The sequence below is a fragment of the Copadichromis virginalis genome, linkage group LG20 (assembly GCF_057382275.1).
Source record: "Copadichromis virginalis isolate Kocher_CV1m ecotype Utaka linkage group LG20, C_Virginalis_male_GT1.1, whole genome shotgun sequence".
Taxonomy (NCBI): Eukaryota; Metazoa; Chordata; class Actinopteri; order Cichliformes; family Cichlidae; genus Copadichromis; species Copadichromis virginalis.
The window spans coordinates 16634399-16751093 of record NC_140637.1 but is presented as its reverse complement, the minus strand read 5'-3'; the positions used below and the strand labels follow the sequence as shown (position 1 = coordinate 16751093).

At 40.1% G+C, this 116695-nt stretch overlaps 8 protein-coding genes across 8 annotated transcripts; 3 read left to right on the top strand and 5 right to left on the bottom strand.

Moving 5' to 3' along the window:
* The first annotated feature begins 19114 nt into the window (after positions 1-19114).
* Positions 19115-26260, top strand: LOC146684520 (transmembrane protein 198-like). Its single transcript, XM_085443805.1, has 5 exons — positions 19115-19304; positions 20562-20873; positions 22918-23493; positions 23601-23728; positions 25377-26260. The coding sequence occupies exons 2-5, from the start codon at positions 20720-20722 to the stop codon at positions 25524-25526; spliced, it is 1008 nt and encodes a 335-aa protein (XP_085299931.1). The 5' UTR covers positions 19115-19304; positions 20562-20719; the 3' UTR covers positions 25527-26260.
* A 1871-nt stretch (positions 26261-28131) lies between these two features.
* On the bottom strand, positions 28132-31218 carry LOC146684519 (matrix metalloproteinase-19-like). Its single transcript, XM_085443803.1, has 9 exons — positions 31102-31218; positions 30578-30666; positions 30360-30490; positions 30069-30281; positions 29734-29979; positions 29548-29649; positions 29263-29427; positions 29022-29149; positions 28132-28950 (listed from the first exon to the last, which is right to left on the bottom strand). Exons 1-9 carry the CDS (start codon positions 31216-31218, stop codon positions 28711-28713), a joined length of 1431 nt encoding a protein of 476 aa, XP_085299929.1. The 3' UTR covers positions 28132-28710.
* Positions 31219-35180: 3962 nt separating this feature from the next.
* Positions 35181-38307, bottom strand: pym1 (PYM homolog 1, exon junction complex associated factor). The gene is made up of 3 exons (XM_085443807.1): positions 38039-38307; positions 36342-36435; positions 35181-36221 (listed from the first exon to the last, which is right to left on the bottom strand). Exons 1-3 carry the CDS (start codon positions 38067-38069, stop codon positions 35711-35713), a joined length of 636 nt encoding a protein of 211 aa, XP_085299933.1. The 5' UTR covers positions 38070-38307; the 3' UTR covers positions 35181-35710.
* A 1985-nt stretch (positions 38308-40292) lies between these two features.
* Positions 40293-62175, top strand: spats2 (spermatogenesis associated serine rich 2). Its single transcript, XM_085443801.1, has 13 exons — positions 40293-40414; positions 42798-43063; positions 45411-45490; positions 47000-47108; positions 47634-47683; positions 47979-48201; positions 49012-49191; positions 49342-49477; positions 51918-51976; positions 54874-54983; positions 55216-55318; positions 57316-57464; positions 57548-62175. Exons 2-13 carry the CDS (start codon positions 43039-43041, stop codon positions 57806-57808), a joined length of 1485 nt encoding a protein of 494 aa, XP_085299927.1. The 5' UTR covers positions 40293-40414; positions 42798-43038; the 3' UTR covers positions 57809-62175.
* Positions 62176-63234: 1059 nt separating this feature from the next.
* On the bottom strand, positions 63235-69594 carry LOC146684516 (PAN2-PAN3 deadenylation complex catalytic subunit PAN2-like). The gene is made up of 22 exons (XM_085444648.1): positions 69328-69594; positions 69065-69234; positions 68859-68976; positions 68660-68737; positions 68327-68582; positions 67897-68185; positions 67623-67719; positions 67383-67493; positions 67132-67251; positions 66910-67038; positions 66597-66796; positions 66331-66473; positions 66046-66152; positions 65851-65949; positions 65625-65753; positions 65240-65377; positions 65093-65152; positions 64754-65002; positions 64466-64609; positions 64188-64367; positions 63987-64080; positions 63235-63655 (listed from the first exon to the last, which is right to left on the bottom strand). Exons 1-22 carry the CDS (start codon positions 69592-69594, stop codon positions 63471-63473), a joined length of 3363 nt encoding a protein of 1120 aa, XP_085300774.1. The 3' UTR covers positions 63235-63470.
* A 15911-nt stretch (positions 69595-85505) lies between these two features.
* Positions 85506-86492, bottom strand: LOC146684515 (trace amine-associated receptor 1-like). The gene has a single exon (XM_085444647.1). It carries the CDS (start codon positions 86490-86492, stop codon positions 85506-85508), a length of 987 nt encoding a protein of 328 aa, XP_085300773.1.
* Positions 86493-98461: 11969 nt separating this feature from the next.
* LOC146684514 (trace amine-associated receptor 1-like) lies at positions 98462-99448 on the bottom strand. Its single transcript, XM_085444646.1, has one exon. The coding sequence runs from the start codon at positions 99446-99448 to the stop codon at positions 98462-98464; it is 987 nt and encodes a 328-aa protein (XP_085300772.1).
* A 9820-nt stretch (positions 99449-109268) lies between these two features.
* On the top strand, positions 109269-116004 carry LOC146684513 (uncharacterized). The gene is made up of 13 exons (XM_085443797.1): positions 109269-109418; positions 109499-109550; positions 109807-109950; positions 110042-110227; positions 110896-111051; positions 111148-111315; positions 111775-111804; positions 112335-112490; positions 112604-112771; positions 113074-113103; positions 113878-114033; positions 114147-114314; positions 114443-116004. The coding sequence occupies exons 1-13, from the start codon at positions 109269-109271 to the stop codon at positions 115159-115161; spliced, it is 2283 nt and encodes a 760-aa protein (XP_085299923.1). The 3' UTR covers positions 115162-116004.
* Positions 116005-116695: the final 691 nt, after the last annotated feature.

The window sequence follows — 116695 nt, the reverse complement described above, 5'->3', positions numbered from 1 at the left end:
CTCAGAGCCTTTCACAGTCTGACATTGGCATGAATTTACTGGGACATCACACTCCTGAGAAAATTGTAGCAGACCAGACCAGAAACCTGCCAAAATTGTTTTTACAAAGACAAGAGTACTGTATGGGTGACGTAAGGGTGTAGACATTAAACTGTGTACAATTCTGTGAAAATTACACTTTCTTTAAACTGTAGAGTAAATACACATAAAAATGTGTAACATACTCGATCAAAATCAAATCAAATCAAATCACTTTTTATTGTCACATCACATGTGCAGGCACACTGGCACAGCACATGCGAGTGAAATTCTTGTGTGCGAGCCCCACAAGCAACAGAGATGTGCAAACACAACAACACAAACGAGCAAAATACAAGAATGGCCAACCTGAAACTAATAAATATATGTACAATATATAATAGTGTATGCATTTCTGGATGTGTATACTAAATATTTTCCTACGTGTGTGTGTGTGTGTGTGTGTGTGTGTGTGTGTGTGTGTATACACATTTTTACAAATTAAATAGTAAAAAAATAAAATAAAATAATAATAATAATAATAATAATAATAATAAAATATATAAAATATACAGAGTTGAATATGTGCAAAACAAGTGGCATTTATATACAGTGTGGAGTGCATAATGTTAAAGTTCCAGTAGTGAAGCTGAGGTGTCTATGAAGTGTTCAGCAGTCTGATGGCCTGATGGAAGAAGCTGTCTCTCAGTCTGCTGGTACGGGACCGGATGCTGCAGAACCTCCTTCCTGATGGAAGCAGTCTGAACAGTTTATGGCTGGGGTGACTGGAGTCCTTGATGATCCTCCCCGCTTTCCTCAGGCACCGCTTCCTGTAGATGTCTTGGAGGGAGGGAAGCTCACCTCCAATTATCCGTTCAGAGCACCGCACTACTCGCTGGAGAGCTTTGCAGTTGTAGGCGGTGCTGTTGCCATACCAGGTGGTGATGCATCCAGTGAGGATGCTCTCAATGGCACAGTGATAGAAGGTCCTGAGGATGCGGGGGCTCATGCCGAATCTTTTCAGTCTCCTGAGAAAGAAGAGGCGCTGCTGCGCCTTCTTCACTGTTTTGTTTGTGTGTACTGACCACGTAAGATCCTCAGCCAGGTGTACGCCAAGGAACCGGAAGCTGCTCACTCTCTCCACAGCAGCGCCGTTGATGGTGATGGGGGTGTGTACTTCTCTGCACCTCCGGAAGTCCACTATCAACTCCTTTGTCTTTGCGACGTTGAGGGTGAGATGGTTGTCTTGACACCAGTGGGTCAGGGCGCTGACCTCCTCCCTGTAAGCCGTCTCATCACCGTTGGTGATAAGACCCACCACTGTAGTGTCGTCCGCAAACTTCACAATGATGTTGGAGCTGTTAGTGGCTGTGCAGTCGTAGGTGTAGAGTGAGTACAGGAGAGGGCTCAGTACACACCCCTGTGGAGCACCAGTGTTCAGTGTGATGGGGGATGAGGTGATGCTGCCCAGTCTGACCACCTGGCGTCTGTCAGACAGGAAGCTAAGGATCCAGCTGCAGAGGGAGCTGCTCAGTCCTAGATCCTGCAGTTTCCTGTCCAGCTTCGAGGGAACGATGGTATTGAATGCTGAGCTGTAATCTACAAACAGCATCCTCACATACGTGTCTCTCTTCTCCAGGTGTGACAGGGCAGTGTGTAGTGTCAGGGCTATGGCATCATCAGTGGACCTGTTGTGGCGGTATGCAAACTGTAGAGGGTCCAGTGAGTCGGGTAGTGCAGAGCAGATGAAGTCCCTGACCAGCTTCTCGAAGCATTTGCTTACGATGGGGGTCAGGGCTACAGGTCGCCAGTCGTTCAATGAGGAGATGGTGGAGGATTTGGGTACAGGGACGATGGTGGCCATTTTGAAGCAGGCTGGGACTACAGACAGAGAGAGGGAAAGGTTGAAGATGTGCGTGAACACTCCAGCCAGCTGAGCCGCGCATGACCTGAGGACGCGGCCGGGAATCCCGTCCGGACCAGTAGCTTTGCGTGCGTTCACCTTCCTGAAGCACTTCCGCACATCCTCCTCAGACACAGTGTGCGCACTGACGTCATCCGCGGTGCGCACACTGTCCGGTCTCATGGTGTTCGCTGTGTCGAATCTAGCGTAGAATACGTTTAGATCCTCACACAGAGAGGCCGTGGTCTGCGGTGTGCTGGTTTTCCCTCTAAAGTCTGTGATCGTGTTTAGTCCCTGCCACATACTCCGAGGGTTGTCATTTGTCATGCATTGCTGTTCTTACGAAGTGTGTCAGACTATATCACTTTTTTTTTGCTACAAGAAAAACAGGAAAAAATACATCAATTCCTGAAATAGATGAAAGGCTGCAGGCTGCTGTTTCAACACCGTCCCCTGTTTGTTGTCAGTTTTCATAGAAACTGCCCAGACATGCTAAAGAAATGACTCAAAGTAACGCAGACCAAATTTGAAAGAGATCTAATTTCTTTTAAAGCAGCTAGTCTGACTAGTCTTGGTTACCACATGTTGAATTGTTGTTTAAAAACATGCTGTGCTTCAAGCTGACAGTTGTTAACATGGAGTTGTCTGGCTGTAGATTATTCAGTCAGAAAATAACTAGCAAGGAGGTTTACTGAAAGCAGCCCTCTCCATACAACAATTCTTTAACCTTTAAGGGACAATTTAGTATTTATTTATTTTTTTTAATTTTCCTCTAGAGTTTTCTTTGTCCCAACGATTCACATCTGCGATCCTAAACAGATTTGTCAACTGTCAGTTTTCATGTTAATACTGTTATAACCTTTAACAACGTCAATGATTCCCAAATGTCACCAAAACAAGAAAAACATGCAAAAAGCTCAACAGTTGCCATTGTTTCACATCAAATTGAAATGCTAATGAAAAGTAGCTCATTTGAAATTTAAATGCAACTGAGAGAAGAGTGAAGTGTTTAAGGGGTGAAAATACAAAGATCAGATAATGCAGAGTGCGTTTATACAGAGTCAAAGTTCCTGACGTGTTTTACACAGTTTCTCTAACTTAGTGGAATCTCCTATTCAGTGTTTCTTTTATCAGTCTTTATGGGAAAAACAATTATCTGCAATCAGAAATTAAGACATTTCTGTTAAAGGGCATTTACTTTTTAATCACAGAACACACAAAACACAAACCACAGCTTGAATAATGAAAAACAAAAACTGGATAAGAGCTGAGTATCTCTTCAGCAGACAAATATGCACAAAAAAAATACGAAGGATATGAAGCCATTTTAACTCAAATTCTAATATTAGAATATTTTAAAACTCTAATTAAGTGGTTTTGATGGTTGAACTTAGCCAAACGGGAAATTAAAAAGTTCTACCACAGGGGTCAAACTCCAGTCTCGTGGTTTAAAGTCATGTGTTTGTGCAACTCACCCAAACAGTTTCATCAAACTGAAAATGTTCAAGTTACTCTAACATAGGCACACACATTGACAAGAGTGAAATGAGACACAAGGTGATATTCTTGGTGGTTTTATGTCATATTAGTATAATGTTGACACAAATGCTACAAAAACATAAGCTCCTTGGCAGAAGTAATAATTTGACTGGCTTTTAATGATTTGTGAAGTAGTTCTGATGCCTGTCCTTCTCATTACATGCACAGTCATTAATAATCAGGCTCCATCTTATCTTAAAGATGCCATAGTACCATATCACTCTCTCTATCAGAATGCTGTTCTAATCTAAGGTCTTTAAAAGTAGAACAGGAGGCAGAGCCTTCAGCTTTAAGGCCCATCTTCTGTGGAAGCACCTCCCAGTTTGGATTTGGGAGACAGACGCCCTCTCTGCTTTTAAGATTAGTCTTAAATCTTTCCTTTTTGACAAAGCATTGGGGCAGGATTGGCTGACCCCAAATCTTTCCTTAGTTATGCAGCACTGTGGGCTTCCCATGATGTGCTGAGTGTTTCTTCTTCTCTCACCATTTTCACTATATTTTATGCACCACTCTGCATTTAATTTTTAGTTATTAATAATTATTAATACCTATTAAAGGCTCTCTTTCACAGCTTGCCTTTGCCCTGGCTTCCTCACTTTACCCCTAGTTGGTTGCCCCTCCTTGAACTAGTTCTGCCAGGGCTTTCTTCTAGTTAAAAGGGAGTTTTCTACAATCATAAGGGGCCCAAAATGTGAAAAGAAAATATTCTTCACACATTCTTCCCACCCAATAAACCAAGACCAGCAGTGATATGTATGTTGATAAAATGTAACCGTATGGCAATTATAGTGCTAGCATTGGAAAATACATTTATTGAACCGAAGGCATTGTGTATTATTGTACCTACAATGATCATTTCCAGGCCCCCAGTTTTATCTTTAGCCTCCACGGAAGTATCTATGCATGATTTACAGTTCATAACAATCCCATGTTTGTGTTTAGTTTACCTTCTTTAGCTCTCCATTAAACCACATTTTTTTTCTGATTGGCTGCCCCCTGTAAACAGACGCTTTAGCCAGCAGTTGGGTGTGGGGTGCCTAGATAATAGGGATAGCCACTCTTAGTGACATCATACATATCCAAGAGTGGAGACTGGTGTCTGAAACAGAGCAGTCTGAAGCCTGGGATTTTGGTTTATAGGTGTTACTTGCACATACACCATTATTTAATACTTTGGAAATGTTCACTATCAAGGTTCTGAAGTAGGATTTTTTTTCAGTGCACTGATTCCACATTTATGGCTCTCCTAATTTACAGCCCTTACATTTGATAAATGTAACAGATCTGATGGGAATAAAGCCTAATGTGATTAAGAAATGAACCAAATTGTGTTTTATTTGTGTCACAGATGAATCTCAAAAAGCTCCTCTCAGCCTTTTTGTAAACATCATGCAGGTGATGTTGAACATAAAGAAAAGAACAGGCAGCAGCAAATGTTTTATATTTTAAACCCTTTTGATAACGGAGAACACGAGAAGCTGCTCTTCTGTGAGGATGAATAATTTGTTCATTTGTTATTATTCATTTATTTAATAACATGCGACTGTCAAGAGCTCTTGTCTTGTCAGTATCAACATAAATAATCAAAGGGCAGCCAGAGTGTTTGGTGTTGAACAGGAAGCCCATTACACTGTAATGAAGAGCCTGCTTATTTTTTCTTATCCATTAATCCTCCCATGTTTGAATGAATTAGTCTCTTAGAAGGTCCTTTAGCAAAAGTACAAAATGGTAGAGAGCCGACTTTATTGCGACATGAAGCTGGAAGACAGGGGATGGGTGAGCACATCTCACACTTTTCAGTACCCTCAAAGCAAAACTTTTGCTTTTGTTTTGTTCTTCAAAGGAGTCTGATGCGCACAGAAATAAACACCCTGGAGGTCTTGAGGTAAATAATATAAATCCATAAACATAACTCAATTTTTTACTGACCTTTAACTTAAAAAAAAAAAAAAGAACAAAAGCTCTTCGTGTTTTTGAACGCGGGCACCAATTTTGTAAGATGAAAAGGGAGCTGAACTTAGCCAAGCTGATACTTGATGTATATGCACACACGTTCAGTTTCGTTAAAGTGTGCAATACAGTACGCAAATATTTACCCCATAACTGCTGTCATAGTAATCTTTCTTACACCATTTATATAATTTCTTTAACTTTTTCAGGATCCAGTTATTTAAGTTGCATCTATAATGTATATGTTTGTTTTTAGCTCAACTTGTGATGCTTTTATTCTGAAGGTTTGAGTAACTCCTGCAAGCAAACAGCAAGCATGAGCATGTTTTGAAAGTCATGCTAATCAAAATGCACTTTAGCAGGATATTTTTAAGAAAACCTTTGATGAATGGACACAAATTTTTGTGCATATGGCCAACAAGAAATTTATTAGTTTTATCTTTGTTATTACTTTAGTAGAATTTCATTTTGCCAGCTGTGTCTTATATTAACATTCTCCATCTTGCTATTGCAGTGCATTTAGTTTTCAGCATTGCTTTTGAGACAAATCTTTGAATAAATCAGTTTGTCTGCCTGTAGTTCAAGAGAACAGTCATTTGACAAAGAGAGCACACCCTCACATTTGGCATTTGACAAGTCCTGTGGGTCTGAGATCTAGCTCCAAGAATATTGGACATATTAAAACAACTTAAACAGCCAACCCTATATGGGATTTACAACCTCATGCATTGAAATGTATCAGTTGAGCCATCAGCTGATGTGTCCTGGCATTTAATTAAAAAATTCATTGAATCTTGTTTTGACTTTATTTTTACTCCTTAATTAATTGTCCCTCCCTTTGACTTATCTCTGTGTTTATGGCTTCATATTCCTGGTTTGTTCTCCCCCACCAAAGGCAGGGAGTGTGGTCAAATTTTGTGTGATTGTAAATGGTAATAAAGGCTCGAGCTGATTTAATTTTGATGAAAATCGGGTCAAGCAACTAGTCCCAATGTTGACCTTGAAATTAAATTTTATAAAGCCATATTGAGAATAATATATGATATGAAAGGGCATGGAGAGAATTATACAACACTATTTTTATTTTTTCAGTACAATTACCTCTCTATTATTCCCTACAATAATACCCTAAACCCACATTGTATGAATATATCTTCAAATCTCAAGTTTTTCTGGCTTATAAAAGCCAAAGACTTCAGTCAGCTCTGCTCCCTCACATGGGTAAAGATAATAAAATATACCATTTAGTATGTAATGCTTTAGTGTCATAAGTCAAAAGTTAGACACTGGCATGTTGTTATAAAAACAGGCTAATGTCAGCATGTTGAAATAAAAACATCATAAAACATTAAAGTTTTAAGATAAGATGAGATAAGATAACCTTTATTAGTCCCACACGTGGGAAATTTGTTTTGTCACAGCAGGAAGTGGACAGTGCAAAAGTTATGAGGCAAAAATTAGAATACAATAAGAATAAATACAGTACACAACTGTACAGAATAGAATAAAATACTATATACAGTAGAATAGAATAAAATAAATATACAATAAGATAAAAATAGAATACAAATACAAATACTATATACAACTGAGTAAAAATACAACGATGACAGAAGGATTATTGCACTTAGTATTATTGCATATGTATGGATGTGTGTGCTTGATCAGTTAAAGTCTTTATTATGGAGTCTGACAGCAGTGGGGAGGAAAGACCTGCGAAATCTCTCCGTCCCACACCGTGGGTGCCGCAGTCTCCCACTGAAGGAGCTGCTCAGTGCTGTCACAGTCTGCTGCATGGGGTGGGAGATGTTGTCCAACAGGGGGAGTTGTCTTCTCTGGCTGCTTTTGTTATAGTAACTGAGTTTCCTTGTGAGTCTTCTGTGCTTTTACTTCCTTTATCTGAGTTTACTCCTTTGTGAGTGGTTGTTTGGCTTTAATTTTTTTCCAACCGAGCCCTGTTCCTACATCTGTATCACTGTGTAATTAGTCCTCCATGTATACAGTCTTGTCTTTTCCTTTGTCATATTTTCTGTTTTCCCTTTGGAATTCCACTTTTTTAAATAATAATAATAATAATAATAATGTTTAAATTCTTTTTTTTGTTTACTTTTCCTTGTATGAACAGATTGAGTACTCAATAGGACTCGTAAAAATTTTCAGTGTGATATTTTGCACTGCTTTTTACATCAAACAAATACACAGGCTGAATCTTTCCCTCATCTCTGCAGCTCAAATAAAATTCATACTGCTTGGATATATACACTGAAAGAATATATCATATATCCCCCTGTGAGTTTTCCTACCATGTGATGAGCCTCTCAGAATCAGGGTCTGATTAGCATCAGAGACCTGACTGAATGTGGAGGTTGTGGGTGAGGTTGCTATGAGACGGCCTGAACTTCATTCCTGGACTATAGATTAAAGTAATGATGGGTAAGAAGTATGCAGCTGTATCGCAGCTGTACTGTTTGTTCATGTTTACAGGAGCTGAACAACTCTTTGTGTTTGTCTGTGAAACCCTCTTCCTTCCATCTATGACTGTATCATAATCACAGTCAACATGTTTAAGTTGTGCTTTAATTTAATGCCCTCACTTGTTTTAGATCAAATTCTTCCAAAACTGGCTTCACGGATTTACTGGAACTGGTACATTACAACACATTTCACTGCACCTGTGGCAGGCAGTGGCCATTTCATTATAATGTTACCAGATACTGATACATATATAGATACTGTTGGTAAAATAAAATACTAAAATAGTGATGAAAAGTACCTACAGTTAGGAAAATTTGTTGAATTATGTAGAACCTTTGGTATGACTTACCAAAGGTAAGTTAAATTTTTGTCTGATCACAACAGAATATTTTCCCAAATAATCAAGATGCTTTTTGGAAAATATGAGTCTAAACAATAAAAGGTGAATCAAATGGACCATTATGGCAAGGCTGGGATGGTCAATTTGGTAAAGTAAATCCGTTGGGCATCTTTCTTTGCCTTTAGACAATAATTCTGATGGCAAAAGAGCCAAACGGGACAGGCAAAAAAAAAAAAAGAAAAAAGAAAAAAAAAAGTATCTCATATATGTTTGCAAAAGGTTTAAACTGAAAAAGACCCAATTACTTTTTTTAAAATTGACATTTAGGAATCACTGTACAATACCATCAACTTCAACAATTTGTCACTACGTGCATTTTTCTTTTTTCTGTATTTAAACAACTAAAATATCCATACAAAAGGAATGAAAGAAGAAAAAAAGAGGAAAGAAAGAAAAAAAAATATGAGTCTTTGTGTTATTTTTGGTCAGCAGTGGTTTTTACTGGGGAACTCTCCCATGGTCTCTTTCTTATTGTTAAATCATGAAAGCTTACCTTAAAGTTACAGTGTGTAAAATCTCACCACTAGATGTCAGTAGATATAAAATGCATGTTCACGTCTGTTTATTCTGGAGGAACCTGTAAAACTTGGTAAAAAGAAATCCGATATGGGTCAGTGACACTCACGTCTGTCTGATGACAGCAATACTGAGGTTAGTTGTTGAGGATCCTCTAAACGTTTCCCTTACTCAGGTTAGCTTTCACTAATATTTTAAAAAATTTAAAGAATACAGAAAAATACGTAATCAGGAAGGAGGTAAATTTTTCACAGCATTGTAACGTCACTCTCCTCCACAGCTCGCTGATGGACCAAGAAGAGCATACGCATCTCTGCAGGTACATACATTAGATACACATTTCAAAGCTGCCCATGGAGTAGTAGCAACATGCTACCACTACTGAACCATCATTTTTATGATATGAATTTTTATTACAAGTCACCAGCTGCACATATGGCCCAGGTTGTCGACCCCAAGCAAAGAAATACAACAAGAATGACCACTTGACTGTTGGTCTCCAGCTATCTGTGTCTGCAATGGAGTATAATCAAGACTTGATAGAACAAATCTGCTGAAGAGGTCAATGTGAAGAGCTGTGGAGCATGTGGGAGGACAGAGGTCTGATGGAAAAGGCAGAGTGGCTGAAGCTGAGCTGGAGAAGGTTTGCTTGGCAAAGATTGGATGGTTTGTAAAGACGAACTGATTTGGTATAAACAGCAGACACTAAAGCCTTGATTATACTCAACTGCCGACATGGACAGCTGAATCCCGAGTAGACTTTCCTCTCATACTTCCTTCTTCACTTGAAGTTCGCTTGAAGTCTGCTGCCTGGGGTGCATGTTTAAGTGATACACTACAGCATAAATTCTCTGTAGCCAAGTCCAGAGGATCACAAAAAAAAGAAAAAAGGCACACAGATCATCATCTGATGGGGAAATTTACATCACTTGCACCTGAGTGGACAAGAGTGGAACGAAGCGGACTCGCCGTCATGGAAAGTGTGATCGAAACTTAAGTGCAAACTAAATTGCATCAGAACAAGAGGCCTGGCATGGCTATCAGTAAAGTAGTGAAAACAATGTAGTAGAGAAGAGCTCAAAAACCAGGGTAGCTTTTCTGCATGATGATGAGTAGGTGAGTCACAGGTGTGCATACTGATTAAGAGGAACTTTGAGAGCAGGACATCAGGATGCCAGACTACCACACACAAGAGGATGAATAGTGTATTCCTGGGCTGTGGTCAAATGGTTAATTTTGCATATGAACCTTCCTCAAATGAGTGAATCAACCTGGAAGTATCTGAACAGCAGCCATAACAACAACTAGTTTTAATGTCTTTTTTTTTCACTTCATGCCATAACCTGATGACTTGGGCTGGACCTTGAATAACAACATATGTTAAATCTGCAACATTAGGTAGCCAATGATAAAATCTGCTTCTAATTAGGGGCATTTCCAAGATTTGTTTTAAATGCAGTGACATGGGAGGTGTCTAACAACCTTTTGCAGGCTCAAGAGAAATCAGAAAATTTACATTCATGCATAAAATCCAATAAAATTTCCTGAAAACTGGTTGAAAATTCACACATCTTTTTTGTACAGTTCGGGTGAGGTTTGACACACCATCCAAACCCCACCCTTAGCCCCGCCCCCTTTAAATAAGGTACTCTGTAAGCTCTACGACTATCAAAATGATCCGAGTGAATTCAGTTAGAATCAGGTCTGTCTGTTGCTTTATTGCCAGCCTTCAGGGTTAAGATTAATGACTTTTACTTCAGACACAGAGAGCCATTATAAAGGTATGAGTCACATTTGATCATGAGCAGCTAATCAGTGTGACAAGCATTTCATTTCACTTTACAGGCTAGATATTCCCCTTTCTTTAAAAATCAAACCTGTGTAGGAAATTCATGACTATCACCGATTCTCTTTTATTTGATCTGCATGAAACAACACAGTATTAACACGTTGGGCAAAGTATCTACAAAGATCTTTGTGTGATCTTTCTGTAGTTTTACCACTGCAATAATAATAATAGATTGCATTTATATAGCGCTTTTCAGGACCCCTCAAAGCGCTTTACAATACCACTATTCATTCACTTGCTCTCACATTCATACACTGGTGAAGGTAAGCTACAGACTGACAGAAGTGAGGCTGCCATATTGCGCCATCGGCCCCTCACCAGTAGGCAAAGTGTCTTGCCCAAGGACACAACAACCGAGACTGTCCGAGCCGGGGCTCAAACCGGCAACCTTCCAATTACAAGTCGAACACCCAACTCTTGAGCCACGATCGCCCAACTGCAGATGTACATTAATAAGCAGCTTTGTAAGAGTCTGGTCTGCCTTTTCCTCATGAGCTGTCTTTTTGATGATTTCCTTTGAGATTAAAGACAAATGTTTAGAAATTGTAAGACTTTTTTTTACTGCCTTCAAAAAAAAAGAAAATTATATGACGTATATGATGTTTTTTTTAACATGTCTGAAGATGTGCATTAATATGTGAAGATACAGATGTGGCATTGAACATGGCACACTATGAAAGCATACAGAATGCTTCAGTTGATGTGCTTTCACCATGATTGAGTAGAAACATTTCAGTGTTGATTAACGGTATTTAAGGTGTTGTAATGTGAACTTTAATGAGACCCTGCTGTATGTTCATATTTATGTTTGAGACAATATTATTGCGTGAATTTATACATAAAATTCTAAAGCACACACAAACGTGAGTGAAGCAGGTCATTTAACCTAGATAAGAATTTCAGAATCAGAATCAGAATCAGAATACTTTATTGATCCCTGGGGGAAATAATTTTTTGTTACAGTGCTCCATTTTAAACCAACATTAAGACAAGACAGACAATACACTAACTAAGAATAGTACAATATATACATATATATACATACATACATACATAAGTCACTCATAAATAAATAGTTGGAAAAGAAACATGTGTAGCTGTAGCAGCAAACAGTGTGTTAAGTGGATGCGTTGTACAGGGAGATGGCCACAGGCAGGAATGATTTCCTGTGTCGTTCAGTGGTGCTTTTCGGTAATCTCAGTCTCTCACTGAACGAGTTCCTGTGGCTGACCAGCATGTCATGGAGTGGGTGGGAGGTGTTATCCAACATTGGTATTTTAAAGGTAAATTAAAATATGCAGTAGTTTGTCTTGTAAGTGCATCCGCAGTTCTGCCTAATGCTGCTTCACGTGAATATCCATCAGACAGACAATGTTTTCAACCAGCTGACAACATGTACTTTTACTGATTCCCTGCAGTATCAAATAAAAACTGTCCATAAATACCTGTATATCAAATAAAACATGACAAATCACAATAATGAAATCCATATATATACACACAGGAAACATTCTGTTTGTATGTGCAATATCTGTGATGATTCAACTGAAAGGTAGATGTTTGCGATTTAGTGGTGTCTGGATGTGCAGGGTGTTGTGCTGTGGAGTCTGATGGCTGATGGCACCGAGGATCCCCCTGAGCGCATTAAGACACTTGTCTGGATGAGTCTGCAGCCAAAGATGCTCCTGAGCTGTCTCAGCTCGGCTACAGAGGATCAGAGGATGGATATTCTTCAAACAGAGCGGTCACGCATACTCTGTCAGTGCCACTACCAAAGTAGATCCATGATGTCCACATTTATACCTAAAACTGTCTGATAGTGTTAGACCTACACAAAAAAGCTGTGTGTTGATGTAGTGTTGATGAGCTATTATTATTTGAAGTGTTAAATAGGTTCTAGTGTTCTTATATATAATTAAACAAATACTGGTTTTCTATTAAAATGTGTGAACACTGATAATAAAGTTTGAAAATGATTTATACTCATGATTTAGGTAAAATAATAGTTGAATATTTTCTTTATTTTTTTTTCAGGACATTTTGGGGCCTGAGGCAACAACGCAGAGCGCATAGAAATTACAAAAGTAGGCCAAACTAAGTAATGTTGCATCTAAGGGTGTATTGTTGTTGCCTGATGGACAAAAAAAAAGCAGTTAGCCTTTGGAACAGTACAATAAAGTGTATGACAGCATTAGATACTGATGAATATCACATGCAAAAGAAGAGTGGAGTCGTCAAATCACATCCAGAATCAAATTATATATGCTTTTTGACCACAGCTTTTTGTCTGCCAAAATTCATACAATCAGTAAAACCTAGTTCTAATGGGTGTTCAAAGCACTCCGGGTACAAACACCGCTCTCTGAGAAACAGTCAACCCGGATCAATACATCTTGCATTGCAATCAGAACAGTCTTAAAAAACACACACTCACTCTGAAGTTTTTATGAATCGATTGATTGTATTTTTTTTTTCCTTTGGGACCAACAGAAACATCAGTAGAGTGCTATAAATGAATATTTTATATGTGCCTTGAGGGGAGAATTTTTCACTACAATTCTTCTCTTACCTGTATCGCTGCTTTTTACTCTTCACTGTTGCCAAATATTGCTCACGGGGAATTTTTTAAATCACTGGGTTTTTCTCATATCTTGAACAGCAGTTACCTTGCAGTGTAAATTTCCTGAAAAGACTTTTGTTTTTATTTTATATTATGGTTTGTAATCAAAGAATAGAAGTCTGCTTTAATGCAAATAAGCCAACATTATCATGAGTGTGCAATTTGCTGACATATGTGAATCCTTATATGGAGGCTATAATTATTATTCCTTATACTAAAGCAATACTTGTTATTCTGTCACTGATAAATTCAAAAAGTGTGAAAAAAGAATCGAGCTGAAAATGTAGAGGTACTGAACTGAACAGTACTGAACAGGCCGATCACAATATTTGTGGACTACATCAATGAGGCAGTTCATTACTCAGTAACTCAATGGAGAAGCTAACTTTTTAAACTACAAGTTACATTAGTTTTGCATTGCCCCTTAAAATGGTCTGAAGTGCATTTTTTCAAAAATACCAGTTAGTGATGTAAACCTGAGGTTATAGTCTCACATCTACACAAATCCTTGTCCAAATTAGGACATGCATACACTCTTTCTCTTAGTTTTTATGTATGAACACAAAACTTGATGATGGCTTGAACCCAACAGAGTTCAGTGAATGTTTTTGCAGATGCTACAAGGGTAGATGAGTATATGGAGGATCTCAGGAGAGCTGGTGCTAATGGGGGTGGGCGGGAAAGAAAAAAAACATCTATCATGTGGCACATGAGAATGAACAGTAGTGGCTGGGTTATAGCAGAAGCCTTGAGGCAGAACTGAGGTGCAGATGAACCAGGTGTTTGTTCCCCAACAATGAGACCTTAAACATAACAAACCACATTACAAACACAGATCACTACATGTGGCATCTGGTTTCAGCAGCCCCTGCTGCTAATATGCAGCTTTTCATAGACAGCTACACATTAACCTGCAAGTCAAACCAATGTTTGTTAAACTTTATTACTTAACATCAGCCTAAAAAATTTGTAATCAATAATATAATATAAGTTTTTATTGTCATTGCCATTACAAAATTTGCTGTGTACACGAAAAACAATATTTCCACACACCCACACGCTCATGCTGGAAAAACAATACATGCAAATAACAATTAGACATCCTCACATGCTTGTGTAATCACGCCAAATACCAATATGTCACACCCATTTCCACACTTACACATAAATCACCCACCTCTGTCTACGATAACTGCAAAGTACTCTGATAGGAGCATCAAATCCTGTGCTGTAAAAATAAAATAATAAATACGACTATTGCACCTGATGTCTACAGGTTATTGCACACGGATACGACAATACTGCACATACTGTTACGAAGCTGTTACACCTGAGCCTGACCAGTGTGATGTAAATGTTATAGTCAGTGGTGTAGTCCTGAGATTATTAAGATGTGGATGCTTGTAAAGTGCTGAGCGCTCTTAGCAAGAAGTGTCTTCTCGATGTCAGACAAAGTCATCACCTTAGCCTACAGGTTATAATTTAAAATAAAAGTTTGTATACCTAGTTTATTGCTGCGTTAATTACACTTTGTGCCACCTGGGACCTTTAAAACATGTTCAGGATATCTGGGAATCTTAGACTGAACACCTTAAGGAGTAAACTAAAATCCAGTATTCTTACAGATTACTTTAGGTATCTCTTAACTTCTATTCTATGTCTTATTCATCAGTACAAGATGGGAAGCTATGGCACTAAATACAAATTGCAGTTGTGGCTTTGCTGACATTTGATTAAAAAAGTCACGGTAGCTCAACGGTGGCTCAAGGTAAAAATGTCTGATTAATCAACCACTCTGAGAGGAACAGAATGACAAAGGTGCAAAACAGCAATCAATACCTGGTGAGACATTTCACTCAAAATTATCATAAATCATAAATGTCAGTTTTGTGGTGGCTCTACAAGACACCAGAATTCAATATCTGGACAACATAAACATCTGTACAAGATTTCCCTTTGGGCGAAAGAAGCCGACAAACCGACCGACAGATCATCAATACCGTCTCTAAAGCTGAACCACTATATCGGCACTGCTAAAAATAAACAACCTTCCACCTTTTATCACCAAGCTCTTTTGTCAGTTTTCATCTAATCTCTCAAGTTTTAAAAAGCATGGTGTTGTTTGATCTGCCAAAGCAGACAAAAGACATATAAGACCAATGAAAGCATGACAAGCTGGTACTGTCCTTATTAGACGTCTCACTGGAGGAACTTAATTCTGAATGACAGCTCCATTTCACTGCCTGTGTCAACCTTATTGCATCTCAGTGTCCCGCAGTTGTATGGCCATGGCTGCTGTCATGATTAATCTGCTCCATCTCCCCTGACATCTGATTTTTGTGCCATAACTCAGCCGCTGACTTGAGGTGAGTGTTTTTTTCACACTCTGCTGTTTCTGCTCGTGTGTCTATAAATAAGACTTTTGCTGCACTGTAAACTGCCCGGAGCAGATCCCTGTTGATTGAGTGCTAACTTACTACTTAATCTCACAGTAAGTACATGCTCTTACTATGCCAGCCTGTGGAGGGAAAATGTAATAACTAAAACGTTATACTCGGCGAGACTGTCTTTTGAAAATAAAGGATTATCCGATTTGACAAGTGTGGCATCTTGTTTGTCTGAATTTGTTGCCTCGGCCCAGTTCTCCCACAGAAATAATGAAATAAACTTGAACTCAGTGGCATCTGAAAGCAGAAGAGACATAAAAATAAACCCACTAACTAGTCGTGCTTGGACTAAAATCCTTCTCTGTATATGTGAAAATGAGCACAGCTTCATTTTGATTTGTTGCCGAAAGCAAAATGAAAATATTATTACTATTTAATAAAGAACCAGTTATGCAGACCAATCTTAGTACTAATGAAAGAATAAAAAATATACTGAGACTATAGCTTCATAATAAGCCTGTGCATACATATCGATGTATACAATTCAGGTTTGATAACAATAAAAAACAGCTAAAATATATCAACTTACTTTCTGCACTTGCCCTACAGCCTTAATTTTTACTTCACTTGACCTCCTCAGTAAAACGCACCTGCTCCCCTACGTCTCACTCTCTTCACTCCCTTTGTTACTGTTTACTGTTTTCCCCTTTTTTTTTTCTTTTTTTTTTACAGTACCTTGATTTCTAACTGAAGTATGAAATATTTGCCTTAAATAATTTCCCTGATCATCTTTGCACTGTTCTCATAGATTTCAAGCTGCATCATTGTTATGGTTGATTTTACCTCCAGTGCTGAACTGCCTCCCTTCTCTCTTTCTCCTTCCATTTCGCTCGTGTTGTCAGCACCTCCCCCCTGGAGGCATAGCTTCGACCGGTCTCTTCTGGCTTCCTGGTTGGTACACCTGCAGTTGGTCACTCATCATCTACTTTTTGCAAGATTTTTCTGCCAGTTATGTGGCACTGACTGTGTGTGGCAGCATTTTTTCAGGCCCCCTCGTGGTATTTCCTGTCTACTTTTAAAAGTTTGAAGTGTGTTGTCCTAATATCTCAGATCTTCTTTCAGTGCATCAGACAGTGACCAATGCCTCCAGGCTCCTCTGGTTTGGATATATGTCTGCCCACTCTGCACCTGCCTCCCCTTGGACCGTTCATTCATTCATCCATCCATTCATCCATTCTTTCCCCCTTATCCAACTCAGGGTCACAGGGGCTGGAGCCTATCCCAGCAGCCATAGGGCGAGAGGCAGGGTACACCCGGGACAGGCTGCTAGTCTACTGCAGGGCTAACACATAGAGACAGACAACCATTCACACCTTTGGGTAATTTAGAATTACCAATTAAAGTAAACCCACTAAGTGCATGACTTTAGGAAGGAAGTCAGATTACCTGGACAGAGAACCCATGCAGACACAGGGAGAACCTGCAAACTCCAAACAGAAAGACATTGGATTAGAAACCAGGACCTTCTTGCTGTCTGCCAACAATGCTAAGCACCATGTTGCTGTGCTTCCCCCTTAGACCATTATTGTGTATTTGTGAATAAACATTTTAAACTATTCTTTTTTAACTACCGTTTACTTACCTGCCTCACAAATCTTCTTGTTTATGTTTTTTATATTTATGCAGAGCGCCTTTTAAAGGAGACTGTTGTTGTTTTGCTCATATTAAAAATGGCCAAAATTTCAAATAATGAAGCCACTGTCTGTAGTTTAATTTTTTCTACTCTTAGACATCAGTTTGCAGATATCATTAAATGATCATCTATGGCACAGAGCCCTGTCTGAGCGCACGGAAGTCCTACATCTTTCGTTTATCAGGGCAGGTGATAAAAAGAGAGCTGGGTTGAAGGGAAATTGATAAGCGCTAGAATGAATTGTTTCAGGCAGTGGAGTTTTCTGAGAATCATGCAAATGCACACCAGCAGAAAGCACAAAAACAAGGAAGATACAAAGCAGAAAAATAAAACAACAATTCAAAAAATGCACGATAAGTCTGAGAAATCGATAAAGGTAAAAAGGAAAACAGGGCAGGTTAGTCGTCATTAGGCTCAGGTAGGAGAGAAACACAAAGGAAAGCAATGAAAAACAGTGACAGTGATGACAGCACAGACAATCCCAAAGGAGGGAAAGGAACAAAAGCAGACAGTGAAACCAAAACAAGTCAAAAGAAAAAAAACAACCTTCAAAGTAAAACAGGAAGTAGCTAACAAACAAAGAACTATCAATGACCCATGAAGACAAGCCCTGATGACAGAGACAAGGGCACAAGGAGGGCACAAACACAAAGAAAGCAACAAATATAACAGGGAACAAAATACAACGAGCACATGTAGGTCCCCTATGTAGCATGCAGCTTTGAGATAAAACATTAATTTTAGCAATTGCAGTCCAGATGTAGATATGAGCTCAATAAGTTCAATAAGGAAGTTCTCTGGTCATTCATTTACCTGCATTCACGCTGCTCTTTTTTCTGCATTACTTCCTCTTTCCCACGCAGTCAAAGATATATATGTTGTCATCACTCTGGCCCAGTCTTTTTCTCACCTGCGTTCTGGGAGCCAGTCAGCCTCTGTTCCACATAGTTTAAATCTCAATGCTCTCCTGTCATTCTGCCTTTCAGACTTTTACTTCCTGCCTCCTCTACATCTCCACGTCATCCTGACCATTTCTGCCACCACCAGCGTCTAAACTCCAGGAGGGTCCTCTTCTATTCCTTGCCATTGTTGGACTCCACTATGCTATGTGGCTTCATTGCAGTCTAATTACCAAATACATTATTACTCTAAATTTCAATAACTCATGCTCAGTTCCTTCAAATCTTGACTTATTGAGATTTGTAGGCATAATGTTGCCTGCATGCTACCACCTTAGTTTAGCATGCTAAGATTCTGATTAGCACTAAAAACAAAGTATAGCTAAAAGTTGTTGTTAAATTTCAACCTCATGGTGGCAGTAGAGGAGAAGCTCAGGGATCACTTAAGTCAGTATGCATCATCCCTTTAAGACCACAAGTACCTTCACAAATTTTAATGCAGGTTCATATTATATATAGCACTAAAACTTTAAAGGCACCCACTTTAACATGGTTAAAACACACACACACATTTAGAATACTGTTTGCAACCCATCATGAAAAGGATTAAATTACATTTTTGTGGGGAGATCCTATGAATAAACACAAATCAGAGCCTAAAACAATATTGTTTTGGTGCAAACTGAATTTAACCTTAATGAAAAGTCACACTGACTGAAATAAACTCTGAACTGTGCTGTGGCTCCAGCAGGATCCTGGGTAGTGAGAGTTGAACTCTCAGCTGGTCCGGCCTTGGACTTGGTAGCAGCTTTGTATTGACGCTGGGGGCAGATGGTCTCTCTCTCTCTCAGAGTCAGGCGTCAGCTGTTCACAAGCACAGATGAGGGACTTACTGCGGTGGACATTGATTTCACACACAGCTCTCAGAGAGAACAACATAAACTTTTGACAAACTATGGACCTCTCTCTTCTTCCCTGGGGTTAACAGCTAATGAGGATATTTTGTTTTTCGCAGAAAGTTTACTTCTACAGTGTGAAGATATGTGGCATTTGAGGTAGGTCACAGAATTTTTAAAATTATGTTTTCATTTAAGAGACTGTGGTTTCTTTATTGTTTGTAGTTATTCTGTTCAGCTCTATAGATAATCATACTGACTGTTTCTGCAATGAAAACAAAACATTTTTTTGTCACTGAATCTCACAAACTAGTAGAAAAATAATTATTTTAGTGGCTTTTCCTGTATTGAAGCTGTGATTTTTTTTTATGTTTTTAATGTTACAAGGATTATTTAGCTGCTAGAAAATGTGTTTATGCTTTTATCTATATAAGAGGACACAGGAGTTGACAGGAGGATCCCTCACCTGCTAAAGCCCCTATAATTCCATTTGCTGACTGTAGGATCTGCCTGAACAGCTTATAAAGTCTTTACAATAATACACCCTGTAGCTAGACAGCTGCACTGTAAGCCAAGATGAAGAGTGTGTAAACACGATCTATGCAGTTAATAATGAGTGTATAAAATATCTAACAAAATAGTTTTAATTTAGCTGATAAGTAATCCTATTCTGTTTTTCTAGTGGAGGAAAATAGGTTTATGCTTTGCATAAATGTCTCCATCTTTGAGTGAAATGTATACCCCAATTTCACTCAAATTAATCAGGAAATATTTTTCTTTTGAATATTCATAATAACTATCCACAACATTAAAGTGATGCATCGTTAATTATAAGCTACAGTCCTTCTCCAGAATGCAAACTTTTGAATCACTATGTACTTAAAGGGTTTTCTGAATGCAGAACTCATTTGTTTCTGTACTGTTTTAGCTAGTTTTACTTATGCTAGAGGCTAGAGTACATCTATTCCACCATATAGAATATACTGTATTATTGTTGAGCTGTTTTTTTTTCATTATCTTGTGCACTAAACTTAACCATACTTAACCACATGTTCAGGACAATACATACGTATTACAATGGCATCAAGTCACAAGGTCATTTCCTCATCTGTATCCTGTTCTTGAACAAAAGAGAAACTCAAGGGGAACCCCAGTTTCCTCCTTTGGTTCCTGAACAGGGAATTGGACATGGGAAAGAGCAACATCCTCTCATAAATTCACCCAAATATGACTGATGCTTCATTTAAAAACTTTATGATGTCTCATATGGAATGGAAGTTGTGTTTTCATTGGAGAAATTTCCGGGATAGACGAGACTTGATGTTTAATAAATCTCAAGTTAGTGCAGGAAAAAATAGAACTGGGTCTGTGTTTGTCTTTGCTGTAGAAGTCATAAACAGTCTTTTCTTTCTGCAGGTGCACAACAGGAAACAGTTTAGTACATGCTCTTGGTTCAGGAGCTTCCTCTTTCCCTGGATACAAAATGCAGGCCGTTCCAGTTTTGTCCTTTCAATGAGCAAAACAGATTCACGTCCACACCAGCTGCTCACCACCAGAAGTAATAACCCTCCAAGATGGCACTCACTTCACTCTATGTTACTGAGAAACCAGGAGCTGGCTTAAGTGAAGTGGACATATGTACACTTGAGATTAATATGAAGTATGAAGTCATCCCATCTATTGTGTGCTCTGTTTGCCTTTCATTTGGCCTCATCTACTGCTTTTCCGGTACGTAATCATAATGTTATTAACGTCAAATTTAAGGAAAGACTACTTAAATTTTTTACATCTAACTGTCCACTCCGCTTTTAAATGTTTCAAGAGCTCACCTGATGGCTTAAAGCCTCAGTGGCAGGTGTCTGCAGGCTGCCAGGGGTTTAGGGTGGATAAGCCCAAAGCTAGAGAAGGCAGATGGGTAGTCCTGTGTCTGAATTTGACAGAGACAGCATATATGAAGTGCTACCTGTTACACACTCATGGTCTAAAGTTAAAGCTGAAGTCTGCTCCTGTCAGCACTGACAGTGATTTGTTTTTATGTAGAGCTACACAGGGAGAAAATATACTACAGTATTAAAACCAATATTTATTTGGTATTACTGAGAAAATATGCAGAGAAAAATTCAATCAACACAAAAACTGAGTGTGATAAAGAGTGTTGTGTCACAAGGACCTGCAGCCTAAAACATGTGACATTACGCAAACACACATGCTGCCAAAGTCTGTTTTTCCAGTAACACTAACGCACTGTGAGGAAATGTATAACTGTCAATAATTAATAATGGGGAATTTAAAAAAAGCAGTTTTAGTGGTGCAGACAAAGAGAGTGCTGTCATAGTTGTATTCACTTATGCAACTCTGTGGTTAGTGATTGCCATGCACATGCAAGTGGCCTGCCCACAGAGACTCAAAGGACACCAGAATACAAATGAGTCATGTGAAGCATTGGGCAAATGTACAGCAGAATTACACTGCAAACAATGAGCTTTGTCTACTATCATCCACAACCATCCACCCAAAAAAATTCATCAGAAATCTAAAACATTGCCATAACTGTCTTCACCATACGCCTTTCCATATCACAAAATAAATATCTTTTGTATTCATAGACACTAGTAAACATGTCTCTCACTATAACTAAAGGTAACCTGTGGTATTAGCCACAAAACTGTAAAGGAACGAGAGCAATCACTGTAGTCTCCCCACCTGGAGCTGGAGATGAATGCTGGAACAAATTTGTGAATGAAAAGGTATTTTAGTGTGTGAACCATCAGCATCTGCAGAGTCATCCAATCAGCTCTTATTGTTGTGGCTCATATAAGGTAAAAAAAAAAATAGTGGACCTAATATTTCATCTACCTTGGATAATACACATTTTTAATCTGTTTTTTACAGATTCTTTTATTGTTTTTGTTTTTGTTTTCTTAAACATCTGTCCTGTCCTTGTAGCAAGCAGAATCATGGTCTGAATGCTTTGTTGTGCCAAACACATCTGCTTTCCCAAGAGGAGCACTATGGGCTCTCTGTAGGCTCCTTTTGTTAATCTTATTGTTTTATTTATTTTATTTTTTATTATTCATGCTATTATCTATGTGGATATTATGCTGAAGCAGAAAGGACATGAAAGATAGAAAAAGAAAAGGAGAGAGAGAGAGAGAAAAGAGTGGGTATGGGAGGGAGGAAAGCTGGGAAACAGACAGACATGCTGGGTCTCCAACTGCTACATCTAAAACAAAGCACATTTAAAAATCCCACCAAAACTACAATAAAACTAAAATAATATTATTATTATTGCTAAGTTACAGTGCGTCACTTTATTTCTGTTCACACTGCAGCTGTAAGAATGCGACTTTCCCAACTCTGAGACTAATAAAGTTTATTTGATTTTATGAAGAATAAAAACATGTTTGTTTGATGTGTTTTGGGCACAGTTAACAAAAGAATCTTTGCAATGCAATTTTTTTACAATTACATAACTGTAACTTTAATATAACAGTTAAGGGGACATAATAAATGACTGAAGTGTGGTGCTTTACATTATTGCATTACTAACAAATAAAATGTAGTTACATTAACACATTACATCCTGCAAAATCCTGAAGAAACATGACAAAAATATTAGGTGATCTAAGCACATAAGCTAAACCTAAAACCTACAAATACAAACCAATATTCCTTAATTGATCCAGTGATGCCTATGCTTTGCCTGCTTATTAATCAGTATTAAAACTAACACTGGAGCTGGTTCTAACCTTCTTTTATTACCCTCCCCCAGGATACCGCTGCTTCAAGATGGTCATGTTCTTCTCAGGCTTCCTGTTAAGCTCGGCAGCCATGCTCCTCTTGTACCATAAAGAACCTGCACTGAGCACCCAGCTGCAGGCAGAGACCAAGGCGGGCATTGGCCTTGGTGTGGCTGTGCTGTGTGGACTGTTGACCATGTTAATGACAACTGTGGGACTCCTCATCAGCGGCTTACTTCTGGGAAGCCTTCTCTCCCTCTCCATCTTGGTGGTTATTGGACAATTTCACAGCCTTACTCCAGTTTGGGTGCCTCTCAGTGTTGTTCTAGCTGCCAGCATGGCCGCTGCTGTCTTTACACTCCAGTGGCAGAAACTATTCAGCATAATCTTCACTTCTGTGTTTGGAGCAACTGCAGTCATGCTGTGTGCAGATTACCTGGTGGGGGCATTTGTATTGCCAGATCAAGTGTATGATATATTTTCTCAAGCTGCTCCACGACCACTCTGCTGGTTTGACTGGGCTGTCACTGGAATCTGTCCTGTTTTGAGTCTCACCGGAGTGCTGGTGCAATGGTGGTTTACTGCCAAAGGAATGTCACACAATGGAAGTAAGTTTAATTCAATCTCTAACTCAAGGCTGTATTCACAACCTCCCTATTTGATGTTGTGTATTCATGTTTTATGTTTTTTTGTTCTCCCCTTTTAATGCATCCAGGTGCACATAAAAAACAGAAGAAATATGCAAAAAAACATGCAAATAAAGAGTCAAGGAGAAGACCTCAGCATCACCGCCAACGGAGGCCTCCACCCCTGAAACGCTATGCTGGGGATGTCCTGGCACCGGTCAGTGGCTGAGATTCAAATGGTTGATGTGCTTTTTGGTTCATATTTTATTTATCCATTCCAGATAATAATAATAACAGATGCCAAGGCACTTGGTTGTTTATCCATATCTACATAAGTCAAAAATGTAAAAAAATCTTTATGTTTTTATTGCTATTTCCTTGAATTATAAGAATCAAGTCAGTAATGTTGTGAAGAGCATTTTTACCAACTCTAAGTCATTAATAAATATTAAACTTAGCTATGTACCTAAAGGATTTAGTTATCCTTTGCTTTATTGCCTCCCACCTTTACTACTGCAACTTCCTGATATACAGTGCAATTTCCCAATTTGCATAGCCTGAAGCAACAATATAGGGCTACCCTCTTGTGGTGTCACCACCCAGAGGAGGGGTCAGACACAATGTGTGTTGGATGGCAATCAAGGGCTGCCAAAGTGCTTCTGGCAAATTGTCAGGCAACTCAAGAGGAGAAAGCAGTATTATACTCAAATGGTGCATAGTGCAGGTGGGAGCTGCAAACTTCAACTCAGCACATAGGCAGTGGAAGGAATACCTCAAGGATCACATCAATCCCATCGACATGGATGGATGAGGGGGCAACTTGGCCATCACTAAGGTGAGGTCACCATGATAGTTAAACCACTCCTTCTTAAGGCACTGGATGTTGTGTGACTGACACCCACAACATGCCTTTGGAAGGTAGAGACAGTGTCTCTGAATTGGCAAACTTGGGTGGTAGTTCCTCTCCTCAAGAAGGGGGACTGGAGAGCATGCTCCAGCGTCATGGGGGATCACACTTCTCAGCATCCCCAGAAAGGTCTTTGCCAGGGTGCTGGAGAGGATAGTCCACCCATAAGTTGTGTCTTGGATCCAGGAGGGGCAATGCAGTTTTAGTCCTGGCCGTGAATTCCCGATTAGCTCTTTGTCCTCTCAAGAATATTCAAGAGTGAGCAGGAGTTTGCCCAATCAGTTTACATTTGTTTTGTGAAGGCAATCGACTTCATCCCTCGGGATATGCTGTGGTGGGCACTTCTTTTTATGGACAGAATTTCTAGGCAAGTGACAGAAGGCTCCCACTTTGGTGGTTTAATGATCTCATCTCTGCTTTTTGAAGATGATGTGGTTCTTTTGGCTTCATCAGATGATGGCCTCCTTTCAGGAGGTGGTTAGGGTAAGAGAGGTCTGGGCTTCTCTGCTACCCCCACGACCCAACCAGGGATAAGCAGTGGAAATGGATGGATGGATGGATTTTATTTATCATTTATTCTTGTTTTTGAATTCTTTTTTTTTAAGTATACAATTGTTTATGTTGCTCTGTTGCTGTTTTATTTATCGTATTTTAATTTAAGTTTTTAGGTAGTTTTGGGTTTTGAAATTGGGTTGCTGGAGACCTTGAATGTAAATACGTTTGCCTGGAAATGATTTGGGTTATCTTCTGTCTCTTTCAAAATATGCTAGATAAATAAAATTGACATGACACAAGTATACATTAGTATTAGCACACTTTTCATACATGAACTGGTAAACAAGGCCCACTGCAGCTTTGTGGAGCACCAGAGTGTTCTAGGTTCTCACTGTGTATAATTTGTCTCCATGGTAAATGACCAGTTTAACAACAGTGCATCCTCCTTTTGTTTGCCTTGCAGAGTTATCTTCAGAGCCTTCAGGAGCGTCAGATGGGAACCGGCTCCTCTAAAAGCACCGTCAGCACTATCACACACACTCTAATTGACTTTGACTTTGAAACAGGCTCCATGGTGCCTCTGACCACTTCCTCTCCAGTCTTCACAGTTTGATTAACATGGCTTCAAGCAACTATAGGTTACATATGTCTGAGGAATAATTAATCATTTGAATTTTTGACCATCACAAACACCTTTCCACAGTTTCAACTTGTGGTTTGAATCCTTATTACTGGCTTCATCAGATAACAATCAGCATGCTCAGACTGATATGAGGTACTTGGAGATCATCCCCTGAATGATGACAAGACAAATTAATGCAACCTCAACACAGCATCAGGCCCATGACTACTAAATCCTTTGAGCAGTTTAACTCTCAGATGAGTTCTTTTGTTTCATGCAATATCATTACAATCTTAAACACTCTGCTTATGTCACTGTGTACATACATAGATCAGTAACACATCTAGATTGCACTGAAATGTAATCATTACAGCTACAAAAGATAAATGTGTGCCAGCACATGCAATGAAACCAAGGATATACATAAAACATATAATTCTGAACGGTAGACCAATAAAATGTTGATCAGACAGCTTCACAGTCAGCTGTTTTGGGTATTGTCTTATGTTAAGAGTCATTAAATCAGCAACGTGATGTTTATGCAATCATACCAAAGATAAGAATGTCAGCAGCATCGAAAACACTGATGGTATTAAAACTGTGAAGAGTGTGTTTAGTTGTTTATGAGTTCAAGTTTGAATTTGAAAACCAGATGATGTGTTATTTCATCTTTGAAGGTTACATCCTTATTTTTAAGAGATTAAATAAAACATGCTTTTCCTCTGCTCTGTACTGTTATTAATCCATCTATACTCCTCTGGTGTGTTGTCCTTCTTTGAAGATATCTGTTCTGGAGAGGCTAGATCAAAATTCTCCTATTTGTAGGTCACAAATACATTTGACTCAGAAACTGTATCTCCTCCAAAAAATCATGACTAGGTCACAAAAAAATCCACACGCCTTCTTGGAGTAATTGTACAGCTGTTTTCTGTACACCATTTTGTCACTGCTATAAAAGAAGAATGCAGCTGGCCAGCATTACAGAGCGAGATGTCATTCATGTTTACATTCTCTGACCTTTCACAAACAAGAACCTCTTGTGTCTAAATGTTAAATCCAGTTTTAAAGCTTTTACTTCAGCATTTCTTTAGCATGTTGCATGTTTTGGAATCAGAAGTGACCAAATTTGGACAAATGGGCTGAGTTATCTACTAATATTACCATTAGCTTGATCCGTAAACTGCATGGATGCATCATGCAGACACAGATACCTTATAATTAGTGCTAAGCGAGCCATGTGATTTGGTATATAAATGTATTAAAAATGCTCCAAAAGATACAAACAGATTTGAGAAGTTTTTCAGAGTTGATAATAGACAGCTACCAGCCTTGAAAGTTTAAACAGTTCAAAAAACCTGTAATTATTATGAGGGATTTAATTATAGAGAACAAAGCCATTTTTGTACTAGACTGTAAATATGCCATAGCTAAACTTTGGCCTTTTAACACTGGAGTCTCTGAGTACAGACTCACTTTACGGAGCCAGCCTCAAGTGGTCACTTGAGGAACTGCAGTGTTGACTTCGATTTGCAGTCCCTTCTGGATGTTGCCACTTGGTCAATGCACTTTGTTCTATACAGTTTTATGGTTGTGGGGTTCAGGTTAGCAGAAAAGAAGAAAACAAGAAGTCTATGAACACTATGAAAATGGGTCCAAGATTTCTGGAACATTGTTTTAATTATAATTTAATTTTAATGTATGAATATATCAGTTTTGTTCTTAACCTTCCCTTTATTCACACTTGTTTAAATGTTAATTCCACTTTTTTCCCACCCTTTGTTTTTTCAGTTAATGTCGCTACTGTTCAGCTATGTTAACTTTGCACTTTACGTGCAAGGATTTAGAATAGAATAGAATAGCCCTTTATTGTCCTTGTACATGCATAATGATATTATGGACATTTTTGTACAGAATGATGTTTATCGTAGCAAAAAACTTCTCCACAGACATTTTAAAAGAAAGTGGAAATGACATTTTTCACATTTTTGAGCCGTTGTCTTCTGTCTGAGTAAATACAGTTTCAATTTTTTTGTTCCTTCTAATTTTCATTTCATTTTGAATTAAAGTTTTCATTTCAGTGTAGCTTCAGCTAGTTTCCGCTGGTTTGCACATTTCACAATTGAGCTTTTTATGGTCTGACGATGTCCAGTTTTAATACAGTCTTTTTTTTTTATGTGGGTGGTATTTGTTAAGGGCAAGTGCTAAGAAGTCCAGAATAGATATTAGAACACAACAGTGTAATCGAAAAATTACGGTCACGGAAAAACACATACAACAAAGTCTTCTGATGTTTCCAATAGAACCACACAGCAGCAAAATTAATTCTTAGTTTTCTGAATGCACAATATAATTTTCAATCAGCCTATTCAAAGTCTGATTTTTATTTCAGTTATTTCAATTGTTCACATCGAGTTGTAGTTTTTAGTTTCATTTTAATTAATTATAATAAACTGGTGCCTAAATAAAAGTGAACACAGAAGTTAGGTATTTGGAAGATCTCCATGTGGTGAAAACCGCCTGCTGATCTTGTTCACGTGTCTGAAGTTGACTTTCTTATCATGTAAAGTGACCTTATCCTTCAAAGACACTGCATGCACAACTACACAGGTGTTTTCCACCTGCTCTGACTTCTTAAGACTCCTGCTTTGTTAAGAGCAGCGTGAGCTTCACAAAAATCTGTTTTGGTTTTATTTGATTCGTTTAGATTTTACCAAGACTCCTTTATCTGGCATTTGTGGCCAGACGTTAAAAAGGGCACCCTAACAACATTTGATATAACTCATATAATATACTGACATAATGTACACATACACCAATAAAATGCAACCGGGGGAAGGCTACAGAGAAGTATTCCTCACGTGTTCTGTGATTAATGTCCTCTCCTCTGTTATCCTGGTTGATTGGTCTGTTTATTTAATGTTAAAGTGGAAGAGAAGCAGAAGTATGTATAATTAAAGATAACTATTTTAACTAGTTACTAGTTTATTTGTTAGTTTAATTAGGTAAGTGGAAGCTTTAGTATTCCTTTTTTGCTCAACATGACAGGACTGAGAAGCAAATATCATTGCACACACCCACATAACCAATACCCATACTGTGAGCTTGTTTCACTGTTATTAAATCAAGTCATTGTGCAGATAAGGCTAATGTTGAGTCCCCAGTGGCCTCTGGTGGCTCAGTCGTCACACTGCATCCAGCGCAAGGCAGTGTTGAGAGGGTAGGTCTTCTCCACTGCTTGGTAGTTTTGGTTTACACGCCAATACTCGGTGCCTTTAAATATGTATACATAACCATTAGTCCACGTTAGTGCAGCATCAGTGTTGCTGGGCATCCCTTTGAAGAGTTGTCCAACTGGTTTAGGGTATGATTTGAAATCCGTCGGAGCAATTTCATCCCATTGCCAGTATCCAGAGCCCTGAAATAAAGAGCAAATTATTGACTGAGTTCAGATATCAAAAACAACAAAAAGACTGAAAATCATCTTACTTTGAAAAAGATAATCTTCTGGTTCTTATTGAAGTAAAAAGCAGAGTCAATATTTGCAGGGATGTTGGACAAACGTTTGGGGAAGCCCTGGTCAAGTTTGAAGCCTGTGTATCTCCATAATTTGTCTCCTGTGAAAGGATGTTTGCAGAGGAAAGACACTTGAATTCAGAAAACACACCAAACAGAACACACAGCTGGAATTAAACATTCTGAACGCTGCTGATAAAACTACTGAATAAACCTTTCAGAAAGTAGGATTTGCCAGTTCGCGGAGAGTGAACAGCTGCACTGAGACTTCCTGGCAGCTCCTTCCACAGTGCGGAAATCTGGATGGGAGTGTTGTAGTCAGAGTTGGACACTGTCCACACATACTGCCCACTGAAAAAGTATGTCTTACGCAAAGGACCTGCAGGGGCAAAATGTAGGAGAAAAAATATCTTTAGAAGCATCTTCCTGTTTTGTTAAACAAAATACAGAGCAAAGCATATATAAAGGAATTTGTATTAGAGCATCAGAGTCTCTGTACCCAACATAACTGCATCCACAGTGGCCTTGCATGGATTTGGAATAACTCCTCCTGGCCTTGACTGTCCTGGATTTCTGGATTCAGGAATCTTCTCTGGCTTTCCTGAAAAGGGATAGCATTGCAGGTTGCATAAATAGTACTTCAAAGATATATTCATATGGTGCTGTAATAACATTTTGGCAATACCGTATAAAGCTTGGATCCCTTGTATGTCATCTGGATGAAGCTTGAAGTCAGAGCGGTATCCATTGTAAACAGGTCCCATCAGTGCATTGTAGTACTGTGAGTGGCCCAGGCCTAGAGCGTGGCCAATTTCATGAGCTGCTACAATCCTCAGGTTGGAGCCAGAACTCTTCCCTTCTGTCCACAGTTCATCCTCATCGAAGTGCACAATGCCAGACTCGGGGGCATCAGCATGCGCTAAAACACGGCCTAAAGATGAAGCAAGGATTCTAATTAAATACCAGAAGTCACTCAGATCACAAAACTTTGGAGTTTCTTTGTTCATATGCTGGTCCTACCTCGGCCATCAAAGGGTACTGGACACGTCTTGTCTTTTCTGTGAAATGAGATTTTGATGTCTGCTCTTCCTTGATCCAACTCTCTGAACCTTAAAGGTGACACATCACTCCAGTACTTAAAAGCATTCTGGATGGCCATGCGAGTCTTTCCCTGACCCAGATCAGGAGTGTAATTGTAAATGCGGTACGTCAGCATTTTCTTACGCCAGTAACCTGTGAAATTATAATTCAAAATCCTTTATATGCACATAAACTACACATTAAAAATCCAATATGTATACCGTTACCTACCCAGGACTCGATATTTGAGAGATTTGTTATCGAAAGAATCCTCGAGGCCACATCGAGGTTTATTCATCATTGCCAGCGTGGCTAAATCCAGTTTTCCTGATACCTGCAGGTTGGTCACTTTCTGAAACATTCTGACATTAAAAAAAAAGTTTGAACTTTCAATTGAAATGAAGTCTAAATAGTAAATGAGGACAATGTAAACTGATAAGATGGTTAACCTTAAAGCTTCCGCCATTTGCTCATGTGAATAATCTTGAACTTTACTGTCCAGTGGGATGTGCAGGTAGCCATACTTCTTTAAGTAAACCTAAAAGAATGGCAAACAGTGTGAGGGATATTAAATTATTGATCTCTACTAAACAGATTAAAACAATTGTTCTTTCTTTTTTGACATGTTACTTGACTATTTTTGGTCACTGAAACTAAATAATCTCAGCATGGGTGAGGTGAGGTTGACTGAATATAGATGCTCCATTACCAGCTGAGGAATTACTTCCATTTGTGCCAATTATATAGAGATCTGGCCTTACAGTGACATTGGTGAGCTTAAGACAATTAAAAATCCAGTTTCTGCTGATCTCTGTGGAAGTAATGTTAAAACTGGACAGCAGTGCATGCTCCAAGTATTTCTATTTTAATTCTCAGTGAATTGTATGCAAATTCTAGACTCGGAGACTGTGATTTTTACATTAATATTTTAGATTATATTCCAGCAGATCCAGCTTGTTTTGTATTTTCTTACCATGGCTTCTGTGGTATCTTTTCTGCTCAGGGCGATAGATGAAGCTGTTATCAACAAAACAAGAAGCACCATTAACTCCAGTCTGTATTCCATTTTCCAGTTTGGGTCTTTTTCCATTACTAGATAGAAAAAACAACAACTTTGAATCCAATGCGGCAAGTTGATCTTTTCAACTGATAAATAAGCTGTGTGTCTTTCCAAACATCATTTTATCCATCTTCTCTGTGTTCGTTCTTCTATAACTGTGTCAAAGTTGGTGTCTTAGTATTTATACTGTCAAGTGTCTGTTCAGGACCTGCCTCGAAACCACATAATAAATATTTACAAGGAATGTGATGTGTCGACTGCAAAACACCAACACATATTTCAGATGTTAACCACCTGATCACGCCTTCTGACACCATCATTTAGAGCCATTTGTCTTGAAGGGTGTAAGAATAACTTCAGAGTAATGTTGTTTACGTCAAAGGAAGCAAATAAATTAAGAATGAACTTTTTTTAGAATGTGGATGAGCTGCCCACTACCTAATAAAGGTGCCGTCTTGCGACCAGTTATGTCATTGTGGTGGAAGACAAGCACTTTCTTGATTTTTAATTAAGCTGTATTACTTTATAACGGATGTCTGTGGTAGATGTAACAGAAATGCTACCGAGTTGCTCACATGTGATTCATGTTTGTGAAATCTGCACTTTATTCCACAATATCTGAGCGTTCTTTATCCTGTGGTTGCCGTATAAAAAACAACAACAAACCACACATCCTCAATGAGACAACAGCTAATTATATTGTTCTCAAAGTAGGAGCCCATTCAAGCAAAAACAATGACACCCCCGTGTAACCATTGCTACAAATCGTGTCTGAGACAGAGTACGCCTCCTCCTCTGCTGTTTCATTGTGGAATAAAGGCTCATAAAAACCGAGACGGCAAAACTCCTGGGGTTTAAAACATTTACATCTCCTGGTGAGACCATCCCTGATTCCTCACCAAGAAAGAGAATTTTTATCTAGCCTCTCTGGCTCTTTAAGGCATAAGCTTTGTCATTGATTGACTAATTCTAATGGAGGAAAGCAAACATATTAAAGTGGATCTATCATGATTTTCTTGTATGCACCATCAAGATGGTGGATGCCTCTATTAAACACAAAGTTTAAAAAATGAGATCAGTGTTATTGTGTGGTTAATAGCTTACATACACGCATCATGGGCATGAATGTCAGGGCAATTTGGGGTTTTTACTGATTTGTTTGAACTGCTTTTTCCAGGGTGGATGATTGTGCAGCATACACCTTTTCTTTAATCCAAGTGGGGTCAAAAGTATACATCCAAACTGTCACCGTCAGATGAGAGGACACTCATTAGGATATTCATGAACAACACAGGAACCACCAAGGCTCAAACCTCCAATCACACATCTGGACCCATCTGGCCGCAATGACTTGGAATGGATAAAGCAGGCAAACATTAAGCTTCTGAAATGGCCTTCGCAAAGCCCTGATCTCAATCTTACTGAAAATTTGTGGACTTTGAAAAAAGCCAAGTCTGTGTCAGGAAGCCAACCAATTTAAAAGAACTCTGTCAACTCTGCCAATAAGATTAGTCAAATATCAGCCAGAATTATACCAAAGTTTGTTGATGGCTACCAAAAGCATTTGGTTGAGGTGCAACTTGCTAAGGGACATTTAGTCAATTACTAGAGCAAGTTTTATGTAAATATCTGAGCCTGTATGTTGTATACTTGTGTACCCTGTGTGGATTAAAGAAAACCCAAAATAAATCCAAACTTGCACACCTAATTGTATGCTGTACGATCATTCCAACCTGGAAAAAGAACGGGTTAAAGAAATCTTTAAAAGCCCCAAATTACTATGGCATTCATGTCATATGAACATTTGGCCACAACTGTACAGGTAATCCCTGTGAGCCTGCCCAGGTTTCAGACTGGAAAACAGCTACCAGTATAGACATTCAAACATATTAATAATAAAGATAGCCTATATAGGGACTTTCCTGCTTATATCAAATACTGGACAATCGTCAGAACGATGACTTTGAAGTTTTTATAAGTGGGGTTTAATTTATTTAAGCTTTAGGTACATTTTTATCAAATGACTAAACATAACAGAAGAATATATCGACTTAAGTTAATACAGACCCCTTTGCCTTGACTACATGTGGATGACTCATTCTTACTTTATGTTACATCCCAGCGGTCCATTTTGAGCCAGAAAAATCATTAATATAACATCCTCATCAGGACCACTCATCCCTCAAGTATAGGCTATCAACAATTCTACAACAGCACACTTTTTTTTTGTTAGTTTTGACCCTATGCCAAACCCTTTGCATGAAAGGGGTAGTCCAAATTTGTCTGGCCTGTCCAGCATTAAGTGTCTCTGTCCTGGTGTTCCTGGTGGCTCTCTAGATCACTCAATGTGCTTCCTACCCTCTGTATTTTTTAATGGGTTTTTTTTTTCATATTAAAGCAAATGTTACTCAAAAGGATTAATCAGTGTATTTGTTTCAGCTGCTCCCGTCAAGGCTCACTATGGCATATCATCTATGCACTTAGTGTAATGGTAGCAAAGCTGCACAAAGGCATACAAGGAGTAGAGGAACATGTCAAAGACATGGCTCATGAGTCTGTTTGTAAAGTGCTGGAACAGCAATGGAGCTCTTTGGATACATTTTTGTTTTTTCAATAGGAAGAGGGCCATGTGACACATCAAACTTATTGGTAATGTCACAAGAAAAACAATGGTGTGCTCGGTTTCAATGTAACTTTATTTTTTCATGAGTTATTTACAAGTTTCTGACCACTTATAAAATGTCTTCAATGTGCTGCCCATTGTGTTGGATTGTCAATGCAACCCTCTTCTCCAACTCTTCACACACTGATAACAACACCGCAGGAGAAATGCCAACACAGGCATCCAGTATCCGTAGTTTCAGGTGCTGCACATCTCGTATCTTCACACCATAGACAATTGCCTTCAGATGACCCCAAAGATAAAAGTCTAAGGTGGTCAGGAGACATTCAACTGGCCCACGACGACCAATCCACTTTCCAGGAAACTGTTCATCTAGGAATGCTCGGACCTGGCACCCATAATGTGGTGGTGCACCATCTTGCTGGAAAAACTCAATATCCAGTGGCCTTGAGGTTTCCATTGATGAAGAATGGACCCACTATCGTTGTACCCCATATACCACACCAAACCATCACTTTTGTTGTTCCAACAGTCTTGGAGGGATCCATCCAATGTGGGTTAGTGTCAGACCGATAGCGGTGGTTTTGTTTGTCAACTTCACCATTCACATAAAAGTTTGCCTCATCACTGAACAAAATCTTCTGCCTGAACTGAGGGTCCTGTTCCAGTTTTTGTTTTGCCCATTCTGCAAATTCTGGGGCCGATCTGGGTCATCCTCGTTGAGATGCTGCAGTAGCTGGAGTTGTAAGGTTGCCATTTGTGAGTAGCTAATATCCACAGAAGGGATGTTCGACTAATGCCACTCTCCAGTGACATGCGGCGAGTGCTACGCTGTGGGCTCTTGCTGAATGAAGCTAGGACAGCCACTGATGTTTCTTCATTAGTGACAGTTTTCTTGCTTCCACATTTTGGCAAATCCAACACTGAACCAGTTTCATGAAACTTAGCAAGCAGTTTGCTAACTGTAGTATGGGAGATGGGTGGTCTCGTAGGGTGTCTTGCATTGAAATCTGCTGCAATGACCCGGTTACTGCGTTCACCAGATATCAACACAATTTCGATCCGCTCCTCACGTGTTAACCTCTTCGACATGTCAATGGCTGTGAACAAAGAGAAACTTGTAAATAACTCATGAAAGAATAAAGTTACGTTGAAACCACGAGCACCATTGTTTTTCTTGTGACATTACCAATAAGTTTGATGTGTCACATGGCCCTCTTACTATTGAAAAAACAAAAGTTGTATCAAGATGGCCGACTTCTAAATGTAATTTATAGATAAAAACAAAAATATAGATCATCACCCCTAGTCTTATTTTCTGAGCAAGTAAATGCTTTTTAAAACATATTCCACTTTAAAAACACAAAAGCACTTTACACAGCTTGTATTTTAATAAAAGTAGTGACTGTGAAGACTCAACATTAGTGAGACTACAAGAGAGCATCCAACCATTGACAAGAATGTTAATTTCCAAAACAGAAAGGTTAACAAACCAGATTTTCTTTGACAAAAAAATTATTTTTTCCATGTTTATTTTTTTCTGTAAATGAGTCCTCGTGATGTGATGAAAAGTACAAAACGGAGAGGACAGACACGCACAAAACAATTCACAATTATCCGTTTAAACATATTTATGGATGAAGAACCTCTCCTGTACAAGTATATGAGGAATCACAATGTTATTTATCAGAATCTATAAAACAACCTTGTCCGTGGTTAAGATGCGACACCTGCTATGCAGACGGTGCTGGGGCTGTGTTCACTTCCCAAGTTCATAACAAATATCAAATAGGTACAATATGTTTAATGGAATCTATGATCACAAAAGCTGCAAGGGTCCCTTCTTGTGTGTAGTTTGTACGTTGAGTTCATCCAACTCTTCTGCTGTCTTTTATTGCTTCAGGAATCCTGCTCCAGCTGCTCTAATTCCTCTTGTAAGGCCTTTGCCCGACCCAGCTTCTCCAACTGATCCTTTGTTGGCTGTTTTATTTCCCCTGAGTCCACTTTCTGCTGCAACTCCTCAACCTGTCGCAGCTTCTTTTTTACGTTTTTGATCTTCTTAGCCTTTTCAGCCGCCGCTGCTGAAGAGTCAATGGAAGAAGCCGCAGAAACAGGCGCCGCCGTCTTGTTTGCAGACTTGTCGCTCTCTGAAATGGACACATTCTCGACAGCGTTGCTCACCGACTCCACGTCCGCATCTCCATCCTGGCCCTGCTGCTGCTGCTGTTTTCGTTTTTCCTTACGTTTCATGTTGCGTTTGGCAGACTTTGAGAGACCAGCTGTGTCACTGTCCCCACACCCGGGGATCTTCTGCTGCTGCTGTTGTGTTGGTTGTGCTGCATCAGTTGGGTTCAAACCAGGGGGCAGATCTGGTTTACTCTTAAAAAACTTGACATACTTGTTTTCATACCTAAAGCAAGAGAAATGCAATTTAAATAATAGTATATGAGTAATTTTTATTAACGATGCAGCCCTACAAATGCACAAAAAGAAAGTGTGTACACTGTAGGGAAAGAAGAAGGGCGCTTACACAGGGACTTCTTCCTGGGGCACATAACCGTCCTTCACTCGCCTCGGCTTCCTCCAGGTTCCATCAGGTCGCTGAGTAGCAGCAATGTATTTCCCTGAAGCGAAACAGGCAAAGCATTTTAGAGATGACATACACCTTTGTGCAGGAGTGACCTGAAAATGTCTACTGCTTCTATTCTCACTGGATATTTTCCATGTTTTCCCAGAAAGGCAACACTGATGATTTAAAAGAAAGACTTGGACAGTGTGAGATTCCTGCAGCCCCAAGGCCCCGACCAACTACATGTATTAACTGTGAATCTTACGTTAATACAGTGCTTTTTATGGATTTCCATACATTTTAGGCATTTTAAAACCCATAAAATGTGATACTAACATGTTCCTACTTTGCAAGATTATTTTAGCAAATCTCAAAAGTCCACCATAAACCAAGGAGCTAACTCTAACTTTAAAGGTCTCTAACAAATCCTTATGCTAAGAGAGGAAAATAAAGACATTTTCAGCTGCATTTACTTTTTCCCCAATTTGTGGACTCTAAATTGGTTTGCATTGTTCGGTTCAGTTCAGAGTTACATACCAAACTTTGGACAGCTTAATACAAATAAGCACACTGCAAGTCATTATATTTTTGAGTGCATGGAAAAAATGTTTCAAAAGGCACTAATACCACAAACAAAGCCAAGGTCTAAGCAGTGAACCATGAAGCCTAGTAAAAAATAAACAGGTGACTTATAGCAATATGTGTTTAATATGTGCATCCAAGACAACAACTTGATGTAGCTGAAAATAAAGAAAAGAACATTAACCAGTCAACTTAGTTTACAAGTATGTGCATAGAATACATTCTTCATGTCACATTGTGAACCACTTAAAAAGTTGTACACATATCAATCGAACGACCCCACAGTCACAGAAACTTCACACCAAAACACAACACATGCAGAATCATTACAGTGAGCAAGTGTGAAAGTGGCTTTACTGCAGATCATCTCAACAACAGTGCTAGAGTTTTCTTTAAATGCAGGGACATATTTAGTTTATTGCACACAGAGGTAAAACTTGTTTAAGGACTGTTATAAGGTTTACACACCACTAGATGTCACTGTGCTTGTTTGGAAAATAAGTGAATAACAAATCAAATTTATCTGCTTTTATTAATTCACAACTCTCCGTTATTTTTAACAATTGTACAGTCAAAAAATGTTTTTTATTTACTACAGATGTTCTTTGGATTAAATTACAGCCTCTAAACGGACTTAATACAGTGACAGTCTAAGACAACATCAGCTTAATTCACGGCATCAGCAGCGTTAGCTCTAGCTGTTGCGGCCACTAACAGATTATCCCTCTACACGGAATTTAAAGTCAAATATCCAGATGTTTTCCTAAGCACCATGGAAATGTGTGTCTGACACTTATAAGCGTTATGTTAAACGGTGATTTAACTCTAATAACTAAAAAGTGCGCCTGGAGTGTTTAGCAACACGCTAACTAGCTTTACGGAAGACTTAGCCATTTTTAGTTACTAGCATTAGCTAGCTGCAACATAGAAAACCTTCAGTTGGCGGTGTCGGGGAACTATAAACGATGAATGCTGCAAAGGCGAAAGACGGGCTATCTCTCCCCTGTAGCTGTAAGATTTAAAATGTAAGATACATTTTCTTTGAGACAAAGGTCTGGCACATGCATCAGCCTTACCAGATTCATCTGTCACATAGGGGGTTGCCATTTTGGTGTAGTGAGCTACTCCGCTCCCCTCGCTCTGGATTACTATCTATCGGTAATGGTGTACCCAAAGGTCCCCTCCTTTACCTCGCTCACTCACAGCACCACACTTACAGCTTTTTAAACATCTGCTTTAAAGTTATTTCGCCGCTCGATGTGTGCCCGATCATGACAGCACATGTGTATGGCTGTTAAAGAGGCTGGCGGGCGGTGCAAGGTAACAAAACGAGCGTACCCTATTCTTCGACTTCGGAAATGACGACGTGGATTCTGGGTTGCCAGGTTTGGACAGTATGCGTATTGTTCTCACGTTAATAAAAAAATACAAAAAGAAAAGTCGTGTTAAATTTGTTAGTTCTTAAAAACCTCCCTTCTTTCTATTCCAAATGCTATTTTTTTCTTCTTTCTGTATTTTTTGGAAGTCTGTCCTTTGGAGATAAATCTAATCAGAATCAGAATCAGAATCAGAAAGGGGTTTATTGCCAAATGTTGAGCAGGTTTACAACATTAGGAAATTGCTGCGGTGCTTCAGTGCAAACATAGTGTAATAAATAGCACTTAAATAGTGTCATAAATAGCACTTAAATAGACATGAAAAAATAAAAGTAGGGATAAGAATTAAAAGTGCTACGTAGAAAGATATGTGCATGAGCTATACATGAGATATATACATGAGAATAAGAATTAAGAGTGCTACGTAGAAAGATATATACATGAGTGCAGGTGGTGATCAGTGCCAAACATGGAATGATGCAGTGACACAGCGTAGGGTCATGTGTTAGTGGTGGGAACAGTCATATGGTTATTGTTCATGTGTCCAACAGCAGAGGGGAAGAAATTGCTGTCAATATCAATTTGATTAAAAAAAAAACCTTCTCTATTTTCTCTCTATTGAACTAACAAAGATCCAGATTATACTTTCCAGTATGTACTCGTGCTGTTTTTTTGTTGCCCGATCTTGTACACTTAATCTTTTTTAAACCAAAAGAATAACTCCTTTTGAAAAGCTGTTAAACGATAACAGATTGATATTACATTGATAGATTATTAAACATTTGTATGGCAGAGCTGCCATAAATTAGTCAATTGTTCACTTCGTTGATTAAAAGAAAAGTAATTTGCAATAGTTCTGAGTTATTTTCATGCAAAGTATAAAAATATTCATTTTCAGCACAAATACCATTTCACTATGTATTATTCTGTAACTGTTAGAGAGCCAGACACAATTGGAATTTATTAGCTCAGGTAACAATGAATTGCTTCATCCACTGATGGAAAGGACCCTGGATGTGCCTGTAAAACTTTTAATTATTCTTCTATTTATTTTGTTTACTATTTTATTATGTTGTTTTAACATAAGCCTGGGCATCGAGTGTAATTACAATGTACTGGGGGAAATTAGTCTGAAATATTTTAAAGTTTCACTTTGAATTTTGCACTTTTTCTTAAATGCATTGTTCTTAATTATTTTGAATAATAACCAAAAAATGCATGAGTTTATTCACTAATGCAGTTCCATGCAGCTGTAAAAAGAATTGCGGTAAAAAATAAAAAAATAAATTTTATATATATATATATATATATATATATATATATATATATATATATATATATATATATACTAAAACTAACCTAAAAACTAAATGTACTAGCGAAAAAGTAAACTCAATGAAACTATATATACTCATAAAATGAGTAAAGTTCAAACACAGGAAATGTGCGTTTGTTGACTCTACATGTGAGTTAACTACTAGTTAATACTTTTTTGTCTGACTGTAATATCAGGGTCTTTAGGGTCCACACGACTGCTCTGCATGTCGTGCAAGACACTCACGTTAACCTAACCCTACTAACTGCATGTATGTGGATAGGGGGGGAGCTAGAGTACCCGAAGAAAGCATGCAGTCTACGCAGAAAGGCGCTTGGCACATGATGGATGGTGGAACTCAGGACCTTCTTGTTGTGAGGCAACAGTGCTAACCACCTCGCTAAATATAGATAATAACTCAGCATTTTTATTTACAAAGGAAATCCTACATAAAAAAGTAAAACCAAATATTCTTGTAGAACAAAAACTAAATTTAAGAAAGCTAGTCGATCTTGCAAAAAAAAAAAAAGCAAAGCGAAATAATACAAACAATCCTAACTACAGTAACTATGCTGTAGCACATTTCACATCCTGTTTGAATGTTATAAGGGGCGTTCTTTCAATCCAATCTGGCAACCCGAAGTAGTCTGGTCGAGGAAAATATTGCCCACAGCAAGACTACTTGGCATTAAAGACGGCTGGTGGTAGGAGCTGCGGACACTCGTTTCCAGAAGCTACTGTTCACTTGCTGCCGCCAACAAGTACGTATTCGTGATTTTTAGATCATATTTTTGTGCTATTAGACTGAAAAAACATGCTTTAACCGCAGCGGAGTATTTAACGCTAAAGTTAAGCAGCCGAGTGATGGCTAGACTTACAGCACAAACCCGACTAATAAAAGCCAAGCGGTCTGCTAGCTGCGCGCTAACGTTAGCCAAAGCGGCATCCAGAGGACCCTCCAGAGAGGGGTTGTTTGTCTGATGTGCTGTATTTAGCTATGCATACATTCTCCGTGTTTTTTGGGGAGCTAATTTAATGCGACAGAGATTTTTTTTGCGGTCAGCGAGGCAGAGCCTTGCAGAGATGCTATAAACGTTAGGTAATGTTAGCACGCTAACGGTAACGTAACCTCCGGACTTCAGCCAAATACGTGCAGTGAGCTGCTCTCTGATGAAAGACTGGACCGAGACCCCCATTGTGCAAGTTGCTTTCAGTCAAGAGTTTGCAAAAATGCGTAGATATTCATTAAAAGCGAACAAATAAAACAGTGACATTACATAACAGGCTGAATTGAGCGGATCGTTCCGCTACAATAAACGCGAAGTTCGGGGGTTTTTTTTATGGCCGATCTTTGTCGTGAAGGTCCTTTCACAAAAGATTGGGATGTTTTGGGGGGTTGTGGGGAAGCCTTTCCGCTTCTGTAGCGATCCTTATTACTCAGGCTTTGAGCTGGAATATAATGCAAGATGCTAGTTAAGATGCAGCAACGGATGAGGGGGTATTTATATCTCTCTCCCTGATTAGCCAGCTACACTTAACGTCTTATAATTAAAGGAGGTAGTCTAGGTTTTCTAGTCATGCCCGACAGGTTTAATTAACTGTGAACCTAGCGATCACTGGCTTCTCTGGCAGCAATTCAACAGAGATTAAATTACAGCAAAGAATAAAAAATAAAAAAACAAAACTACCTGGTGATTGGATTGTGTGTGTGTTGTTTATCAGTGCTTTTCCTCTTAAATCTGCCACACACGCATGTACCTTCCTTGAAGCCCAAACTTTTTTACGTCATGAGTGCTGTGTTGGCATTTTCTTCTTAATGGCATCACTCAACAGGAGTGCACCTGGCATTCTTGAACGCTGGAGAACCATCCCTCTTGATAAACACAGTACATCTCGGTGCCTTTGCATGAGTGGCTTGTGCAGTGTCACTTGTTGATCGTGCGTGTATATGTGAGTTTGACGTCTGTAAAGGTGTGGTGGAACTGGGACTATGGCATGCCAAGTCCTAATCAAGAGGGTGTTGGCTTCTACAGCCTTTTAAGTTTCCGTTTCTGGTGAACCAGGATCAGAAAGGGAAACCTATAAGCTACAAATAGCTGGTCCATAAAACTGGATCCAGACTACTGGAGGTCTGACTGAAGCAATTTTAAGGCTAGAGTGGGCATAATTAAATAAAGTTCACATAAAGCAGCAGTGAGACGGGCAAGAGAATGTGTCTGCTATATTGATTACTAAGCAAATTGTTGCTTAGTAATCAAGCTGTAAAATTTCCAAGAGTGTAATAGGGATTTGCAGATGCTTTTTTTTTTTTCCCACAATGAAGAAATTGCAAAATTGTACTTTCGGTAGTTTTGTCTAAATTAAGAACCATGTCATTATACCAAAACCAAACCTTATGTAATTTCTGACATCACCGACTCTTATTCTTCCTGTTTAATTTCCAGTAAAGAAAATAAGTTGTAAAAGTGTCCAAAGGTATTTTAAAAAAGAAAAGGAGAAAAAAGTCATTTTAGACTTCAGACCCAGTGTAGCCGTCATAGAGACTGCCAGAAAACTTAGAATATTCAAAGTAGTTTTAAATCACACACACAAATTTTTTTTTTTTTAAATACACTTTCAGATATTTGCACACAGTTGTCACCAGCCCAATCAAACGCTGCACACTGCAACACCATTGCCAGCACAGCATTATCACCCACCACTCCTGTAGACAACCGAGAAAAAGGAAATACCCCTAAAAATGTGTTAATCTGAAACCCTGCTAAACTTTTCTTCCCAACTATATGCAGCTTTTCTGCCAAGGACAATATGAACTGCAGATTTTTATTTATTTATTTATTTATTTTTCTTGAGGACTCTCCGCCAGACAGACAATTTATTGAAATCTGTTTTTCATTCATATTTCATAGCCAGAGGAAATGGATTTAGTTTGCATTCTTTTTTTTTTTTTTTTTTTTTTTTTTTTTTCTCAAATCATCGAAAAGGGAATGGTGGTATCTGCATTTTTACTTGGTACAGCATGACCACAGTTGGGGTTTCCTTTTATTTTTTTTTATGTATTTTATTATTCCTACATTTAGATACTGACACGAAACCACTTCTTTATCACTAGTTCTGAGTTGTTCTTTTTCTTTCATTCCACAGATTTAGTGAGGGTAGAGAAAAGGGGAAAACTTAAATCTTTGACTGAATGGTGACGGTCTGGATCTGAACCTTGTTCTTCCAACCCTTCTGCCAGCTCTGAGCTTCATTGAGCTCTTCCCTACCGAAAGCAACTCCAACTGAAAGTTTTGTCACATTTGGACCTGTTAGCTCTGCATCAGCTTGAATATATTTGAAGGAGTATACACAGCAGAGATTTTCTTGGATACTTCTGTGTGACAACATGGCAAAGAAAAACAGCCAAAAAGGTAAGGGTTAAGACAAAATATGTAATGTAATTTATTGTAAAGTACTTGGAAAGTTCTTGATTTAATCACATATCTTTATAGTTTTCTTCCAAGGAACCAGACTTTGTTATTTATTTTAAAGTGGTTTTCAGGAATAGCTCTCCAGGTTTTCTGAAGGTCTTTCAAACTTTTTCTTTGGACAATGACTGCTTTTTCACCCGTTTTCAGTTAAGTCTTTCTACCTGACAATTTTCAGAGGAATGATGTGTTTGTTTTTCAAGCCACTTAACACTGTCATATGAATCAAGCATTAAAAGGTGCTTATCTGAAAGGAGGAACCAGTGTTGTGTCCACATATACCAGAAAAGGTTTGCAAAGAACCAATTTTATATTGCATCTTTAGGAACTTTTTTTTACTAGCAGCCTGTTGCAAAAGCACATCATTTGTTCCCATTGTTTAGTTCAGTCCTTGAAAAATGCCAAGGATAACACATTTAAGATGTTTTTTTTCACCACCGAGGTGATTTTGTGCTATTAGCTTAAACCTTGGCATATCTCAGGAGTGTTCTTCTTTTAAAATTTTTTTTTTTTTTTTGAAAATGAGGAAACTTGAGAAGCAGATGTCAAAAGAACTGGGAGGCATTAAAAAAAATCTATCTACAGCAGATGAACAGTGTCAACGACAGAAATGGTCTCAGTAAAAGGGTGGCTGTTAAGAAGCCATTCTTAAGGAAGGAAAATGGCAGAGAAACAGCTGATGTATAGCAAATTACACGTCTTATAGACTGATGAATTCAAATTTGAAAGTTTTGGTTCAAATAATCATCATTAGCCATCTGTAAAACACAATTGAGGTTCTGTAACGTTTTGGGGCTACATTTCAGCCAGTGGTGTTGGGGACCTTTTCAAAATTGGACTTACGAATGCAGAAAAGTACAATCAGTTTTTGAAACGTCATACGATGCCGTCTGGAAAGCATCTGATTGGTAGTAGCTTCATTCTTCAGCAACACAATGATCAAAGATGTTGTTAATGCTGTAAAAAGGATACCTGGATACAAAAACAACCCCAGACCTCAACATTATTGAAGCAGTGTGGAATCTATTTGATAGAGAATTGATCACAACATCCAGACAAGAGCTTTGTCTTTCATGAAGCCTGGAGAACTATTCCTGAAGATGACTTAAAAAAACAAAAACAAACCTTCTCTAAAAGAGTTCAGACTGTGTTACACAGTCTGAACTGTACATGACTGAAAGTCATGCTAGTGCTGACTTTCTCTCAATACGATATAGCCTTTATACTGCATTTCCATGTACCCGTTTCAACGAATTGCTATGTCCATTTCCCTAGCAAAAGGGACACGAAGGATGGTGCAATACTTTTGCACAATACTGTATCTCTATATGGTGCACAAGAATTGAGTTACAGATGGGTCACAGCAATAAATTATTCAACAAATAAATGTATGCATGATTGTTTTCAGCTAGAATCTAATGGAGTTGTCCTGAAAGTACGTCCAGATGGCTGTACTTTTACAGTGAATTGGAGCTGTGGATATTTACAGTGACATTAACCTACTTCCATGCATGAGAAAAACAACTTTTACAAGGGCTCAGCAGTTTCCTCCCTCTTGTGTCTTTCAATGGCTAGAGATTAACTGTGGACTTCACTCTGACTCTTCGCATTCAGCTGAAGGCCTTTTGTTTATCATTTTAAAGATTAGTGTCATCTGACCTTACAGGAAGAGATCTCATTTTACCTTGACTCAGCTGCTTGTCTCAGTGAGCCAGATTTATTCTCCTCCTGCTAGAAGAAACTCTGAAGTTTTTCCTTCTTGAAAGAATGTCTTTTTGGATGCTATCATTGGTTATTAGTCATTAAAATGAGATCCGTGTTCCAGACAGTTCAGGCACAGATGTGATGAAGTCTTCTTTTTTTCTTTTTTTTAAGCGCTTCCTTTGTGCTTGTATCTGAAGTAGTTGTGCTTAAATAACACATCGTTCCACCTCCACAGTCCTGTGAGGCTGGCATCTTCATTTTTCATATTTGTTTATTTGCATACAGGAAGCAAAATCTATTTTCTCAATTTCATATGTAAATATTTTGTTTTTTATCATGTAGATTAACATGTCACGTCACATGTCTGTTTCACAATAATAATTCTGCTGCTGTAACCTGATTAGTATATTTATAAAGGTGGCCAGCAACTTTGTTTTTTTTTTTGTTTTTTTTGTTTTTTTTCCAGGAAATCTCTAAAGATGTCTGCTGGTGGTTTTGTTTTGCAAATGATGCTCTACAGAGGTTTGCAAGTACAATTGAAGGGTTAAATGGACAATGCAGTTGAGTTTCTACTATATTTTTCCAGATACATCCGGAGTGGTGTTTGATACCCGTTCAAAAATGGTCATGTCCCAGGGTGGAACGGCTGAGAGGATGAAGGAGAAGGTAAGAAATTTACACACTCCTCAGGAGTAGTGCTGCAATTTTCTTTCTTTTTTTTTTCCTTTTTGTTTCTTTTTTTTTTTTTTTTTTTTTTTTGTTTTTTGGAGGCCTTAATCTGAAACATCAAATTGCAAAATATTTGTTCTCATTTGTGGATATGGCTGTAGATGGAATTAAGATTAGAATGAAATTATAGAAGAATCACAAAATACATTCAAGAGATTACGCGAGGTTTTAAATTGCTGAAATTGCGTCTTTTTTTTCTTTCTTCAGCAAAAATCGGCACAATAATTGAACACAGTTATGAGCTTTATATTAATTTAAAGATAATGTACACTGCATAAAAGCTCAACTGAAACAAAATGCAAATACCTGAGTAAACAGATATCTGTAGACCTGCATGTGAGTCAGTGCTATGAGCTTGACGTCACTGTCTTGCAGTAGATCAAAAATAGCATGTCAGCATTGATAAATAGAACTGATAACATTGGAGGCATGATTTTGATGGATTGTACTATCTCAAACTAGTTCTCTATTCCCATCTCTAACCATTGGATTCTTATCTGCTGCCAAAGTTGGACGCTTCTAAAGCTTGACATTCAGTTTCATTTACTGTGAGATGTGTACAGCAGGTTCCTGGAAAGTAGCTTTTTGGCGACAGTAAACATGAGAGGGCAAATTGTCAGAGCATGATTTATGTTGAAGTAGAGCAAAAATCAGATTCACCAGCTTAACAGATATCTTATCTTTAAAAATGAGAGCTATATAGGTATGTATCACTTAATCCCATGCCAGGAAGCATCTTTAAAGCTGTTAAACTATAATTTAACAGTTCTGGGGAGTTTTATATAGGATCCCAAAAATTATTTTACATTTTTGTTAAATTAAATGGTGAAAAGCAAAAATATTTCATTAAAGCGTCCGATAGATACACTCACTGGCCACTTGGTAGTCCCTACTTTAATTCTTTGTGGTATTGGTTCAGCAAGGTGCTGGAAACATTCCTTACAGGTTTTGGTCCATATCAGCATGATGGCATCAGACAGATTCTGGTGTTTGTTTAGATTTAGATCCATGATTGCGTTATGCTGACTGTGGAGGCTTTTTGAGTGCAGTGAACTAATTGTCACGTTGAAGAAACCAGTTTCAGATGATTTCAGGAACCATTCACCACACTTCTCCTAAGTCACCTTTCTTCCTCATTCTGATGCTCAGCTTAAACTTCAAAAGGTTGTCTTGACCTTGTCTACATGCATCATATGCTTGTCTGATTATATAGTTGCATTAACAGTCGAATTTTCGAACCAGTCGAACAGTTGTATTGACTAAAGTTGCCATGGAGTGTCATTCTTTCACTGACCAAAATGAAAGCTTTGTATATTTCTACATTATTAGTGTATTATTAAGAGTATGCATTCATGTCCTACAGCCACTTCTTACTTAAAGTGTATTTTCAGTAAATGTTTGAGGGCCCTTATGCTTGTCAGTGCTAATGTTCACTATGCTTCACAGATCAGTGCTGTCAGGGCGGTTGTCCCCAACAAAAGCAACAATGAGATTGTGCTGGTGTTACAGCATTTTGAGAACTGCGTCGATAAGGCCGTGCAGGCTTTTTTAGAAGGTATGAGGACACCAAATCTCTGAAAGTTACTGTGATGTTGTGTGACTGGATATTTCTGTAAAAGTGAATTTGTAATTTGGTATTTAATGGAGCTTACTTCACTCACTCCACAAGTAGAGTTGTGTTTACATACACAGGTCGTGGGCATGAATTTCACTGTAATTCTGTGCCTTTAATGATTTCTTTGAACTGTCCTGTAATTACAGTGTACATGTTAACATGTACACTGAACTTTTTTTTTTTTTTTTTTTTTTTTTTTGTCTTTAACCTTAAATTGTTTTCACCATCATGCCTGCCATGCTTTGCATTCTGTAGTTGCGTATCATTTGCATGCCTTTAGTTTGGCAGGTTTAATTATAGCAAAGGAGCGTTGTGTCTCTACGTCAGACTACTCTTTTGTTTCCTTAGTTAGCCGTGTCTAAACAACGCCTCGAGGCATTCATATGTTCAGATGGTATTACAAGATTTTCAATCTGCCATGTGTCAGCGTGTACCTTCGTCATCATTGTTTGGTTTACACCGCAGGCAGTGCAGCTGAGATCCTGAAGGAGTGGAATGTCACTGGAAAAAAGAAGGTGAGAACCACAAAGCCTACGTCTTAAACATCTCTTTGTTGAGTTGGCATATTTATGTCACTGTTTCTTAGTAAAAGATTTAGTTTCAAATCATTGATGACATTTTAATCTGCTCTCATTGGTTCTAAAATGCATGGATTTGTTTAGTAAATTCTTCTGCCAAAAGCTTAATTTTCATTTAAATCAAAGCTTTCTCTTTTCTGCATGCACTGAATTAGTTGATATCACTGCACTGATACTAAAAAGATGATAAAAAAAAAAAAAAGAAGGCTAACACTGATATCCTACTGTTCAGCCCAAGAAGAAAAAGAAGCCCAAACCTCAGCCAGAAGCCCCAGCAGAACCTGCTCCACCTGAGGCCACATCGCCCGAAGAGGGCAAGGACGAGCTGAATGGCTTTCATGCCAACGGCTCAGTAATGGACGGAGAGTCTCTTGATTCGCTGAGTGAACACTTGGACTCTGCCTCCCTGGATGCAGCCGAGCTGGACTCTGAACCTGCTACATCCGAAACCACCGGTAAATGCAACTGTTCGGCTAAAATGTGATGGATGGATAGAGTAATTTATGGCCATGCAAATTGCTGCTCTTACAACCTGAACCTTATTTGACCCTTTAAAGTAAATCTGTTCCTGGACAAATATTTTTGTTATATGACTTAACTGCAGGAAGGTTACCTTAAGTGAGCCAAGGACACAGTGTGAAAGTCTCATTAGATTTTTATCAATGAAACTTAGATTAGAGCAGAGCCTGTTGCTACATGCTGGTAAAGAGTTATTTATTACTTAACTTGAAGAAATTAATTTGGTGTTATCTATTCAAAATCAAAGTTCAGTGGGGAAGTGTGTACTTGTAATCTTAGTGGTTTAAAAATGTCCTCCTGAAATGTGTGACTAGGCAGTTTTTTTGTGGGGGGAGTTAACTTTTAAAGTGAACCACATGGTCTGCTGACTTAGCCTGAGTGGGCAACTTGCTATTTTATTTTATTTATGATTTAGCCACAAGCTCTTCAGGCCCATTTGACTGTTTCCGTGTGCTGGTCGTTGGTACAAATGCAAATAAATCTTAAAGAGAGAATTCTTAATCAAATTATATCCAGAGGTCTTTCAGTGTGCTTTGGTGAATGCCATCCCTCATTTCCCTTCATAAGAGTTGCATGCAACCAAAGCATGCTCAAATGCTGTCAGAAACCAGTGCAGCAAGTGCTACAAGCGTACTACAAATAGAAAATACCAAGAACCTTGTCCCTAATAGATTCTGCTTCTTCACATGAGGGTAGTTTTATAATTATTTACTTTGTGTCCTGACAAGTACTTTGTTTTCTCACAGGTGCAGAAGCAGAAAGTCAAGGTAGTGCTCCAAGTCCCACCTCTCAGCCAGGAGGAAGAAATCACCAGGCTCCCAGAGGCAATAAGTCACGACAAAGGCCAAACTCAAATTCACATCATCCCCCTGCCTCATTAGCATCTAACACAGATGAGCAAGGATCATCAGGAGTAAAGAAGATGGGTTAGACATGGCTCTTATTTCCAGAAGCCCATTTTATTCTATCCATATTGTTTCTTTGTGCCTCACAACCAAGGGCAAAGGTAACATGAAAACAAATGTGTCATAGCCCCAAAACTCTTGCTTAACTTTTCCTTATTCTCTCCTTCTCAGCTTCCAACATTGATCGCTCTGTGAAGGACCTGCAGAGATGTACTGCATCACTGACTCGCTACAGGATGGTGGTCAAGGAGGAGATGGACTCCTCAGTAAAGAGGATGAAGCAGACATTTGCTGAACTACAGAGCTGGTATGGGAATTCATTTTAAATCTGCCTGTTGTCATACAGTTGATGTTGAAGTAAAATTGTTTTTTCATTTAACAATCAAAAAGTATATTGATATTATATTGACAATATTCTGTGCTGTTAATAGTATATTTATAAACACTACTTCCAAATAACATAAAATCATGAAGCTAGTCTGCAGGTCTCTACAGATGTCTCAGGTAGTTTGATCTAAAATTAATGTCTGAAGTTGTAAAAACACTGCTTTTAATTTTGTGTGAGCTTCTTTAAACTTTGTCTTGCTAAACAGGACCCACAGTGGGGTTTTTTGTTGGGTTTTTTTTTTTAAAGTAAGTGAGTAGAAAGAAATCAGGAAATAATTGTCACTCCTGTGACAGTGTCAACAAGCCTCTATATTCGTAAGACAACCCTGAAATAATTTAGAATCTTTGAGTCTAAATAGACCGTGACGAGAGATGCATTAAGAAGAAAATTGTTTCAGAAAAGCAAAGAAGAATGTAAAAATAGATCTTTGTTCCAATTTGATTTCTCAGATTTGTGTTGCATGTTCACTAAAGCAGTTCAGACATTATTGCATTTTTATAGGTGCTGCTCAGTTACCTTTGTCCTTCTTGGTGGTGCAACTTTGCATAATAGTAAAAGAGGTCCATGTGTTGAACCTTGGATTGCTTTCATAGAGCCTCTGGTGTGTGCAGAAAAAAAGACTGATTTAGAACACTTTATTAAAGATAATAACAAACTAAATATTTTACATATTATTTCATTGTAGTAATTTGTCTTTAATCCCTGGATTTACACTTGCAGTTGAATTATTATTATTTTTTTTTCACATTAGGCATACAGTTCATGTTAACTGGATTTACAAACCAGTTTAATTGTCCAGTTTTAGTGGTTTGTCTACTTTAGGGTGTTCTTTAAATGGCTTACAAACTTCATAGGTACTGCTGGTCTGAGCAAGAAGAAAAATCCATGCCCGTTAAGCCCCTAATAATTCATCTGGATAAGATGACTGTCGTGATCATTCTCATGAGACTTTAGTAAATGCTGAAGTAGCTGGCAGTAGATTATGAGCTCACTAATAACTAATTGGTTGAAGATTATCTGGGTTTAGTCCAAGCTGGCAATTACAGAGTATCGTCTACAAAACCTCAGGTTATTAGGTCTAACTCTGCAAAGCAAAAAGATTAACTGAAACATTTGCACGTTGATAAAGTGTATTCCTTATAAATTCTCATAGAGCGCAGCCATTGTTCATCTTTCAAAAGCTGAAACCTGATGCTGTGGTTGACTGTGAGGATATCCATTCAGCTCCACTCTTGGCTCCAGACCACTGCTGCCACTGACTTATAAAACTTTTAACAGTTATTCACTTTTACAAAGATAAAAGACAGATCGGTTTGTTATTGTTCAACACCTACAACTCTTAAGAGGCTCTTACTTCAATTCCGTGCCTAAGACTTCCACTTCTGTGAAACACTCATGAAAAAAAATTTTGTTTTATTGTCAGTAAACTAGAAGATTGTATTGAGGCAGCCGGTACAAAAGCAGGTAGTTGGTTATTGTCGAAAATGGATGATAAGCACCGCTGTGTCGTATTTCAGCTTTTTAGAAAGAAAAGCTACATTGTGGCTTTCTTTTATTTGTAATCTGTGAACAACCATCAGCTGAGAAACAAAACTGAAGCGGTATAATTAGATTTACAAGTGTGGACAAGAATTTTAATTTCCATATTTGCTTTGTGCGTTTTATTATGAGTAATGATGATACCATCTATCATCATTACTCAGACACTCAAAGTTTGCCATGGGTGTAGTCTAATTCTCGTTAGTATCTCACAGCAACCTTTGAGGCATACAAGATGGCCATCTACGTAACGGCTGACTCTGTAATGCTACAGAGAACGGAGCGAGATGTCCTGAGTGTAAAGCTCAAACTCCAGTAAATGTGTTATCCCATCAAGACTGAAGCGTTTATGCCAGCAGTTGTGTTCTCAGGTTCGGGTTATTTGTTGTCTAGCAAGATTACTCAGTCATGAACAGATTTACATGGATATTTTCTCAGAGGTGGAGCTTTGTCCAGTTTAGAAGTAATCAACTTTTGGAGTCTGGATCCAGGAATTTTGGAAACTATTCTTCACCATGAGAGGAGTCAAAATTGTGCATTTCCTTTGGTGTCTCTATAAATGTATGCTGAATTAAAGTGATAAAAATAATCATTATTGATGTTCTTAAAATATTAAACTAATCAATATTCCAATATCCTTCTGGCTTAATTTGTGCATGGTGTGGAGGAATTTTCAGCCTTGGCAGAAGTCTGCTGTCCCCAGTGGTCTTATTGTTTAACCATATTGGTATTTTGCTGCAATATTAGTGCAAAGTCGGCATGCAAATCTTGTTTTAGAGAAGATTCTAGAAAGTTTACCCTCTTTTCTTTATTTTTCTAGTTTAATGGACAGAGAGGTGACTCTGCTGGCAGAAATGGACAAAGTGAAAGCTGATGCCAGTAAGTATTGTATTTTCCAGTATGCTTGTCACATACCACCCTGCAGCTGCTTGTGTTCTTCTCATGATATGATCACCTGACTCAAAGGCCCCAAGACTCTGACCTAAATCACTTCTGGAGGTTGTAAAAGAAATCTTATGGAACAGCAAGTCCCAGTTTCTTCTAAACTGCAGTGTTGCCTTAAGGTCCTGATACACCTAGAGCGTGCGTACGTGCGTGCGTGTGTACGTACAATGTAGGCCTCATATTTGTACAACTAGGCCATTCTCTCTTATTCTGTCCTCTCAGTGTAGAGTGTTGTGTGTTCCAGGCCTGGAAAAAGTGAATAGTGTCAGGTGTCAAGGGAGACTCAATGCTGTCTTTGTGCAAGGCGTGTGGTGAATTGAGAGAAAAGCAAAGAAACTCTAGTCCTCATCCGATGTTACAAAAGCCAGGTTTTCTCAAAAGTTACTTTACTCTAAGAATCTCTTCCTTCAGGAGAAAGTGATACAACTGATAATATATATGTATATTTATTTTAGATTATATGTTTCAAATAGAGAAAAAAATAAGTATTTGTTAAACCTCTTTCCTGGCTGTGGGACTGTATCAGTAGTGCTAAGGACCAGTGGGTACTTCAGATGTCCTCTTTAAGATTAGTCTGAGTGGGACATGTCATGTGCTTGTTGAAAACACAGGTGTATGATTGTTGCTTTTACAGCCGTGATTGGACACTAAGGAAGGAGAGGAAAAGACTTGTATCAATTGACTAAGTAGCGAGAGCAAGCTAGAAAGGATTGGGAAAGGTTAAAGTGATTAAGGATAGAGATTGAAATGTGCTAACAAGTGAGCAGACTATGTTGAGAAGATGGAAGGACTTTGAAGACCTTCTGAATGAAGAAAATGACAGAGGAGGCTGGATGGAGGAAAGTTGGGTAAGGGAGTTCAGATGAGAATGAAGTGAGGACAGCCAAGAAGATGATGATGAGTGGAAAGAAAGCTGGATCAGGCAATATACCTGTGGAGGCATGGAGATATTTAGGAGAAAGGGGCTATGGAGTTAGTAGATGATGATGATGATGATGATGATGATATTAGTAGTAGTAGTATTAAGTAGGTTAACAGAATCTTGGAGAGTGAGAGCATGCCTGAGGAATGGAACTGTACTGGTACTGATTTTCAAGAACAAGGGTGATGTGCAGAACAGTAATAACTACAGAGGGATAAAACTGGTGAGCCATACCACAGAGATGTGGGAAGGAATTTTTGAAGCTAGATTAAGTAGGCTAGTGACAATTAACAAGGAGCAGTATGGCTTCATCCTGAGAAAGGCCAGTGCAGATGCAATGTTTGCACTGTCTTTTTGGATCTAAAGAAAGCTGGTGAGGTGGAGGTGGAAGAGAGCCTGGAGAGGTGTGGGTATGTGTTTTCAGCCTATGCTTTGGAGAAAAGAGAAATGAAAGTTATTAGATGTAGTTAAGATACAATGAGCAGAGGTGGACAAGTTTAAGTACCTGTACTAGTCATTCAAAGCAATGAACAGGGTGGACTGGATGGAGTAGGTGGAGAAGAATGTCAGAGGTGATTTGTGACAGAAGTATAGCAGAAAGTGAAGGAGAATGTTAACAAGATGGTAGTGAACACCTGCTGATAGCACTAACCAGTGGCAGCGTGTAAGATTTTCACTGATGGTGACCACCAGGTTGGGCAGATTGAGCAGTTTAGAGAGAAAATTAGAAAAGCAAGGCTAAGATAGTTTAAGCATGTTCAGAGGAGGGATAATAGATATATTGGGGGGGAAAGGATGTTCAATATGGAGCTGCCAAACAATAGAAAAAGAGACTGTACTGAGAAATTTTGTGTTTGGTGAAGATATGAAGAGATGACATGTCTTCAGAGGTATGTTATTTTTCTCACAGAAGAGAATGCTGGGGGTGGGATGTGCGCAGATGGTCCGTTGTGGTGACCGATAAAGGGAACAGTTGATCAAATAAGAAGCTGTATTAGTGCAGAAGCTCAGAGATTTAGACCAGCGTTTATGTAGAGTGAGTGGAGATGCGAGTGGTGACGCCTATTGTTAAAGACAGTATTGCAGGTGAATACTGCCATACCTCAGCACCAGTATGAATGGAGTCAGGGTTGTGGTGAGGTCACAGTTGGCAGCCATCATAATGGGCCCTCAACTGAAATCTTTGTCATTTTCTTTGAACTGGGGACCAATTGCATATTTCTGCAGGGCAACCCATTATTCTAGTTTGAGCTTCATATTTTGTTCTTTGATTCTAGTAGAGCAGCTTTGGATGAGTCATTGTTCATTATCATCCCTTTTGTCTTATACTGGGCCCTGGTGCTGTCTCTCAGGTTATCATTACCTGAAACAACCTGTTTTAGTTCCCATCCCTTCCTCTTTAAGATGCTGTTCTTTTGATTGGCTGCATTTCACAAACTGACGGAGTGATGAGTATTTAGATGAAACTGAAAGATTACGAGACCTCTTTATTTTAAACTTAAGCAAAAGAAGAGGGTCGATTTTGAATGTATTTTTACTTTTTGAAGAAAGGAAATTCTGTCTTGTCTTTGCTTCCTAACACACAGGACAGTTTGTCTTTAAGAGAAGGCACAGTTTTTAAAGTAGTGGGTGGCCTCAGACTTATTTTGTCTGCCAAATTTCCAAATTGGCTGCTGGACGTGTCTCACAGTGAGCGCTAATGCAGCCAACTTTGGACTGACTAACTGAAATGTTCCTCCTAATTTAAAGTTTAGAGTTTAACAGCTCAGAATCACTTTAGGTGCAGCTCTGTTTTTAAACTTTTGCTTAAATGTGTGGAAGACATAATACAGGCAGACATTTGACTGCATAATAAAAACCCTCCTTAAATTCTTTCACATCTGTTCATATTTTTGCTGCTACGTTTCAGTGATGATCTTGGACGCCCGGCAGAAGAGAGCCGAGGAGCTCCGGCGGCTGACAGATAAGTCGGCATCCATGTCAGAGGAGCAGCTGACTGAACTGCGTGCAGACATCAAGGTACCTGCACAGCACAGCTGCTCCACTTTGATGCTGTCTTTCAGCATCAAAGTGGTGTTTTATTTCATAACCGACTGAATGGGAAATTGGTGTTTATTTTTAATTAATCTACAACTCAAGGCAGATTCTCCTACTTATGCTTACAAAAGTAGAGATGAAAACAACAAATTTTGAGACACAACGTGGGTGGGTTTTTTCCCTGACTTTTATTTATTTATGTTTTTATTTGCAGCACTTTGTGAGCGAGCGTAAATACGATGAGGACCTTGGAAAAGCTCTAAGATTTACATTTGATCTTGAACCGCTGAAGACGAGCATTGCAGGGTTTGGATCAGGTACAGTATCAAAGTCATCTCATTTATTTCTCTTACTGACCTGTGTTCAGCTATGCCTCACGCTCGACTGGGACACACCTTTCCTTAAATCACAAAATACAAGACCAGCAGGCTAGAAATGACTAAAGCAGTAATTATTATGATATGGCAAGCATGCAGTACTGAATGAGCAGAGCGCTATTTTTATGGTTGGAAACTATAGTGGAGCAATAAGGAAGCTTTGATAATATTGTTAGCAGCTCTGTTTATTAATTAACCTCTGAAGAGGAGGATGTCAAGTTGGCTGTTATGAGGGAGAAAGAGGTTTGTGCGTGTTCTTTTTTTCTTTCTTGGTCTCTGCATACTCGGACCGGTCTGCAGAAGCTGCTGTCCCATCATGTCAGACATTTGGTTTATTTGTATTTTGACCGTGACTGTGCTAATCAGAGCACTCTTTAAGCAGTCTTATCTGACTCTAAAATCTTAACCCAAAAATTGTGATTTCATGCTATTTAAGGTTCTGAGAATGCCTCTAATGTAGATCTGTCTAAAACAAGTTTTTAACACTTTATTTTATGCAATTAGCACACTTTTTTTCTGCTTGGTGAGAAAGGTTGCTTGGTTTACCATTTTTGACCATAGCCTATATTTAACAGAGGGACGTAGACACCATGACTTCACGTACAGGTTTTGGATTTCACCTTTTGAAGACTCAACTTGGTGTTTTTGCTACTGCCGTGTTTTGTGCTGTCAGAATTTGCCATATTTAGACCATTGGTACAGTGTTAAGTTGTCACCTTAGAGCCCAGTCACACAGGCCTGTGCAAGACCAGATGGTGACCACCTGACAACCTCTGGTAACTAGGAAACGTATTGCCTAACTTGCTGGCAAGTGGTTGCTGTTGGTGGGTGAAATTAGTCAGAAAGAGGTGCTGCACTGAAACCACCTCGTGACCACTTTGGTTGCTAGCAGTTTGTTGCAGTTTCACTGTGCAAATTGCAGTTTTTTGTAATTTGTATAACGTCTGTAAAATTCTCTACAACTACTCACCAAGTGGTAGTGAAACTTTAAGAAGTGCAACAGCTGAATGTTCTCCCCAGAGAAAAGCAAAGGTTTCTCCTTATGAAACGTCTAGTTTGGAGATAAGGCAGAACTTTTACTTTGAAGGTGAATGCTGCTGTTTCTTTAATCACATTGCACTTTTTCCAAGTTTTACTACAGCTCAGTGAAAAGTTTACAGCGTTTGCAGACAAGCTGGAAATCCATCATGGCAATCTACTAGCAACCGAAATCATAGTAACCAGATTTCTGGTGAAGCCTCCTCTTTGCAACTGTTTTCACCAATTGGTAACCACTCTCTAATTTGTTAAGAATGCACTTTTCTTTCCCTAGTAAGCAGTGGTCACTTGGGGTCACTGACCATTCATGCCTCTGTGACTGATGACTAAGGCTTGTAAAAGCTTTGTTAACAAGTTGTATTCATAAACTGTACAAGTGCAATGCACTGGGACAGATCATTCATGATGTTCGATGTTCATTAGTGTTACAGAAATATAAATACTAGAATTTCACTCACCAAAATTAAGGCATAAACTTGTGGGAGGGTTTTTTTTTTTTTTTTTTTTAAAAACCTCACAGCAAGCCATATTAATAATTAGATAAGGCATTAAAGTACTCCAAAAAACAAACACAGTGGAGTGGTCCAGTTCAGTGACTGTCACTGGCATAGGTGAGGCCTATTAGCTGCAATTTCCTGTTTTAAGACACACCTGTAAATGTAAGTCTCAACAGTTAGAAAAAAATGAGTCACTTTAAATATCTTTTCAAAAGGAAAACTATTAATAGATCCCAAATAGTTTCTATAACAGGGTGTAAATGTGTTTTTTGATGCTGCCATTGACTTAGTTTTAAGTAACCATTAGAGGAAATGTAGATTTTGGCACTTCTGCATTTGCTTCATCTTTGAGCCCCAGAGGTTTCCGCTGAGTGTTGACTCACTATGTCGATTTTCTCACAGTTTACCACCCACGTACAGGCTACTCAAACCGATCCCGCTGTAGCTCCACATCATCTTCTGTCGCCAGCCCCACCCTGCCGGAGACGCCTGCTCCTACCCAGATCCAGAGCAACCACCCGAGTGAAACCCGTCCTCCACCAGCCAAACAGGTCAGCTGGAAAGCTGTAGTTTGTCAGACATTAGACCAAATGCTGGTTTACTTCACTGACAAACTTTAAACTCTCCCCCTCAGATTTTCCAAGGAAACAGGCGTACCTTCCACGGACAAGGTTATCACACAGGTGGTCAGCGGTATAACGGTGGTTCCTACAATGACAGGAACGCTGGTCGTGCAAACCACCGCCATCAGAATGATGGTGCCTCCTCTGGGCCTACATCACAGCACTCTAACAACTCAAGAGGTCCCTCGCATTCCTCCACATCCTCTCACAACCAAGACCGACCCTCTCACAATGGGCTTCCCCAAAGGGTTCCACGAACACATGGTCCTTGACATTTAAAAAAAAACAAAAAATCACAAGCTCAATCAAACCCATCAACTAACCCTTGAACTCCTCCTTCTCTCCACATACCCTTCCCCAACCCTTCACCTCCTCCCCACCTACTAACTCCTTTTAATGAAGAATAGAATACAAGTTTACATATTTCTGTCAGTTGAGCTGTAGTGCCGCCTCGCCACATCAATCAATTCATCCTTCAAACTTGAAAAGCGCTCACTGTTCTATAATCGCTCTTCCTCTTTCTTTTCTCGCTCCTGATGACGGTTAACAGTTTCTATCTTTAGGCCCCTTTTGAGAGATCTTACTGTCATGCTATTGTCAGTCTCTGATATTAGTTTTAGCAGTTAAAGCAGACTGCCAGAGACTGACATGATTACCTGCAACAATTTGTGCACTATTGAAGTTGAACTCTTAGTACTTTTTCTATTTTTACTGTGGCTTTGTCAGCTCTCTGATTCGAACCTCAGATCTTATTATTCTGCTTGTCTCCCAGAACCATTTCAATGCCTTCACCACGGAAAGCGTTGTGAAAGTGTAAAAGCAGTTCTAGCATTAGCTGGGACTTCTGAAGAGTAGACATGCAATCAACACTACAAACTGTCATTAATCATTGCAAGGTAAAGAAAAAAGAGACATATCAAACTGTAATCCAGAGCTTTTTGTACGGCTGCTACAAACTGTAGGGAACTTGTTAACGCTAGGACTTGGCTGTATTAAGAGTAACACTGTGGACACAGATGGTTACCCTTTTGAAAGGAGTAGTTTAACATTTGTCAGTGCGCTTTCCCTCACTCTTTGCTCTGAGTTGCATAAGTAGATTAACACACGTGTACACTAAATATGAATCTGGCAGCTGATTAGATTAGCTTGGTGTGAAGGCTGCAGAAGGAGAGTAACTGCGTTGGCTGTCTTAATGTGGCAAACTGCACCTCTAAATTCACTAATTCACACAATCTTTTCTGGGGTTTTGCACAAAACTGGGATTTTTCTGGGGGGTTAAGTTTGAGGCTAGCTGTTACTCATTTCTGGCTTTAATGCTGAACTGATTGGCTGCTGCTTGTAGTTCCTTATTTAATGTAAGCACAAGTGTGTTATCTACCTCCTCATCTGACTGCATGGAGGTGATAAGTGCCTATCCCAGTGTCAAATGTCAAACTACTCCTTTTTAATATTGCCTAAGGCAGTGATGTATCGCCCTCCCACTGGCCGCCGGAGTTATCATGTGTGCTGTTTTTTGTTTTTTCTTAGCTAGCTGTCCATTGTTTTATAACAAAGAGGGCTCATTACCTTTTGTAGAATAATGTTAAATATGTAAAAACTCTCAACAAAGGAAAAGTCCTTTGTGGTGCACATGCTTTTTCATAGTTCTGAACATTTATTCACAGGCCGTTTGTTCTTTGTGTTTTTCTTGTTATATGCACACGAATGGCATATTAATGTCGTGCTTGCCTTTAGTCACAGACTTCACATTTGCCTTTCTAGAAACATGGATGTCTGCATCATGATGGCTTTGTAAACAGACGGTACTCATAGAGCAGATATGTGATTTATGAATATGTGCAAAAACAAAGTGTAGGATCTATTCTTCCCCTTCTCCTGCCTGACTGATATAGATATCAGCCATTCACTGATTTATGGATATTGGCATGTATGCTGTGTGATACAGAAACTCTTTTTTTTTTTTTTTTTTTTTTTTTTTAAACAACATAATGCAGAAAAAAGATGCTTGGGGTACTAGAATTAAAAGTTTGTCCAGCAGTGTGACTCCATTGTTTACAAAACTCTCAGCAGTGCCTGCTGCACCACGGAGAAGATGGAGGTGTGGAGTCGAGAAGTGTCTCCACATTAAGTTACGACCTAGTTTGTGAAATACATTACTGGAAACTTAATAATGACCCCTGTATTTTCAATTTCAGTAGATCCCATATTTTGTGTGTGTGTGGGGGGGGGTGGGGGGGGTTATTGGCTGATATGTCGATATCTAGCGTCAGTTGGCTCTTCTTTTTATGTCCACTCTGTGCATCTATGGAAGTAAAATTGAGTAAACTGATGAATGCATTAGAGGGTTGTATTGATTTCTTAGATCTTTTTTTTTTTTTTTTTTTCCCCTGCCAAGTAGCTGCTGCTGTTGGGGCTCAATCTCATCGTAGTGTCCAGTTTGTGAACAAAAGGCTGGCGAGTACCTCGTCGCTCATCCTTCGACACTACCCGTTTCGAAGTCGTTCTCTCACAGTGGGCTCTTAGTTTGGGACATGGACCCCCTGGTGATTCCTCCTCTTATAATCCTGTAGTTAATGTACATATGAAAGGCTGTAGTGGAAAATCGGTTGTTACATTATTGCTGCATCTTCTTCATAACATATTGTCTTCCTTTGAGCAGATTTTTTTTTATTTATTTTTTTTTTAAAGGGGGGTTTTTGGTTCTTAAAAGAGTTTCTGGGCATATGGAGCTTTTTTTTCCTGCCCCATTGAGATTAACACTCTTTACGTAGTTAAATTAGTGAGTATTTGTGTAGAAAAGAATGCAAACTGGTTTCTGAACTTTGGTAAATGTTTTCTAGCTTGTCTTGAAAGGATGATTTAGCATTATGGGAAATGAGCTTTTAGCTTGTTACAGTAAGACAAAACTATCTGGAACAATGAGTTTGCTTGGTCTGGCATCAAGCCAGGAATTGGGTAGATTCCTTTCACATTAAACGGGCCCAGATTGTGGGGTTTTTTTTGTTGTTGTTTTGTTTTCCCTCCTAACATTTTTTTTCTTTTAAGACAGCTGCTTCAGAAAGAGAAAAAACTAGCAGTTTTTGCTTTTCATGCCAGGTGCTTCTTTTTTTCTTTTTTTTTACTTTTATTACAGCATTAAGGTTGCTTCTGTGTCTTTTCAATGATATTTCCATTCTTGCTCCTTGGGACCACTGGGTGGAAAAATAAACAACCACTGCAACTGTGGCCCTGTGCAGCAGCAGTAGTTGCAATGAGTGTTTCCAGTTTTCTGGTCTCAGGAGGGCAGTAATGAACCACCCGTCTGTTTAAAAGCAGCTCTCAGGTGTTGTGGTTTGTTTTTGGGGTTTTTTTGTGTTTTTTTTCTTTTGTTGTGGTTTGGGTTTTATTGTTTTGGGGGGGGGTTTGTTTTATTTTTACTTGTATCCATCCTAGACTACAGTAAAAAACTTTTCATTTCCAATGTAACTAAATTGTCTGCTAAGCACCTCAATAACAGAAGTCACAGCTGCATAGAGCTGCAATAACAGAGTCACTGGATGCATCTGTCACACTGCTTGTGAGCTATCCTATTGCAGCTGTGTAAAGTAACAAACTAGAATCGTTAAATGCAGTAAAGTTATGAATCTAAAGTTATTGTTTTTTACAAATGTTGTAAATCTTTAATTCGGGAACAAATTCACCCCTTTTGAATATGGTTCTCTGGCACGCAGCCTGACCCTGCAAAATAGTCACATGTAAATTAAAAAAAAAAAAAATCTTCAAAACATTTAATGTGATTTATGGGCGTCGGATGTGCTGATTAGGTGCATTGTGTTACAGCTGGATAAAGCCAGACTGGCCTATGCTAAGCAAAGCTAACCCTGTTCAGATAGGCAATTGCTCTTCTCATCCAAACTTGCTGGACACTCCATAAGACGGCGAGCGCATTTCCCAAAATGTTTCCTTTTAAGTGCATGCACAGCTGGTAGGGGGGTTATATCATCACAAAGATCTGTATAGACTGAAGTTGTACCAAAATCTGAGCCAGCTCATCATCGACGGGCTGCGGTATGAAGTGATTTAAAGCTGCAGGACAAATGCTAAACAATTCATTAATTATCTCATCTGCAAAGTTGTTTGCCTTCCTTCAACCACCCTTTGTTTTACATTCCTAACTGTAGGGATATTAAGTTATCGCCAAAGAAACTATCGTCCTGTGCAACTTTTCTGCCTGTTTTTTTTTTCCTTCTTTTCCTCTGCCTGTAAAGAATTCCCACTGGGATAAATCAAACAATTCACATTCTTTTTTTTTTCAATCCTTTATTTGTTTCCTTACTGTATATACATATATGTAGGTATATAATTTGTGCTCACATAGGGCATTTTGTATGTGATATTCATATTAGGCCTAATGGAGGTTAAAACATAAAGTTCATTAATTTCTTCCAGTAAACCCTTTGTCCATCTTCTCAAAAACCTTTCTGAGACAACTGTAAACTCAAGTGCCTTTTTCTCTTTTCCCACTGATTTATCAAAGTCCCCTCCACCAGAGTATGGACCAAAGACATCAACCGTCCCCAACTACCCAGCCCTCTTTCTCCCTCTCTCACTGAATGGCACACTTTCCATTTACTACAAATAAACAGTTTGCAATACTGAGTGTGTATGCTTTGTTTTTTGTTTTTTTTTATTTATAGAGTTGCATTATAGAGTTTTCCATTACTCTGTCTAACCAGACCAGGACCTTGTGGCTTAGATTTCATGACTTCATAAGAAAAAGAAAAAACCATACCCAAGGATATCATGGTGTACATCTAACACCCTTCACATGCTACAAGCTGTTAATCCCTTAAATATGTACCATTAAATCTACAAGAGTGACAAAAGTTGAATAATGTTCCCTACTCCTTTGTTGGTAAATATGGACAGAACGGATGGCAAACAGATAAATGACATCTCCATGCAGTACCAGAAACATCAGGTAGAGGGAACCGTTACATTCAGAATAAATAGACATGATTTGGGAAGGTTTGAGAGTCATTGTGTGATAACTGAGAGCCGTGAACCGAGTATCCTGAGCTGATATCTGAAGGGCACTTATGCCGAATTAGTGAGAGGGTAACTTAAAGAGAGTTTTAAAAAGCTGCACGTCTTCTGGCTTCCTTCAATGTTATTCACTTTCTCCTCTTGCCTTAGCAGTGCAGGTTTTTCTCCTTCAATTTCATCAACACTTTGTCTGCAGTAAAGGTATTTCCTTATCTACAAAAATTGGGGTTAAAGGTATGAAGATTGTGTTGCGAGACCACATGGCTGGTTCCAAATTATTCAGATTTCCTGTGTGATATACTAAAGATTATTTTTTTTAAACAAGTCAAAGGTTTCCACGCAAATGTAAGTGAAATAAAAATATTGTAGTAGTGAATGAGACATGCAGTAGCAACGATAGCATAATGCCAGAAATGGTATACGCATTGCAACAGATTCAAAGGTGGATGGTGAAAAGAACAAACTAAATTAATTGTTAAATTTAAATGATTCTCTGAACATCCATGGATTATAGTTTCAATCTATTTTAATCAAGATTTTCATGGATTTGTGCACATTCTCCACTTCCTGGTATCAAACAACAAACATTTTACAGTGCTCAGGATGACTTCATCTACATGCAACAATTTTGACTTTTTCCTTTTTTTTTTTTTTTAAACAAAAATGCTTCAAATTCATATTTTGAATGATCACTTTCCCCCCTGTAAACCTCTCTGATATAAAAAGCTTACATTTAGATATGATAAAAACAACTGAGTCACTGACTCAAAGCAAATAACTATAAAATATGATACAAAATAAGCAGCCCGAGCATCTTCAGGTCATGGTGTTGCTCACAGTCCCATCACAGAGGGAAGCACAGCAGCACCCGTGGATGGAAGGAGAGTGCATTCAGTCCACTCAGACGGACTATCTCATGTCCGAATCTGGGACTTTCCAGTTCAACTGGAAGCCTTTGTCGTAGACTTCGTAGAGCACTTTCGTCACGTAATGATTCCCTCCTTCCTGATACAGCTCCAGGTACTTCCTGTAAAGCTTCAGGGCCGTGCATGAGTCCTCCGTGCTGTCGTGGGTTTCTCCCTGGATGTTGAGGCCTGTGGACATGAAAAAAAGGTCAGGAATGATTAAAATGAAAGTGTTCAGCTTCAGATTACAGTGTGGATATGAGGAATTGACACGTACGCTTTAGTGCATGAACTCAAAAAAGCCTCTAAATACTTTGTTGTTCAGATTTAATTCCAAGATGGGTTTGATGACAACTAAAACATCATGAACTATACTGACTTCGGTAACATGAGCGGATTATTCAGTTTACATATTTGGATCCTAATCCCTCTCGCTGTAATAATGTGATTTAATTCGATTAAAGACTCATATTTGGATTATTTGGATTTGATTTTGTTTTTTTTGTTTCTACTAACTTACCAAGAAAATACCAAGCAAGGAATTTCAGAGAAATCATCCTCTTGTAGGGCAATCGGAAGAGGTCGACGGTGTCGATAACTTGATCTTTGGGAACCTTAAGAAACAGAAAATAAAAAACATTAAAATCAAAGCACATCTATAAAAAAACATCTCTAAACTATATGAACTAATTTGAAATATATAACAGATGAAATAACGTACCACTAAATTAATGACACGAAAGTCATTCTGCAGGCCGTGGCCGACGAAGCGAACTCCTGCATTGATGAGGAAGCGTAGCTTCAGGTAGGTCGACTTCAGCGTGGTCACGTGCTTAGAGGATACTGTGGCATCCAGGTCTCCAGGTTCGATTCCAGAGTATTTTGTCAAATAGTCGACCACCTGGAAGAACAAATTGACAAGTTAGCGGGTGGATCCTTGAAACATTATATATTCATTCTTTTAGGTCATCGTGGTCTTTTCTCTCTGCAGCTTCTCACCTGCTCCTGAGTGGAGATGTAGTCATCGATGAAGGGGACCCCCTCGTTGGGTCCCTGACCCCTTACACAGGTGATCCTGGCCACAGACATCTGACTGGGCGTGATGGTCGATTTGGTGCCGTCGCTATGCAGCACTGCTTCCTCCTGCAAACGCACACATTCAGGGGTCAATTTTGTTTTAAATACTTGAGTCAGATTAGCTGAACTACTGAAAATATGTATTAGGAATATTTAAAATTGTTTTTGATCCTATATTATAATTAATGATGGTATCATAGCCAGACTTACCTCACTGAGCTTTACAAACTCAGCGTCCAGCCCCACCAGGTCGCCAGCCTGCGGCATCTCACTGACTGTGAGTGGGATGAAAGTGGCGTCTGTCTTGCTCTGCTTCTGAGTCCGATATAAGTCGGATTTGACTTCAGACTGATTGTGCTGAAACTCACTGCGGAGGTCGTATTTGGTGTGGTAGTTTCTCTTGGCGTAACACAGGATGGCTGGCACTTTCCAGCTCACATCAAACTGTGCAGCCTCAGTCTGAAAACAAAAGGAGAAACATTTTTAAATGACTGCACACATTAAAGTTAGCATGAATAAACAAGCAGGAATCTTATCTAGGATCCTTACCTGCTCAATCGGCTCAATGAGGAAGTCATTGAAGAGGTACCACTGCTGGCGAGAGACTCCCTGAAATAATAAAATCATTTTGAATGTTAAAAATGAAACTTTTTGTAGTCAGCAGATGTCAAATTTTCTTATCTAAGCGTTGCTCACCTCTTTTCTTTGATGGTAGGTCTCACCCACTTTGATGTGTGCGACCATATTACCACCCGCGCCAGCGTCCAGGATGTGCGGCACCGTGGCCACCAAGTCATACAGAGAAGCTCCCTCCGCCTGTTCAGCAGCACTTAACTAGTAACAGAAAGTGCAAATAATTGTAAGATAAACTTTTTCATTTCACAAAATTCATGTGTTACAGAAACAAAAACACTAAAACCAACCTATAGTTCAATATCTACAGATTAGTGTAATAATGTTTTAAAAATATTGCTCCTGGAAATATGGTTTTAATCTTGAAGTGAAATTTTAACTTGGTGATGAAAAGTTACTCAATTATTTCTTCAAGTGCAAAGATCAGCTGAAAATCTAAAGTCCTCACCTCCTCGCCCTCAGGCCAGCTGCTGATCTCCAGTCTCTGACTTTTGCTGAGGGACATCTTGAGAGTGGCGGGGATCCACACGTGACGCTGATCCTGATCTGTCTTCTGCATGGATTTGTTGAAGGTGTACTATAAAAACAGAAACATGGGCAATCATGTAAATAATGAACAGATAAATCATTACTTTCTTTTAACTGTATTTAAACACGGTGAATCAGTGGCTTACCTCGGCCTGAACCTTCCAGAATTCAGCCTCTTTGCTGCTGTTCACCTCACAGTTTATCACCAAAACATCTGGGAGACATCGAATGTTGCGTGTCTGCACCTACAGTGTAACACAAAGAAATGATTACCCTGCACAACAGGTAACAATCAACCATAAATGAATTGTCATTATGAGTGAATGAAAGCTGTAACTCACTGTGGGCTGATACTTGTCACAGTTTCCACACCATGTGTGAGATCTCTGCTGCAGGCAGATGCTTTTCTTCAGGATCTCAGCAAAGTCGTGCTCCTTTATTCTTTCTCCTGAAGTGTCAAAGTACAATGAATATCAGTGTATACATCAAATCAAGCAGATATTTCCCTCTGCTCATTCAAAAACTAAATTCATTCAAACCATTATATAATCATTAATAGTTCAAGTTTCAAAGACAGAGTAATTCACAGTCACAGATATCCATGCTCTCAGTGCTCTCAGACTCACCTTGAGAGTCAGGGTAATGCATGTTGAACAGCAACATGAGGGAGGAGTAGACTGTTTCTATGCCACAGAGACACGGGCTGCGGTTCTCAACTTCAGAACAAAACAGCTCTCTAATGACAGAGTCGCCAGGGGAGCCCAGAGAACTGCAACACAAACACAAATCAGTTTCAGAAACCAGAAGGAAAACTCTGCATTTATAAACAAACATAATGATAAGACTGGGACAGTGTCCAGTAAGAATGCAGGTCAACAACGATGTGTTTTACCTGCTCCTGGTCGTCCTGTAGGCCCGTGGATCCTCCTGCTCCTGTGTCTCCTGGAAGAGCTGGTAGAGGATGAAGTGATTCCATCTCTGGATTAAGCGACCTAGCTTGACTGTTCCTGTCGTCTCCTCATAGTTTGAGAGGATCAGGCCCATCTCTTTGGCTTCAGGGACGTTTCGAAGTGCTCTGAGGAAGTTGCTGGCCTTAAGGAAGAAGACATTAGAGGTTACTTTGGGCAGTCACAACAAAATTAGATTTCAAAGTAAGAGCCTTGTAATCCCCAACAGATTGAAAAAAAAGAAAGAAAGAAACTTACCTGACATGGATCTCCTTGTGACAAATCCAACATGTGGAAGAGGAAGCCGAGTTCACAAGCCAAACAAAACTCCTTGTGGCACAAATGATTCTGAACAAGGCAGCGAACTGGCTCCAGGAAGTATAACACCTAAGATGCAAACATAAAAGACCCATGGAACATTTGACAAATTGTCTCATATTAAAAATTAAATGTACACATTGTGAATCTTCAGCTTCTTACCTGGATCATGCAGTTACAGTAGGCGTTGGGAATCTGCGGCTCCAGGCCAGCAAACAACGTCCTGTTGTAATGTTTGAAGTCAAAATCTTCCCGTCCACGTTTAGAGTATTTAATTGTCACCTGAAGCACAACAAACACATCTTCGTCACATGTTTGGGAAATCAAAGCTTGTAGCAACACTCTAGAAATTGTTACATCTTAAAATTAACTGTATCTCTATGAACACCAGGGTGAAACGTAGCAAGTCCAACCTTTCTGTACTTTTCGGGAACAATGTGAAGGAGCGGCTCTTCATCACTCTCTGTTGGAGATTCAGGGATGTGGTTGTAATAACCAGGTGACCCTTCTTTATTTGCAGGGACCTGCAAACAACAAACAGGAAAAAAAACTTAAAATACACCACGTGGAGATGGGTTTAACTTTTTTTGTAAATTTATTACAATATTGTAAAAATGACAGTTTAAAAGAGAAACAAGTTTTTTTTTACATACCTGGTTACAGGGGCAGGCAGAAGGATTTTCCACATAACTGTTGAAGCCAACAGTTTCAATAGTTTGTGGGATTTCTGGGTCCATCCCAGGAACCCACCTGTTGAAAAGAAACATGTTTTAGATGGAAACCTTTAATGGGAACTACGTGAGACTCTAACCATTTATATCAACTGGGGAAGACTCGACATTATCTTACAAACTTTTATTGAATCTGAAAACAATATGTATGAACGCTCTAATGCAAACTCTTCAGTCTCGTTAGTGATTGTGTTACCTTGAGCTGGGTGTAGCCTGGGCAGTGGGGATGGGAGAGCAGGGCTGCAGGTTATGATTCCAGGCCAGCTGAGGCTGTGCATCCACAACGCAGGGCTCTCTGGAGTAGACGTTAAACATAACGTCCCGAGTATCGGACCAGAGACGCACACATCCCCCCGAATCTCCAAAGGCTAAGGCTTGTTTGCTGGATGAGACCTCAAAACTTGTGAGACAGTGGCCGTTTGTGTTGACGTGGAAAATATCCGCCATGTTGGCGAGGCCAGTGGGCTCACAGAACTGACACTCACCTGGAAAAAGACACAGAATGCAGGCAGTTATAGCAAAGCCACAAATCACACAAAGAAATTGTGTGTCACATTTATTGGCCAAACATAGTAAGACTATGCTACAGAAAACTGGACTAAAGAATCCTGAAGCCAGCTTCATACCTGTCTGTGAGATGATTGCGAGCCGTGACGTGTAGGTAGGAATGAAGCGCACAAAGAATGGATCCACATGCACCCAAAGGGGGGTTGCAGCTCGCATCATGCGGAGGTCATACACCATCAGGAAACGTTCATTCAGCCCTCGGCTGGAGAACCCACTCACAGCCAAAAGGTTTCCGTGAACATCAAAGTCTGACAGGCCGCCAGGAAATGCGTCAAACTTTTGTGTCCTAAATGTGCGCAAGTCTCGAAGGGTCACCTGTTATCAGCAGAGGGTCAGTGTTAGAGAGATATAAACCAAACCTCATCAAACTGATCCAATCAGGGGATACTTACTTTGCCAGAAGGGTGCCCAAAGACGAAGAAATGATTGGTCTGACGCATTAGTGTCACTCCAGGTGCCTCCACTGTGAACTGGAAGGACAATCAAGACAGCAGACAGTCAGACACTCGCTGTGAAGTCAGTTGTATGATGTGCCAGTGGTGTAAGCATAGATAGTTGTGGATTTTGATAAACATAAGCCTGGTGTCTTACTTTTTGAGTTTCTTGAAGTGTGTTCATGTCAATTTCAACCACATAGTTTTGTAATCCCCCCATGAGCAGCATGTTATCAGTCATGAGGAGACTGTGCATATCAGCTCCTTTCTCCATCCTGCAAAGCACCAAAAATGGCCATTAATTCAATAACATAAGGAATAATTTCACAGCTTCAGATCATCAACAGTCAATGTAACACTTACCGATAATCAAACATGACGAGGCCTCCACGAGTGTAACATCTGAGGTTGCACTCAGAAAGGAACAGCACGCCTGTTTCCAAACTCTGTATGTGTCTGATGGCATCAGTTGCGTGCACTTGGAAAGAAGAGTAGTGTGCCATCGTAGGTCCAAGGAAGGATTTTACATGACCCTAAGAGAAGAGCACAAATATTATTACAGAGTGCAACATTTAAGGTGAATGTAGAAGAAACAAACTCTGCTGAAACATCATTTTGGCTCTTACCGTGTAGTTTCCCATCCAGAGCATTTCCTGCTGCTGGTCAAAATATGTTGCAGTGACGGGGATGCCAGCTTCTGAAACTTTACTGTGCAGCTCAGAAAAAATCCCGTTCCTTACGTGCACAGGTTTAGGAACGGTCACAGCCAGCTCCTGTGTGTACACGCCCATGTCTTGGTGGAGGTTTGGATTCAGATATGAGTCCATGGAGGGTTCCAGTCCCCCAGGAGTCCACCGAGGAGAGCAGTGAGGAGTCCAGTGAGGAGAGTTCATAGTCCTGTGATGGTTGGCCCAGTATTCACCTAATCTTGTGCTGAGAGCTTCAAAAATCTTCTTGAGTTCAGCTAAATCAGCCTGCAGAGGAACTGGAACTTCTGTAAATAGTAGTGGAGAGAGCCGGGTATTTAACCTCCACTGGGATTCAAGGCGGTCCTAAGAGTCGTTGACTGTCCCTGTATTCAACGTTAGGCTCACAGGTTTTAGGGTCTGAATCAAGGTGGGTGTGGCTGAGTTTACATGAATACAGGTGTGAATTCTTTGGGAGACGTGGGCATCATATCATCATTAAGCCCACATTAAGGTGTCAGAGGGGGGTTGACCCAGTTTTTGCCTGAGCGTATTGTTTCTGAATTGCACCAAGATAATGAGTTTGATCAGACTGGGAGGACCTCGTTTAGCACGCTTAATCCACACCTTGATTAACAGCCGTCGTCAACATGTCGTCAAAAGCACCAAATTCCTTGGTGTCCGAGATGCACCAGATGTTGAGTTTGATTCTTCTGAGCTTCTCCAACAAATCTGCTGCATGTCGGACGACAGTTATGTTACACATATTGTAACAAACTAACCATGATTTAATCAATTAAGTGGTCCTTTAGCATGACTGTTGTTAAAATTCACTGGATTAATGTCAGAGTTCAGTCTTGATCCTGTGTATCCAGGTAGTTGTTCTGAAGTGGTGATCAAAAAGTTGTGGAAATGGATCCATATAGATGAAAAAGATTATCATCAGTGGTGAATTCAACATTTCAGTAACAATTAAAATAAAAATTTACTGGATTAATCTCAGAGTTCAACATTGATTAAATAAAATTAAAGTTTTAAACTTTACAGGTTTTATTTTCTCATCCAATTAATGAAAAATACAACTTTTGGTTTAGTCCTAGCTGAAACCATATAATCCAAATTTGATGCCCTCATTGGTTGAGTCAGTTCAATTGAAGCTGATAGTTGACTGTTGATTAAAGATAGTTTCAGCTATTGTCTGTTATCTGTTTCCGTGGTATTGATTAATCTTGGAATGGTGATTGTTTGGTTTTAATTAACAAAGGACCATCAGCACTTATCCAAACTGCATTTGTGTGAATAAAATAAATGACAACCAACATTCAAAAACACAAAAATTAGCATTTTTATTGATTTCATCATGTTCCTGTTTCCATCAGTGGTTTATTCAACAAACTAGCTATAACAAGTTTATGATCTTACAATAAAGACACTTAAGTCATTTTCCTCAGCCTGTGCTTTTCTGGGTCAACTTCCTGTTTCATGTTTGACCCACTCACCTGTGTCACAGCAATAGAACATGAAAATTTAAGCTTTTTAACTTTTTTAGCAAAGAATTTAACTCATCGGGCGAGGAAATAAACCCTGTGTAGCCTTAATTCAGCTTTTAACATGTTTAGTGTTACTAACAAAGAAAAGATCCACAGACATGATTTGGGCCGAAACAAAAGAAAAAGTCTTTTATGGGGCAGGCTCGTTGGAGACCAGGCGGGGCTCATTTATGATTCACACCTTGATACCAGCTTGAAACCTGTGACCCTAAAAAACAAAGACAAGCTCAACGACTCTCAGGACCACACCAACCATAAAATTAAACAACAGTTTGTCCCATTTTTGGAAAACATCTTTTGCTCCTGGAGTAAAATAAAACAAATACTATAAAGATTAGTTTCATGTGGTTTGAGCGACTTCCTGTATCTGTCCTTGTGACAGCAGAGTTAGAGAAAGTGTGCAGCAGATTAGTTTGAATTTCAAACACAATTTTTCTAAATGTTGAAAAATCCTGAATATTTAAATACTGTTTAAGTCTTCTCTGATCTTTTATCTGACTTACACTGCAGCTGCCATCTTGTTTTTAAAAATGACTGCCCTCCAGGAAAAATATAATACATATATTTGTATTACATGAACATTGCCAAGTAATTTACTGGCTAATAACTTATATTTATCAATTACATTTAGTACATTTAGGACCTCTGAAGGGTAACATCCTCTAGTGTCTCAAAAATGTTTTTACTTGCTGGTTTGACACAACCTGAGCTGTGATCTGATGAATGTTAACATTCAGTTCAACCTTTATCCCATTTATCTACATTATATTTCATCCATATGCACAATGAAACAAATTGTTTATACATTTCTCATTTTACTCAGCTTTTCAATCAGGTCCCAATCAGATATTCTTTCATTGATGTTTTGAATATGAGAGAGGTATCGAAATAATAATGATCGAAAGGTTGCGCTCCCTCTCTGTCTCTCTGTTTCTGCTCTTCAGGAATAATTCTGATCAGTTATGGAACAGCAAAACTGAGCTGAACTTGTCGGTCTTGCATTCACTGTAATGTACGGTTATGTTGGTTGTTGCTGTAGTTTCCCTGCTTTGTTGTTCTCTTCTTGCATGTTTTTCCCCTGGCAGGTGATCCAGTTAATTTTAGTGTCTTTTCTCTCTGTTCCATCTATTTTCTTTCCATTCTCCTTTGTGGAGCCTCTTCCCAACTTCTCTCGTCTTTCTCTTCCTTGTCCACCGGTCCTGTCTGTTTAGATTGTAGTAATTTAAAATAAAATAAATAATAAAGATCGAAAAAGCTATAATAATAATAATAATAATAATAATAATAATAATAATAATAATAATAATAATAATAATAATAATAATAATAAAATCAAGATCCATTCGCGCAGGTACATTGCTACACGCGCAACTTAAGTTGGTGATTTGGCGTCAGTCCCAACCATTTCTAACAGACGAGCTCATCCTTATAGAAAACCGTGTTGATTCTCCTGCAGCATCCTCTGATTTATCTGAACTGTCACACTGTTTTCAGAGAGAATCTTTTATAAAACTTCTTACACTCTTGTGTGTGTACGCCGCTGCTTTGCGCTGCGTTTGGCTGGGAATTGCTGAAATTAAATGTTTACATCTTTGTATATGAATCACATGAATTAGCGCACTGTACATCACCGAAAGAAATTTCCACTCACACGGGTAAATTCATCATAAAACTAACATTGCACCTCTTCGGGTAACCACGAAAGCAGCTTTGTGAGCCAAAAGAGGTTTTTGCGTTGCGCGGACTGATACTAAATCTGGACCTGGATATCAGCTTCACACCAGCCATTCGTAGTGTTATAAGTCTACTTCACGATCTTCTGAAGAGTCCTGAGTGTTTGGTGACTTCTGACTGACTTTTAAGTTTAAACAATACTCTGGCACGGAAATGCTTCCTCTCTCTCACAGAATCTGTTGATTTCGGAGCCTTGAACTGGTTCAAAGGCCTTGACTGTCTTACTCGCCACATATTGACAAAAATATTCGTACTGATTTATTTTAGTATTATTATCGATATTACAATATTTCTGAGACTGTAATAGCTCGTTTTTAAGCCTCCCAGTTATCAGTATTGTGATCACACTATTGCTTTAATATTATTGAGACTACACAACACATTCTTCCCTGACCTCCACATATCCAGCTGAACAGGATTACTATACTCTGTGTAGATTTACACATTCTTTCGTGGAACATTGAAATAACTGTGTTGTGTAGTTTTTTAACATATCTACTGGATCATTACTAACTGTATGTTTAGTTTTACTTGTAGAGTTGTTGGTAAGACCAGACAAGGAGCTCGAACAATTTCATTTTATGGTTCCCAAAACAAAACAAGCCGAAAAACAATGAAAATAATGTCAAAAACGTTTAGAAACAACTGTGTGGAAACGGTAAGAGTGTGCAGATCATCCAGCAGGGGGCACCATTATATCAAAAAATCGTTCAAATGTGACTTAAAGCTTTATTAAATGAAGCATGTCTATTAAAGTATAGTTACTACTTTTGGTGGTGGCTGTAAATGCTGCACTTGAAGCACAGTCCTTACCAGTTAGAGCATTTTAAAGATGTCGAGGTGAAATATTGAGGACAATTTTTTCAAACTTGCTAAATGTGTCATTTATAGAAGAGAAATAACAGCTTTTGAAAAACTTTACGTTGATCTGAATTCTGAGAAAGCTACAAAAATCCAGCTGGAAAATGAACAGTGCAACAGATTTCACAGAATCTGGCGGAAAAAAAACAAACTAAATTCATTGTGGTTGGAATCTGTTTTAATCAAGATTTGCATGGATTCATGCACATTCTCCACTTCCTGGTATCAAACAACAAACATTTTACAGTGCTCAGGATGACTTCATTTACATGCAACAATTTTGTCTTTTTCTTTAAAAAAAAAAAAAAGCTTCAAATTCATATTTTGAATGATCACTCCCCCCCCCCCCCCCCAAACCTCTCTGATATAAAAAGCTTACATTTAGATATGATAAAAACAACTGAGTCACTGACTCAAAGCAAATAACTGTAAAATATGATACAAATTCATTTCCAATGTAACTAAATTGTCTGCTAAGCACCTCAATAACAGAAGTCACAGCTGCATAGAGCTGCAATAACAGAGTCACTGGATGCATCTGTCACACTGCTTGTGAGCTATCCTATTGCAGCTGTGTAAAGTAACAAACTAGAATCGTTAAATGCAGTAAAGTTATGAATCTAAAGTTATTGTTTTTTACAAATGTTGTAAATCTTTAATTCGGGAACAAATTCACCCCTTTTGAATATGGTTCTCTGGCACGCAGCCTGACCCTGCAAAATAGTCACATGTAAATTAAAAAAAAAAAATCTTCAAAACATTTAATGTGATTTATGGGCGTCGGATGTGCTGATTAGGTGCATTGTGTTACAGCTGGATAAAGCCAGACTGGCCTATGCTATGCAAAGCTAACCCTGTTCAGATAGGCAATTGCTCTTCTCATCCAAACTTGCTGGACACTCCATAAGACGGCGAGCGCATTTCCCAAAATGTTTCCTTTTAAGTGCATGCACAGCTGGTAGGGGGGTTATATCATCACAAAGATCTGTATAGACTGAAGTTGTACCAAAATCTGAGCCAGCTCATCATCGACGGGCTGCGGTATGAAGTGATTTAAAGCTGCAGGACAAATGCTAAACAATTCATTAATTATCTCATCTGCAAAGTTGTCTGCCTTCCTTCAACCACCCTTTGTTTTACATTCCTAACTGTAGGGATATTAAGTTATCGCCAAAGAAACTATCGTCCTGTGCAACTTTTCTGCCTGTTTTTTTTTCCTTCTTTTCCTCTGCCTGTAAAGAATTCCCACTGGGATAAATCAAACAATTCACATTCTTTTTTTTTTCAATCCTTTATTTGTTTCCTTACTGTATATACATATATGTAGGTATATAATTTGTGCTCACATAGGGCATTTTGTATGTGATATTCATATTAGGCCTAATGGAGGTTAAAACATAAAGTTCATTAATTTCTTTCAGTAAACCCTTTGTCCATCTTCTCAAAAACCTTTCTGAGACAACTGTAAACTCAAGTGCCTTTTTCTCTTTTCCCACTGATTTATCAAAGTCCCCTCCACCAGAGTATGGACCAAAGACATCAACCGTCCCCAACTACCCAGCCCTCTTTCTCCCTCTCTCACTGAATGGCACACTTTCCATTTACTACAAATAAACAGTTTGCAATACTGAGTGTGTATGCTTTGTTTTTTGTTTTTTGTTTTTTTTTATTTATAGAGTTGCATTATAGAGTTTTCCATTACTCTGTCTAACCAGACCAGGACCTTGTGGCTTAGATTTCATGACTTCATAAGAAAAAGAAAAAAACATACCCAAGGATATCATGGTGTACATCTAACACCCTTCACATGCTACAAGCTGTTAATCCCTTAAATATGTACCATTAAATCTACAAGAGTGACAAAAGTTGAAGAATAATGTTCCCTACTCCTTTGTTGGTAAATATGGACAGAACGGATGGCAAACAGATAAATGACATCTCCATGCAGTACCAGAAACATCAGGTAGAGGGAACCGTTACATTCAGAATAAATAGACATGATTTGGGAAGGTTTGAGAGTCATTGTGTGATAACTGAGAGCCGTGAACTGAGTATCCTGAGCTGATATCTGAAGGGCACTTATGCCGAATTAGTGAGAGGGTAACTTAAAGAGAGAGTTTTAAAAAGCTGCACGTCTCCTGGCTTCCTTCAGACAATGTTATTCACTTTCTCCTCTTGCCTTAGCAGTGCAGGTTTTTCTCCTTCAATTTCATCAACACTTTTTCTGCAGTAAAGGTATTTCCTTATTTACAAAAATTGGGGTTAAAGGTATGAAGATTGTGTTGCGAGACCACATGGCTGGTTCCAAATTATTCAGATTTCCTGTGTAATATACTAAAGATTATTTTTTTTAAACAAGTCAAAGGTTTCCACGCAAATGTTGTTAGGATGCCTGGGTCGTTGACCCAGGGTTTTTGAGTGTATGATATTATTCATATTTTCTAGTTTTTTGGTTTCTTTGAGTTCTGTCTCATGGTTTATGTCTCTGTCTTCTTTAGTTGCTCTGTCTCCCCTATCACCTGCATCCCCTTGTCTAGTTCGCGTCTATGTGTATCCTTAGTTCCTATATCCCCGTGTCCACTCAGTGTTTGTGTCTGCCCTGGTCCCACGTCTCTGTTCCCTCTGTAGTGCCTACATGTGAGGCTGTGTCTTTGTTCAGTCTGTGTTATGTGTTTCCTGTTTTACTTTGAAGGTCTCTGTCTTTTCTCAGTGTGTTCAGGTTACGCTTCTTTGGTCTCGTCAGTTCTGATTTGTCCCAGCTGTGTTTCCCTCCTGTTACTCATTCCCTGATTGCTCCCTCTGTGTATTTAAGCCCTGTGTTTCTCTGTGTCCGTGTCGCGATCTACTGTTTATTTTGCTGTGTGTTTTGGCTGTCCACTGGTGTAAGTTTATTTTGAGTTTTTTCAAGTTAGTGATGGCCAAATGAAGCTTTCCGAAGCACTGAAGCTTGTATTGAAAAATGGTTCATTACTCGAAGCTTTTCAACACAGTCCTCTCCGGTGACATCTGGTGGCGAATATTTTGAAGAGCAGCTTGAATCTGCAAAATAAAACGGACTGCTCAATCATCACTGCTCACTCAAGAGTGGAGTTCTCTCCGATATTGGGCCACCGTTCCGTTGCTTTGAACATGTAATTGGTTTTGTCTTCTCGATTGGGGGGCTGAAAAAAATGTAATGCATATTTGCGTAATACATTTTGATCAATAGACTTTCCCTATTTAAACATGCACTATGGTGGCCTTTCTTTGCTCATAACTCCTTGATGTTGGTAAATACAATAAGTGAGCAATATATACATTATACATATGATAACGCACAGCACATTATGGAGTATGCCCCTGCTGTGAAGTCCTGCCTCCATCTATTTGTCATTTAATCACTGGACAGCTGGACAGGTTCATATAAAATATTAGATTAGGCCAATTGTCCTATACATATTTTTGACCTAGGGGTGGGATTGATTGTGAACTGGAAAGGGAAAATGCTTAGGGGGCTGAGTACGGCTGCATCGTTACTGATTTGTAGAATCATTTTGATTCGATACAGGATCCGATTCAATTTGATTGGAATCTGGAAAGTTTTGCCTCAGTCAGAAATATTACAATTCTGGTCATGTATCAGTATATATCCATAATTTCGTATCTATTAAAAGAAAGCTGACACATGTGAGACTTAATTAGAGATGTAAACAGAGAGTTATGAAACCTGCAGCTGCAGAAGCCAGCGGGAAAAAAAGAGGCAAACACAGCGCGGACCCGCCGACACATCAAAATCTGACTCTGACGCGTCGGGTCCGCGCTCTGTGTTCACGTTTGTATGCAGAATCCGTAAACCTGCTCCCAGTTACTGTTTTAGCTGCATGGTGTTTGACGACATGTTGTGAGGTTTAACCTGAGATGCTGGCGTTTCAGGCATAATAACGTTAATTTACAAATCGACACGGGATTTTAATGAATCAATATCACTTTATTCAATTTAGCATGGATTGTAATCAGAAAAGCGATAATCAAAACCCACCCCTAATCAAGAACTTGCAAAGTAAGAACATGATCTATGTAAGGTAGCCTTTTTGTTATTTACAGTTAAAAAGAGGATTAGTGTTACTGTGCGCTGGCTGAGTCTCTTTCCTTTCTTAGAAATAGTTTCTCCTGCTCTGGAGAAAATCCACTTGCATGGAACAGAAGAGGCTGTGGAGTGCAGGAACCACACTGCAAGCTGGTAGATATGCAGGTATTCCTGGGTCCTGCAGACTATCACCTAAAAACAATAAACAAAATGATTTTCTAAACTGTAGCAATGTAATGTACGTATAGTGTCAAATACATTTTTGTAGTCTTCATCAGCTTTAATTCACATGGAAGTGTTCCTAAAGTCATATAAGATAAGATAAGATAAGATAACCTTTATTAGTCCCACACGTGGGAAATTTGTTTTGTCACAGCAGGAAGTGGACAGTGCAAAAGTTATGACGCAAAAATTAGAATACAATAAGAATAAATACAGTACACAGCTGTACAGAATAGAATAAAATAATATACTATATACAGTAGAATAAAATAGAATAAAAATATACAATAAGATAAAAATAGAATACGAATGCTATATACAACTGAGTAAAAATACAACGATGACAGAAAGGATTATTGCACTTAGTATTATTGCATATGTATGGATGTGTGTGCTTGATCAGTTAAAGTATGCTGTAATGGCATTTCCATTATGAAAACATGATTTTGGACATTTCAAGTTTTTCACTTCAGCAGATAAAATGAATTGAGCAAAATCAACTCAAAATATCTCCACACGCCAGAACATCCTCTCTTCCTCGCTGGCTCCATATCTGTCAGTGGAATGATCACCTCTTCGCTCTCTGTCACCATCAACACACTCCACGAATCCCATGGATGATTCACTTCCTTATATCCGTTTGAATCAGGTACTGAAGCAGTTACGTGCGTAATGAAGCTTCGGACGTCACTGGTCACGTGATTTTTGCCAAACGAAGCAAGCCTCGACACAGTGCTTCTGAACCAGTGTGTTGTTTTTTTCGACACAAGCTCCGGAGCGTCAGCTTCAAGCGGGCCATCACTATTTCAAGTTATGTCATGTTGCGTTCAGAATTAAAGCCTTTTTTGAGTTCACGTCTGTCTCCGGAGTCTGCACCTTGGGTCCTATTCCTGCCTGCACACAGCCCCACCTAACAGAAGATCGCGACCAGAACATGGACCCTGCAGACTCTTTTTCCTTTGAGTTCAACGGCGAGATGGAGCAGCTGGTGCGCCTGCTTGACCGCATTGCTCAGGCCAATGATTTGAGGACCATGGCAGTTGGGCTAAGTGCTGTGGATGCCATCATTCGGAGCAACCCTCGGCTTACTCAGTTTTCTATGGACACAGTGCTGGGCAGCTCCATAGCGGCCTGGAGGGAGCAAGTCAGGGCTGGCGAGCTTGCTCTCTCTACCTTCACTTCCACTTCTTCACCGCCGCCCCAGGACAACACACACTCACCACCTTCCTCGTCGCTACCTCAGACTGCCTCTCCTTCCTCACACCAGCCAGGACCTTGTTCGCCTGCCTTTTTCCTGGCGGCCATGTGGTCGGATGAGGAGGAGGTCTCCGTATCTCCACCAGTTTCACTTCCCTCATCTAGAAGGAAGCGACGCCATCGTCACTCCTCTCCTCTGTCATCCGTTCAGCCTTCTGCCACGTCAGCTGGAGGGCCCAAGGAGCCCGTTCAGCCTTCTGCCACGTCAGCTGGAGGGCCCGAGGAGCCCGTTCAGCCTTCTGCCACGTCAGCTGGAGGGCCCGAGGAGCCCGTTCAGCCTTCTGCCTCCGCTGGAGGGCCCGAGGAGCCCGTTCAGTCACCTGTCTCCGCTGGAGGGCCCGAGGAGCCCGTTCAGCCACCTGTCTCCGCTGGAGGACCCAAGGAGCCCGTTCAGCCTCCTGTCTCCGCTGGAGGGTCCGAGGGGGGGCCCGTTCAGCCACCTGTCTCCGCTGGAGGCTCCGAGGGGCCCGTTCGGCCACCTGTTTCCGCTGGAGGCTCCGAGGGGCCCGTTCAGCCTCCTGTCTCCGCTGGAGGGTCCGAGGGGCCCGTTCAGCCTCCTGTCTCCGCTGGAGGGTCCGAGGGGGGGCCCGTTCAGCCACCTGTCTCCGCTGGAGGCTCCGAGGGGCCCGTTCGGCCACCTGTTTCCGCTGGAGGGTCCGAGGGGCCCGTTCAGCCTCCTGTCTCCGCTGGAGGGTCCGAGGGGGGGCCCGTTCAGCCACCTGTCTCCGCTGGAGGCTCCGAGGGGCCCGTTCGGCCACCTGTTTCCGCTGGAGGCTCCGAGGGGCCCGTTCAGCCACCTGTCTCCGCTGGAGGGCCCGAGGAGCCCGTTCAGCCACCTGTCTCCGCTGGAGGGCCCGAGGAGCCCGTTCAGCCACCTGTCTCGTCAGCTGGAGGGCCCGAGGAGCCCGTTCAGCCTTCTGCCACGTCAGCTGGAGGGCCCGAGGAGCCCGTTCAGCCACCTGTCTCGTCAGCTGGAGGGCCCGAGGAGCCCGTTCAGCCACCTGTCTCGTCAGCTGGAGGGCCCGAGGAGCCCGTTCAGCCACCTGTCTCGTCAGCTGGAGGGCCCGAGGAGCCCGTTCAGCCACGTGCCACGTCAGCTGGAGGGCCCGAGGAGCCTGTTCAGCCTTCTGCCTCTGCTACGCCTGGTCCAGCTTCTGCCTCTGCAACGCCTGGTCCAGCTTCTGCCTCTGCTACGCCTGGTCCGGCCTCCGAGTCTGCAGCTCCGCCTGGTCCGGCCTCCGAGTCTGCAGCTCCGCCTGGTCCGGCCTCCGAGTCTGCAGCTTCGCCTGGTCCGGCCTCAGCCTCTGCAGCAGCCTCTGTTCCTGCTTCGCCTCAGCCTGGTCCGGCTTCGGCCTCTGCAGCTCCGCCTGGTCCAGCCTCCGAGTGTTCAGCTTCGTCTGCTCCAGAGGTCTCCATGCTGTCTGTTCCTGCACGTCCTGTCCGGCCTGCTCGTCCTGTCCGGCCTGCTCGTCCTGCACGTCCTGTCCGGCCTGCACGTCCTGCTCATCCCGTCCGGCCTGCTCGTCCTGCACGTCCTGCTCGTCCCGTCCGGCCTGCTCGTCCTGCACGTCCTCTCCGGCCGATGACTGGACATCATTGCTGTCATGGACGGCCCCCTGAACTACGTCGCCGTCGGTGCCTCCCGCCCGGCCGGCCTCCTGATCCGCTCGGTCGCCGTCGGTGTCTCCCGCCCGGCCGGCCTCCTGATCTGCTCCGTCGCCACCGGTGCCTCCCGCCTGGCCGGCCTCCTGAACTGTTTTCTGGGCTCTTGGGCCGTCAGCCTCCGGGCCGCCCCCCTGAACTGCCCGGGTTTGGACTATTGTGCTGTCAGCCTCCGGGCCGGCCCCCTGAACTTTTTGTGAACTGTTTTTCCTGGCTGCCTGCGCCTGTCATGAGCCTGTTTTTTGTTCTGTTGCTTTCCGGGCTCCAGTGTTTGCACTTCTTTTTGTTTCTGGCTCAATGTGTTTCATTTGTTTCGAGCCCTCCATCCTGTTTCTCCCGCCGCCCACCCTGGTTGGGTTGTTTTTGTTTTTTTTTATTTTGAGGTTTTGGTTTGGGCTGTCTGGAAGCCAGCCCTTAAGGGGGGGGGGGGGGTACTGTTAGGATGCCTGGGTCGTTGACCCAGGGTTTTTGAGTGTATGATATTATTCATATTTTCTAGTTTTTTGGTTTCTTTGAGTTCTGTCTCATGGTTTATGTCCCTGTCTTCTTTAGTTGCTCTGTCTCCCCTATCACCTGCATCCCCTTGTCTAGTTCGCGTCTATGTGTATCCTTAGTTCCTATATCCCCGTGTCCACTCAGTGTTTGTGTCTGCCCTGGTCCCACGTCTCTGTTCCCTCTGTAGTGCCTACATGTGAGGCTGTGTCTTTGTTCAGTCTGTGTTATGTGTTTCCTGTTTTACTTTGAAGGTCTCTGTCTTTTCTCAGTGTGTTCAGTTTACGCTTCTTTGGTCTCGTCAGTTCTGATTTGTCCCAGCTGTGTTTCCCTCCTGTTACTCATTCCCTGATTGCTCCCTCTGTGTATTTAAGCCCTGTGTTTCTCTGTGTCAGTGTCGTGATCTACCGTTTATTTTGCTGTGTGTTTTGTCTGTCCACCAGTGTAAGTTTATTTTGAGTTTTTTCAAGTTATGTCATGTTGCGTTCAGAATTAAAGCCTTTTTTGAGTTCACGTCTGTCTCCGGAGTCTGCACCTTGGGTCCTATTCCTGCCTGCACACAGCCCCGCCTAACAAATGTAAGTGAAATAAAAATATTGTAGTAGTGAATGAGACATGCAGTAGCAACGATAGCATAATGCCAGAAATGGTATACGCATTGCAACAGATTCAAAGGTGGATGGTGAAAAGAACAAACTAAATTAATTGTTAAATTTAAATGATTCTCTGAACATCCATGGATTATGGTTTCAATCTGTTTTAATCAAGATTTTCATGGATTCGTGCACATTCTCCGCTTCCTGGTATCAAACAACAAACATTTTACAGTGCTCAGGATGACTTCATTTACATGCAACAATTTTGACTTTTTCTTTTTTTTTTTTAAACAAAAATCCGTCAAATTCATATTTTGAATGATCACTTTCCCTCCTGCAAACCTCTCTGATATAAAAAGCTTACATCGGACAGTCTCGGTTGTTGACAAGACACTTCACCTACCGCCTACTGGTGATGGCCAGAGGGGCCGATGGCGCGATATGTACCTACCCCAGGGCAGTTGTGGCTACAACTGTAGCTTGCCTCCACCAGTGTGTGAATGTGAGAGTGAATGAATAGTGGAATTTTACAGCGCTTTGAGGGCCCCGAAAAGCGCTATGTAAATGCAATACATTATTATTTTTATTATTATTATTATTATATTTTTGCATGCTGTAGCGCCATTTGTGGGAGCATTTCAAGTTACTATACATTATATCAATTCAACCGTTATAGCCCAAATTTTAATACTATGTATGCATTAAGTCCATAGAAACTACATAAATTGCAAAAAAGTGCAATAAACTACAAAAAAATTGAAAATTGTTTTTTTAAACATATATTTCTAGTTAGAGAAATTTAAAAGGCTTATCCCTCAAAACTGTAAATACAAAAAAGTTACACAAAATAGTTTCCAACCATGGGAAATTTATGTGTCTTCATAGTTTTATTTTTGAGATACACCAATTTTTATATACAGGAGGAAAAAACGAATAATGCAAATATGCAAAAAAACAAAACAAAAGAAAAACAGCATGTGCATCAAAATAAACTATTTCCAGCAGTGCAATTTGAGTTCTAAGCATCACAGAAACAATACAGTCAAAGTCAAACATAACTTTTAAAAACATCAGTATAGCAAAATGACCCAGAACCGTGACAACTGTGCTAAAATCACTGCGGAAACGAAGCCCGGTATTGTCACGGGAACATCCATTCATCCATCCATTTTCTTCCGCTTATCCGGTGCTGGGTCGAAGGGGCAGCAGCCCAAGCAGAGAAGCCCAGACATCCCACTCCCCAGCCACCTCCTCCAGCTACACCAAGGTGTTCCCAGGCCAGCCGAGAGATATAATCTTTCCAGTATGTCTTGAGTCTGCCCTGGGGCCTCCTCCCGGTGGCACATGCCTGGTAAACCTCACCCAGGAGGCACGCAGGAGGCATCCTTATCAGATGCCCGAACCACCTCAACTGGCTGCTTTCGATGTGGAGGAGCAGCGGTTCTACTCTTAGGCTGAACATTTCACCCTATCTCTAAGGGAGAGGACAGCCACGGTTCGGAGGAAACCCATTTCCACCATTTGTATCCGCGATCTCATTCTTTAGGTTACTACCCACAGCTCGTGACCATAGGTGAGGGTAGGGACGTAGATCGACTGGTAAATTGAGAGCTTCCCTTTTACACCCAGCTCTCTCTTCACCACAACAGACCGGTACAACATCCGCATCGCTGCAGCCGCTGCACCAATCGGTCTGTCGATCTCCCACTCCCTTCTCCCGTCACTCGTGAACAAAACCCCGAGACCTCCTCCACTTGGGGCAGGAACTCGTCCGGAGTGGGCACTCCACCCTTTTCTAGCTGAGGATCATGGAGGTGCTGATTCTCATTCTCACTGCTTCACACTCGGCTGTGAACCGTTCCAAGGCGAGCTGGAGGCCATCACCCGGAGAAGCTAACAGAACCACATCATCTGCAAAAAGCAGAGATGAGATCCTGAGACCACCAAAGTGAAAGCCTTCCGCCACTTGGCTATGCCTAGAAATTCTGTCCATAACAATTATGAACAGGATCGGTGACAAAGGGCAGCCCTGGTGGAGCCCATCACCCACCAGAAACGAGTCCGACTTATTGCCAGCTATGCTGACCAAGCTCTTGCAACGGTTGTATAAGGACTGAATGACCCGTAGCAATGGGCCAGAAACCCCATACTCCCAGAGCACCCCCCACAGGACCCACCGAGGGACACAGTCAAATGCCTTCTCCAAGTCCACAAAACACATGTAGACTGGTTGGGCAAACTCTCATGCACCCTCATTGTAGAGACATGTCAACCAAGACAGCCCTACAACATCCAGAGCCTTCAGGAACTCAGGACGGACCTCATCCACCCCAGGGGCTCTGCCACCAAGGAGTTGTTTAACTGCCTCAGTGATCTCGCCCCCAGAGATTGGCAGGTCATCCCCTTCGTCGTGTCACAGGAACATGCGTTAATTAATTTGGTGATTTATTAAATGTATAAATGATATTATACTTATAACATTATACTTATAACACTTATATTCTAATCTGCTGCTGAGTCTCTTATGCTGATGGAAATGCAGATAACACAGAACATGCAGGAACACCTGTTCAACCAATCATGTTCATTCCACTATGCATTCCTGAAGCGTTCATTTCTTTTACAACAGTTTTGTGTTTGGCTGGTATGTCTTTATTTTCTTTATTCCAGAGATTTTCACTTCTCTGGAATAGTTGGCACTAATAAGGATGATTTTCTGTAAAAGAGTATTTATATGACCAATTAATCAGACTCGTAGATGATGTTAGATTAGTTTGATGCTGCCAATGCTTTTATTTAACCATGCTGGGAAACACTGGGTTAACTTGGAGAGCTGAGAACCAGCTTTGTGTGACTGTTTATCCAGTTCCCAGTGTTAGGGTCAGTGATTCCAGATAACGGAAAGATATCCTGGATATGCTGACCTCACTCTGTAGTATGCAGGGCTCTGAGACAGCAGCTCGACTCTACATTACCCTCATGCTTAATATTCACAATGAAAATATTAGTCGAACATCGTGAAGTCTGTATGTGTTTCTAACAAGCTTTGTATAGTTAAACCTAACAGTTACTACATGATGGAAACAACAATGTTATCTGTTTTTATAAAGATTATGCGTGAATACACAGGGCACACTGACTATTGACTATTTATTTCCTCCCCTTTAAACACATTCTTATTGTTAGTTTAAATTCAGAATTGGCAACTGAAACAAAGTATGTCACATACGAACATCAGGAAATAAAGACCCAATAGATATATTCTCAGTAAATGAAGTCGGTGTTCAACCTGTGAGAGGTGACAGTCAGCGGGGGCTATGACAGTTGTGTACCGGGACCTGCACTTTGCTGGCGGTATAACAGCTTGAGCGCTATTTCAATAATTATTGAAATATTTATTTAATATAATTAATTTAAATTTAAATTAATTAATAAAATATTTATCAATTCATTCATTTTGTCACTCCTGGCCCTCCATAACGATAAGCGATGACAATATTTGCAAAACTATTTGAACAATCAAACAATGTGTTTGTACATTTGTACAAAACGTATTTGCTACTCAGATTATTTCTTTCAGTCGCTATTGAGACATTATGTATGTGATGCTTCAGGTAGGGTTCAGTGGCTGTTTTATGTTTGTTTTTACTGTAAGATTTGTGAAATGTGTATATTTTATCAAGTCATATTTGTGTTGGTAAAATCCCCTTGGAATATTTTCCCGCAAATAATCATTCTGATGGCTGACCTGAACCAGCTATAAAAGAAAGCATAAATAAATGGATTTAGCATTGAATTTGCCAATGTAAGCCAGTTAAGAGTTTCAATTACAGGAACTGGTACAGAATCACTGGTAAATGGTGGGAATGTGATGCAAAGAAAAAAAGGACTCCAGCAAAATATAAAAACTCCCAAAACAATAGCCAGAGTTTTGGTCGCCTTTCTCTCCTTGATACTGGCAGTTTGTCCACACTTTGTGTTCTGGATGCTTCTTGCTTGCCTCAAAGCAACAAAGAAAATCTTTAGGTAGATACAAAGCATTATGGTCACTGGCAGGTAAAATGATAACATGGGTCCAACAGTGCTTTCCATTAGAATGTCAATCAAACATGATTCCTCACATTTTTCATTATTAAATCCAGCAATGGTGACACTAATTCCAATTATCCCAGAAACCCCCCAGCTCATCAGGATCATGAACACAACAACACGATGGCTGATTTTAGTTTGATATGTCAGAGGCTGGCAAACAGCATGGTATCTGTCAATAGAAATACAGCAGAGGTTCAGGATGGAACATGTGCTCAGTGAAATATCAAAGGTCCCTCGCACTTTGCAAAACAAACCCTCATGATAAAGACATGAGCTGAGAGAGAATGCCATGCTGAGAGGAAATGCTATAATCCCAACGAGCAGGTCAGCCACAGCAAGAGAGAGGATGAGAGAATTAGTAGGAGTATGGAGCTGTTTGAAGTAAATCACAGAAATTATTACAAGGAGATTTCCACATATTGTTATAACAGACAATAATGCAAGGAATGCATACAAGAATACACACATAATGGAAGGGCTGTTTGTCAGCATGTATTTGGAGTCTTGTATTACATAACAGGGATGTAGATCATTTACAATGTTGGTCATGTTCATACTGACCTTTTGTTTCATAATTAAGCAGCTTAAACCAACAATATGATTTTTTTCTGCTGCACTAACCTGGGACTTGACTTGATGTAGATTGTCCTTCAGTGCAGGTCAACTACTGATTGCTAAGAAGAGCGAGAGTCCAGACTGAGTTAAAAGAGGTTGTCAAAGAGGGAAACAGCATTGAGATTTGGTCAATTACACAAGCTCAAAGGATAACAAACAAAACTGGGAGCATCCAGAATACCCGAAGGACTCAATCAGGAGTCTCTTGTCAGAAAAGGTGACAAAAAATATATGAATGAAAAACAAGGTAACGTGTAAACAACGTACTGGAAGGATGAATCATAATTTATTCAAAAGCCATTCTCTCATGCAATTTTCTGGTAATTGTGGTGTTTTGGCATATTTTCTAAATATTAAAGCCATAACACAGGATTCACATTATTTTCATTTTCATCACAGAACTCACCAATAGATTCAAGCTTTGTAAATGGAAACAGGGCCATCTGCATAGAAACTGTTTATCACTGGATATAGGAAGATCCAGAGCATCATGCTGGTTTTGTAATGACTCTTCTTTGCCAGGGAAGTGAACTTACTCTACTACCTTATCCACCAATTGATCTGAAATTGGTGGATAAGGTAGTAGGGTAGATAATTGATGGATAATTCCTTCACTTTAAGGACTCAAAGGTTTTAAGTTTGATTTGTCACCTTCCTTACGTACTATTTTGGTACAGGAAGTGCTGAATGAAAACAGACCAACCATCAACTAGGGTTAGGGTTAGGGCACAATTCAGTGTTGCTTAAAGAAATATCTAAATAACTGATCACTAATCAGTGCCAGTGTATTTAGATTTAAAAAATATTTAGATTTAATATCAATTTTATATTAGTAAATATTTCAATTTAACATTCAGTCATAACACTTGAATTCAGATGTAAATGTTTGTAAAATTTCCTGTGGAAAAAGGGTGTGTTGAAAACATAATAATCAGAGCCCCATATCCTAAAGATTTTTTTAAACTGTAATTGCTAAAGTTAAGACATATATGGGATGGGTGGGGTTGAGTTGATAATAATCAGTGCTATCCAGTGACCAATAATAAAAGTTGTCATGTTAAATATAACAAGAAACTAACATCTAACCAGATTATTATGTTTGCAAAGATGGGAATTTCTGCAGAGTAATACTTTATCAAAGGCTGTGTGAATGAGGAAATGAAACCAAGTCAGTCAGCTGGATCAGCTGACTGACTTGACAGGAAGAGTCAGAGAGAAACTCAGAGTTTGTTGAAGATAACTTGCCAGCATGCAGCTTCACTACTCAGGTGACTGTCTCAGAGATCTAGGTACAGTGGGGCAAAAAAGTATTTAGTCAGCCACCGATTGTGCAAGTTCCCCCACTTAAAATGATGACAGAGGTCAGTAATTTGCACCAGAGGTACACTTCAACTGTGAGAGACAGAATGTGAAAAAAAAAATCCATGAATTCACATGGTAGGATTTGTAAAGAATTTATTCGTAAATCAGGATGGAAAATAAGTATTTGGTCAATAACAAAAATACGACTCAATACTTTGTAACATAACCTTTGTTGGCAATAACAGAGGTCAAACGTTTACTATAGGTCTTTACCAGTGTTGGGTAAGTTACTTTAAAATAGTAACTTAGTTACATTACTAGTTACTTCTCTCAAAAGTAACTCAGTTACTTCAAGTTACTCATTACTTTCAAAGTAACTAGTTACTAGGGAAAGTAACTTTGGTTTTACTCAGAATTCTCTTGTTAATGTGTTTCTTCCATAACTTTGCCAGTCTTCTAGCTTGCTTACTTGCCACAGTGCACTGTGCCACCTACCAATAGAAAGGAAAAGATAATGTGCATATTTCCACGAGAGAAATCCCACGCCTGGACCGTCATTGACTGCTGCCATGATTCTAGCCTACGTCACAGCGTCATGTGCGCCTTTTACATCCAACACAAAAACTGCAGTCGTGGTGCTTTCGATTGTACTCAGAACTCGGAAATTCTGCCTTCTGAATAGGAAGATGTAGGCAACACCAGACTGCAGATAAGCTGCATACAGGGCTGGACTGGGACAGAAAATTGTCCCGGGCATTTTGACTAGAGACTGGCCCACCATTATAGGAAAAATCATAAAGCCTTTGAATGAAACAGTGATGTACACTGTTCTGATGGTATATATGCATCAATCTATCAATCGTTTGTTGTAAGATTTAGATAATTATTTTTTTAAAAGCTAGACATTTTAAATGAGAATAAGAAAGAAAAGTATTTCTTTGTGCCCCCCTTTCCCTGTTAATGCCCTACATGCCCCCCTGGCAACACTTTGCTAGACCCGCACCTGCACAGTTACCAGCTGTCAGCTACCTAAAAAAGGATCCTGGGGTTATTTGTCTCTCAGAAACAGTTCATAACTTCCCTTCAACTCATTCATGTCACCTAAAAGGTAAACCTGTTTCTCCATCACCTGTTCAGCTCTGATGATTCAGTAAGGACATCTCCTGGTTTCATCTTCATGTTTCACTCTCACCAGATAACCAAACCATATCATGACCAGCAGCTTTTTTGCAGCTGTGGCTCCAGCAAACATCAGCTGATACTAGAAATTAATATTAAATAAATTCTAACAACAGCTGATCAAGCTTAAACGTGCTGCTGTTGTTTAGCGCGACATCCGCTGGTTTCCTCTTTCGGCGCAAAGTGAGCGATAAACAAACAAGAGAGCCGATCAGCTGATCATTGATCAGTTTTCATGATTGAAGCAGAAACTGGAGACGGAGGGGAGAGAATGAAAGAAGAAGAGGCAGCTGTGCAGCAAAGACAGAATAACTCCAGCTTTGTGCCTTTTTCATTGTAGCTGAATTACGGGACAAACTGTCCCTTTTCACCTCAATAAGAAACGCGTAATATTTTCTCTGAATACCAGACGGGACGGTTGGCAACTCTAATAACTTATGAACAAAATAAAGTTCAACATCATTAACATCATAGCACCCACCCAGCTTGTATAGAAACTCCGTCATGCTAGCTAGCACGCAGTACGGAAAAAGTCAGAATAACAAAAATAAACTCCACCTAAACTTGGTTTATATCTGACCCAGAGAGACTGCAGGTCATAACTTCTTACCTGAAGTTCAGTTCACACTTGGACCGGCGGCCGCCTCGGGTCTCTTTTCCTTCTGCGTCCCCTTTCCTTCATCCACCAGCTGGCTTCCACCACTTGCTAATGTTATTGAATCTGTGGAAGCTCCGCGATAGCCACCACACGAAGTAACGACTAACGCGTTCCTGATTTTGGCATAATAACTAGTTACCGTGCTCGTTACCACAATAATAACGTAGTTACTGTAACGCGTTACTTAATAACGCGTTAGTCCCAACACTGGTCTTTACCAGGTTTGCACACACAGTAGCTGGTATTTTGGCCCATTCCTCCATGCAGATCTTCTCGAGAGCAGTGATGTTTTGGGGCTGTCGCCGAGCAACACGGACTTTCAACTCCCGCCACAGATTTTCTATGGGGTTGAGGTCTGGAGACTGGCTAGGCCACTCCAGGACTTTCAAATGCTTCTTACGGAGCCACTCCTTTGTTGCCCGGGCGGTGTGTTTTGAATCATTGTCATGTTGGAAGACCCAGCCTCGTTTCATCTTCAAAGTTCTCACTGATGGAAGGAGGTTTTGGCTCAAAATCTCACGATACATGGCCCCATTCATTCTGTCCTTAACACGGATCAGTCGTCCTGTCCCCTTGGCAGAAAAACAGCCCCATAGCATGATGTTTCCACCCCCATGCTTCACAGTAGGTATGGTGTTCTTGGGATGCAACTCAGTATTCTTCTTCCTCCAAACACGACGAGTTGAGTTTATACCAAAAAGTTCTACTTTGGTTTCATCTGACCACATGACATTCTCCCAATCCTCTGCTGTATCATCCATGTGCTCTCTGGCAAACTTCAGACGGACCTGGACATGCACTGGCTTCAGCAGCGGAACACGTCTGGCACTGCGGGATTTGATTCCCTGCCGTTGTAGTGTGTTACTGATGGTGACCTTTGTTACTTTGGTCCCAGCTCTCTGCAGGTCATTCACCAGGTCCCCCCGTGTGGTTCTGGGATCTTTGCTCACGGTTCTCATGATCATTTTGACCCCACGGGATGAGATCTTGCGTGGAGCCCCAGATCGAGGGAGATTATCAGTGGTCTTGCATGTCTTCCATTTTCTGATGATTGCTCCCACAGTTGATTTTTTTCACACCAAGCTGCTTGCCTATTGTAGATTCACTCTTCCCAGTCTGGTGCAGGTCTACAATACTTTTCCTGGTGTCCTTCGAAAGCTCTTTGGTCTTGGCCATGGCGGAGTTTGGAGTCTGACTGTTTGAGGCTGTGGACAGGTGTCTTTTATACAGATGATGAGTTCAAACAGGTGCCATTCATACAGGTAACGAGTGGGGGACAGAAAAGCTTCTTACAGAAGACGTTACAGGTCTGTGAGAGCCAGAGATTTTCCTTGTTTGAGGTGACCAAATACTTATTTTCCACCCTAATTTACGAATAAATTCTTTACAAATCCTACCATGTGGATTCATGGATTTTTTTTTTTTTCACCTTCTGTCTCTCACAGTTGAAGTGTACCTCTGGTGCAAATTACTGACCTCTGTCATCATTTTAAGTGGGGGAACTTGCACAATCGGTGGCTGACTAAATACTTTTTTGCCCCACTGTAACCCTCTTTGTCGAACAGAAAACCCAGTCGCCCCTATCTTTCACTAAGTCTCTTGTTTAAAAAAAATAATATTTTTATTAAATTGTTGGTAATCAGGTAACAAAGAAAATGATAAATTTAACAGTTACATATCAAAAACAATCACACTTTTAAAGAGTCGATTGTGCCGTTCGAAATATAGAATTAGGGTAGAGTTAGGGTTACAATTGTCACCTATGATGGCTCAAACCCCAAAAGTTAAAAAAAAAAAAAGTCTAAAATTAGATCAAAGTAAAATTCATTAACAAATAAGGAAATTTACTTTTTCATTTATTTGTTGAGGAAAATTACCCACTAGTGACTGACAAAGGTTTGTAAATCTCTCTCTATATATATTTTAAAACGTTCTCGCCACTCGCCATGCACGTGGTCTTTATCCTTTAAGCCTGGATCTTCTACCAAAGGCTTGGGAGCTTGAGGGTCCTGCACAGGATCTTTGCTGTTCCTAGGACTGCGCTCTTTGGGACAGAGATCTTGGATGTTGTTCCTGCGATCTTTTGGAGCAACTCACCCAGCCATGGGTCACTGTCCCAAGTGCTCTGACTACCAGGGATCACTGTTGCCCCACTGTTGCCTTCACCCTCCACCACGTTGTTTCATCCTGGATAGTGGTTCTGACACTCACTAGTTCTCAGTCACCTTCCTTAGCATACAATCTCAGGGTACTGGATTTGGGGTAAAAACTTACGTGCACGGTAAAAAGCTTTCTTATTTTGATGATAGTGGCTTTTACCTCTTTCTTTGGTCATCTTATTATCTAAGCAGGGTATCTGATAACCGGCAGGACGTAGGTGTTAATTGTGTTCTTTCCATTCAGCTGACTCCTCAGGACTTGCCGGACCCTCTGCAGGTATGTTGCAGCTTTCCTAGCAGCCTTTTCATGATTTGCCTTTGTGATTGGATTTGCCTTCCAATAGCACAATGCCCTTTGTTGTGACTACTTTCCCTCTCATTTTTTTTTTTTTTTTGCCTGTCCCGTTTGGCTCTTTTGCCATCAGAATTGTTGTCTAAAGGCAAAGAAAGATGCCCAACGGATTTACTTTACCAAATTGACCATGGGGGAAAGAAGGGGAGAAAGAAAGAGGGAAATAGAAACAGCTGAGAAGAGGGACGGGGGAGAAGGGCAAAAGACAAAAACCAACAGAATGAGCAGAAAAAAAAAGAAGAAAAAAAATGCATATATCAATCACCTGGATCACCTGCTGAGAAAGAAAAAAGAAAACAAGCAGAAGAGAACAAGAGTAATAGAATAAACAACATCACAATGATATATGGGAATATGACAGTAAATACTAAATATTAAACATTATTGTGCAGCACATAAGATCAACAGAACACAGTGTGCTTTGAGGTAGGAGCCAAAAAGGGTGTAGTTTTTGGGTGTGATCACCCGTGTGTACACCTGTGAGCATGGACACGCTTGTTTTGTTTTTTTAAAGGTTCCTTCATGCAATGATCTGCTAGAGGGTGTGGGGGGGCCACAGCCCCGTCCTCCAGGGCATGAAGCAGGTATGGAGGAGATCAAAACTCCAGACATCCAGAGGCCCCCAGAACACAAGAGACCAAGGAAGACCAACAGAGGGGCAGCCACGCCACTGTACCAGAAAGAGCTGAGGAGAGTCCCAGATGAGGGCTCACTCAGCAGCCGCGGAGCAGAAGCCAGGGGGAGTTGCAGTGACGCGCCCGTGAGCTCCGCCGGCAGCCAGCCGTGCCTGAGTGACCGAGCCCCAGGCCGAGAGGCCGGGGGCACCCCACCTCCGAAGTGGCCCGAGCGAGCCCCGGGCTCCAGGCCCCGATAAGCGGCCGCCAAGGAGTGAGCCGGTGTGTACCTGGACGTCCATCCCCGGACACAAAGAACCACCAACGCACCGATGTCTGAGGGAGTCCGCCACTGGCAGGGGAAGTGGTGGTAGGGGGAGATAGGCCTCCAAACCTTGGAGGGCCTAAGATGTCCCCAGAGAGGTGGCGCCTGACACCCAACCTGACATATAGACACAGAAATACAGGCACACACATATACAAACATCCATTCCCACCCTCATGCTCTCATATGCACTTACTCCACACTCAACCAACGTGGAGACAGACATAAAGAGACGCTGTACACACGATCACACTCCCCAAGCGTACTCTACAAACAGGGTCTAGGTACCCTTGCCCCTGGAGGGGGGAACTGCACCCAGACCCAGGTGGTGTTACCCTTTTCCCTGCGGTGGGGGGAGGCAGACCACCCCGACTCCGCAGCAGCAGGGAGGCCCCACACTCCAGACCGCAGTCGGACGGCCAACTCCTCCTCCTAGCCCCCCCGCTCCAGCAGGTCGCAGAGAATGGGGGTGAGAGAAGACTCCAAACCTCCCTCCACCCGCTCATTGTAGTGTTGATGCATGTGTGTTCTAAGGTGCATTTAAAACCCAGGAGGGCATGGAGCTACCTGCCAGAGAGCAGCAGGTAAGCGCATGGTCCCTCCTGCTAGCCCTCAATGTCTACGTGTATTTAACATTGAGAGGTGGGCAACGACGCCAGGGGTGGGGTGTACACCCTGATGGTACTTTGGATTCCGTGTATCGAGCCCACCCCCAAGATCCTATATGTATGTGTAATGAGAGTGTGAGTAATGTGAATGTCTAAGTTGTGGGATAAAATTGAGGCAGAGGCAGCCAGAAGGGGACAGGGGGGGGGTGGCCTCCTCTGCACCCTGGTGACATACCCCTACTCCAAGGTCCTGCATGTGTGGGTGGTTGTGGTGGAGCGGGTATGGTATCTCATTGATACCATACAATTACACTCCGATATCATTGCGATAAGTGCTCGTGGTTGTGTATCATTTGTTTGATATCACATTCACTCCTTAATGTCATGAGGTTAGCTTCTAGAATGAAAATGTCATGGTCCGCGGCCCGGCGTCCAAGGTGCTGATGGGATGCCCACTCCCGTGGGCGTGGCTGCTAACTCCACACCTGCATCCCATCCCAGGCGATCACCAGGTGGACTATTTAATCCTGCCCAGCCTGCTGCTCCACGCCAGTCCGTAGTCGTCCTTCAGCGGTAACGTACACCTGCGGGAAAGCCCTTATGCAAACCTATCCGTGTGAACTAACACTAACTCTGCCCTGTGTACTCAGATCACAGCTCGGCGTGTTTGAGCCACCAGCCTGTCCACCTGCCCGTCCGGAAATTTGGATCACATCAGCCCCAGCTGCCTCGACCTTTCTGGAGCTTCTCCCCACGGACCCTCACCCCTCCCTCCGGTTCCCTCGGCCCCGCTATCATCCCTCCCACAGTCCCGCTCTCGGTGTTCCAGCGCGACTCGCCTCCCGGTCCCTCGGTTTCTCTGGTTCCGTGCGTTTTTTCCCTTCTACCCTCCCGGGACACCGTCAGTTATAATAAAGTTTATTTTTTGTTCTCTCGTACCACTGTGTGTGTGTTCTGCTCCTGGGTCCAGCTTGTGCATGGAACTTCGGTTCATGACAGAAAATTTTCATCAAACAAATTGAATGACATATAATGATTAAAAAAACAAAACAAAACTGCATGACATCTGAAGCAAATATCACAAATTTTAAAAAATGAAGCAAATATGTTTCTGGATCCAGGAGCAAAATGCATGCATATTATGAATTTAGTTCCTGACAGCCCTGTTTGGTTTTCTGTTTATTTTTGGATGCCTCATTTCATGAGCTGTCTAAAAGAATAGTGTACTTTCTAAACATATGTTATCAGCCAATTTGTAAATAACAGATTAGATCGTGTTACAGTATTAGCTAAGGTGAGAGCACAGATTGAGCTCAGATAAAAGCACTATAAAGTTAGCCTTGCAGATCTCTAAGGGAGAGGACAGCCACGGTTCGCAGGAAACCCATTTCCACCGTTTGTATCCGCGATCTCATTCTTTAGGTCACTACCCACCAGAGATGGGCAGTAACGCGTTACTTGTAATGCATTACTGTAATCTGATTACTTTTTTCAAGTAACGAGTAAAGTAAGGGATTACTATTGCAAAAACGGTAATTCGATTACCGTTACTTTCCCGTAGTAACGCTGCATTACTGCGTTACTAAAACCGTGATTTTTTGCAAGAATGTCTCACGACAGTGACGTAAGCGAGTGCGCCGTTAGTGACAACAGCTGTCTGCAGATCAACAATGGATCATATATCGATTGTGGGAGACAGTATGAGCGTGCAGCGTTTAAAGCGTGGAAGTACTGACCTTTGAGTTTGATTCCATAAGAAGTGACAAAAACATTAGCGTCCATCGTGCTTGGGAAGAAAACTTCTTTTTACAGCGAAAAAAACCCTAAACTTCCAATCAAGCACCGAGTGCGCAACGACGTAATGGGGAAATTCACAGAGAAACTTGCGGATTCTTCAACTGACCGCGGCACACCTGCACCAGGGTAAGCCTCAACCTACCGCAGTCCTGCTTTACAGGTGAAAATAGAGCAACAGGACCGCTAGTCTTTGACTTTATTTATTTTCTGCTGTGTTTTACTTGCATCTATTTGAAAGAGTGAGTGTAAACACAAAAAATATTTTATTTTATGTGCTGGAATGTGTAGAAAATAGGTTTAAATGTTAAACTAATTTATTCAAGTCAGAGAATGTTGCATATGATTACATTTTTGCTTAAATTTTTGCTGAAAGATCTATCGCTTTATCACCTCTTCAGGTTGCAAATCGTGTTTTTAAAAAGTAACTAAGTAACTAAGTAATTAATTACTTTTGAAAATAAGTAATCAGTAAAGTAACAGGATTACTTTTTTGGAGTAGTAATCAGTAATTAGTTACTGATTACTTTTTTCAAGTAACTTGACCAACACTGCTACCCACAGCTCGTGACCATAGGTGAGGGTAGGGACGTAGATCGACCGGTAAATTGAGAGCTTCACTTTTACACCCAGCTCTCTCTTCACCACAACAGACCGGTACAACATCCGCATCGCTGCAGCCGCTGCACCAATCGGTCTGTCGATCTCCCACTCCCTTCTCCCGTCACTCGTGAACAAAACCCCGAGACCTCCTCCACTTGGGGCAGGAACTCGTCCGGAGTGGGCACTCCACCCTTTTCTAGCTGAGGATCATGGAGGTGCTGATTCTCATTCTCACTGCTTCACACTCGGCTGTGAACCATTCCAAGGCGAGCTGGAGGCCATCACCCGGAGAAGCTAACAGAACCACATCATCTGCAAAAAGCAGAGATGAGATCCTGAGACCACCAAAGTGAAAGCCTTCCGCCACTTGGCTATGCCTAGAAATTCTGTCCATAACAATTATGAACAGGATCGGTGACAAAGGGCAGCCCTGGTGGAGCCCATCACCCACCAGAAACGAGTCCGACTTATTGCCAGCTATGCTGACCAAGCTCTTGCAACGGTTGTATAAGGACTGAATGACCCGTAGCAACGGGCCAGAAACCCCATACTCCCAGAGCACCCCCCACAGGACCCACCGAGGGACACAGTCAAATGCCTTCTCCAAGTCCACAAAACACATGTAGACTGGTTGGGCAAACTCTCATGCACCCTCAAGTATCGTTGAGAGGATAAAGAGCTGATCCAATGTTCCACGACCAGGACGAAAACCGCATTGTTCCTCCTGCATCCGAGGTTCAACTAACGGACAGACTCTCCTCTCCAGCACCCTGGCATAGACTTTCCCAGGGAGGCTGAGGAGTGTGATTTCCCCTGTAGTTGGAACACACCCTCTGGTCCCTTTCTTAAAGATGGGGACCACCACCCCGGACTGCCAGTCCAGGGGTACTGAACCTGATCGCCACACAACATTGCAGAGACATGTCAACCAAGACAGCCCTACAACATCCAGAGCCTTCAGGAACTCGGGGCAGACCTCATCCACCCCAGGGGCTCTGCCACCAAGGAGTTGTTTAACTGCCTCAGTGATCTCGCCCCCAGAGATTGGCAGGTCATCCCCTTCGTCGTGTCACAGGAACATGCGTTAATTATTTGGTGATTTATTAAATGTATAAATGATATTATACTTATAACATTATACTTATAACACTTATATTCTAATCTGCTGCTGAGTCTCTTATGCTGATGGAAATGCAGATAACACAGAACATGCAGGAACACCTGTTCAACCAATCATGTTCATTCCACTATGCATTCCTGAAGCGTTCATTTCTTTTACAACAGTGTTGTGTTTGGCTGGTATGTCTTTATTTTCTTTATTCCAGAGATTTTCACTTCTCTGGAATAGTTGGCACTAATAAGGATGATTTTCTGTAAAAGAGTATTTATATGACCAATTAATCAGACTCGTAGATGATGTTAGATTAGTTTGATGCTGCCAATGCTTTTATTTAACCATGCTGGGAAACACTGGGTTAACTTAGAGAGCTGAGAACCAGCTTTGTGTGACTGTTTATCCAGTTCCCAGTGTTAGGGTCAGTGATTCCAGATAACGGAAAGATATCCTGGATATGCTGACCTCACTCTGTAGTATGCAGGGCTCTGAGACAGCAGCTCGACTCTACATTACCCTCATGCTTAATATTCACAATGAAAATATTAGTCAAACATCGTGAAGTCTGTATGTGTTTCTAACAAGCTTTGTATAGTTAAACCTAACAGTTACTACATGATGGAAACAACAATGTTATCTATTTTTATAAAGATTATGCGTGAATACACAGGGCACACTGATTATTGACTATTTATTTCCTCCCCTTTAAACACATTCTTATTGTTAGTTTAAATTCAGAATTGGCAACTGAAACAAAGTATGTCACATACGAACATCAGGAAATAAAGACCCAATAGATATATTCTCAGTAAATGAAGTCGGTGTTCAACCTGTGAGAGGTGACAGTCAGCGGGGGCTATGACAGTTGTGTACCGGGACCTGCACTTTGCTGGCGGTATAACAGCTTGAGCGCTATTTCAATAATTATTGAAATATTTATTTAATATAATTAATTTAAATTTAAATTAATTAATAAAATATTTATTAATTCATTCATTTTGTCACTCCTGGCCCTCCATAACGATAAGCGATGACAATATTTGCAAAACTATTTGAACAATCAAACAATGTGTTTGTACATTTGTACAAAATGTATTTGCTACTCAGATTATTTCTTTCAGTCGCTATTAAGACATTATGTATGCGATGCTTCAGGTAGGGTTCAGTGGCTGTTTTATGTTTGTTTTTACTGTAAGATTTGTGAAATGTGTATATTTTATCAAGTCATATTTGTGTTGGCAAAATCCCCTTGGAATATTTTCCCGCAAATAATCATTCTGATGGCTGACCTGAACCAGCTATAAAAGAAAGCATAGATAAATGGATTTAGCATTGAATTTGCCAATGCAAGCCAGTTAAGAGTTTCAATTACAGGAACTGGTACAGAATCACTGGTAAATGGTGGGAATGTGATGCAAAGAAAAAAAGGACTCCAGCAAAATATAAAAACTCCCAAAACAATAGCCAGAGTTTTGGTCGCCTTTCTCTCCTTGATACTGGCAGTTTGTCCACACTTTGTGTTCTGGATGCTTCTTGCTTGCCTCAAAGCAACAAAGAAAATCTTTAGGTAGATACAAAGCATTATGGTCACTGGCAGGTAAAATGATAACATGGGTCCAACAGTGCTTTCCATTAGAATGTCAATCAAACATGATTCCTCACATTTTTCATTATTAAATCCAGCAATGGTGACACTAATTCCAATTATCCCAGAAACCCCCCAGCTCATCAGGATCATGAACACAACAACACGATGGCTGATTTTAGTTTGATATGTCAGAGGCTGGCAAACAGCATGGTATCTGTCAATAGAAATACAGCAGAGGTTCAGGATGGAACATGTGCTCAGTGAAATATCAAAGGTCCCTCGCACTTTGCAAAACAAACCCTCATGATAAAGACATGAGCTGAGAGAGAATGCCATGCTGAGAGGAAATGCTATAATCCCAACGAGCAGGTCAGCCACAGCAAGAGAGAGGATGAGAGAATTAGTAGGAGTATGGAGCTGTTTGAAGTAAATCACAGAAATTATTACAAGGAGATTTCCACATATTGTTATAACAGACAATAATGCAAGGAATGCATACAAGAATACACACATAATGGAAGGGCTGTTTGTCAGCATGTATTTGGAGTCTTGTATTACATAACAGGGATGTAGATCATTTACAATGTTGGTCATGTTCATACTGACCTTTTGTTTCATAATTAAGCAGCTTAAACCAACAATATGATTTTTTCTGCTGCACTAACCTGGGACTTGACTTGATGTAGATTGTCCTTCAGTGCAGGTCAACTACTGATTGCTAAGAAGAGCGAGAGTCCAGACTGAGTTAAAAGAGGTTGTCAAAGAGGGAAACAGCATTGAGATTTGGTCAATTACACAAGCTCAAAGGATAACAAACAAAACTGGGAGCATCCAGAATACCCGAAGGACTCAATCAGGAGTCTCTTGTCAGAAAAGGTGACAAAAAATATATGAATGAAAAACAAGGTAACGTGTAAACAACGTACTGGAAGGATGAATCATAATTTATTCAAAAGCCATTCTCTCATGCAATTTTCTGGTAATTGTGGTGTTTTGGCATATTTTCTAAATATTAAAGCCATAACACAGGATTCACATTATTTTCATTTTCATCACAGAACTCACCAATAGATTCAAGCTTTGTAAATGGAAACAGGGCCATCTGCATAGAAACTGTTTATCACTGGATATAGGAAGATCCAGAGCATCATGCTGGTTTTGTAATGACTCTTCTTTGCCAGGGAAGTGAACTTACTCTACTACCTTATCCACCAATTGATCTGAAATTGGTGGATAAGGTAGTAGGGTAGATAATTGATGGATAATTCCTTCACTTTAAGGACTCAAAGGTTTTAAGTTTGATTTGTCACCTTCCTTACGTACTATTTTGGTACAGGAAGTGCTGAATGAAAACAGACCAACCATCAACTAGGGTTAGGGTTAGGGCACAATTCAGTGTTGCTTAAAGAAATATCTAAATAACTGATCACTAATCAGTGCCAGTGTATTTAGATTTAAAAAATATTTAGATTTAATATCAATTTTATATTAGTAAATATTTCAATTTAACATTCAGTCATAACACTTGAATTCAGATGTAAATGTTTGTAAAATTTCCTGTGGAAAAAGGGTGTGTTGAAAACATAATAATCAGAGCCCCATATCCTAAAGATTTTTTTAAACTGTAATTGCTAAAGTTAAGACATATATGGGATGGGTGGGGTTGAGTTGATAATAATCAGTACTATCCAGTGACCAATAATAAAAGTTGTCATGTTAAATATAACAAGAAACTAACATCTAACCAGATTATTATGTTTGCAAAGATGGGAATTTCTGCAGAGTAATACTTTATCAAAGGCTGTGTGAATGAAGAAATGAAACCAAGTCAGTCAGCTGGAACAGCTGTAGCAGGACAGGAAGAGTCAGAGAGAAACTCAGAGTTTGTTGAAGATAACTTGCCAGCATGCAGCTTCACTACTCAGGTGACTGTCTCAGAGATCTAGGTAACCCTCTTTGTCGAACAGAAAACCCAGTCGCCCCTATCTTTCACTAAGTCTCCTGTTTAAAAATAATAATATTTTTATTAAATTGTTGGTAATCAGGTAACAAAGAAAATGATAAATTTAACAGTTACATATCAAAAACAATCACACTTTTAAAGAGTCGATTGTGCCGTTCGAAATATAGAATTAGGGTAGAGTTAGGGTTACAATTGTCACCTATGATGGCTCAAACCCCAAAAGTTAAAAAAAAAAAAAGTCTAAAATTAGATCAAAGTAAAATTCATTAACAAATAAGGAAATTTACTTTTTCATTTATTTGTTGAGGAAAATTACCCACTAGTGACTGACAAAGGTTTGTAAATCTCTCTCTATATATATTTTAAAACGTTCTCGCCACTCGCCATGCACGTGGTCTTTATCCTTTAAGCCTGGATCTTCTACCAAAGGCTTGGGAGCTTGAGGGTCCTGCACAGGATCTTTGCTGTTCCTAGGACTGCGCTCTTTGGGACAGAGATCTTGGATGTTGTTCCTGCGATCTTTTGGAGCAACTCACCCAGCCATGGGTCACTGTCCCAAGTGCTCTGACTACCAGGGATCACTGTTGCCCCACTGTTGCCTTCACCCTCCACCACGTTGTTTCATCCTGGATAGTGGTTCTGACACTCACTAGTTCTCAGTCACCTTCCTTAGCATACAATCTCAGGGTACTGGATTTGGGGTAAAAACTTACGTGCACGGTAAAAAGCTTTCTTATTTTGATGATAGTGGCTTTTACCTCTTTCTTTGGTCATCTTATTATCTAAGCAGGGTATCTGATAACCGGCAGGACGTAGGTGTTAATTGTGTTCTTTCCATTCAGCTGACTCCTCAGGACTTGCCGGACCCTCTGCAGGTATGTTGCAGCTTTCCTAGCAGCCTTTTCATGATTTGCCTTTGTGATTGGATTTGCCTTCCAATAGCACAATGCCCTTTGTTGTGACTACTTTCCCTCTCATTGATACTATACAATTACACTCCGATATCATTGCTATAAGTGCTCGTGGTTGTGTATCACTTGTTTGATATCACATTCACTCCTTAATGTCATGAGGTTAGCTTCTAGAATGAAAATTTTCATCAAACAAATTGAATGACAAATAATGATTAAAAAACAAAACAAAACTGCATGACATCTGAAGCAAATATCACAACTTTTAAAAAATGAAGCAAATATGTTTCTGGATCCAGGAGCTAAATGCATGCATATTATGAATTTAGTTCCTGACAGCCCTGTTTGGTTTTCTGTTTGTTTTTGGATGCCTCATTTCATGAGCTGTCTAAAAGAATAGTGTACTTTCTAAACATATGTTATCAGCCAATTTGTAAATAACAGATTAGATCGTGTTACAGTATTAGCTAAGGTGAGAGCACAGATTGAGCTCAGATAAAAGCACTATACAGGGAGTGCAGAATTATTAGGCAAGTTGTATTTTTGAGGAATAATTCTATTATTGAACAACAACCATGTTCTCAATGAACCCAAAAAACTCATTAATATCAAAGCTGAATGTTTTTGGAAGTAGTTTTTAGTTTGTTTTTAGTTTTAGCTATTTTAGGGGGATATCTGTGTCCGCAGGTGACTATTACTGTGCATAATTATTAGGCAACTTAACAAAAAACAAATATATACCCATTTCAATTATTTATTTTTAACAGTGAAACCAATATAACATCTCCACATTCACAAATATACATCTCTGACATTCAAAAACAAAACAAAAACAAATCAGCGACCAATATAGCCACCTTTCTTTGCAAGGACACTCAAAAGCCTGCCATCCATGGATCCTGTCAGTGTTTTGATCTGTTCACCATCAACATTGCATGCAGCAGCAACCACAGCCTCCCAGACACTGTTCAGAGAGGTGTACTGTTTTCCCTCCTTGTAAATCTCACATTTGATGATGGACCACAGGTTCTCAATGGGGTTCAGATCAGGTGAACAAGGTGGCCATGTCATTAGTTTTTCTTCTTTTATACCCTTTCTTGCCAGCCACGCTGTGGAGTACTTGGACGCGTGTGATGGAGCATTGTCCTGCATGAAAATCACGTTTTTCTTGAAGGATGCAGACTTCTTCCTGTACCACTGCTTGAAGAAGGTGTCTTCCAGAAACTGGCAGTAGGACTGGGAGTTGAGCTTGACTCCATCCTCAACCCAAAAAGGCCCCACAAGCTCATCTTTGATGATACCAGCCCAAACCAGTACTCCACCTCCACCTTGCTGGCGTCTGAGTTGGACTGGAGCTCTCTGCCCTTTACCAATCCAGCCACGGGCCCATCCATCTGGCCCATCAAGACTCACTCTCATTTCATCAGTCCATAAAACCTTGGTAGTAGGCTTCCGAGCCTATACAGCTTGGAGTAAGACAACATGCATGAAGAGGATGATGTGGACAAAATACTCATTTGCCTAATAATTCTGCACTCCCTGTAAAGTTAGCCTTGCAGATCTTTATTTATTTTAGCACCACTGGCAAGAGTTTCTAAATTAATCTTACTGACACCAACCATTAGTATGACACTGCAGGCGTGTTTTTGATTTTGATATTCTGTAACAGAGGTGCACAAAGCACTTTGTGAATAGACAAACAGACTGGCCACACAGTAAACACCTGTCAGCCAGTTTGAGATACTGAACAAGGACCATGAGGCACTGTCTGCCTTAACAAGGACAATCAACATAGTTTTTTACACATTCAACAAATGTATCAACCTACATTCGTCTCAGCGAAACCAGACAGACAGGTGTGTGACTCACACAAAGCAATGAAGGAAGTTTATTTTCTCATGTGGTGCTGTAGTCTGTATGTGAAGGTGTGCTCTTGTATTGTTCCAGGGATTTCTTGATCCATGTTTGAGGTACTGAGTCATAGGTTTTCTTGTAGTGAATCCAGACTACAGTTTGTCAGTTTGATCTATCTACTAGTAGCAGGTGTTCTGCCCCTCTGATGTTTCTGTCAATTCCTTTCTGTGCCCGTTTCATGTATTGAGCCATGTGCCTGTTAATCATAGTCACTATGTTGCTTGACAAGGGCTTCCATACTAAGGCAGGTTATTGGCCAGTAGATGGCTGGTAGTTGGATGGGACCAATGCCTTCTGGCGATCCTTGGGGACCAGGACTGTCCGGCATTTGGTTAGCCACTCTGGATGTGTCTTCTCCCTTACCAGCAGGTTCATTTGTGCCACCAGACACTGGTGCCTCTTTAGCTTGTAAGTGCGAATCATGTCAGGGAATGGTTCTGTCCAACTCTTCATACAATATTGGCGACTCTGTCTTGGATGTCTGCCACTGCGATGGTTATTGGATACTATTCAGAGAGTTTGCTCTAGTCTGCTCTTAGATCTACTAGCCACTGAGCAGTGTCGCTATTAGTGGTGTGCGGATCGATGTTGAAATATCAATTCTTCCGATACCAGTAATTTATGTTCTAGAATCGATTCTCATATTAAAATATTGATATTTTAGTACTTTGGGAAAAATTTGTAGTTTTTTATTAACAGGAACACAGTGGAAAGAAACTGTATCATTCGGATCGTCTAAATTGGAAGGAACTACTTCCTGGCCAGGGGCCTTTCATAGTCATATGCAAAATATGGCTGTATAAATGTGTCGCAGCCCCTGGCCAGTGTTGCCAACTCCTCAGTAAGGAAAATCACTATTGGCTATCCTAAAAATCTCTAGAAGTCGCTATAGCATAATCGCCTAATTTGCATAATTGGTCATGCTAATGCAATTGTAACCCACGTTGTAGGAGAGAAAAAAAGAAGAGACATAAAGTGAGTAAAAAAACGTCCTAAATGCATTTAGAATTTATTTAGAACTACAAATTAAATTTCTTTCAGCGATTATTGTTTTTTTTAATGTCCCAATTCTAACCCTGCTCCTTTATCTGGGCTTGGACCGGCAAAAGTGACCCGAAATAGGCACTCTGGTGGAGTTACTTTGTGCGTGTGTGTGTGTGTGTGTGTGTGTGTGTGTGTGTGTGTGTGTGTGTGTGTGTGTGTATTAGAGATGGACCGATCCGATATTACGTATCGGTATCGGTCCGATACTGACCTAAATTACTGGATTGGATATCGGAGAAAAATAAAAAATGTAATCCGATCCATTAAATATCACGAAAGCACCTCACAAAACTTGCAACACACCATAACTCACCTCAGAACGTTAGCACGTCGGAGCAGTATGCATCACGTGATAGAGCGGCTGTGGCATGCGGGACCTGTCGGTGGTCTGGATAGCATTTGGAGCTTCGCTAGCAACCCGGCATTTCATCTCCGACAAAGTTATCCCGAGAGAGTGCGTGTGTGTGTTTAAGTAGTTTTAAACCTTGTGAGCCACAAAACAACATAACAGTAAAAGAAGAATTGATTGCGTTACAGTCATTGCGGGAGCAGAGGTTTCACTCATGCACGATCATTTGCAGTTTGGACGCATAGGTGGGAACATTTCCTGCCCTGATAGCAGCTGGGGGAGGACTATCCTCTGCCCGTGAGCGCTTTGGCACGGGCGAGGTGCCCACGGCAGCACCCACTGCTTGTTGAGAAGAGCAATACATACTTTCACGTCAAAAGTTGTCATAAATAAGTCTCCAATAACACCAGAAAAAGTCACCAGATTTGATTTCATTTTGTAATTTTGCAAACAGGTTTTAATCAGGTTCGTACAGTTTTTGGGTTCGGGGACCTTAGTTTTACTGCAACTTAGTATAGTATGGTACTGTAACATGTAGCTGACTTCACTAATGAACTGAATGAATCAAAACATGTAATAATCACAACCTACAGTTTTGAGATTTTCTTTTTTTTATTATTTTCTTGTAATATTACATTTTTGCTTCATTTCTATTTTTTCCTAAAATTATTATAAATAATAGCTCTAGTAATATACAACATGATTTAAAATAAATAGTTTAATATGTGATATCGCAAATGCAAACTCATGTGTTAATTATGTCTCAAAAGCCTTCAATTAAAGGTGTGATTATATAGTGTGAGTGTTGCTGGGCCCTGAGTTAATATGTTACCAAACAACAAAACACAAATATATTCTCCTTCCCCAGATCATCTGAGGTGTTCAACATGGGGCCTCACTCTTTTCCAGCAATAAGAAAACTAAAAAAACAAACCAATTAATGGCCATTTAATGATCTGAATAAAGTGAGATTATACCCACAGAGTCCAATTAACATGAAAAAAGGAAAACAGACAAGGGAATACATTCTGTGTATTTACAGGAACACATCAGAAGTTCACTTCATCCACTTTATGATGTTAGTTACACAGATATCTAAACAAATAACTATCAGATGAGTACCACAACTTTGGAACTTTTATAGCACTGGTAATATGTATAATAATACATAATACATAATAATTCACATAAACTTACCACAAAACATAAACCATGTTTGGCTCATTGTTTCTTTTCTGCAACAATGGTTCTTGGCAATAAATTTTATACAACTGGAAAGCCCATTTATTTGCTTTTTACCAATGAACAATAAAATGTGAAATTTTTCATCAAACAAATTGAATGACAAATAATGATTAAAAAAAAAAACCTGCATGACATCCTAAGAAAATATCACAAACTAATAAAATAAAGCAGATATGTTTCTGGATCCAGGAGCTAAATTCATGCATATTATGGGAGAAATTTTCAGATTTGGCACCCCTGTTTGGTTTTCTGTTTGTCTTTGTTTCAAAGTCTGACATAATTAGGGATGGGTATCGAAACCCGGTTCTTGTTGAGAACCGGTTCCCACTGTTTCAATTCCTTGAAATTGTTTGCCATTTTTGCAAATGATTCCCTTATCGATTCCAGTTACCGCGAATGATGTCACCACGTTGCGGAGCGTCATTTACCTGTCAGGAAACACGGCGCCTAAGCAGCTCAAACGCTCAAATGTTTTGTTATACTTTATGAGAACAGGGCAACTTGCAATACTTGCAAAGTAGATATTTCATTTAAGGGAGGAAACACTATGAATATGCAAAAGCATTTGCTCGCGATGACCTTAAATGAATGTCATGTTTTTAACCCTTTCAGGCTCAAATTAAGTTTTTTGTTGCTAATGCACAACCAAGTCCTGCAGTGGTACTTCTGAGTAAAACAAACTCATAAAATATGTATGTGGGGTAATCAGATTGTTAGTTTTTAACTGTTGCAAATCGGCAACGCCTGCCTCGAGACGGTTAATTCCGCCCCGGACTCGTGAATCACAACCCAGCAGCAGCGGTGACGTTGCACGTCCTCTCCCGTTAAAGCAGCAGGTAAATAATCAACTAACAGTGCATATTATGTTAGCGCGATCTGCCTTATTACAAAACCTGCCATTACTGTGTGTTGCATTTAGGTGACCATGATGAGAGAGAGCCTCTCTCATCATGGTCAGAGTCTGGCTGGCTCAGATGCTGGCAGTTCTCGCTGCAGTCTACGGGTAGTGTCTCCTTTCAGGCCAGGATAGACGAATGTCACCGAGCAGTGACTAAGTTTGAGGTAAAAGGCTTGCACTGTTAGGAGTTGGGTTCTGGTTATGTGGTGTTTTTGTCTGTATGTGTTTTTTGGTGCCTCCCTTTTTGTATAGGTAGGCGGGGCAGTGAGTCACTGAACCTGGCACACCTGTTAATCATCAGATGCAGTAGCGGTTTTTGATACGGGCAACACAGGCGGTTGCCTCCCAGTCAACACACATATGTGGGGCCTAAATAGGGAGCAGCAGGGCTAATATTTGGGGCCCACTTGGGAAACCCAACTAGGGTCCAGCTAATTTTGTCCTCAGTTTCCATGGTGGCCCCAAATGTGTTTTCCTAGATGGGTTTATGCTGGGTCCGAGATAAGCCCCAAATCAGGCCCAGCCAACAAATGAGTATGGGGCCCAGATGGGTAGAAGCGGGTCTGATGGTTGGGGCCCACTTGGGCTACCCACCTGGCACCCAGCTACTTTTGTCCTCAGTTTCCATGATGTCCCCAAATGTGTTTTCCCAGATGGGTTAATGATGGGTCCCAAATCAGCCCCAGACAACAAATGAGTATGGGGCCCAGATGGATAGAAGCAGGTCTGATACTTGGGGCCCACTTGGGTTACCAACCTGGGACACAGCTATTTTTGTCTTCAGTTTCCATGGTGGCCCCAAGTGTTTTTGTCCAGATGGATAATGAAAGTAAGCTATAATTTAAATCACCTGTACAACAAAGCCAGTTTATCTTTTTTTCCCCTACAGTTTATAGGAAAAACAAATGCAGCAAACCACAGCTTCTCACTCATTCACCAATCCATTGGTCCTGAAAGAAATAAAATAAAATAAAAAATTAGTGCATTTTTACAAACAAAATCAGATTTGCGATAGTACTGGAGTTGTTTTGGAGGTTGTGCTGTTCAAGTTGTTTGACCTCCTACATTGAACTCTTTGAAGACCATGAGTATTCATGGAAACAGAAAAGCTATTTACAAAAGGATTTACCAAGTAGGCACTCAAAAATACATACATGAGGTGATCAGGGGAAGTGGAGACACATGAGGACACAGCTGACTAGAATGAAACATAATGACATTAAAGGGGAGAGTAAGACTAAACACGTAGTACAAAGAAACACAAGACCTTTCAAAGTAAAATAGGAGCCATGGGGACACGAGCCAACAGGGAATACTTAACACAGGGATGACTACATAAATGGATCTACTAAAATGGCCTGTATTTATATAGCGCTTTACTAGTCCCTAAGGACCCCAAAGCGCTTTACATATCCAGTCATCCACCCATTCACACACACATTCACACACTGGTGATGGCAAGCTACATTGTAGCCACAGCCACCCTGGGGCGCACTGACAGAGGCGAGGCTGCCGGACACTGGCGCCACCGGGCCCTCTGACCACCACCAGTAGGCAACGGGTGAAGTGTCTTGCCCAAGGACACAACGACCGAGACTGTCCAAGCCGGGGCTGGAACCGGCAACCTTCCGATTACAAGGCGAACTCCCAACTCTTAAGCCACGATCGCCCGTACTAAACAAGGACTAAAGAAACCTAGAAGCTAATACCAAAGAAAGAAACAATGAATATCAAAATACAAGGAAAACTCAGAACGCTGGGTCACACGACCCAATACCGTGACACAACTGTGATAAGAAAATTAAAACTATTTTCTTATCTAAGAACAGGAAAGATTATTGGCACTCGAAAATTCTCATACTGTATATAGACCATCAGTTTTTTGTTTTTTTGTTTTTTTGCTTAGTATTACAAGTTGTTGACTTTGCCAATGTTTGAAGTTAAACATTTTTAAAACTCTGTTTGCATGCTAACAAATAAACATTGACAGGCTGGTATGATCCAAATACATTTAAACAAGTTGAGCAGCACATTATCTGGAAGGCAGAAAACCTTTTGCCTTCCTGTTGGCTCCCATTTACAGAAGGAATGCCAGCAGCATGACACCGTGAATAATGACTGATTTTATTAAAAGGACTTGTGTTCTTTTCTCTTTAGTTAGGATGACATTACGAAAGGTCTCGTTATGCATCGTTATTCTCCTAGTCATATGGAACTGTCTTAAGTATGAGAGACACAGAGAGTTTCTAAACGGCTTCTTTGAGGTAAGAATAAAAATGAATGAATGTATAATGATGAAAAAATACAGTGAAACAAATCATTTTCCTCCTGGATTTTCTTCCAGGAGTTAATGAGTGCAGAAGAATCCAGCATTCATCTAAGACAAAAAAGAGAAAGTGAGTAAAATTTTAGCAGTGTTACTACAACGTAACACATGTTTGTTGACTAATAATATAATTATATAATAATTGTATTTATTAAAAAAAAACATGCTTTGCAAAGTGCTTTAAAAACTAGACGAGGGAGGATATTCAATGAACAAGCAGAACTGAATAGCAATAACAGTATCTGACCAAGTCCAGATTATCAGTGTTATCATTGCTTTATGGTTTGTTTGGGTTTTTCTTTTTTTTTCTTTTTTTTTACCTTTAGCTTCATCAAATTCCACTGAGTATGAGTTCCAAGCTGTTATAAGCGTCTCAAATCTGGAACAATTCCAGTCGATACTGAACACTCTCAGTTTTCCTTTATTGATCAACGCCACTGGTGAGATTACAAGCATTAATACAACAACAGGTAAAACATCCATTTATGTTGCATCTCCATTGCTTGCCAATCTTATTCACTCAAAGTGTCACATTGAACCATTGTGTTGTGTTCTTCTCAGTGTGTTCACCAAACATAACTGCAAACATAACTGGATACCAGTGCACATGTGAGGAGAGCTTTGCTTGGTCATATAACAAATGCATTGACTATGAGGCCTGTGATGCCATCGTTGGTGATACGTGTGGATGCATTAATGGACTTCCAGCAGATGGGCAATATTGCCAGTTAAAAACCAGCAACCCAGGTAGGACTAGGCAAACATGTATCACATGTGATAGGTAAGTAAGTATGTAATGTAAATGTAAGTACATTTATCCAGCATATGTAGTTAGACTGAGGTTTCTACGTCTGTGTTCTGTGAAAGGATTTAATAATGTAATTTTTTTTAAAGTGTAAAGTATGTTGATTTGAATTCTATCCTAAAGCCATAACTTTGTATAAAAATGGTAAATGGCCTATATTTATATAGCGCTTTACTAGTCCCTAAGGACCCCAAAGCGCTTTACATATCCAGTCATCCACCCATTCACACACACACATTCACACACTGGTGATGGCAAGCTACATTGTAGCCACAGCCACCCTGGGGCGCACTGACAGAGGCGAGGCTGCCGGACACTGGCGCCACCGGGCCCTCTGACCATTTGTATGAAATTTGTTTCAAAGGTTCAGTTGCTGTAGTCGCAATTTTCTTGTTTACGAGAGATATTTAAAATTTATGAAATGTTTGAGAAATGTTTTCTCAGTGTCAACACTAGCTACACCAACAGCTATATCACTAAATGATATATCACATGTAATTTAATATACATGTGATATATGTATTTCACATGTATATTATATATATAAAGTTGCAACAGAAGTAGAAACATCTTAAATAAATGGGGTGCTTGTTTTTTGTCTCCTCTACAGTGCCAGTGGAGTATGATATAGACTTTAACTTGCTCTTGCCAGTATCCAGCCTGCCCCCAAATTTCATTGATCTGTTCAGAAACTATGTGGGAAATTTGTCATTCCCCAAAACCATCACTCAGTCTTTAATAATTGAAGACTTGAACTTCACCACATGTAAGAATTTTGTACTCGGACAGATTTAAATGTGTTCATACTCTGGTGCATGGTTTATGAGGTGTGTTTTGTCATTGTTTTGAATGACTTTAACAGGGTGCTATCCAAACTCCACCGGAGGAATGCAGTGTCAGTGTGAGGACCACTTTGGTTGGTCATGTGAAAAGTGTGGCCTATACGGTGCATGCAGTAATGTCACCTCACAAGCCTGTGGATGCATCAAAGGGGTTCCTCCTGATGGAGAGTTCTGTGAACCAAACGCAAGTAAGAAACTTGCAGCTGAAGAAATAGAAGCATATTAAAGAAACATTAACAGATCTAACATTGCGTTCAAAATCCTTACTGACATTGCTATGACATAACCAAAAGTTATGGACTTCCTCTGAGTGGGGAGTTCTGTCAACCAATCACAAGTAAGAACTGCAATTGCCTAGCTGTTGGATGAACAGACTACTTCCTTTATCAAATAGATGAATGAACTTTTCAACTGTCTGATTACCTAACATTGTGTTATGAGAGTGATTAGATGATTAGACATTAGATATGAATTGCTCTGTGGAAACACACTGCAATTAATTCTATACTCACTGTATTAAAGAAACATTAACACACCTAACACTGCATTCATTATCCTTGCTGACATTTCTATGACATAACCAAAGTCATGGCGTTTAGTTTCTGGCTTGAAATTTAAATAATTAAACATGTAATGTTATTCCACAGGTGTCGCTCCTTGCCCAACACCACCTCCTGGTATGACAAACATCTTTGTTATTCATTTGTGGAAGCACAGTTCAATTCATTCTATACACACTGTATTAAATTATCTGATTGTTTGTGTTCAAAGACACAAATGATCTTGTTATGTTTAATTTGTATTTTGGGTGTGTTATCAAATATCAATATGTAAGAAATTATTTTTACAATGGAAAGTGTATACAATATGTTATTTAGAGAGAAAAACGTGGAGGCCATCAATTTGGCAACAAAGAAAACACTTTCAAAAGATATGGCTACTGTTGTGCTTTAGCTCAGCCGCTGCTAATTTTCTAAAACTTACCAAGTAGCTTTTTAGGCATTGACCTAAACCCATGTGTTGGTAATGGATAAACCTGGACAAGTAACATACTTTAATAAGTAATGCATTCTTAAATGATAAAGGTATTTGAAAATCTGTAACATGCATGAGTCGAACTTGGGTCAGTTTTACATTTTCACGTAAATATAGTTTCCCATCATTGCAACAGTTGTATGTGATGGATTTCCCCTTTTCTCCTTCACAGCACCAGTGGACTTTGATATAGACCTTGAACTGCACATCCCAGCATCTAGTGTGCCCCAGAATTTCAGTGTTGTGCTCAGAAATATTCTGAGAAATTTCTCCTTCCCCAAAATCATCACTGGGTCTTTAACACTGAAAGACTTGAACTTCACCACATGTAAGGACCTGATCTTATTTGACTTCCAACACTCCAACACATTTAATGCTGTTCATATGGTGCTGTATGACTTGTGAACTGTGTTTTGTTATTCTTTTAAATGTCTTGAAAAGGGTGCTATCCAAACTCCACTGGAGGACTCCAGTGTCAGTGTGAAGACCAGTTTGCTTGGTCATGTGGCAAGTGTGATGAGTACAGCACATGCAGTAATGTCACCTCACAAACCTGTAATTGCATAAAGGGATTTCCTCTGAGTGGGGAGTTCTGTCAACCAATCACAAGTAAGAACTGATATCATCTAGCTGTTGGATGAACAGACTACTGCCTTTATCAAATAAATGAATGAACTTTTCAACTGTCTGATTACCTAACATTGTGTTATGAGAGTGATTAGACATTAGATATGAATTGCTCTGTGGAAACACACTGCAATTAATTCTATACTCACTGTATTAAAGAAACATTAACACATCTAACACTGCATTCATTATCCTTGCTGACATTTCTATGACATAACCAAAGTCATGGTGTTTAGTTTCTGGCTTGAAATTTAAATAATTAAACATATAATGTTTTTCCACAGGCGTCGCTCCTTGCCCAACACCACCTCCTGGTATGACAAACATCTTTGTTATTCATTTGTGGAAGCACAGTTCAATTCATTCTATACACACTGTATTAAAGAAACATTGACAGATCTAACACTGCGTTCATTATTTGCAAATTCTTTAAATGTGACACACATTTATACATTCTTATTCTTTAAAAGAATACTGTACAGGATGTTCTAAATATCACCTCTATTGTTTCTTTGTATGCCTGAGATATAGTGTAAACTCTTAAAACATAAAAAATTTTATTTGAAGAAACACCAGACGAACTGAGCATCCCAGTCTCATGGCAGTTTGTGAAGTCATCACTACAGAATTATCTGATTGTTTCTGTTCAAAGACACAAATGATCTTGTTATGTTTCATTTGTATTTTGGGTGTGTTATTAATTATCAATATGTAAGAAATTATTTTTACAATGGAAAGTGTATACAATATTTTATTTAGAGAGAAAAACATGGAGGCCATCAATTTGGCAACAAAGAAAACACTTTCAAAAGATATGGCTACTGTTGTGCTTTAGCTCAGCCGCTGCTAATTTTCTAAAACTTACCAAGTAGCTTTTTAGGCATTGACCTAAACCCATGTGTTGGTAATGGATAAACCTGGACAAGTAACATACTTTAATAAGTAATGCATTCTTAAATGATAAAGGTATTTGAAAATCTGTAACATGCATGAGTCGAACTTGGGTCAGTTTTACATTTTCACGTAAATATAGTTTCCCATCATTGCAACAGTTGTATGTGATGGATTTCCCCTTTTCTCCTTCACAGCACCAGTGGACTTTGATATAGACCTTGAACTGCACATCCCAGCATCTAGTGTGCCCCAGAATTTCAGTGTTGTGCTCAGAAATATTCTGAGAAATTTCTCCTTCCCCAAAATCATCACTGGGTCTTTAACACTGAAAGACTTGAACTTCACCACATGTAAGGACCTGATCTTATTTGACTTCCAACACTCCAACACATTTAATGCTGTTCATATGGTGCTGTATGACTTGTGAACTGTGTTTTGTTATTCTTTTAAATGTCTTGAAAAGGGTGCTATCCAAACTCCACTGGAGGACTCCAGTGTCAGTGTGAAGACCAGTTTGCTTGGTCATGTGGCAAGTGTGATGAGTACGGCGCATGCAGTAATGTTACCTCACAAACCTGTGATTGCATAAAGGGATTTCCTCCTGATGGAGAATTCTGTGAACCAGTCACAAGTAAGGACCTTGTCGTTTTTATAACAAGATGTATTTTTTTTATTCACTTTAAATTCATCAAGTTTGCGTCATGAGTGTTCTCCGTGTCACTAAAACAATATAAGGAATTCTTGAATGTTTCTCCACAGATATCATTCCCTGTCCACCAATGCCAAACACAACAACACCAGATCCTACAACTACAACACCAATGCCAAACACAACAACACCAGATCCTACTACTACAACACCAATGCTAAACACAACAACACCAGATCCTACAACTACAACACCAATGCTAAACACAACAACACCAGATCCTACAACTACAACACCAATGCCAAACACAACAACACCAGATCCTACAACTACAACACCAATGCCAAACACAACAACACCAGATCCTACTACTACAACACCAATGCTAAACACAACAACACCAGACCCTACTATAACAACACCAATGCTAAACACAACAACACCAGATCCTACTACAACAACACCAATGCTAAACACAACAACACTGATTCCAAACACAACTACACCAGATCCTACTACAACAAAACCATTACCAACAACTGCACCAACACCAATTCTAACCAATACAACAATTCTGATGCCAAATACAACCACACCAACGACAGACACAACAACAACACGGGTTTCGAGTACTACAAGAGTGCCAACTACTACAACCACAGCGATGTCAACTACAACAACAACAGCAAACACAACTACTACAATAACACCAACTACTGCTTCTGTTACAACAGATCAATTGACCATAAATGTGGAATTTAGTGACACATACAATAATCCAAACAGTGTTTTTTTCAGAAATGTTAGCACTGCTGTAAGTCTCAATTAGCCCCATCTTTGTGTCATTCAATTTTCACATAATTCGCAGAATTCGTCAATATTTGTTTATGTATTTTTAGTTTTTTGCACTAAGTAATCCCAAAATACAAGAATTTGTATACACACCATCCACTGATACACATACAATAGTAATGCTAATCTACTCGGTCTTCTCCATTTGGCCACAGGTTCCCATCCACATCACATCTTATGTCATCTAGGGCAATACACCTAGGAAAGAATCTTCTGGCATGCCAGAATTGAAGGAGTTGAAAAACTGAAGGAGTAACACCTGTGTAGATGTTCATCTACAATGAGAATCAGCTGTGGCTGGTTAAACTGCATTTTTAGATTTACAGTTTTTTCTGATTGCTTAAGCACATTTTTTGTAACTATTGGCTAATTTTGCAAAACGCTTCACACAAATAAGAAAACCTGTCACCCAATAATCAAAACATTGTAGTTCTCTTGCAAAAGCAAACACAGCTAGATTAACTCTTCATACCTTCGTAAAAATGGTGTTTCCGTATCAAACAGTACACACAAGCCATCATCTACTAAGCACACAATGCGCCAACTGCACATTGATGGTATGAATACAAAACACATCTGGCTTTTGCTTTCTCTGTGCACAAGATAGGCTATGTCAGTTTGAGCTCATACTTCTGTCATAGATCCATAAGCATGGAGGGATCCAAACTTCAAGTACTGGGCCCTGTGCTTCGTACGTCGCTTACTACATCCAAGATCAAATGAAACATCCAAGACCAAATCATCGCGCTAACTCTGAGCTCGCTATTCCGGTTCCCCGAACACACCTGTTGTTGACGATTAGTATAGCTGGATGAAGTAATGTGAGATCACTGGGTGGCCCAACAGGGGCTACGCATCGATAGTAGAAACATTGATCGGCAACCCTTTGATTGGTCGGCGAAAATGTCGAAGGAGCGCGCTCGGTATTTTTCGGCAGCAGAGCAAGAACTCTTGAGTGAGGGATTTCAGGAGTTTCAGAGTTTAATTAAAACGCAAGGGAACACTGCAAAGGCTGCAAAAGCAAGGAGAGAGGGCTGGCAGAAAGTTGCTGACAAATCAAACTCGTAAGTAATTCAATAATAATGGAGTGGATTTATATAGCGCTTTTCAAGGTACCCAAAGCGCTTTACAATGCCACTATTCATTCACTCTCACATTCACACACTGGTGGAGGCAGCTACGGTTGTAGCCACAGCTGCCCTGGGGCAGACTGACAGAAGCCAGGCTGCCATATTGCGCCATCGGCCCCTCTGGCCAACACCAGTAGGCGGTAGGGTAGATTTATCATATCACACCATATTATCCAATATTATATTACATTATATTATATTATAATATGTTATATTATATCCCCTTTCACATGAGAGCCACAACAGGACCCACTAGAACATGGGAACAAGTAAAAGTGAAATATAAGAATATTCTACAGAATGGTAATATTTATCACTTATATTGCTTGTCGTCTCTTGGAAAGAGACCCTGGAATACTCTGTTTGTTTTTTCATAACAGC

Bases quoted from the DNA above. Each gene is read 5' to 3' on its own strand.
- spats2 (XM_085443801.1), top strand. From the start codon at position 43,039: ATGGCAAAGAAAAACAGCCAAAAAG. The intron at 43,064-45,410 runs GTAAGGGTTAAG...ATATTTTTCCAG, and splicing joins AAAGAAAAACAGCCAAAAAG to ATACATCCGGAGTGGTGTTT. The intron at 47,109-47,633 runs GTATGAGGACAC...TTTACACCGCAG, and splicing joins CGTGCAGGCTTTTTTAGAAG to GCAGTGCAGCTGAGATCCTG.
- LOC146684513 (XM_085443797.1), top strand. From the start codon at position 109,269: ATGACTGATTTTATTAAAAGGACTTGTGTTCTTTTCTCTTTAGTTAGG. The intron at 109,951-110,041 runs GTAAAACATCCA...TGTTCTTCTCAG, and splicing joins AAGCATTAATACAACAACAG to TGTGTTCACCAAACATAACT. The intron at 111,052-111,147 runs GTAAGAATTTTG...TGACTTTAACAG, and splicing joins AGACTTGAACTTCACCACAT to GGTGCTATCCAAACTCCACC.
- LOC146684516 (XM_085444648.1), bottom strand. From the start codon at position 69,594: ATGAACTCTCCTCACTGGACTCCTCACTGCTCTCCTCGGTGGACTCCT. The intron at 68,738-68,858 runs GTAAGACACCAG...TTGTCCTTCCAG, and splicing joins CACTTCAAGAAACTCAAAAA to TTCACAGTGGAGGCACCTGG. The intron at 67,252-67,382 runs GTTGGACTTGCT...GTTGTGCTTCAG, and splicing joins TTCCCGAAAAGTACAGAAAG to GTGACAATTAAATACTCTAA.
- LOC146684520 (XM_085443805.1), top strand. From the start codon at position 20,720: ATGGCACTCACTTCACTCTATGTTACTGAGAAACCAGGAGCTGGCTTA. The intron at 20,874-22,917 runs GTACGTAATCAT...ACCCTCCCCCAG, and splicing joins CCTCATCTACTGCTTTTCCG to GATACCGCTGCTTCAAGATG. The intron at 23,729-25,376 runs GTCAGTGGCTGA...TTTGCCTTGCAG, and splicing joins CTGGGGATGTCCTGGCACCG to AGTTATCTTCAGAGCCTTCA.
- LOC146684515 (XM_085444647.1), bottom strand. From the start codon at position 86,492: ATGAAACAAAAGGTCAGTATGAACATGACCAACATTGTAAATGATCTA.
- LOC146684519 (XM_085443803.1), bottom strand. From the start codon at position 31,218: ATGGAAAAAGACCCAAACTGGAAAATGGAATACAGACTGGAGTTAATG. The intron at 29,650-29,733 runs GTATTGCCAAAA...ATCCCTTTTCAG, and splicing joins AGGGATCCAAGCTTTATACG to GAAAGCCAGAGAAGATTCCT. The intron at 29,150-29,262 runs GTTTATTCAGTA...ATCCTTTCACAG, and splicing joins CAAATCCTACTTTCTGAAAG to GAGACAAATTATGGAGATAC.
- LOC146684514 (XM_085444646.1), bottom strand. From the start codon at position 99,448: ATGAAACAAAAGGTCAGTATGAACATGACCAACATTGTAAATGATCTA.
- pym1 (XM_085443807.1), bottom strand. From the start codon at position 38,069: ATGGCAACCCCCTATGTGACAGATGAATCTG. The intron at 36,436-38,038 runs GTAAGGCTGATG...GTTTCGCTTCAG, and splicing joins CTATGTGACAGATGAATCTG to GGAAATACATTGCTGCTACT. The intron at 36,222-36,341 runs GTAAGCGCCCTT...CTCTTGCTTTAG, and splicing joins CCCCAGGAAGAAGTCCCTGT to GTATGAAAACAAGTATGTCA.